At 54.4% G+C, this 138,701-nt stretch overlaps 6 protein-coding genes across 10 annotated transcripts in view; 2 read left to right on the forward strand and 4 right to left on the reverse strand.

Annotated features, from left to right (window-relative positions):
* Positions 1-268: 268 nt before the first annotated feature.
* Positions 269-2,154, reverse strand: TIMM29 (translocase of inner mitochondrial membrane 29). The gene is made up of 2 exons (XM_084610429.1): positions 2,058-2,154; positions 269-1,111 (listed from the first exon to the last, which is right to left on the reverse strand). Exons 1-2 carry the CDS (start codon positions 2,104-2,106, stop codon positions 492-494), a joined length of 669 nt encoding a protein of 222 aa, XP_084466555.1. The 5' UTR covers positions 2,107-2,154; the 3' UTR covers positions 269-491.
* An 11-nt stretch (positions 2,155-2,165) lies between these two features.
* Positions 2,166-9,577, forward strand: YIPF2 (Yip1 domain family member 2). Its single transcript, XM_084610428.1, has 10 exons — positions 2,166-2,298; positions 3,359-3,420; positions 4,652-4,794; positions 5,287-5,367; positions 6,595-6,682; positions 7,016-7,132; positions 7,464-7,630; positions 7,788-7,970; positions 8,344-8,452; positions 8,866-9,577. The coding sequence occupies exons 2-9, from the start codon at positions 3,390-3,392 to the stop codon at positions 8,449-8,451; spliced, it is 918 nt and encodes a 305-aa protein (XP_084466554.1). The 5' UTR covers positions 2,166-2,298; positions 3,359-3,389; the 3' UTR covers position 8,452; positions 8,866-9,577.
* Positions 9,578-9,889: 312 nt separating this feature from the next.
* Positions 9,890-62,561, reverse strand: CARM1 (coactivator associated arginine methyltransferase 1). 2 transcript variants are annotated; one of them, XM_084609825.1, is made up of 16 exons: positions 62,397-62,561; positions 41,152-41,277; positions 36,216-36,322; positions 35,477-35,581; positions 29,206-29,316; positions 26,114-26,291; positions 20,127-20,217; positions 19,024-19,105; positions 17,580-17,665; positions 16,587-16,676; positions 15,158-15,295; positions 14,229-14,318; positions 13,824-13,936; positions 12,408-12,485; positions 11,398-11,469; positions 9,890-11,135 (listed from the first exon to the last, which is right to left on the reverse strand). In XM_084609825.1, the coding sequence occupies exons 1-16, from the start codon at positions 62,542-62,544 to the stop codon at positions 10,999-11,001; spliced, it is 1,752 nt and encodes a 583-aa protein (XP_084465951.1). In that variant the 5' UTR covers positions 62,545-62,561; the 3' UTR covers positions 9,890-10,998. The 2 variants fall into 2 exon arrangements, with proteins under 2 accessions (XP_084465951.1, XP_084465952.1); XM_084609826.1 differs by lacking the exon at positions 11,398-11,469.
* Positions 62,562-64,925: 2,364 nt separating this feature from the next.
* On the reverse strand, positions 64,926-71,317 carry LOC311510369 (protein HIDE1). The gene is made up of 8 exons (XM_084609984.1): positions 71,227-71,317; positions 70,183-70,506; positions 69,344-69,388; positions 68,959-69,087; positions 67,292-67,319; positions 66,999-67,042; positions 66,528-66,565; positions 64,926-66,234 (listed from the first exon to the last, which is right to left on the reverse strand). The coding sequence occupies exons 1-8, from the start codon at positions 71,312-71,314 to the stop codon at positions 66,112-66,114; spliced, it is 819 nt and encodes a 272-aa protein (XP_084466110.1). The 5' UTR covers positions 71,315-71,317; the 3' UTR covers positions 64,926-66,111.
* Positions 71,318-73,504: 2,187 nt separating this feature from the next.
* TMED1 (transmembrane p24 trafficking protein 1) lies at positions 73,505-78,646 on the forward strand. Its single transcript, XM_084609983.1, has 4 exons — positions 73,505-73,869; positions 74,618-74,715; positions 75,247-75,430; positions 75,801-78,646. Exons 1-4 carry the CDS (start codon positions 73,687-73,689, stop codon positions 76,017-76,019), a joined length of 684 nt encoding a protein of 227 aa, XP_084466109.1. The 5' UTR covers positions 73,505-73,686; the 3' UTR covers positions 76,020-78,646.
* A 7,000-nt stretch (positions 78,647-85,646) lies between these two features.
* The window catches only part of DNM2 (dynamin 2), a 59,131-nt gene continuing 6,076 nt past the window's right edge, over positions 85,647-138,701 (reverse strand). The window contains exons 2-21 of one of the 4 annotated variants that reach the window (XM_084609914.1): positions 128,726-128,799; positions 119,821-119,970; positions 119,368-119,571; positions 118,565-118,663; positions 118,078-118,238; positions 117,167-117,309; positions 116,312-116,447; positions 115,385-115,452; positions 111,449-111,587; positions 110,767-110,853; positions 110,244-110,314; positions 107,990-108,041; positions 107,178-107,189; positions 98,307-98,420; positions 93,260-93,369; positions 92,201-92,312; positions 90,644-90,808; positions 89,999-90,225; positions 89,381-89,635; positions 85,647-88,289 (exon numbers count right to left, since the gene is read on the reverse strand). In XM_084609914.1, coding sequence (XP_084466040.1) covers positions 88,220-88,289; positions 89,381-89,635; positions 89,999-90,225; positions 90,644-90,808; positions 92,201-92,312; positions 93,260-93,369; positions 98,307-98,420; positions 107,178-107,189; positions 107,990-108,041; positions 110,244-110,314; positions 110,767-110,853; positions 111,449-111,587; positions 115,385-115,452; positions 116,312-116,447; positions 117,167-117,309; positions 118,078-118,238; positions 118,565-118,663; positions 119,368-119,571; positions 119,821-119,970; positions 128,726-128,799 — 2,449 coding nt within the window. In that variant the 3' untranslated portion in view covers positions 85,647-88,219. Of the gene's footprint in view, positions 88,290-89,380; positions 89,636-89,998; positions 90,226-90,643; positions 90,809-92,200; positions 92,313-93,259; positions 93,370-98,306; positions 98,421-107,177; positions 107,190-107,989; positions 108,042-110,243; positions 110,315-110,766; positions 110,854-111,448; positions 111,588-114,001; positions 114,141-115,384; positions 115,453-116,311; positions 116,448-117,166; positions 117,310-118,077; positions 118,239-118,564; positions 118,664-119,367; positions 119,572-119,820; positions 119,971-128,725; positions 128,800-138,701 lie in introns of all 4 variants that reach the window. The other 3 variants (XM_084609913.1, XM_084609916.1, XM_084609915.1) reach the window with 3 other exon arrangements.

The raw sequence follows: 138,701 nt of genomic DNA on the forward strand, positions 1-138,701 counted from the left end.
GGGCACCTGGCACCGGTCACTGTCGGAACACAGGACATTGGGCTAGATGGACCTTTGGTCTGCCCCAGTCTGGCCGTTCTTTAGTGCACTGTTGTTCCACTGAGGTCCCCCACCCAAACAATGACTGAACAAGGAGGTGGTTTCCTTTTGGAATACAGCCCCTTTATATGGACCAGCCTTAGACAGGAACACCCAACATCGGGCCAGCGATGGCGACTGCGAGTTAAGGGGAACCAGTGGCTAACTTATCCCAGGAACAGCTCATTGGTGAATGGAAAACTCACAGAAATGATTTATTGACCTCAGCACAGTTGGGCCACGAGGCAGCGAGCAATAGCTTGGATCAGCACAATTATATTTCATTATAGGATTTTTTCCGTATTTCATCTTCCCATCCTCCCATAATGCTAGCTCCGAGACCGACTGTCTCCGAGAGCCCACAGAAAACAGAAGTCTTTTTGTTCAGATCATTGGTTTAAGGCTCCCAGAGGTCACTGCTGCTGCTCCTCCTTTTCCGCCCGCTCAATCTGCTCCTCTGTCAGGACGACGGGTTTGTATTTATCGTCAAAGAGTTTTTCGTTGGCTGCCGAGTGGAGGTTCTGGGGGGAGATGGTCCTGAGATGCTCAGGGAGATACTTGAATTCCTCTTCATTGATGTCAGAATCCTTCATTTTCGAACTTAAAACCCACCAGCGGCCCAAGAACCCCACGTCCAGGATCCGCCCGGGAAAGTCCGTCCAGCGCGGCTTCAGGTGTTTGCAGTGAGCCTGGTACAGAGCAGCTTCCGCATCAAAGGGGGCCTGGTAGACGAGGGAGAAGAAGACCAGGCTCTGGTAGCGCAGCCGCCCCTGGTTCCGGAGCTTCATCAGGCGCTGGACATGCCCCTCAGAGCCGCTGTTCCGGATCCAGGGGGAGAGCAGGAGGAGGGTGCCCGAGGCTTCGAGGAGGGAGGACTCGAACGAGGCGTCGCAGGGGACCTGGAGGCTGCAGGCGGTGGCTCCAGCCAGCAGCGAGAGGTAGAGTCCGGCTTTCCCAGGCCGCTCCTTGAAGCCAAGGGCCACATCCCGGCAGGCGTCGGCGTAATCGTGCAGCAGGCTCTTGCACCACAGACCTGTGCCGGGAGGGAAAGCTGAGGTGCTGCCGGCTCCGGGGAGCGAGGCCCGAACACCCCAGGCCTCTGGGGGTGGGTACGTCTGGGTATGGGGGTGTGGGGGGGGAGGCTCAAGTAGGGGAAGAGTCTAGGGATGATCGAGGGGAGAGGGAGGGGAGCAGAGCTGGGAATGGAACCCAGGACACCGGGCTGCCAGCGCCCTACTGTAAAGCGTGCCCCAAAGAACCCAGGCGTCCAGGCCGCCGCCCCTCCCCGCTCCGACCCCCTCCCCAAAGAACCCAGGCGTCCGGGCCGCCGCCCCTCCCCGCTCCGACCCCCTCCCCAAAGAACCCAGGCATCCGGCCCCCGGCTCTGACCCCCTTCCCAAAGAACTCAGGCGTCCGGGCCGCCGCCCTTCTCCGCTCTGACACCCTTCCCAAAGAACCCAGGCGTCCGGGCCGCCGCCCCTCCCCGCTCCGACCCCCTCCCCAAAGAACCCAGGCGTCCGGGCCGCCGCCCCTCCCCGCTCCGACCCCCTCCCCAAAGAACCCAGGCGTCCGGGCCGCCGCCCCTCCCCGCTCCGACCCCCTCCCCAAAGAACCCAGGCATCCGGCCCCCGGCTCTGACCCCCTTCCCAAAGAACTCAGGCGTCCGGGCCGCCGCCCTTCTCCGCTCTGACCCCCTTCCCAAAGAACCCAGGCGTCCGGGCCGCCGCCCCTCCCCGCTCCGACCTCCTCCCCAAAGAACCCAGGCGTCCGGGCCGCCGACCACCGGCTCTGACCCCCTTCCCAAAGAACCCAGGCGTCCGGGCCGCCGCCCCGACCTCCTCCCCAAAGAACCCAGGCGTCCGGGCCGCCGACCACCGGCTCTGACCCCCTTCCCAAAGAACCCAGGCGTCCGGGCCGCCGCCGCCCCCCGGCTCCGACCCCCTTCCCAAAGAACCCAGGCGTCCGGGCCGCCCCCTCACCCAAACGGCCGGAGCCGATCCGCTGCCAGCGGCTCCCGCTCCCCGCCATGGGCCGCTCGCTGCCCGGACCGGAAGTGGTTTCCGCCCGGCCGGGAAACGGGGACGGACCCGGGCGAGACCATCTCAGCGGGCCCGCGGGGGGGGAGGGGCAGAAACACTCGTGCTCCCCCCCGCGCGCGCGGGCGGTGCGCGAGGCCGGGCGGAGAGCGACACGCAGCAGCGGGGCGGGGAGGCCGGGCAGGTACCGGGGGGCTGAGAGGTGGGGGAGGGGCGCGGGGGGGGACGACAGGGGAGACTCGGGGGGCTGCTGGGGACCTGGGGGGAGGGGCAGTGGGCTGCTTCCTGAGCCCCTCCCCCAGCTCTGCGGTGGGGGGGGCTCAGTCTAGGCCCCCCCTTTCCTCCCCTAGCTGGGGTGGCCCCCCCCCCGGCCAGGCAGGTGCCCCCATGGCAGGAACCAGCGGCTCTAACCCGCCCCATGGCTCGCAGCCCCAGCCTGCTCCCTGCCTCAGTTTCCCCCCCTCGCAGAATGGGCACAGTGGGCCTGAACCCTGCTGGGAGGCCAAAGGATTCAGCAGGGTCGTCCCCCCCACTCGCCCTGGAGCGTCTGTCAGCCGGGTGGGGCAAACGGGGGCCCCGCTGCCCGCCCCGGGCTGCCCCTTCCAGCTCCCTTCCCGGGCGCCCCTCTAACACGGGCAGCGCCCGGTGCCACGCTGGCACTGACGTGGCTTGTCCCTGGAGGAGCCGCTCCCCTGGTGCGTGGGGCTGGGCAGGGGCAGATCTGGAAGGCAGCCGGGTAAACAAACCACCTGCTGCTCCCCCCGCCCTGCCCTCCCTCCAGGGTTCCTGGCCCAGCTGGGGCCTGGCTGCTTTGGAGCTGAAGGCGTCCCTGCGTTGGACGTGCGGCGAAATCCAAGCGTTAAAAGGACCTCGCCCGCTGCCTGGCATGAAATGCATGTGCAGGAAGGGAAGTAGCTTCAAAGTACCAGAGCTCCGGGCACTCGAGTGGTAGGAGCTGGGGCGGGGGGTGGCCGTCAGGACTCCTGGGTTTCATTCCCAGCTCTGGGAAGGAGTGTAGTCTGGTGGATGGAAGTGGGTTGACTCAGGACACCTGGGTTCCATCGCTGACTCCTTGTGTGACCCTGGGCAAGTCACTTTCCCTTCTCGGCGACTCCTCTCCCCACCTGCACAATGGGGCGAGATGGGGAACTTCGGTCATGCCCCATAGGGGCTCAGTGCGTAGCTGTTCCCAGCTGCTCTGTCCAGCCTTCACGTCACAAACGCTGTTTGCTTTGCCCTGGCAGCAGAGTCCCTGACATGCGATAACCTGCAGCAATGGCCACGTCAGATGAGCTCAAGTTTCATGGTGAGTGTTTGCCTTCCATAAAGGTTTCAGTCTCGAGCATCGCAATTCGTGGGGGAGGAAGAGATGGGTATTTTGTCTGTTGTTTCTCACATGGGATTCCAAACTCTTCCGGGTCCTGTAACATAGTTGGGTCTCCCCTAACTGGGGAGAACGTCACCCCCTGAAAATGTGTATTAGAGGCTGGTTCATTTCAGGAGGCTACTCTGCATCTCAGGCCTGGGGCCATCTTCATCTCCAGGATCTGTCCTGCTAGCTTCTTTCCCCCTCGGGCTCAGCTAAAGGAGGCCTAGTGGATAGAGCACTGGGCTGGGACTGAGGAGACCTGGATTCTATGCCTAGCTCTGCCACTGGCCTGCTGGCTGTCCTTGGACAAGTTACTTCCCCTCTCCCTGCCTCAGTTTCCCCATATGTAAATGGAAATAATGATACTGACTCGTTTGCAAAGTGCTTTGAAATTGGTGGATGAAAAATACTATGTGAGAACTAGGGATTATTATTTTGATTAAAGCAAAGCCATGCAGTGATTGGCCACAGTTAGCCTGCGGAACTCACCACGACAAGAATATCCTGAAGCCAAACACTTAACAGGGTCTAAAAGAGGACTGGATGTTATTATGGATAACAAGAAGTGTCCAGAGTCAGAATAGTAAATAAACAAGTTAGGAACATACTTCAGGGCTTGATCTAACCTGTGACCAGCAGCGATCAGGAGCTACCTGCCCCTGGGGGCAGGTTATCGCATCACTCCCACCTGCAGGGCTTCTTGCATTTTCCTCTGCAGCAGCTGGTCCTGGCCAGGTTGGGCCCCATGGCTGACCCCAGCTGGTGATATTTGTGTTCCCAATCTGACCTATCCCCTGCTGTGGCCTAACTGAAATCCATCGAGTAAGAAAAGAGCTAACTGGCCCATCCCTTCTCTTCCCCTTTTCAGTTTCACTTGGGCCTCCCCAGGGAGGAGGGGGGGTCTGAATCCTTTGAGGGGGACGATAGTGGTCGTGCTCCGGAGGCTTGGCCGAGGCTGCCCAAGGGCAGGCTGGGAGCTGGTTTGATACAGGGATTTCACCCGTGCTTGGGCAGATCTGAGCCAGCACAGGTGATGAGAATGGACAGGGCTTTAGCCTGCCCGGGGAGCATCAGAGCAGGGCTCGGGACGCAGCTGCCAGCCAAAGAGATCCCAGAGCTGTGGATGCTGATTTCCAACCTGTTCTGACCGCTGGGGGTTTCCCTGCAGAATTCGACGAGGCGGCCGACTTGCTGGCCGTGAACCCTGACGCCACAACCACCAGCATCAGCGAGCGGCAAAGCCACGTGGCCGTGGACGTGAGCACTGGCTACGAGGAGGGTGAGCTAGGGGAGGAGACAGATAAAACCGAGGTGAGAGGAAAAGCTGAGCAGGGAGGAGGACTGGCTGGCTTGAGTGGGCTACAGGGTCTTTCCCCTCCAGGGGGCACCGGACCCAACCCATCCCAGGGCCCCAGCTGCCCCATCAGCAGTGACTAGTTGCCATTTGCCAGTTGAGGCAGCCTGGAGGGGCCCCCGGCCCGAGTATCCTCATTGTCAAAATCACCAGCCCAGACTGCGCTGGGTGGGGCCCAAGCACGTGCTTAAACCTTTCCCTGAATCGGGGCCCTGTCTGGCTGCCGAGAAGAACCCTGGCTCTGACAGCCGCGGCCAGGGTACAAGAGGGGGAGGGACTCACCCACACCGGAAATCGACCCTGATCCCCGGGTTCAGCAGAAAGGCTGACGGCTTGTCCGCCATCACAGAGGGTCCTGGCTGCGGCTCAGATTTCTGCCACAAGCCAGACCCGGCTGTCTGGCACGTGGGCCGAGGACCATCCAGTCATGCGTCTTTTCATCCACACAGCTCCTCAGTGGCCAGAAGAAGCAGCCCAGTTTCTGGACCTTCGAATACTACCAGACTTTCTTTGATGTCGACACCTACCAGGTAACAGAATCTCCCTGTCTAACGTATCCGCTGGTCGGCTGGAAAGTGACGCGGGCAGGAGCAGCAAAACTCGGGAGAGGCAAACGGGCTATCGCGCCAACCTGGCTATGGCGGCCCAAGGAGCCTCGCCAAAACGGCGGCTCCATTTTCCAGGGAGGCAGGACATGGACCTGCACTCGGTGTGGGCAGGGACGTCCCCAGATGGACACACGCCTCCCCCTGGCAAGGAGGTTGGTCTTGTGAAGGTGTTCCCGGCTCTGCCGCAGACAGCCCGGGCAACCTTGGCAAGTCACGCCGTGGGAGTTCCCTGCCTGTGAAATGACCCTTCCTTGGTCTTCAGGGCAGGGAACTCCCCTCATGTCTCTGGGCAGCGCCCGGCCCGACGGGGGCCGGATCTCAGCCGAGTTTAGAACGAACTGAGGCAGGTAGTTACAACTGGACCCCCGGTTGGCACTTGCTGGAGGGAAGCCCGTTTCCCCGATGAAGGCAAAAAGCACCTAAAACAAAAGCTTCCAGTGACTGGAAACGCTGAGGCCTGGCTGGATGTCTAGGCCCAAAGCTAGCGCGTCTCAGCATTGGCCTTCGCATTGCTCGGAGCCTGCTTGGTGTGGATGGAAACCCGCTACTGAGGACTGAATCCTGGCTCTCCGGACTGAAATGCCATGAGCAGCCAGAGCTTGAGCTAAACAGCTGGGCCCTGTAGCTGGGGCCAGGCCAGACTCGTCCCTGGGGTGGCTCTCCCTGCTTACACCCCCACAGAGGTGTGGACGAGCTCTCTGCTCTGCCGCTCGTCCGAGGATCTGAACGCCTTAACCTCAGATTCCTTTTCCCGGCCATTTCTGCGACCCGGCCTGCAGCGTTGGGCTGGGACCCGAGGACGGGGAAGTGGAACCAGATCGACACAGACTAGCCCCACGGCACTGTCCCAACCGAGAAACGGAAATGGGTTGAGAGCGCTGTGGGTCTCCTCTGACTTCTTGCATGGCACGGGCCCGATCCCTGTGCCCCGTGAGCCCGGCCTGGAGCCGGTAACTCGGGGCGTAGCACGCACAGCAGTGCCCCGGGGGGCTAAAGGGGAGTTTTGCTGGTACCATTGGGCAGGGGCAGGTCCTTGTTGTGGTAGGTGCTGGCCCACGGAGCTCGCAGGCAAAGTACGTGAGGCAGTGACAGGCCAGAGCCGTGGCTCTGGAGACGACCCACTAACCCTGGTCTGGTCCCATCCGCCAGGTGCTGGACAGGATAAAGGGGTCTCTGCTGCCCTTGCCTGGGAAGAACTTCGTACGGCACCACTTACGGAACGACCCAGACCTATACGGTGAGTACGGCGAGGCCGGGCCGAACTGCACAGACCCCCTGGGGGTCCCCGACGTCCCGGGGGCAGCTCTGGGTTCCCAGCGACTCACTCGTCTAACCCGCACCCCTTCTCCTCGGCTCGGCAGCCATAGCGCCGGCCCAGGAGCCGAGACGCCCGCACCCGCCGACCCGGCTGCGCTGGTGCCTTGGCCGTCCTAGGGCAGCTTCCACGGTGGGATCTGGGGGGAGCCCTGAGGGCAGCCGGGTGTGGGGCTGTCACCGAGCAGCTTCGTGGCACTGGTGTCCGGCTCCTGTCGACACCCCTCCTAACCCTGCCCCCCATCTGCCTCCCCAGGGCCCTTCTGGATCTGCGCCACGCTGGCCTTCACGCTCGCCGTCAGCAGCAACGTGTCCCACGCCCTGGAGAAACGGGGCGACCCTGCCTTTCACTACAGCCCCCAGTTCCACAAAGGTGAGCGCCCGCGGGGGCAGGGCTCTTCTCCACACTGGGGAGGTTTCCCCCAGGGCCACGCAGCGAGTAAGAAGTGTGAACAGAACCCAGGAGTCCTGGCGCCTGCCCGCCCCCCACCTCCCTGGCTCTAACCACTAGACCCCACTCCCCTCCCAGAGCCAGGCTAGAACCCAAGAGTCCTGGCTCCCAGCCCCCTGCTCTAACCCCTGCTGCTGTTCACGGGTGGTGGTTTGTCTTTGCTGTTATCTGTGGGCAAGGCCAGGCGGCAGAGCCCTGGCTCCTCCCTGCCTGCGCGTCCCTGCCGGTAACCAGTGTCTCTGCCCCCCCTCAGTGACCGTCGCCGGGGTCGTGATCTACTGCTACGCCTGGCTGGTGCCCCTGGCCCTCTGGGGCTACCTGCAGTGGCGCAAGGGACTCAGCCTCCACGTGGGCTCCTACAGCTTCCTGGAGACGGTCTGCGTGTACGGCTACTCGCTCTTCGTCTACATCCCCACCTCGGTGAGCGGCCGGCCCAGGGAGGGGCTAAACCCGCCGGCAGACCCCTGCCCTGGCGGGGAGTCAATCGGGTGCCCCAAAAGCCTCTGGGGGGGGGAGCCCCGCCTCCCTTGGGGCCGGGTGCCTGACCCCCCTTCCTTTCTCTCCCACCCCCTGGCAGATCCTGTGGCTGATCCCGGCTGTCTGGCTCCAGTGGGTCCTGCTGGCCTGTGCTGCAGCGCTTTCTGGCTCCGTGCTGGTTCTTGCCTTCTGGCCGCTGCTCCGTGCCGACAGCAAGCCGGCCACGCTGGCCACACTGGCCGCCATGGTCTCGCTCCACGTGCTGCTGGCCCTCGGCTGCAAGGTATGAACAGTGCTTCCGGCCGCCTGTCCGGGGTGCTGCCCTGCGCAGCGGGGAGAGGAGACCCACAGGGCCTAGACGGCTCCTGTTCTCCCCAGTGTGGCTGCTGCAAGAGGAGATGCAGGCCCTGAGCTCTGGGGACCCTGCTTGGGTCGTGGCACTGGCCCAGTACAGATGGAGAAACTGAGGCACAGAAGATCTGGGGGAGATGGCTTTTTTCCAGCCTCAGGGGACAGGTGCTCTGCAGTCCGAGGGGCATAGCCCCCCTCCATTGGGGCAGGTCCTCTGTGGGGCATGACCCCCTTCCCCCCATCAGCCAGAGGGGCAGGGCCAGTTCTGACCCCAGCTGATCCTGCCCTCCTCCTGTTTTTTGTAGCTCTACTTTTTCCGGACGCTGCCCAGCACCGTCTCTCCCCTGCAGACGCTGGTCACGGCCCAGCAGCCCCCTCCCCCAGCCAATGCCTCGGTCCCCCTCCGCCAGTGAGGTAAGCCAGCAGGTGAACTCGGGCCCTGGGGGAACGTGCAGGCGGGGGAAGCGAGGGCTATGGGTGCTGGAAAGAGGCAGAACTTGCTCCTCAGGAGTTGGGGATGGGCCAGCAGCTCTGATGCAGGCCCCTGTGCCTCAGTTTCCCCACAGAGTGAGATCTTTGGCCTCAGTCTCTCTGCCCGCAAAACTGGGGAGCTGCATGTGCCCTGCAGGGGGCTGGGGAGCCCATGGGGCTCTAGGAGCTGGGAATGACTTGGTCTTCAGAGGGGCTGGATTAGTGCCTCCCCTCCAGCCATGGAACCCCCTTGGGGGCTGGGCCCAGTGCCAAACCAGGCTGAGCTCTTGCCCCACAGGAGCCGAGGGGGGGATTTGTAACCTCGTCTCTCTCACCGTGGGCTTCTGCTTTTGTAGGTGTGGATCCCCCAGCACTGGGCACAGGCGAAAGACCGGAGCCACTGCTGGGCCACGGTCCAGGCTCCGGCCGGCTTAGGAAGGACCCTTCCTCCGGCCTGTCCCCCGGCCCGTGGAGCTCAGCCACGCCGCACAGGGAGGGGGCGGCAGCTTGGCAGTGGCTGAGCCTAGGACACTCGGCTCGTCTAATTCTTCCCCTCTCCTCCTGCATCAGCACTTCAGCCCTGGCTCATTCCCAGCTGGGAGCAGGGGCATCAGCTCCAGTGACCAGACCAGCCTCCAACTCGAGCCTGGCTCAGTCAGTGGCAGGAGTCCCGCCAGGCCAGAGCCCGGGCCCTGCTCTCAGGGCGTCCTTGCAGCACCGGGAGGCAGACACCTCTGCTGGCCCCAGGGCTGATGTTTGCAGCCCCTTCCTCGGGCAGATCTCAGCACTGCCAGGTCCTGATTGACAGCACAGCTGCCCCTGACCTGGAACAGCTCTCCTGCTACCTCCCAGGCTGGGCTGGGACAGAACACATGCTATGGAGGGATAATGGACAAGGGGATTCTGCTAGCAAGGTACTCGGGCTCCCCCACCCCCATCTCTAGGGCATGGGGGGCAGTGGTAGGGCTGGCTGCTCCCTGGGCAAGGCCCAAGGATTGGGAGCTGTCAGCTGTTTTCTATTCAAAGGTGATTGAAATAAACTGGGGCTTTGCCCCACCTGGGACCAGGGCTGGTGCCTGTGTTGGGGGGATGGTGGCATCACTCACACTGGCTGGGTTCCTTCCCCTCCCTGCTGCTGGCAGGAGGCTGCTTTGCAAAGGGGCAGCAGGTGCCAGAGGCTGGGAGAACAGGCCCCAGGCCCACCCTGGCAGGCTGCAGGGAAGGAGCTTCCCGCTAGAGGTGTCAAACAACCACCCTGGCAACAGCCCTTCAAACCCCTCCTGCTTTATTGGGTGCCACAACAGCTCTGCGCCCCCCTGGGCAGCCCAGCCAGGCTGGCCTGGCCCGGCCCGGCCCCATAGCTGAAGGAAACTGCCTCCATGAAACACATAATTCCTTTATTTCATTTTCTCCAGAGGGGTCCCTGCAAAATCCTTTCGAAAATCACCACAGGGGGCTCTTGGAAAGGAAACAAAACAAAAACCATCCGCGCTCTACCTGGGTGGCGGTTACACTACCGGACTGCACTGTCCTGGGGGGCTACAGGGGGCTTTCCCAGCAGAGGCCACAGCTCCTTAACTCCAGGCCCTGGCAGCTGGCACCAGGGCCATGGGCTAGGCTGGCTCTGCTCTGCCAAGAGGAGGGGGCAGGGTGATCCAGCAGGCTCCAGCCACCTGCTCAGAGGGGACATGGAGCTGGCAGCAGACCCTGGCACTACTGGTCCCCGTGGCACAAAGGAGTTAGGTAGCCAGCAGCCACAGTTTTAGGGACATTTAAGTTTTGTTGAATGCTCTCCTGCCACACCAGCATTTCCCTGGAGGCAGGTACCAGGCCTGCTGGTCACAGCTGCCTTGATGAGCAGCCAGGCCACCGCCTCAGGCATAAGCAGAGACTAGGGCTGGGATGATTAAAAAAACCCTCCCCCATGAGGCACAGGATTTGCTGCAGTCACTGGGGGCAGGGGCTCCGTTGGGCTACTCCGACAGCCTTGCTGCCGGCTGCCTGGCCAAACAACTGCCCAGCCCAGGTGCCCTGCACCAGCAGGGAGCAAGGGGAGACCAGGGGGCCAGGCCTGAAAGCCCCAGAGCTGCAGCTAGGGAGGAATCCTGGACACCGGGCACTGCCGCGGCCATCTCTGTGAAACGCCCAGCCAAGGCCATGGCGCCGCCGAGCGGCACAGCCCTGGCTAGCATGGAAGATGGTGAACTAAAAGGACTTCACTACATGATCGGGTGGCAGGGGACAGCTAGCACTGGGGGCTTGACACGGGCGGAGAATCTGAGGTTTGACATTTCATAAAAAACTGTCCAAGTCCGGTATCAAAGAGCAGAGGAGCTGATGGGTGGGTTGGGCTTGTGGGCCGGTAAAAATAGCCCCAGCAAGCCAGCTGGCGGGGGTGAGGGGGGAACAGTTTGTCACGGGGAGAGGGGGAAGGGTCATCTTCATTTGGTTTCCTGGCGCTGTCAGTTCAGAGACGGGGCGGAGGGGTTTTAGCTCCCGTAATGCATTGTGTTGGTGGTGATGGACATGGGGGAGGCCATGGAGATGGCAGGGCCCCCCATGGTGAACTGGCTGTTGACCGGGTAGTGAGCGCTCGAACCGCCTCCACTCTGGCTGCCGGAGGAGCCTGCGGAGGAGACAAAAGGAGTCACCATCAGATCCGCCCACCCCGCGAGAGCTCCAGTGGGGTGGTGCCCCTAGCCGAGGCCTTCCCCGCCCGCCGCTGGGGGGCTGCCTGGGAGAGCGGAGGGGAGTCTGCAGCTCAGGCCACCGCCCGAGTTACAGGCGTGTGGACAAGGCCAACGGCGGGTGGCAGTGGAGGCGGGAGGACGCCCTCAGGAACGCAGAGATCCCTGGGGAACGGAGCTGGGCGCGGCCAGGAGCGTTACCTGGGACGATGCCGGTGCTCATGATGGAGCCCATCCTGGAGTGCGTGTGATTGACAATCCCCGCGCTTGCCGCTGCAGGGAGACACGGGAGATGCTGCGTGAGCAGGGGAGGGGTCCCCCCAGGGTCCCAGCCTCCCCCAACCCCCTGGCAGCACAGGCCCGTTCCCAGGGAGCTCTGGCCCAGGGGCTAGCAGCTGCTCCACAGCTGAGGGTTACAGATGCACTCCCACAACCTGCCAGCAGTGGGCGCTGCTGTGTCCCAAAAAGCCACTCCCAGCAAGGCTCTAGTCCAGTGGTTCTCAGGACCCATTTGTTCATGGCCAGTCGTGACCCAGTAGATGGGCTGGGGGTGGAGGCCCTGGGGCGGTTTCAGTCAGATCCTGCCCCCCGGAGGGGTTGGGCTCTGCCTGGCTCTCACCCCACAGTGCCGGCTCCCCCGCTCTGGGGTGGTCGCACCGCTCGGGTTTGGCCCTGCCCCCCAGCTTGGTGAGAGGGGGCTGGGCCTTCGCCCTGGGGCTGCAGCACCCCTCACTCAAATCCGGCCTACCAGGCCCCCCATAGTCACCACAGCTGGGCCCCGCGGACCCCCACAGCCGCAACGCCTGGAGCAGGGAGACGAGACCAGCCAGCCCCGGGACTGGACCGAACAGGATCCAGAGCAACACGTGGGTCTTACGGACATGGCTCCGATGTGATGTTCAGCCTGAGGCCCTTCTCAGCTGGGGTCTGTGCTGCACCCCACACAACGGGGCCCCCCCATCTCAGCTGGGCCCAGGCACGACCCCTAATTAACGGGACACTGCAGCACCTGCAGGCTGAAGTGAGCTGGTCCAGGCAGTCAGGGCTTCCCCCAGAGTCACACGTCAAACCCTCTGCCATGACTGAAGCCCAGAGCTACCAGGGGCCATGTCCCCCAGAGACCCGCAACCAGGGGCCCCCCCTGCAGGACCCCAGTTCCAGGGCTGACCCCTCCTGCCAGGGGATTCCCGTTCAGATGCTGAGACACTCACCTAGAGGAATCAAGTTGTTGTGGCTGACATTGGAGCCACCGGTAATAACACTGCTGAGGTCGTAGGCCGTGGGCATCCCTGCACCAAGGGGGAGAGATGGGGAGGGGTCAGCAATGGGACGCCCCCTTCAACCCCCAGCCATGGCACTGGGGACCCCAAAACCAACCAGAGAATCCATCCAAGGGCCTCAGCATCTGCCCCCCTGCGGCCGAGGGGTCCCCAGCCTGGGGCTGGCCGGGATTTGCCCAGTGCTGCAGCCTGGGGGCCCTGGCTCGAGGCAGCCCAGGACAGTCCCTGGGGCTGGGCAGGGAGGCTGGCTTCAGGGTTCTCTGCCATGGGGAAGTGCCCTGGGGAGGGCCGGGCACTTGGCCAGCTGAGCTCAGCAGCCCCGGGACTGTGGCCAGAGGAAGTAGCATTGCCCAGCAGCACCCCCTGGAAGCGCGCCAGGCCCCTGCTTGCAGGGCTCTGGATCCCAGGGCCAGGGACTGGGCAGCAGCTCTTCCCGAGCACAGGCTGGCGTGACAAGGCCAGGGCAGCCGCCCTGCCCAGCAGCCGCCTCGGGGCCCGGGGAGGCTGGGAGTTGCCAGCAGCTTCCATGCTGGCAGGCGGTTCCAGGGCCTGCCACAAGAGGGGGCCGGAGAGAAGCCGGCCATGAAACAGGCCTAGAGGCCCCAATCCGGGGCTCCAGGACATGCCGCCCTGTGGCCGGGTCCCTGAGCCCATGGCAGGATGCAGGGGAGGGTGGCAGGAAGGCACAGAAATGGAGGGAGGGGCTGGAGGCTCAGTCAGGGAGCCAGTCACTCTCCTGCTTGGGGCTTCAGTTTCCCCACTGGGACCAAGGCTGCGGGGTGAGGCTCCGAGGACACCCAGCCCAGCAGGGTGGGACGAGTCCTGCAGCAGGGAACCCTCCACTCTCAGCTAGCAACGGCCTGAGCTGCTCAGCGTCCCCAGCCAGGCTGCGCCGGGCTTGGAGCCCGGGTGGCTCCCAGCCAGCAGGGGGAGGGGAGGACAGACAGCTGGGGCCCAGCCCTGCACCAGGGGGAGTTTCCCGAGGTCCCAGCCCCAGAGAGCCGATCCCAGCTCAGCAGAGACAGCGGGCCAGGCTTGGGGTCTGGCTTGAGCAGCTGCACTGAGGGGCTTGGGCCGGATCGGCCTGGCTTGGGGGTGCTGGGCACTGATCCCTCCCTTTTTCCCAAGGGGAAGTGCAGAGCAATGGCAGTGCCCAGAGCAGGAGGGGCATGGCGGGGAGTGGGCAGGGGCTGCACGCGCCATGGCTCAGCAGGACATGGATCCAGCAGCCAATTAAGCTGCTTCAGCACAGAGCGGGTTGTGTGCCTGCACTGGCCAGCCCCATGGGCTCCCCGCCCCATGGGCTCCCCGCTCCCCCAAGGACCCCCGGATGGCAGGGTACATTACCGGCCACGCCCATCCCCGTGCTCATGTTGTAGGCGCCACCCGTGTTCCATATGTTCTCGGATGGAGACGTGTAGTGGGAGCCCGGCGGAGGGGAAGGAGTCGTGCCTGTGTACCTGTGAGACACACGTGACGACACGTCAGCGAGGCCTGGACGGGCGGCGGGAGAAACCTCGGCCCACCGCCAGTCACTGCGGCTGCAGGGGGACGGGCTGCTGCCCAGCCAGGTCAGCCGGTCAGCACGAGGCTCCCCACACAGCACCGGGCTCCCGCAAAAGGCAGAACGGGGCCAGTGACCCTGCACCTCCCAGCCCGGGGGGGAGGGCATGGCCAGCGCAGGGTCTTGCTGCCTTTGCCAGCGGATCGGGGGCACCGCTGAGGCAGCCGGCTTGCAGGGTGGGGCCGTACCTGAAGAAGGGGTTTTTCAAGTCGAGGAGGTTGCTGGACTTGGAACCCGTCTGATCCACCTGGGCGACAATACTTATGTCGTAGCTTTGACTGTGGAGAGAGGGAGACGCACGTCAGAGACTGATCCGGCGCAGGAGCCTCTGGCCCAACCCTCCTGCGAGGGCCGGCCCTGCTGGAGCTGCAGACCCCAGCAAGATGGGAAGGGACGAGCCGGGGAAGAGGAGAAACCTCAGGACAGAGATGCCCCCCCCAGGGCGAATTCCATCTCTGGCAGGGCTGGGCCTAATGCTGGGACAGTGCAGGGGCAGGCAAGGGGGCGCTGAGGGCTTGACTGTGGAGAGGAGACGCCCAAATTGCAACTGATGGGGAGTGGCAATTTGCATGTCCCCCCAAGGAGAACTGGCCTGAGGACCCCCCCCCCGAACCTGATTCACAGGCCTTCCGGTCACCGCTGCTCTAGCCGGGCTTGGAGGTGCGTTGGGCAGGACAGGCTGGCGCTGGGCAGAGAGGAGGGCTGCCCAGTGATTAGAGCACCAGCTTGGAAGACCCGGGCTCAAACCCCTGCTTTGCCACAGACTCCATGTGACCTTGAGCAAGTCACTTGGCCTTGCTAGACCTCAGCTCCCAGCTGTACGTGGGGGTGACAGCCCTGCCCTCCTGGCCGCAGGGAGAAATCCATTCGAGACGGGGCAACTGGACTGAGTTGACGGAAGGTATTTCCAAGGGCCCCCAGGCCTGGGCTAGGCAGGCGACCACAGACCCAGGGCCAGGCCCCACAGCAGCACGACCCACAGACTAGCCCAGAAGCGGGGTGCAGTGCAGTGCAGGGAGCCGTTTGGAATACAGCTCAGCCTGGCTGCTGGAGCAGTGCATGCTGGGATCCGTAGCCCTCCCAGCCCCAAACCCGCGCCCCGCGGAGTCTGCCTTACCGCTTGTTGGCGATGAGCAGACACGTCCCTGAGAGCGTGTCCCCGGCTTTGGCGAAAAGTGGAGACTGAAACAGACACCGGACCTGGTACCAGTGGGTCAGCGGCTCGGTGGGGGCCGTCGAGAGCCACACTGTCATCCTGCCGGAGAGAGGGGACAGCGCCTAGTTAGCAACAGACGTGGGGACTGGCTGCAATCACCGTCCCGCCAGCCCAGCCCGCTCCAGCCACACCACCAGGGGAACGGGGAGGTGGGGGGCAGAGGTGTCCTCTGCTGGCCCAAGGTGTTTGTAAAGCAACCAATTGCAGCCCCACATGGCTGTTCGCCGGAGCCTCCCACCCCATAGTGATGGGGACAGGGCAGCGCCAGCCACTGAGTCCCACTGGGCCCGTCCAGCCGGGCGGGGGAGGCCCAGGACATCGGAGTCTCAGCTATGCTAAGGACGAGCTCCAGAAGTGAACTCCCCCTGGGGTGGCAGCAGCCGGCCCAGCAGAGCCCAGCAGCCAGGGGCAGACACGAAGGGAGGTGAGGGGTTGAACCAAGATCTCTGTGGTCCCAGCCTCCAGCTCAGGTTCCTGGTCTCATCTGCCACAGAGCGTGGGCTGGGAGCAAAGGAGCAGCGTCAGCCCTGACTCCACGGTGAGGGTACAGCACCCACCGCTCACTGAGAGAGGCAGAGGCAGTTCCCTAGGGCTTAGGAACCACTGCTCCTGAGGGGCACTGGGGCACGGAGTTACAGGTGAGAGGGTGGCACAGCAGTCCAGGTAACCGACCAGCTGCTTTCCCATACAGCGGGATGGTGCCATCTCACGGATCACACTTATGCCAGAGGCACTGATGCAGTTAAGACAGGTGGGACCAGGACTCTGGCATCTCGTTATGGCTCGGAAACAGCTGCCAGAGTTTGTTGGGATGGGACACGTCTCCTTTCCCCTCCTGCCTGGCCCTAGAGCCGATCCAAGTTAAGCACCGAGAAATTCAAAGCACCTTCAGTCAACATACACGTATTGAAAACACAACGCCATCTCAGGCCAGCCAAAACGGTCGTCTACAGTCAAATCTCTTTAGGAAGAATCTACAGGGAGAACACCCGCCCCCTCCCTGCCCCAAATCTCGTGGCATATCCAGGATCCCAGGGGGATTTTGGCTTCCCCACAGAGCACCCCCAGCCCCCGCATAGGATTGTGGCAGATCAGAACAGACCGGGGGGGCTGGGCTCAGAGTTCTTGCTAAAGAAATCTCACTGCAGCGGGGTTAGGCAAAAGCATGTACGGGTATCGAGACAGGACCACAAGCGAAAAGGTGACGGAATTGGAACTTGCCAGTTTATTGCAATGTAGAATAGGAGCGATAGCCAGTTATTTGTTTTACAAGCCCCAAGCTCTGGTGGGAGGTAGGGGCAGGCTCTGCATTGTTTCCTCCACCACTTACATTGAACCAATGAAGGCTACATCAAACCAGAAAGCCAAGCCATGGACTAGACCTGAATGCAACACGTGGAACTTGAAGGGGATTTCTATCCTGCAAACCAAAGAGAAGCAGTTAGTAGCGGGGTGGGGGCACCTGGGGAGATGCACCCAGAGGTGTGGGGAGTCAAAGCCTGGCAGCGGCTCCCCCCACAGCAGATCATCGCTCCCCACACACGCCCCACCTCTGGTGCACCCCCCGGCCAGGGCGTGAGGACAAGTCCCTCAGCCGGGGGCGCCTCTGTACTTGACAGAAAGCCGGGCCGAGCTACGGAGCCCCCACGTTCCAGTGCATTGGCTTGTGGCCACTGACCAGCCACGGGAGCTCTGGGGGGGCGGAGCCCGTCTTTGGTCTGTTCGTACCAGCGCCCGACACAATGGGGGTCTGGGGGTGACTGGAGCTCCCGGGCGCTACCGTAATTCCTCTAATAAATACCGCCCAGCGTCCACCATGGAGTTTTGATCTTTCGTGACGGCCGGTGGGTTTCCGTTCAGGGTCCAATCCCGCGCTAGTCCCGGGGGAGGCATTTCCGGACTAGGCTGGACAAAGCCCTAGCAATCCTGGGGGGTCCTGCCAGGGGTGGGCAAGGCGGGACTGCGTTGTGGGACGTTAAATGCTGCCGTGGCTGACAAGGTTGATGGGGGTCCCCCCTCCGGGTTCCAGCCCCACAGGTGTGGGCAAAGGGACGGGTGGGCGTGTGACTGGCACTCACAGGCAGGGCCTGGGAACCTCCATCAGAGCCTGGAGGCTGCGGCTCTGGACATCCTGGCTGCCAGAGGCACCTCCACAGTAAGCAAAGCACATCAGACAGGGAGGCGGGGTTAATGACACCACCTCCCTGCAGCACAATGGGATGCTTGGGGGGGCAGCTGGTGGGCATTGGTCCCTCTACCCTGCCACCCGCGGGGATCAGCTCCCACCTCCCCACCCTCCCGCTAGGAAAGAGCGAACAGCTACCTGTGCAAATCGCCTTCTTTGGCTTCTAAGAAGTTGACTGTATATTTAACGGACTTCGCCATTAAAATCCTGATATCAAAGGTGTCCTAGGAGAGAGAGGCACATTGGTCAGTGTCCAGCCGCAATCGGAGGGTGCACCAGCCGAAGGGCACCGCGGAGCGCAGCCTTGTTCCAGCCTGGCAGCGAGGACGCACCGTTAATGGGCGCGCACAGTACAGCGCACAAGAGCGTTTTCTGGGAAGGAAACTGAGTCGGGAGTTGCAGAGGCAGGGAAGACAGGAAAAGGGACTCAGCGGGGCAGCCCGAGGAACCAAACACAGATCCTGCTACTGAGCAGCCCAAACTGCTCATGGTCTTGCCAGCATCCCGCGTCGGGGTAGAATCCCACTGAGAGAGAACTGGGGAGAACATACTCAGCTCTGTCCGGGTTTATGAACACTGGGAAGCCCTGGAAACTCCCTTGGAAATGCAGCCACTTCTGGGGAGGAAGGCAGCTGAACAGCTCAGAGCAACACCACCCTACAGCAAACGCTGGGAAGTCAAGCCCAAGCCCATACCAGGGGGACGCAGGGAGGTGGCATGTAACGACCGTGGGCAGCATGCTGGAGCTAATGCCCTGACTCTCTTGGGAAGAGCCAGGGGTCCCAAAGGATCAGAGGGTCAGAATTGCAGATCTGGCTCTTCAGGCAAGAAGTCACCTCTCAGCACAGCACCCCCTAGCCTTCGGCAAGCCAGGCCAGCGAATGGCAAGCCATCCCAGCTCTGCCAGGGGAGGAACGAAGCATAGCCCAGTCCTACTCAGGGCGCTCTGTCCCCTCAAGCGGAGGCTGGGCTGCAGAGGGGCGGAGGAACCTGCTCCAGCAACAGACATCAGGCTTCAAGATGTGAGGTGCCGGGTGTGACCTCCCTGGGCACAGGGCTAATGTAAGCGCTGTGAGAGCCGAGACGGACCCCAGGAGGGATGGGTACAGGAAAGGGCGCAGAGCAGAAATGCTTCCCCAGAGCAATGTCCTCCAGGGGGAGGCTCCCGCACAACCTGGGAGTCTATTGAGAATCTGATTGCTAGTTACTCGGCGGCTCACCAGTGACTTCAATAAATGACTCATCTCAAAGCAGGTCAGTATCACCCTCCCCGCTTGAGGGATGGGGAAACTGAGGTACGGGAGGAGACGTGACTTGCCCAAGGTCACCCAGCAGCAGAGCCAGGACCAGAACCCAGGGTTCCTGCACCCCAGTCCGGTACTCTGCCCACTGGCCCAGCCTTCTCTTCCTGCCCTAAGCAGCTGCACAATGCTGCTGTACTCTGGTGACCAGTTACCACCGTCTCACTCCAGCAGCCGCCGCCCAGCGATCCCGGTTTATTCCCTCCCAGCCCGTTTAAACGGCCCGATCTGGGTCCAGAGGGAGGAGCTGGGGGCAGAGGCGGCTGGCTCCCACAACTCACCACAACAGGCTGTCTAAAATACTCATCTACCGCGGCTCCTCTAAGCGCCGACAAGTCCACACCATGAAAGGACGGTTGGTACCTGCAAGAGGAGACACCCATGGAAACCTGCCTGCGCTGACCAGCTCCACCCGCCCGCGTGGGCCGGCTCAGGAGGTGCGGAAACCCGCCGGAGGTGCACAGCTGCCCAGAAGCAGAGCTCAAGCCTACGCATCTGACAGTCCCTTCCCTTCGGGGCTCCGGCGCAGACACAAGGCGGATCAGGGCAGAGCTGGGGCTGACCGGGGAAGCCAAGAAGATCGGGGCGCCGCTTGGAACCCCCCGCCCCCGAGGGACTCAGTATTAGCAGACGACAGCTCAGCATCATCTTGAGAGACAGGCGGGCGCCAAATCAAAGCAGCGAATGCCACGTGCCCTGGGCGTTATCCCGGAGAGTCCGGGCAGCCAGCACTGAAGCCCCCCTCATCCAGGGGGGGCGCGGGGGGGGGGGGATTATCTCTAGGGGCCATTCAGTCCTTAGCCTCGGCCAAGGCTGACCACAACGGGACCGACAGGGACAGTGCTTTGGGCACCTGACCCCTGGGGAACTGGAGTGAGACCCAGACGCGTGACACGCGGGGGGTTTGGGTCCACGCCCACCTGGGCTATGGAGCCATTTACACTGGGGCTAAAGCCGGGGTGGAAACTCCCTGTGAAGGAGGGGGAGGGAGCGGTGCGGCAGCTCCAGACTGGGAAGGGGAGTCCCGGTAGTTCCTTAGTGGCTGGTGCCCCCCTGAGCCCCAACAAATGCAGTCCCCACCCCATCGAGGCAGCTGACAATGCGCCCCTGCCCCGGGCTGGGTGTCTCTGCCAGGACCTGCGGCGGCTGGAAGGCAGGACCGGGCTATCCTATCTGCTCCCTGAGGCCACTCGCCTCCCAGATATTGGGGGAGAGACAGAAACATAGATCCACCCTCCCCCCCCCAAATATTCCCACCGTGGGGCACTATCTCCCACTTGTGAAAGCCCCCGCCGTGCTTTGAACCAGCTGCTGGGCCAGCCAGCGCCTCCTGGGCCCACCCCGGTGGGCAGGGCACCAGCCTCGCGCCAGGGAAAGGACTCACCAGAAATTGGCCTTTGTAAACTGCTCCATGTAGAGCTGCTCGTCTGTGAACGGGGCCAGGTGCACGTCACCGATCGTGGGGAACATGTTACCTGGAAGGGGAGCAGAGGGGGTCAGCGCCCCGCAGGGCTACGCCAAGTCCCTTCCTACCCCTCCAGCACAGGCTGCCCTGCACGCCAGGTTACTAGGGCGCTGGATGGGAGTTTTCCCTCCCAACCGCTTCAGCCGCTAAACAATGTGTCAGGAAAAGTGTCGGCTTTTAGCGCAAACATCTCAAAGCCCCTTGGGTCCCCATTGTTCTTGCTAGGCAGAATCCCACCAGGACTACATCTCCCACAATACACCAGGGCCTTCCCCTTCCTGGGAGGGAGACCATGACACATTATGGGAGATGCGGTTTGCACCTTGTGTCCTCATTCTCCTCTATGGGCAGGGATCCCCAGCTGGACTACATCTCCCATGAGGCACTGCACCACTCACTGTCAGCAAAAATATTGAACTTTCAAGTTTTCAGCAGAAACTTTCAACTAAAACCAAATCCCCCCCCAATTTTTCCAGGGTGTATTTTTCCCCAGCCCAGTCCTGGCTGGGTCAGAGCATGCCCGGCCCCTTTCCAGGGATTTCCCCAGCACAGAGCCAAAGGTACAGGCCCAATGCAACATGTGTTCGGAAGGAGGTGAGGACTGATTTGGGATCTGGCCTGGGTCTCTGGCCAACCCCCGCCCCAGGCAGCAGCTGGCCCGAATGCCACCCGATCTGGTGCATTTCGGTAGGTACTGAACTGTGCGGGGGCTGCAGGGCTGGCATGTGCATAGGCACAAAACCCCCTTGGCAGCCCAAAGCAGAGCTCAGAGCTATGCACAGATACGCACGTCATTTTCCTGCCTTGTTCAGGTCTCAAGCACATCGAACCCACCAGCCGCACCCTTCCCCCCTCTGATGTCTGACTTGGGTTATGGCTGGGCGGGACGGAGACCAGTAGGGGCACAGAGCCGATCCCCCTAGCTAACAAACCGAACTCCTCGACTGAACGAGGTCACTGAGGAATGTTCAAACAGCGCGGCCTGCGGCAGATCAGCAGCAGAGGGCCGTTGGCTGGGCTGGCTCCCCTTGGCTTTGCGATCTGGGCTCTCTTCCACATGGCCACAGCTGCCGATAGCGATGCGCATCGACACTGCCCAAGATGCTTCCCCCGATTCTATCCCCTTCCCCGGCAGCCCCCAGAGCGCTCTGTCTCCTCCAGGCAGGCCGCTCTCACCACCCACCCCGATAGCTACGCCAGCCCTCAAAGGAACTGCCAGGCCGGGTCAGACCCGACGCCCATCTACCTCACAATCCCACCTCCGGCAGTAGGCAGCAGCAGATGCTGAAGAGGAAGGTGCGAGAGGCCTGCGGTAGCAGACATGGAACAATCTGCCCCCCACAAAAGCCTGCCGATCTCTAACAGTTTGACTCATTTGCACCCCAAAGCAGATGGCTTTACAGCTCCAGAATTCTACCATTAACAACTATTCAGGCTCTTCTGGGGAGCTGTAGAAAATGCCAACACCTCTTAGACTCCATCCAAGTCCTTGGCCCCAAAGCCATCCAGTGTCAGTGGGTTCCGCAGTGTCACGATATGTGGAATAGGATCGCCTCGGACTGGTTTTGAATTTGCTGTTTCAGTTTCACTGAGTCCCTGGTTGATGAGATGGGCAGAAGCCTGATCTGCCGTTCTCTCCCCCATTCGCCAGAGATTTATGTCCCCTCTCTAAGGTCAGCCATCACTCTTTGCAATCTCTCCCCCCAGGAGAGTTTCACAGGCCCTAATCACTCCCTTTAACATTCTCTGAAGCCCTGCTAATGCCCGAATGTCCCTCACATGGGTTCTCCAGGACAGGGGACAGCCTGGACTGTAAGAAGCCAGGCAGCAGAGTTTGGGATTGGAGCACAGCTCAGTGGCTTTAGCGGTTAAAGTTTCAAGATTAAAGAGTGGAGCGTCTAAGGCCACATCTGACTTGTTAGCTAAACCGGGCTGGATCTGTAGCTAGCCCAGGACCTTGGCAGAACTGCCAATCCTGAGCGCCCAGAGAAATCAAAATTACCTAAAAATGAAACGTGTGAGAGAACAGCTGGGGGGGGTCACATTTCCAGGCTTCTCTCCAGTCTCCAGGGTTATAAAACGGACTTGAGACGAGAGTCTCCGACGCACGTGGCTCCAGAAACAGAGGCTTTACGAAAATCCCCCAAATATTCCCCGACTTGGGCTCTAAATCCCGAGAGCTGGCGACCCTGCTTATCCACAGGCTGATGGGGGTCCCGCCCTCCAGATTTCACCGTGCCAGAGAGCAGCACTGCCTCCACCCCAGCGTGGCATGGCCAGGACTAGACTGGTAGCCCAGCTCTTCCAGGCCCCTCCGGCTGGCGGAGGCTGCCTGGCCGAGCCTTCCTTCGCTTTACGCACTCCGTTTAAAACCTCTTCACCTCCCCATTACCTAGCGCAGCTCCAGACCTCTTCGGGACCAGCTCAGCGACTTGAGCCCCGCTCCAGAAAATGACGGCCGACCCGGGTTCATTTCCTCCCTCCCAGCAAACAACTGGGTTCCTTTCCTCCTGGCTGACGCCCACCCCTTGAAGGGAGAGGAGCTAGGCGCAGCTCAAGGGGCGGGGAGGGGTGGCGAAGCCTCTCTGGGTGCGTCTACACTGCAGTGCAAAACCCACGGCTGGCCCCTGCCAGCTGACTCAGGTGCGCGCCAAGGGGCTGTTTAATTGTGGCGCAGATGCTCAGCCTGGCACCTGGGCACTAGGGCTCTGGGAAGGGGAAGGGCCATCTACACGGCAATGAAACAGCCCCACGAGCCTCAGTCAGCTGGCACAGGCCAGCCGTGGGTGCCTAACTGCAGTGTAGACAGACCCCACCATCTTCTCAGCATCAGGGGAGGGGGGAAGGGACCGGGAGGGGCAGGCAGAGAGTGGGAACTATGACTAGGGCAGACTGAACTTACAAAACCCCACACCTTGCTCCCAACCCCCACTAAAGACGCATTGGTCGCCAGGAGAGCTGGTGTGGCCCAGGGCAGGGCACCAGACTGGAGTTCAGGAGACCTGGCTCCCGTGCCCAGCTTCACCGCTGACCTGCTGTGTAGCCTCCTGCCCCTTTTGGTGCCTCCCCTCCGGCTGAGCTGTTTGGGGCAGGGGGCCCCGATCCTGGTCAGGGTCTGAAAGTCTGTGCTTTGGAGACATTGCAACATTTCCAAACAGTAACGGTCCTCGGAGCGGCTCTGGTAAGTGGCTCAAAGGGCTGGTGAGCCCGCGGGGCCGGCAGCAATCGCTCTGCAGGGAGCCTGGGCTGAAAGCCGCGGGCAGGGCCGTTATGGTCACATTCCTATTTCCACCTTTAATCTTTGGTGCAGCCATTGCAACTCAGTGGAGGGACTAAAAACCCCCGTGCGCTCAGTGTCCCCATTTTCCTAATGATCTATATCCAAAAAAGCCACCCGGGCTTCCGGGGGTTTCTGAAGGCTGGTGGTCTGGGGATAATCAGCGTGGAGGTCAGGCACTGCTGCTGCGAACACAAGCGGCGACCAAGACTAGCATGTTGGCAGGGGACTCAGGTGAGAACAGAAATATCGAAGTGGTAGATGTTACTAGTTTGCCCGCATGTTAAATGCAAAAAAGACTCCCCCCGCCCCTCCTTTGGTCTCCCTTGCAGGCTGGGGGATGATTTTCCCTGTTTAAATTTCAGCCTAAAACAGCTCTTCACCTGCGTAACGTCTCCCTCCCCTGCTCTTTATCAATGGCAGTGCTCCTAGCTCGCAAGTCGCTAGTTAAGTGCCCAGCATTGCGGAAGCCCTAGTGGGTTAGGGGATATGAAACACAAGACCCGCAAATCACCGTTCTGAACTGACAAAGTCAGGGGGATTCTATGTCCGGAGTCAGAGCCCAAGCCTGTGGCCACGCTCAGCCTGAAGCTAAGCTGAGTTTGCAGGATCAGGCCTCAAGCAGGCGTGTTGTAAGATCTGCTCTCACAAACCGGTTCCGGGCCCGTGTTACAGAGACTCTTCTGAGCAGCACGTGTTCCGTACCGAGCTGGCTGCTCCTTGCAGACAGGTGGCAGAGAAGTTAAAAATGAGGGTTTTCAAAACAGTGTGGGACTAGAGATGGTAAGAGTCCATCACCACCTCTGTGCAACATATTGGAACAGTTTAATTTGCCAAGCTTAATCAAATACCAACACCTCTAACGAGAGCATACACACATGCTGCTTTCTCGCCACCAGAAGCAACAGACTGTTCCAGATCCCTTCTCCAGCAAGTTAAAAACTGATCTGGTCCCGCCCTCCCCCAGCCCACCCCCGGTAAGGAAGGCAACTACACACGCCCTAAGCTATTGATTTTTCTAGGAGCATTGCTTTTGGATGAAGGCAGGGACTAAAATACGGCCAAAGGGACGGACGGGGTCAGGCCTGTTCGAGAGGGCGGAATACATTAGGGCTGATGAGTCATGTCAGCTCCTTTGGGAAATTGCCTGGAACACAATTTAATGACATTTCGAGATTCATTGCATTGCAAATCACCTCTCCGCTCGGGAGTCTGATGGCAAGCGATCCATTGGGGGGAACAGTAAAAAAGATTTTTTTAAAAAAAGAGACAGAGCTCCAAACCAGCTATCCCCGCGCTCGGGCAGCCTGGCCATCACCAGGCTGGGGGGGAGGGGGGGAGCCATTTCCAGGGGCAATAGCCGCAGCTTCTCTCTCTACTGCCCTGCATCCCCCGCCCCAACCCCCATGTGAGAACATTCCCCACAGACAAGCCCAAGCCTTCCCATTTTCACAGCAGGCAGCCCCCTTTGCTTTCCTCCCACGCCAGGAGCGGGCGCCGCGAGTCATCCCCCAGCCTGAAAGCTCTTGCAGCCACTCTCCTGTGGTCACATTTTTGCAGCAGCCCCTTGGCTGTAGAGAACTTTGTTTTGAAGAGCCGGAGGGGCCTGGTGGGCTCAGCCTGGGGGGGTCACAAGATGAAGTCAGGCCCCTCTTCGCACCAGCCCCGAGGCCCAGGAGGGCAGTCAGCTGCTTAAACGCCCAATGGTGCAGCTCAGCCCTCACGGAGGAGCAGAGCTGTTCCTGGGCTGGAGGGGTCAAACCACGACTCACACCCCAGCCTGGAACGCCCGATCGTTCCCCAGCCTACCAGCAGGTGGAGACCAGCACCACGCCCTGCCGGGGCCTTGGCTCTCCGCTCCACCCCACCAGGCAGCATTGGTCATCAAATCAGGCCCCTGAGCGAGCGTCTCCGCTGGAGGGGCCTGCTACATATCCCAGCATGCAGTGCTACAGGGCCACTCGGCTCACGCCGGAGCAGCTGCGTATGGGGCCCTGCAGTCTGTATTCAGACACCCTGGGTGGCTGACCGCTGCGTGCGGTTTGCAGCTCACCGAGTGGCTATCCTCACGCTGTCGGGGTCGTGAAACCACGTTACCCAATGCGTTAGACACCTATGGGTGAAGCCAGGACGAAATGGACACAAGAACCACCCCCAGTCACTAAGCACGCTAAGCGTGACACAGGAATCCCTCACCCCAGTGAGGACGCCGCCGTTCTCTGACCCAGCGTAAGACGCCGCAGCCTGCACACGCAGCTCCCACGGGCGCGCCAGTGGGCTACGTTTCTGAACGAGGAGCATAGCGAGAAAGCCAGCCAGCCAGCCAACGAAACCCAGCTCTCGCGCCCTCGCCAGCCCCAATCGTTTGTAACGCTCTGGCCCACAGACCCAGATCCCTTGGGCTCCACGGCTGATATTCCCCCAGCAACGGAAATCCCAGAGCATCCTCAAAAGCCGATTATCTGCCCTACCATCCCCACCTCCGACATTGAACCAGCTTGCCTTTAAACATCGAGAGACTGGTTGAAAAGGGATTTGATTTCACCTGCCCCTGAATACACCCCTCCCCATGTCTGTGGGGAAAGGAATATTGTGGAATGGGGTGTTTCGGTCAGCACTGATCACTTACCACTGGGCTTTAAGTACTTCTTGGCATGCAGGTAGCTTTCCAGCATGCGTTCATTGAAGAGCATATACCCCATAGGCTCCGAGATAATTATGTCCACCTGTTCGGGAAGCGAGATTTCCTCCACCTTGCCGGGGATGACCACGATCCTGTCCGTGAGGTTGTTGCTTTTCACTAAAACCTGGGCGAGGAGAAAAAAAGTCAGAGAAAGGAAAAGAGAAGCGGCCCCCACTTCCCGGGTCTAAGCCAGCCACATGATCCAGAACGATCTGTGGGTATCTGCTGCTGGCACCAGCCCAGGAACATGCAGTGGGGTTTGCTGGGACTATCACGAATTGTGCTAAAAATACATCAGGGCAAAAATGATCTAGTTTAACTGAACGTCTGCGAGACAGCTTCAAAGGAGGGCAAAGTCAGTCAATTTCATCCAGCTGAGCGAGACTGGGCCAAAGTCTTTAAGAGCAGGGGATCTTCTGAAGACAAGGAACCGTGGCAGGGAGTACCATGCATAACCCAGTCAGGGTCATGTTCCAGCCCACACATTCAGAGTCCTTTCACCCCACTTTCCTCTCCGGATCCAGCACTTGGCATCTTCCAACCACTTGGTTACCTGGTCACACCTCCTGACACCTGCATCGCATAGATGGGTAAACCGAGGCAGGAGAGAGGACGTGACCTGCCCCAGGTCAGACTGTGAGTCAAGAGCATACCAGTCAAAGCTCGGTCTGTATGGGCTGGAAATTCAGGTTGTGATCCTCACTGGGAGAGGGAATGATACAAAATGGATGGGGGCTTCTGATCACTGACTGGGGGAGAACGTTTCAGGGAGGAAAAATGGACCAAGCTGCAAATACACAGCAACAGACCCGAGCTCATGGAACCAGGAAGAGGCTACGAAATGAGCAACTTCTGGGCTGATGGTCTTTGGAACACCTTCAAGAGACCCTGGCTTATGGCTCCTCTCCCTATAGGCCTTGCCAGCCTGAAGCACGAGTAATCCCAGCTCTCCCTTTCCTGATGTGCTAGAATCCTGGTGAGCCATCCAGGAGGATCCTTTCAAGGAGACCCCCCAGGTTCTCTGGGCCAATACATCAGACAGTTTCCTTCCAGTTTTTGGTCTTCTCTCAGATTCCCCGCACACACCTGACTCAGCTCCTGCCTCCGAGTCCAAGCATCAGTACAGGGCTCCCCTCTGCACAGAGCCCAAAATAATCCGTGCTTTATGTGGGGTCTGCAACACTTTATCAGCTGAGTGGCCGGTTAACAAAAGGGATCTAGAACCCCAGGACAAGAGTTCCTGGAAGAAGAAAACCACGGTTCCAGAGCTTGCCTGTCGGGTCTTTGCTTTCAGAGTCAACTAACCAGCAGCATCCTGGGGTCCCGAGGGCAGGACCACAGCAGCCGGGAGATACAAGAATGCCAAAGCTATCCGGCATTTCTGCACACTTGCCATAACTTGCAACCAAGTAGGCAGATAGCAGCAGCAGCAGCTCCTCATCAACAGCACAGCTATTGCCTGTCTCCTCAGTGGGGTCTTCAGTCACTTCCTGTCTTCCGCGGGGGGGTGTGCTTCCAAGGAAGCTGCCATTTCCTGATGGGGAAGACCCCACCAGGTCATCCCCACCGCCAGCACGCTGACCGTTTGCTCGTTCCCATCCACAGATCTGACAGCTAGACGGGACCAGGAGCCCCCACAGCCTGAGCTCCTGCATAGCAAGCCAGAGAACTTCACGCAGCTACCCCTGGATTAACTCACTGGATCGTGTTGGACCAACACTTGTCTTCCAGCCAGCCAGTCTGGAGGCTTCAGGAGACAGAAAAGCACTGCTTCCCTGTCGTTGAACCCCGTCCTGGGGACACATCACCACGGCTTCCTTCTGCCATGACCTTACCCTGGTGGCATCATCTGAAGTACATCCTTCCAGCCTCCACCAGCCGCATGGATTTGGCTCCTCCCAGCCACCGTGTGCACTGGACCCTGCCAGCACCAGTTCTGCCAGCAAACTACGTGGCCAGTTTTTCTCTGCCCTTTTTTTAGGGATGCTCTGATCTCACTCCATCTTCCCCAGACCCTGCCAAACCTGGGAATTCTGCTCTTGGGAACTGTCCAAGTCCTGACAATCACACTCTGGATAAACCAATTGGGCTTGGTGCTGGCCCAGTTTCATCAACTGGCTCCAAACTTTGCTTTTCAGACTTTATTTCAGCTTATCTCCTTATGTCCCGCAAACACTCCAGCGCCGGAGTCCTGCATGTCTCATGGTTAGAGTGCAGGATGCCTGGGTTCTATTTCTGGTTCTGCCACCAACATGGCAGGCGCCCTTGGGCAAATCACATCCCCTCCCCATGCCTCAGTTTCCCCATCCATAAAAAGAGGTTAGGACCCAGCTGACCGAGGGGGGCTCTCTCTAAATGAGAATGGCTAGCTTCATAATACAGCCAAAGTGCCACCATGTCGCTCCAGAGCCTCCCACTGGCCCTCAGCTCCTTTTGACGCCCAAGTATAAAAGCAGCATCATGTACCAGGTCTTGCGCTGTGGCCTGTTTCTCGTGAGCACCTGTTGAGTCTCCGCAGCACAGAGAGAAGCCTGGTGTGTCTGTGCATCAGTTAGATGCCATCAAACGAAGCCTTCGCTGTTCTAAGCAGCACTTCACCAGATGCCTGGGCTGATGCCGGTCCGGCTTCCAGAAGTTAGCGCTGGGACGCTGGACTGAGCAATGCTGAGTTCCCACGGTGGCTCTTCCTCAACGCTCCACCGGTGTCCGGTTCGCTGGCTCAGCCACCGCTCTGAACTGGCGCTCCCATATCCCCAGGGCTGAGAGAGGCACCAGTCCTGACGGAGTCCCACGAGGAAGCTTGAATGCTTGACAGGATTTCAAGCCAGGTAATGCCTTGGCTGGCTTGGCAAAGCCTGCCCCAGAAGGCTGCAGCTCAGCTCCCTCACAATCATGTGATTCTTTGACCTGGAGGATGATCTTCCCGCACCCAGCACCCTGCTGCACAGGGACTGTCTCCTCCTTGGCTGAGGAGAGCAGCATCCCTGCAAGGCAAAGAGTGTTGACCTGCAGGCAGCTGCCATGTGAGCCGTACTGACCTCCGCCTGCTGGGCCATCGTGCTGGCTTCTACTGCATAGATTTTTCTCGCCCCAGCCTGTGCGGCAAAGAACGAGAGGATGCCGGAGCCGCAGCCGACGTCCAGGACGATCTGGGGAGAGAGGAGGGAGAGAGTGAGGAAGCAGCTGCCGATAGTCCCCCCCGCCCTCCACCTACCGACTGACCCAGTGGGCTCGTTCAATCCCTTTGGTTCAGACATGTGCGCCGCGGGGAACGGCATGCCTCGCTCTCCCGGCAGCTTGCCTGTGCCAGAGACCAGGTTGAAAATGCAGCTCAGGATGGAAGAATTCCTGTTTCAGGGCCATCCACCAAAATTGGAGGATTGAAAACAAGCCGCCCCTCGGAAAGGAGCGCTCCCAAATATTTGCTTGAGTTGGAGAAAGGAAAGCTAAGTCCCCCCACAACTGTTTTGAAACCTCTGAACTCCCCACAGATCCCGCCACCTATGGGCCAGGCCAGTCTCCCGCCCGAGACCTCAAACCAAGCTCTCACCGGCAGGGACCAAAACGATCCCACAGCCTTTTACACAACAGCTGGGGTTTGGTCCCCATGTCTTTGGGTCAAATCTCCCCTGGGCGATGCACTGGCTGCTAAGCTCCACCCCAGAGGGAGCTGCATTTCAGCAGCTCCTAAGAGTCTGGGATTGTCCATAGTTCAGAGCGGTCTTGGGGGTCGTACGGCCTCGGCTCCAACTGGGTGAATTTTAACTGGGCTCCTTTTATAGACAATGACTCACAAATACAAGCGAACCGAGGCTGCAGGGACTTCTCAGGGCACAAAGCACGTATCGTTTAATTAGCAACATGGCGGCGGAAGACAGAACCGCCCGTCTGCATCAGTTGCTCTTATGCGCATGTAGATCTTTGTGCTGGCTTCTGATAAGAAGCTACTGAAATTAAAAAGCTTATCCACAAAGACAGACTTTCAAAACAGCCGTTCCCGGCAGAAAGACGCGGCTTTCAGAGCTCTGCTTGCGGTGGGAGAAATTGCTTCAAGTGTCTTTTTTTTTTTTTTTAAATGGGGCAAAGTTAAAGATTCACCAAGATCTTGATCTGTCAGGGGATTTACAGAACGGGGTCCCCTGCCTTGGCAGAGTCACGGTTTTCACTGCCTGCTTGCTCCGGAGAGAATCCCACTCCGGGAGGCAATAAAACGGAAAAATGTTTACTCCCAATTAACCCTATTGGATCAAACAGCAGCAATGCTGAGCACTCCCACAGTAGCTTAAAGCAGTGTACAAATGCTACATTGTACGTCCGCAATATTGAAAGCAAGCACAGCTGAGAGGGCAGAAAAAGGCCCTGGGAACCAGGACTCCTGGGTTCCATTCTGAGCTCTGGGAGGGGAGTGAGTACTAGTGGGAAGAGCATGGAAAGCTGGGAGTCAGGACTCCTGGGTTCTATCCCCGGCACTGGGAGGGGAGTGGGATCTAGTGGGTTAGGACGGGGGTGCTGGGAGTCAGGACTTCTGGGTTTTATCCCCACGAGTGGGATCTAGCGGGTTAGGACAGAGCGGGCTCTATTCCCAGATATGCCACTGGCTGCCACCTTGACAAGTCACCTGCCTCCCACCACGCTGTCTCCTCTGTAAAACGGGCCCACCAGGGGGTGCAGTTCAGTGAAGTCTCTGTGGGTGGTTTGAGGGTCTCAGGTGGCAGGGGCTGTGCAAGGCAAAATCGCTGGCTCTAACTCAGGACTGAGGCCTAGCGCCTCCCGAGGCTAGTGAGGAAAGCCAAGCCCTCGAGTTGACAGAGCACAGCGTCACTTGGGTCGCACCCACAGAGAACGGTTCCCATGGGGATGGGAGGGACTTTACAGCACCTGCCACTAGCCCAGAACTGCTGAGCTTCCCTTTCCTCGGAGGCAAATCTTCCCGGCAGACAGGCCAAGCAATCCCACCACAGGACCAGGCACGTGAAGGGACGATGCAGGAGGAGCATCTGCCATCCTCCCTCCAGGCCGGATCATACTGTTCACCCCATCCCCAGTGAGTCCAACACAGGTGTGTTAGCTGGATCTTCACCGCAGACCCAACCATCACCTGGCTGCCCAAGTCTCGATAAGAAGGGTAAAGAGAGAGAAAGCTTTTGATACAAATGGCTCCCTTGCCAATCTCAGGAGATGAAATCGACGCAAGCGCAGACACGAGTTCCACACGATTCCCCCGCTGCGCGAGTTCTAATTAGACCCTCCAGGAACAAGGTTCACATACAAAGCCAGCTGGTCCCCTGGCTGACAGCGTGGCCTAATTGGTTAGTCTTAATCTCAATTATTAATTACGTGTATTACAGAAGCACCTAGAGATCGCGACCAAGACGGGGCGCCCCTTTGTGCCAGGTGCTGCACAGACTGCGCGAGAGACAGTCCCTGCCCAAAGATCTCAGGCTAAATAGCCAAAAGCTGGGAGGGGAAACTGAGGCACTGAGAGTGGAAGACTTGCCCAAGGTCACTGAGCTGGTCAGCAGCAGAGCTGGGAACAGAATCCAGGTCTCCAGAGTCCCAGTCGCTGCCCTGTCCACTAGGCCACTCTGTCTCCTTGTGATGGATGGTGGGAATTGGGATGGTCACATGCATAGACCAAGATGGCATGAAGTGGGTGTGGCCATCAATGCCTATACCCATCAGTCAGGCAGTCTAGTGCCCAGATCATGTGGGTCCATTAGGGGAGTGGTTGCTAGGAACAGAGTGCCTCCCGGCACCCAGGAAGCAAGCCAAGAGCCGAGACTAAGGCGCCCCTGCTGTTTTTAGAAGGTGTACGGCGGTAGCGTCTAGACGCCCCCGGCACGGACCAGGATCCCACTGGGTTAGGCGCTGATCACCACTCACAAGCTTCTGCCTGCCCGGAAAATACACGATACTTTCAGCTGCCTCATCCAGGGAGCAGGGGGGCGGCATAACCACAGGCACCACCCGTGGGTCACCTCCAGGTCGCTGGCTCACAGCTGGCCCAGCCGCTGGTGATCAGGAGTCACTGCCCTCTGATGGCTCTTGGCTGTGAGAAGGGCGGGGGCCCACTCTAGCTCTGTGCCCCCATCACAGTAAGGGGAGACTCAGCCGAGAGACCAAGGACTGTCTGAGTCAGACACTGAACTCCCCCACCGGAAGGAACACAACCTCTCTCATGAGGAGGACGGGGGTGGACAGGCACTCCCAAGGCCTGGCTGAGGCCATTACTGGAGAGAACCAGGCTCCTGCTTCCCCAATGTTTGAAATCCCTCCCGTACCCAGCGACGCCACAGTGCGATCCCTGGCACAGCCCTTGGCGGGAGCAATGTCTACACGGCTCAGCCCGATGCTGCCGGTACCAGAACGGGGCTCTCCGGTCCCGGCCCTTGCCCTGCAGGGTTGGAAGGCATCAGACCACGCAGACTGAAACACGTGGCTCTGGATCAGCTGCTGTCTTCCTCAGGCTGGTTTAGGACGTTCTGGGTGCAGCTACCTATCGGCATGAGCAGGCGATCGGTGCCCCACCAGAGAGTAGCTCCCAGCAGAACCTTTCCTAGCACGCTGTCTCGTCTAGCTGCTCGGGCAATGGAGCTCCCATGGGAGTCCACTCCAGAGGCAGGAGGCTCCTGACTCCCTGTCATAATTCATCCCACTGCCCACCTTGCGAAGCCGCCTGCCTTTCCTCCCGAGCATGGCCAACGGCCCCGTATCACAGCCGGCCGGGAGGGGCTAAGAGTCTGAACAGAGCCAGTACTCTGGGTACCCATCACCACGGGACCCACGGCCCTGGGGAGTTCTACACTGAGTTTTGTTTCAGAAGACAGCTGTCCCGGCAGATACAGCCCTTGGATTTACCCCACCCCTCCCAGGGCACCTGGAAGTTAAAGCACCACTAGGATCCCCCCAAAAGCAGTCACGGAGAACCTAGGCTGCATTTTTACTGCTTTGCCCTTCTTTCCTCCTCTCGCCATCCCAGCCACTACCCAGCACTAGGGTCCCCTCTAGCGGATGGGGAGTCAGGACTCCTGGGTTCGAGTCCTGATTCCGCCGCAGCCGCATGGAAAGTCGTTTCCCATTTCCGTGCCTCACTTTCCTCTATAACAGACTCCCCATCTCCCAGAGGGCGGAGTTACTGCCAGGAAGCCTCAGGATCCTTGGACGGAAGGTGCAGTGCGATGAGAAATGCCACCACCTTCTCTGGGACCAGATCCACACCTGACAACTTTGGTTCCCACTACACTCACCACATAACCAAAAAAAAACCCAGCCAACAGTACAGGCCCATTACCAGTCGGAAACGGGCAAATTATGAATGATACAGAAAAAGCAAAGGTGTCCAGTAATTATTTCTGTCCTGTATTTGGAATGAAGCAGGACAATGTACTCAGACTTTCCAGTCCATTAGCAAAAGAGGAAGACATTAAACAGCATTCACTAGGTAGAAATGTTTTTAAATTAGCAGGTCTGGATAACTTTCACCCAAGAGACTTAAAATAGTTGGGCAAGGAGAAGATCTCTGGACCGCTGTTAATTTTTCATGAATCCTAGAATATCAAAGAAATTCCAGAAGGCTGGAGGAGTGCTGACTTTGTGGCCATATTCGAAAAGGACAAGCAGGATGACCTAGCTAACCATAAGCCAGCCAGCCAGACATCAATCCCAGGCAAAATAGTAAAAAACCTGATATGGGATTCAAAGAATTAAAGAAGAGGAATCAAATTATTGCCAGTCAACATGGAAAAATAGGTCACATTTCACAAACCTGAGTGCAGTTTTTGATACGACGACAAGTTTGTTGATAAATATAACAGACCCGCAGAGTGATCTGGATCGCTTGGCAGGCTGGGCCCATTCAAACACGAGTTACAACACAGGCAAATGCCAAGTTATCCCTCTAGGAACAAGGGCTGGCAGCCAGCCCAACAAACGGGGGACTGGAGAGCAGCGACTCTGAAAGGACGTAGGGCTCATGGCAGACAAGCAAACCAAGGGGAGCTGCCAGTGCCCTGTATGGAGAAAAGGGCTGGTGTGACCCTTGGTATATAAAACAGGGGAGCAGAGAGGCGATTTCACCCCGAAGCGCCACTGGGAGCCCAACACTGTGGCCAGTTCTGGGGCCACATTTTTAAAAAAAGAGGTTGAAAACGTGGGAAGGGTGCAGAAAAGAGCCACAAATATGATTCAGAGGCTTGAAAAACACCTTCGGGTGAGAGATTGAAGCAGCTCAATCTTTTTGGATCATCAAGATCAAGAGGGGACCTGATTAGAGTGTCTACAAACTTCCCAGGGCGAAACCGGGGGGTGCCAGAGGGCTCATTAGCGTAGCGGAGCAAGGAGAACAAGAACTAACGGCTGGGAGCTGAAGCCAGACATTCTCATCAGAAACAAGGCCCCACTTTTAACAGCGAGGTGCGATTAACCAGGGGAACAAACTGCCAGCGAACGGCGGCTGCTCCACCTCTCAAGATCTGCTAACCAGGAGCCTTTCGGAACAAGATGCTTTAATCAGACCCCAGGGACTGTGCTCAGTGCAGGGGGATGGGGAGCAATTCTCTGACTCCCGTTACAAAGGAGCTCAGACTAGATCTAATGATGCTTCAGGCCTGGCAAAGACAGCGGAAAACCCAGTTCAGCAGTCCGACGCGGCCAGCAGCTCGTACTCGTTCTCTTCGCACGCGTTGGCAAGAAGCTCACATGGGAAGAGAGGGGCTCTGGCCAGCAACGCAGGTTTTCAATTAACATGCTGCCCAGGATATTCCATTAGCTGCTGCTCTCCGTGGTTATCAGCAGACATGAGCCGAGATCAGGCCAGCAGCCCGGAGCCCGGGTGTAACTAGCTGAGCGCACGGAGAACTGGGGCTATTGGCTGCATGTTACTTTATTGGAAAAAAAAAAAAACACAAAAAACAAAAAACCCCACACCTGGTGGTGGGCACGACTATCCGACCCCAGACAGCACGAAACACAGGGTTCAGCGCCATAGCACAGATCCAAGGGCTCGCGGGACATGGCCGGTCCAACACCTTCTGCTGGCTTGATCCCAAACCCAATGCAGAAAGGCTACAGGGATCCTAGCAGGGGCAGTGACAGCATCTCAGAGGTTGGGTGAAGATTAACCCAGCCTTCGTCAAATATATCCCTGACCTACACCCTAGGCAGGGGAAACAGCGTACGGAGACCTGCCCAGTGATCAGAAAGGAGAACTGCCCCGGGGGAGATCCCAGTGCTGTGCCGGCCATGCCCTCTTCCATGAGCCCCCCCTCTGGAGTCTGACAGAGGGGTAGCAGGATTTCTCCTCCTCCTCACCTTGTCTTTGAAGTCACTGTGGTTCTGCAGGATGGCCCGCTGGTACGTGCCCGTCCGGACGTAGTCCTGCATCATGTTCTGTTGCTGGGACAGGTAGCCGTAGAACTAAAGGAAACATGAGAGAGTTCGTTTACGCCCCAGAAAGGGAGGCAGGTCTCGCCTGGGGGAGGATGGAATCTTGCCAGAGACGAAGGTTCCCAAAACAAAGCCGGCGCAGAGCAGCTGGGTGACTGCTCGGGAGAGGGGCAGGGTGCTGGTGGGTTTTCCCCTGAGACAGCTCAGGGCCATGCCATCTCAGGTTGGGGCCTTGGCAGGGCGGGCCAGTTGGTCCTGGGATAGGAGATCTCCAAGGAAAACCCAAGGCACTGCAGAAAACAGCGCTGGGCACACATCCATCATGGTCAATACTGAGCCCAACATTCAAGCATCACTCTAGGGGGTGCTAACCCGCAAGCAGCAGGGCTAAATGGAGCTCCTCCCCATGCCAGCTACTGTCCCGAATGGGGCGGGGGCGCTGGGTTGCTGCACCCTCCCTCCCATGTGTCATTAACGAATCTGGGGCACACTTTGCAAGATGATCCTGGACCAATTCAACGCTGCCCTCCCTCCCCCAGAGCACGGACTGCTGAGGGTATGCCGCATGGCCTTTTCTGCAGGCTGGGGGGCCTCCCCAGGCAGGAAGAGCTGCAGATCTACACATGCAGCTCCTAGGAGATCGGGCAGCAGCGGGCCCTCCTACCTGGAAGTACTGCACTGCGGAAGACTCCTCCGTCCGCTCGCTGAACACTGACCGCTCTATGTTGTGACCCCGGCAGTTTTTCAGGATATTATAAAAGGAACAGAAATCTGAAAGCAGAACCAAGCGCTGGGGCTTTAGAGGGGTCATCGCTGGCAGAGACCCAACGGGGGGGGGGGCGCCTCACCTGATGAGCCGTGTGCCCCACTGGCCAACGGGGCCGAGGACAGCCCCAGTTGGTCCTCATGGGGTTGCAGTGGGGGAAGGGGCAAGAAATGAAAGCTGAATGGGAGGGAAGGGTCACTGGAACAAAGGGGAAATATGGCTGCAGAGAGCCATGAGTGGGGAAGCCTCTGAGATGCACTAAGGACTGCCCTGAGGCTGGGATCACAGGAACCAGAGATCCCTGACCATCAGAGCAGGGGCAAGGAAGGAGAAGGAACAGCCATGGGCAGGGCAGAATCATAGAAACGTGGGGCTGGGAGGGACCTCGAGAGGTCACTGAGCCCAGTCCCCAGCGCTGAGGCCGGACCGAGTCAACCTAGACCAGCCCAGACAGGGGTTTGTCCGACCTGTCCTTAAAACCCTCTACCGATGTGGATTCCCCAGCCTCCCTTGGAAGCTATTCCAGAGCTCATACTTATACTTGGGATGTATAAGTAGGGGCATAGCGAGCAGATCGAGGGACGTGATCGTTCCCCTCTATTCGACATTGGTGAGGCCTCATCTGGAGTACTGTGTCCAGTTTTGGGCCCCACACTACAAGAAGGATGTGGATAAACTGGAGACAGTCCAGCGAAGGGCAACAAAAATGATTAGGGGTCTAGAACACATGACTTATGAGGAGAGGCTGAGGGAGCTGGGATTGTTTAGCCTGCAGAAGAGAAGAATGAGGGGGGGATTTGATAGCTGCTTTCAACTACCTGAAAGGGGGTTCCAAAGAGGATGGCTCTAGACTGTTCTCAACGGTAGCAGATGACAGAACGAGGAGTAATGGTCTCAAGTTGCAGTGGGGGAGGTTTAGGTTGGATGTTAGGAAAAACTTTTTCACTAGGAGGGTGGTGAAACACTGGAATGCGTTACCTAGGGAGGTGGTAGAATCTCCTTCCTTAGAGGTTTTTAAGGTCAGGCTTGACAAAGCCCTGGCTGGGATGATTTAACTGGGAATTGGTCCTGCTTCGAGCAGGGGGTTGGACTAGATGACCTTCTGGGGTCCCTTCCAACCCTGATATTCTATGATTCAACAGTCCTTAACATTAGAAAGTTCTCCCTAGTGTCGAACCAAACTACACACTAAGCGGATTATCGTCCTACCTCTAGTAGCCATGGAGAACAACTGACCCCCATCTTCTCCAGAATATATCAGAAGACTGTTTTCCAGTCTCCTCTGCCCCCCTGCAGTCTTTTCTCCAGACTCAACCTGCCCAGGGAGTTTGTAACCTTTCCTCATAACTCAGGTTTTCTAACCTGGGATCATTTTGGTTGTTCTCATCCGGACTTGCCAGTTTGTCCACATCTTTCCTAACATGCAGAGAGTCCATAATCGGACACAGGACTCCACCAGTAGACCAGGACACTGATGTCTTATGGCTGACATCCAACTCCTGTTAACACACGCTAGAATATTAGCCTTTTTGGCAACTACATCATGCATCCAATTGGTGATCCCCTGTAACCCTCAGCCCCTTTCAACAGTACTACCTCCTAGCCAATAATTCCCCATTGTGTACTTGGGTGTTGGACTTTTCCTTCCGAAGCGTAGCACATGATTGAATTTCATCTAGTCGATTTCAGATGAATTCTCTCATTTGCTGGGGTTGTTCTGAATTCTAATCCTGCCCTCCAAAGTGCTTCCAACCCCTCCCAGTTTGGTGTCATCTGCACGTTTTATAAGCACACTCTCCACTCCATTATCCAAGTCATTCATGAAAACACTGACCAGTACCAGACCCAGGACTGACCCCAGAGGGACCCCGCCCAGTTTGGCAGCACACTCAGTGTGCTCTTTCAACCAGTTGTGCACCCACCTGACAGTAATTCCATCTAGACCACACTTCCCTAGCTTGCTCCTGAGAACGTCACATGGGGCCATGTCAAAAACCTGACTAAAACAGCAAGATCTATCATGCCTACTGCTCCCCCCTGGGCCAGAAGCCCTGTCAGAGGAGGAAGTGAGGATGGTTTGGCAGGGTTTGTTCTGGATAAAGCCGTGCTGGCTATTCCTTCTAACCCCAGTATCCTCCAGGTGCCGGCAGACTGATGGTTTAGTCATTTGGTCTAGTATCTTTCCAGCTATTGAAGTCAGGCTGCCTGGTCTATAGTGCCCGGGACCCTTTGTACTATGTTTGCACTTGTCCTGGAGGACTGGAGCTCACCCACCCTGCAGAAGTCTCAAAGATAATTGCTACCGGTTCCAAGATTCCTCAGCCAGCTTCTTCAGTACCTCGGATGAATCTGATCAGGCCCTGCCGTGCATACAGCTAACTGATTGAAGTCTTTAACCTGTTCCTTCCCTATTGTGGCTTGCATTCCTTCCTCCTTGGTAATATTAATTGTGCCGAGGACCTGGTTGCCATTAACCTTTTTGGTGAAGTCTGAAGCAAAAACAGGCATTAAACACCTCAGCCTTCTTGAAGTCAATTATTAGTTCTCTGGCCCCGCTAAGTACAGGCCTTGCTCTCCCCTTTGTCTCTCTCTTGCTCCTGAGGTATTTAAAGAACCTCTCTGCCCTTGCCAGGAGTAACTCGTGTGTCAGAGCCTCTGATGTTGCCCCTAGTGCTTGTCATATTTGTCTGTACGCCTCCTTAGCAAGTAGGCCACGTTTCCACTTCCCGGGGAATTCTCTTTGGATTCCCAGGTCACTAAGGAGCTCTATCAAGAGGCCAATATGGATCCTCCAATTCTTCCTGCCTTTCCTTTGCTTCGGGCTAGGCTGCCGTTGTGCCTTTAACACCATCTCCTTGAGAAACAGCCAACTCTCCTGAACAACTTTTCCCTGAGATTTTCTTCCCGGGGACCTCACCTACCAGTTCTTGGAGTTTGTTAAAGTCCAATTCTTTGAAATCCCTTGTCCTTAGTCTACTGCACTCACTCCGACTCACGAACCCTTTCACCAACACTGGCTTCCACTCTCGGATTTGCTACCAATTCCTCCCAGTTGGTCAGAATCAGGCCTGAAATGGTTGGCCCCCCCAGCTACTGTCTCCACTTCCTGAAACAGACAGTTGTCCCCAGCACATCCCAAGAACTTAGTGGAAAGGTTTGTTTTGCTCTATTACTTTTCCAACAGGTGTCCAGGGCAGTTCAAGTTCCTTGTTACTCCCAGGTCCTGGGTTCTGGATATTTCTTCTATTTGTTCTAGAAACGCTTCATCCCCCTCCTCTTCCTGATTGGCGACCTTAGTAGTGTCACTACCATGTTGTCACAGCTATTTTTTACCCCGTTTCTCTTTACCCAGAGACTTGTATGAGACGTAGTCAGAGGATCCTCTGGGATCAACTGCAGCTGGGAAAGGAGGAAAGCACGGTTGGGTTTTATGCCCTGAAATCGGGAGTCTCGGAGAGATGCCAGGGACGGATGGACAGGGCAAGGGCAGGTTAGCAGGAGGTGGAGACGCAGCCGATGGCCCAGGATGATGAGCTGGAAATGTTTCCAAGAATCCTGGCGAGGTACGAGACGTGGGGCTTGGTCAGTAGCTGCACCCAGGGCCTCCTGGGCAGACTAACTCCAGGCCACTGGGTCCAAGCCGCTGAACACACCGATCCCACCAGACTCTGCCCTGGGTAGGCGGCAGGACTGGTTCGGGGGGAGAGGGCAGCTCGCAGAGCCGACCAGGATATAATAATCCAAAGGGGCATGAGCATCGCTATGAGGCGAGGAGCCGCAGCAGCTCAGGACTGGGAGAGCCAGAGGTGCTGGGGTCAGGACTTGGGTGCCCGTGCCAGGACTGGAACAGCAGGGGGCGCTGCTGCTCAGGACAGAGGCGCATATGCTGAACAAGTCTGCAGAGCACCTGCCTGGCTCCAGCCAGCAGCCGCTGCTCACATTCCTGAGCACCGATTCAGAGACAAGAACATGAATCCAGGGGAGGGGCGGGGAGCAGGCATGGCTGGCGCACAGGGCCTGTAGGGAGGGGCCAGCACTCCAGACAGTCCAGCCATTTCAGGGGAAGGTTCCTGTAAAGCAGCAGAACAGGAGCTGGCTGGGATTGGGGGGGACAGGAGAAGAGATCAGCACCCAAGGGGTGAACAGAGACCCCAGCAGGTTACACAGAGCTCTGCTGGTGGACCTGAGGCTGCTAGTGAAATGCAGGGGAGGGGGAAGGACTCGATTCACTAAGGAGGGGGATCTGGGCACAGGAGTTAGAAACAGGGACTAGACTACAGAGATGCACATAGGACTCACCCCCTCCCTGGTAGGCTGGGGGGGCCCAGCCACCAGCACCAACCCCCTAATTTCTATTCTGTGCTGTTCCACACAGCAGCCAGCTGGGGTCACTGTTGTACAAGGAGGGGCAGTTCATTGCAGGGACTGAGGCTAGGCAGCCAGGCCTGGAAATGGGGGTAAGGGGGACTCACAGGGCAGCCAGGATACTACTGAGAAGGGGGAAGAGAACCCCACCCTAACCCCCCACTAGCCTAGCATCATAGGGGCTGGATTTGTCCTTGCAGCAGGTGCTCCAGGGCTTTGTCCGGTTGGCCAAGCCCTGAGGGTGGGATCTCAATTACCGCTGGCCAAAGAGAAAGGCCCCAGAAGGCTGGTTGAGTCCCAGAGCCAGGAGTTTGGCGAATCAACTTGTGGGAACAAGCCTGCCCTGGAAGAGCAACTGACAGGGTAGCCGAAGCGTCTCCTCTGGGTATAACTGGGGACAACCCAGAGGTGTGAAGCAGCCAACCCCTCCCCCCACCCACTAGCAAGCAGAAAGGACCAGGGGACATACCAGTCGGTGTTGCAAACTGCATAAGGACACTATTACACCCCAACGTGATGATGAAGGATTGTTTGCCCACGCGGCTGCATTCCGTCTCCCTGGACACGGAACACTTAAATACGCACACATCTTCATCTGGGGGAGGAGAAGAGAAACAAGGGGTTAGTGTCCCATGGGGGCCACGCTTCCCACGATGGGGCACGTGCCACTTTTCAACCCCAGAGGCGGCTGCAGTTCAGCAGCAAGCAGGGCCAGGCTAGCACAAGGCCTCACGCGCTGCACAGACAGGGTGGCACAAGGCCTGGTAGACCTAGGACCAGCTCCCCAAACAAGGGGGGTGGGAGGGGTTCCCAGAGATGTCAGACTTTCAAATCCCATCATTCCGATTCTCGCCTTGCTTTGATTCCCCACTTATGCTCCAATGCGGATCTAGCGACCGTGGTCTTGAGAAGCATTGGAGCAAGAAGCCAATGCTCAGACCACCCCAGAACTCTGGATCCCACCCTCCCAGAGGCAGACAGCTCTAATCTCACTTGCTCTGGCCTCAGAAGCACCAGGAGGGGCATGTCACCTGGGCGTTTCTTTGGCAGAGTGGTACGGGAGCTTTCAGGGGACTGAACTCCTCCACACGCAGGGATCAGAGAGGCGTGGGAATAAGCAGGCAAGAGCGCAGTGTGCTTTGGGATCGGCGGGGCAGGGCATGCATCAGAAGAGTCATGTTTTTGGCGCTAGAGAAGTGCTGAGCAATAACAGATGAAAAGGAGCCGCACCCCTCACCCGCCTAGACTCATCCCCAGAGAAGCCTGCTGGGGAGTAGGGGTCTGCTTCCCCTGCTACTTCCAGTTAGCTCTACATTCTCCTGCACGGAGCTGTCACTGCCATCCCATGCCCCACCACCTTCCTCAGCCCTCTGCTCTCACCCACTTCCACCCTCTCCTCCTTGGATGCTCTCGGATCATCGCCAAGGCTATCTGGGGAGGCTGAAACTTTGCAGCCACTTTGTTCCCTTTCCCCCTGCTGACTCAGCCATTTAGCCTCTCTGCCAGCCTCTCTCCCTGTCCTCCTCCCCTCTCAGTGCTAGCCTCTATGCCCGTCACATGCACACCCCGTCCCCTCTTCCCAGCTGTCCCTTACCCACAATCCGTTCCCCCTGGACTGAGCGGTAAGGCCACCTGTCACTCCTGTTGTAATGCTTACGGAGACGCCAACCAATCAGCAACAGCTGGATGGGCAAGGGGACAGAGGGCACTGGCTTCCTGTATATTTCTATCACTTGCTTTCTGAGCCTGGAAGGTCCCTGGGGCAGGACGTGTACACACACACACACACAGCACAACAGAGCCATGCTCCTCTTTGGCCACCAGCATATTTTAAGTCTTAATTGAGAAATGCAGCCTCAGGGGTCCACAATTCCTCTTGCCACTAAGGATGCGCTAATGTCACAGCTTATCCTCCCTGAGCGGGGAGAGCCCATCCCGTGGCCTCAAGGGATCTAGCTGGATCCCTTTGGCTTTCTCCCACACACCCCCGTCGGCCTTGGGAAGGATTTCCTGCTGAGGAACGGGTGCCACCGCTGAGCCAGGATGGGCGTGCCGAGGGCAGGGCGGTCTGGGCTGCACCTGGCTGACAAGCAGATTCCAACCGGAGAGGTGGGATCCGCACTCCTGACTGTGGGGGCAGGCGCTCCGAGGAGACAACCAACGCCGACAGGTCAGGCCGTTCCTGTCGCGCGCTGATGAATCTGTCTCAGGCGGCCGGCCTGTGTGCTACGTACGAGGCACTGGCTGCAGTGCGGCTGTGCAGCCCCGGGGTCGCAGAGATGCCCTCCCTCCCATGAACACCATCCTGCCGGCTGCAGGAGGGACCAGCTCTGGGGAGCGGGACAGACCCAGGGAAGGAGTGGGAGAGACCAGCTGAAGGCTACACTGCAGCAATGGGATGGATGGGACCACTCAGCAACCCAACAATGGCATCATGCGCAGCAGGGACCCCACGAACGTCCTTCCAGCTCTCCCAACAGCCCCCAGTCCTGGCCTGCCGGTCTCCCTATTGCTCCAGCCCTGGACTCCACCACACAACCCTGCCGGTGCCCCTCAGTCCCGATCCACAGCCCCCTGCTAGCCCAGCCCTGGGCTCTGAGATGCCCCTCAATCTCCATCTGCAGCATCTCCAGCTGCTTCAGTCTCGCCCCCTTTCCTCCCAAGCAGGGACGTCTGGTCAAGTTTATCCGGTGACTTGGGCCCAAGTCCATCAGTAAGGAGGCTGAGCCCCCTGGCCCCCACTCATTTCACTTGTGAGCCAACTCTGATTTCTAAAGGGGGTTTCTTAACCCACCTCCCCCCACTCATCCTGCCCCTTGGACAAACACCAGTTCACTGACTGTTTTATTTTCACCAGCTCCCGTGGCCTCTTAAGGAGGAACAGCCCCAGATTTTGGCACCTGTAACCCATCCGCAGGTGAGGTGCCCCCTTAAAATGGCCTTCGGCACAAACAAACAAAAGCTCACTTGAAGGCAAGTGTTTGCACCGGGCAGCACCCTCCTGGGCTCTTCCAACTACCCCAGAAAAGCCACAGCAGTGAGCTGCTCCCCCTTTACTCGCCAATGAGATCATCAGCCAGGTGCTCGGAGGTTCATGCTGGGCAAGCTGGGGAGGGGACACTGGCCCAAGTTGGCAGGCAGCTACCACGCACGCAGGAGCCTTTCTGCAGCAGACAGAGGAGTTTGCAGGCCCCGTTTCCTGGGAAGCCTTGTTCTGTGCATGGCGTCTGGCTAGGCCGGTTCCACCGGCTCCTCGCAGTCGTTGCTGTTTATGGGCACAGCGAAAGGAGAGCCCCTCCCAAGCCCTTTCTGCTGCTCAGAGCCTCAAAAGGGGTTCGGCCTATTACAGCAGGATTAATGGATGCGCTGGAGGGGGAGGGGAGGAGGGCTCGTTAGCTCCCAGGAGACTTAGCCATGGGGCCCTCATGTTATCAGCACACGCAGAACCAGGGATGAGAAGCCCTCTGCAAATCCCCCCCATCTGCGGCCCAAGCAGCAGCCTGTCCATGCAGATAGCTCAGCCGGGCGAGGGCGCTGGCTGGGGTTTATCTGCACCACTCAGCTCCCGTACAAGGCCCAGGGCCAAGCCAACGCCGCCTGGCGTGCTCTCCCCACCCCCTAAGATTTCCACACTCAGAGGCCAAGCGGGAGCTGGACAGCGCAGGCTCCCTAGTCCTGGCATTTCAAACCCGCCTGCATGAAGCTGGTCTGCCTTGGTGCATGATGGGAGTTGTAGTCCACTTCTCTACAATTCTAGGGCTAGCTCTCTGAGCAGCAGAAAGTCCCTCTCCAGGGAAGGGTTATTCTCTTGGGGGGGGGGGGAGAATTGGGGGGAGGCTGCAGAGGGACAGTCAACAGGCCAAGATGCTGGTAGGGGGGGGGGGGGGGAAGAGAGGGAGAGGAAACTCGGGGACATTTTGCCTTTGAGCACACTCACGTGTATCTGAATTGGACCAAAAATCCAGCCACAAACATGAGTGAGAGCCTCTGGGCCACTTACCCCACTAGGAACTGGGCAAACCCACGTCACACAGCCCCTCTGTAACAGAACGGTGAAAGACTTCAGTCTCCCCCGACCTGGACTGGACGGGAACCAGAGATCTATGCGGGGAGGGTGGGGGGTGGCGGGGGAAGAGATTTGGGGGCCCTGGTGGATACGCAACTGCACACTAGCGCCGAACGCGACACTGTGCCCAAAAGGGCTAATGCCATCCTGGGTGCATAAACAGGGGAATCTAGAGTAGGAACAGAGAGGTTATTTTACCCCTAAGTTTGGCACTGGTGCAAATTGCTGCTGGATTCCTGTGCCCAGTTCTGGGGCCCGCAGTTCAAGAAGGATGCCGACAAATCAGAGCAGGGTCAGAAAGCCACAAGAATAATGAGAGGATTAGAAAATCTGCCGGAAAGTGAGAGACTCCAGGAGCTCGACCTACTTCGCTGAACAAAGAGAAGGTTAAGGGGGGACTGGATCATACTCCAAGTATCTACATAGGGAACAGATTTAACAACGGGTTCTTCGCTCTCGCAGAGAAAGGTGGAACATGCTCCCACAGCTGGAAGTTGGAGCTAGACAAAATTCAGACTGGAAATAAGGGGTCAGTGTCTAATGGGTGGAGCAATTAACCATTGGGACCATTTTCCGGGGGGGGGGGGGGGGCGGGCTGGTAGATTCCCCATCCCTGACCATTTTTAAATCAAGGCGGGATGTGTTTCTAACAGCTCTGCTCCTTATTGTGGGCAGGTCTCTGGCTTGTTACACAGGAGGTCAGACTAGATCACAAGGAATCTATTCTGACCTTGGAATCTATTAAAAGCTCCATCATCCCCTATTCCCCATCCTCCGAGCTGTCCCGTTACCAGCGGAGCGAGATCTGGGGCGCCAAAAGCAGAGGAGCTGGAGAGAAGCCTCCTTGGTGGAAATCAGGCAAGCGACCCCCCACCTCCCCCTGTTGTGGCACGTGGCGACTCTGGCTCTGGCGATTGCTACACTGCAAAAGGCAGATGCTTTCTGCTGCTGGGCACAGAGACTCCAATGCCGTCTCCAACAGACGGACGCTCTCAGCTGCAGGCACTTCCTTCCCCGAAGCACCTTCCTTTGGCAAGTCTGGCTCTCAGATGTCACCGCGCTGCCCCCGGCTACTGACACGCCACGAGGGACAGCAGACAAAGGGTGGGGGTTTGCAGCACCCCAAGCCGAGCGGGGGTCATGTTGCAGACTGTGCTGGGCATGAACAGGAAGAGGAAGGATGGGGCAGCAGTCAGAGAGCTAGTCTGGGTCTCTGGGTTCAAGATCCCACTCTGCCACCAGGCTCCACGTGCCTGACAGGGACAGCAGCATGCCCCTACCCCTGGGAGGTGTGCACACCCTGCATTGACAGGGGCCAGATAAGGACCCAAGACAGATAAATGCAGGCTCTGGGCTTTCCCTCTGGTGGGGATCGTCCTTGCCTGAGGCAGGATGTGCAAAGGCTGTAGCCTCTCTAGAAAGGGAGTTTATTCTCCTGCTTCGTTTGCCTGCAAGTGACTCGGCATTGGTCCAACGGATGGCGCCGGACACGGGAACAAGTCACTGGCAGCAGGGACCCAACACATGAGCCTCACCTGCCCCAGCCAGCTTAACTCCACGCCCCACTCAACCCTGAGCTGCCTGCCAGCAAGGGAGAGACTATGCCGCTAGGTTGGCAATCTGGATCTGGCAACTCATCTCAGACAGGTTATCGACCGGCCATCAGATCGAGCATCTTCCACTCCTTATTGGCCCGGGTTCGATGCCAAGTGAGCTGGAAGTCAGGGGCTCCTGATCACTCATGCTGAACTTGAGTCCTCCAAACTCCCTCCCCTAGTTCAAGGGCCCCCCGTTGGGCTGCCTCGCATCAGGAACCGCCGTCCAGAAGAATCCCACAGACAGGCCGAGCATGGGTAGTGGCTCGGCACCGACAGCACGGATTGGGAACTGGACGCACTCAGGAGCGATGCAGGATGCACATTAAACCACAAACCAAATGCATCTGACGAGCCCCGGACCAGACATTTCAAGAGCTAGTGGTTCGGGGATCTAGCAGGGGCCTGGTTTTCACAGGGGGGTGCTCAGAGCTTTCTGAAGACAGCCCTCTCCGAGGAGCCTCAGGCTGAGCATCCAGAAGACGCTAGCTGCTCTTGGAAAGCCAGCATGGATCACAGATCAAATCGGTGGGTTCCCTCCCTGAACTCCTGGAGAAGACAATTCACTGCACTGTGCCTATCTACAGAGCCTTTCGTCACATGACCTCAAAACACTACGCAGACAGTGATTTAAGCCTCACGTTCCTCACGAACCCCCAGGGGCAGATATTTAGTGACTTGCCCAAGAGCTCACTTGGTGGCCGAATTGGTAACACGCCACGAATCTGGACTCCCAGACCTCTCCTCTAACCACTGGACCCTGTTCTCCTCCGAGAGCCGAGACCAGAGCCAAGAGTCCTGACTTCCAGTCCTTTCTCCTCTAACCACTGGACCCCACTTCCTGAAGCACTGGGAATGGAACCCAGGCGTACTGTCTGCCAGACCACTGCTCTGACCAGGAGCCTTGAGCTTCAAGGCTCAAGCCAATCCCTGGCTACGAGAGACCAGGAGGAGACTTATGGGGGGGGCTCGAATATCTCAAATCCACCCCCTGCAATGGGTGCCCAGAGCAGCTGGTTCTGGCTGTTGTTAGAGACAATACACTGGACTAGATGGACCTCGCATCTGATCATTCCTACGTTCCTAGGCCACTTTCCCCTCAGAGCAGAGAAAAGAGCCCAGGCGTCCTGACCGCCATGCTAACCACTGGATAACAAACCCGCCAGAACAGACTGCAACTCAAAAAAGTAAGAGCACAATTCTGCTCTCTCGAGCCGCCAAAGGTGTGAAGGACCCACAGTGAAACTTACCGGCCTGGATCCCCACTTCCTGAATTTTTTGTTTAATTCAGAATTCTGTCTGCTAGGCGGAAGAGGCCAGGGCAAAGCTCTGAGCACTGTGTGTTTCATGCCCTCCCCCTCGCTAGCCGGCTGAATGCTACAGAATCTGTATAAAAATATAATTAGAGCTATTTATCTCAGCAGACTTACAGGGGGGAGAAGAGAAAAAACCACATGCTCAGCCAAATGCAAAGGGTTTTATGGCACTTCCCTCCCCCTGGAAATAAAAACTCAAGCTGTCGCCATTAAAGGGGAAAAAGATTCTACAGCCCGGGAAGACAAAGATGACAATGAGGGAAAATCATTAAAAAGCCAAAGTCACTAATAAAACCAGAGCTCCAGCTTTCCCCAGGGCCCCAGAGCAGCAGCTGCTGCCTCATGGGCCCCCTCTGGCTCATGTCCTTGCTCAATTGTGGCTGACCCCAAAAATCAGTGAATCTCCTTTGGGGGCCTTGACAGCTTGCTGCTGATGGTGTCATCTCCGGTCCAGCAACACGGAAGATGCCAAGGGTCAGTCTCTCTCTGGTACTCACCTGGCTTCCATCACCGGAGCCCCTGAGCGCCTCACAATCTCCAGTGTATTTACTCTCAGAGCCCCTCTAGGAGGCAGGGCAGGGCTATTATCCCTGTGGTGCAGATGAAAACTGGCTCACAGAGGCTAAGGGATTTGCCCAGGGTCACACAGGAAGTTTGGTGCATCAGGGATTCGAACCCAGGGCTCCCCCCTAGTTCCACAGCCACTGGACCATGAGGTCAGATCTTGGCCAGGCCACCCCTGCTAGCTTCCATGATGAGACTTTTCTGCTCATTCACTCAGCTCTGTCCACGTGCCACGGGGAGGGAGCATCGTCTAGTGGGCAGAGTCAGACTGATGCGAGCCTTTAGCTGCAGCCATAAGTCCATCAACAGGCATTAAGCCAACCTCACCTGTCAAGTTCCACCTGCCTTTAGTTACGTGGAAAATTTAATGCTTCACTTCCACCCCATCTCTCAGCTGCAACAGGCCAATCTCCTCCGCAGATACAGGGTTCTAACTCCCAGCTCTGCAGAAATCCAAGACATGGGCCGAGTGCAGAATTGAGAGCCAGGTCCCCCGAGGTCCCCGCTCTGCTGCTGGTTCAGTGGGTAGTCTCGGGCAAGTCCCATCTAAGGCACATACATGGCCCTCGTTATCAGAGCATCTGCGCCTCAGTCTCCAATGACTTTAACCTCCCCACATCCCTCTGAGAGCAGAAATCCCCCCGCCTCTGGGTACAGATGGGGCCTGTGGCACAGAGAAGCTAAAATGACTTGCAGAGGTCAGAAGACAATGACTTAAACCCAAGTCCCTCAAGTCACAAGGTGTGCTCTAACCACTGCACCACCCTTCCTCTCCACCACACCTGTTTCCCGGTCTACAGAACAGGGCTAATGCTGACCTTGCTGCCAGGAGAGGGCTGGGTGCCAGCAGCTTTGAAGACAGAAAGGGCTGAGTGTATCATTAATCCCTACACAAGCTGGGTTCTCACACACATCTTACTCCCAGAATCAAAGAGGCTCTCACACCGACGCTGTGATTAAAGCTGTTCTTCCCAGTCCTATCGCTGCCAAGCCAAAACCCCAACTGCACAGCTCCACCCTGGTCATTACTCAAAGGGGGTTTTCCCTGCAAGCGTACGCAAGGCGAATCCAGCACGCCTCCAGCCTAGCGAAGCCGCAGGTCAGGAAGCGTTCTCTTCAGACCACGTTCAGAGGCAGATCCTGCTTGCTCTGCGCTACACCACGCTTGCCAGGCTGGGTCCGGGGCTCCAGACCTGCATTCCCTTACGAGGGGTGATCCGAGTCTGTGCTGGGAGAAATCACGACTCCCGGACTGGGTCTCCACAGGTCCCGTTCCGATTTCTGTTGCAGGCATGGACCAGGAGCCAACCGGGCAAGGCGCGGTGCAGAAAGAATAAAGGCGGTCTCTCCTGGATCTCTCCACTGAGCTCACAGCTTCTCAGTCCCTCCCCACACTTCCAAACACCAGCCTCTCGCCCAGCACAGGTTAGAGGAGTTATTCATTTGAAGCCGCTTACTTGCCAAATGGAGAGGCAGAATAGCCTAGTGGCTAGAGCACTAGTCTGGGACTCCCTGGGTTCTATTCTCAGCTCTGGAACTGACCTGCTGGGTGACTGTGGACAAGTCCCAGTCGCTCTGTGCCTCAGTTTCCCCTCCCACCATTTCCCTATGTAGACCTATGAGCGTTGGTCACTATTTGCACATACAGCCCCAGTCTCGGGTGTTTATTGGAAGTTTCCCTCTGAAGGCCAGAAAATGCAGCTTTCATTCAGGCTGACACATGGACACACCAGAAAACCCATCCTCTCTGCCGTTTACGCCTCCCCCGATGGGGGGTGTGTGTGTGTGTGTGACACGGACGGTGCCCAGACACTACGGTGATGGGCAGTAATAGAAAACCTGGAGGCAAATGGGCCCTGCGAAGGGGATGGCAGGGAGGGATGTGGCTTCATCTCTTCAACACCCACCCGCTACCCGAGAGAGTCGCTGCATCAGTGCGTCCGGGAAATGTCCGTAGAACCCTGCATCTGCAGGGCACCCCACAGTAAGTCGAACCGGCCGAACAGGGAAACTGACACAGCCCGAGAGCTTTCGACCGAGCCTCCTCAGCTCCAAGGGGTGGCCCTCTAGAGAGCTATCAAGCTGAGAAGGTAAGAAATGAGCCAGAGACCCCGGCCCATCACCCACATTAGGGATGAGCCAAGAGGAGATTTCCGATCCCCAGAGCCAGTTACCCCAATGCAGGGTCTCTCTCCAACACCAACCCACCCACCCACCCCCCAACCATGAATGTGCTCTTTGCTTATGCGACCCCCTTTCCCTACCGCTCGGAGAGGGAGACAGCAGCAAAAGCATCTTCAGCCTCATTTAACCTCAGACGCGCTGCCTTCAAGACCCATGCAAATGTGGATTCCTAGCCATGGATTTGCCCAGCACACTGGCCAGCCGCTGGGCTCTGATCCGTTCATTCATGGGCCCATGACTCCGAGCCAGAATTGCTGCCCCTAGCCAAAATAAACCTTTTCCACCCCAAGTCTGCAGCCTGAGATTTGCCTGTGGGCAAGGGGGGCTTGGGAGGGAAGTGAGCAGTGGGGACAGGGACAGTTCTGTGCAAACAGCCCTTACCCTGACGCTGATTTTTCCAGTGCTCGGAATCAGATCAGGAACATGACAGCAGCTGCTTACATCTTACCTTGAAAGCAAAAAGCAACAAAGGGGGTGATCAGGCCGCATGATCTGGCCCACGGAGGAGAGCAAAGCAGCAGCCAGCCATCCTCTCCTGTCTCCCCACCCTGCAGCACCGGGAGGGCTGGGTTACAGGACAGAGGATGCTCCAGTGCTGAAGCGGTGCCATAAAGGCAGGGAGGAGATGGGGAAGGTTCATTCGGAATCTGGGCTGTCTGGATTTCTTCTCCCTGGGTGCGTGTGGGGGTCCCCCTTTGCTGCCTGAAGCCCCCGACCCTCATCTGATCTGTCCGGAGCACAATACCACTCAGTTCTGTCTTCCTAAGGAGTTAGCTATTGCTCTGATTTCGGTAGGGAGGGGGCAAAAGTCAGATAGCGACTGGCCATCTCAACAGAGGAACTACTGATCGAACCAGCCTTGGAGAACCAACTCCCCTCATCTGTCCTCCTAGGGCAGGCCAGAGACATGCTGCGAGGCCCCACGCTGCATCCCCAGGGCTGCCTCCTAGCCCCTCCCACTTTTCACTGAGTTACTTTAATTTTGAGAGGAGGGAAGCGCTGCCAGTTAAGTGAAAAACTCAGGAAGAAAGTCCCTGCTGGCTTAAAGTGCCAAATGTGTGAAGAAATGAACCACGGAGTCGCCCCATGGTTTTACTGCGGAGCAGCCAGAGGAACCAGCAGGGGGCTCGGAGGAGCTGAGCTTTCCGTAGCAAAGATTAAATCAGGTGTTTAGACCCAGCTTCTCTTTTTAAACCTGGGATGCTGCAAACTGTCGAAGTGGCAACACAACCGACACTTCTGAAATGCTCCAATTGCCGATCTGCTGTATCCTGCACCTCGCTCCGTCTCTCAAAGGCTGCAGAGACGCACCAGGCAGGGAAGGGGGAAGTTGTGCCGACAATCTGGGTGTCCCAGTCGCAGAGATCTCCTGCTTGTTAGGAAGGGATCTCAGCCACCAGGAAGGAGCAAAGAACCCGTGTTGCAGAAACCAGCGGCTGCTCATTCAGACAAGGGCTACGTGAGGCCAGAGACCAGGCCACGGCTCAGCAGGCGAACACATCCTCACTTAGAGAGAATTAGAACAATGGCATCCAAACAGGTTTGCCTCCTGAAGGACAATGTCCGGGAGACTGACTTGTGCTGGGAATGAGAGAGGAAGGACCCCAAAGCATGCGGGTTTCCTGAAAGCGGCACAATCCCAGCCAAAGAGAAGCCCTCTGCTGCTCAAGGTGCTGCTTTTGAAAGCTATTAAATGCAAATTTCTCGCATCCATGTTAATCAGCTTGTCAAGCAGGGCCCCTGGCTTCTTTGTGAGCAATAAAAGGGACCGCAGATGTGCCCTGGGCTTCCAGGCAGGCTGAAAGAACAGAAAGGCTGGCGAATAATTTACAGAGAGGCTACCCTAGCGAGGGTCCCTATTTATGTGCTAGGGGGTCCCGGTCCCTCCTCCCTGCCTTTACACAAAGGCTTGGTTGCCGGCCCCTGGTCAGGGGAGTTTATTCCTCCTTTGATGGTTTAAGAAACAGCAGTGCAGGCAACCCTCTGAAGGGAGCGCCCGTAGCTAGGGCTGGAGAGGCAATACAGAATTGGGAGCTGAGCCTCGAAGCCTGGACAGGATTCTGAGCCAGCAGGAAGGACAGGCTGGGTCAGAACAGCAGGCCCTAAACATACTGGACCTTGAGACATTTTCCTCCACAGGGGCTGGGCCTCGAAGTCACTTTTCAGAACCACTTTGCGCTTTCACTAACGCGGGGGAAGGAGAAAATCTGAAGTCACAACAGCCACACATGCTAAGAGGGATTCAAAACTTACTGAGGTTCATTTCAAGAGAGATCACCACTCGGGGAGCAAGGGGGATGAGCAGATGAGGAGGGAAGGGCCGAATTAGGAAGGGCCTTTAGACAAAGGAAGGAAGGAAGGTACGTGGCCTAGCCATCCTGTCACAGTCCTGGGAGCTAGGGAGTCCTGGATCAGCCACTTACTGTAGGTAAGTGACTGGACCTGTTTCTCAGTTTCCTCGCTGTCTAAAGAGGATAAGGATCCAGACCCTCCTCACTCGGGGGGATGAAATAGGCAGCGTCTGCAAAGCAGTGTGAAGAGGAAAAGCGCTGTGTAAACACTAAATACCCCTTTCCCAGAGTAAGGCAGCAGGATAGCAGCACTGCCAGAAACCCCACGAAGCAGGAGGCCATTTATACTGAGGCTGTAATTAAACCAGGCAGCGAGGGTCTCTCGGCCTGATGGGGACTCAGGGAGCAAACTGGGGCTAAGAGCCAAGGTGCAGAAGGGCAGATCCCTTCTCCTAGCAGCCCCGGACCCCCAAGGAGAGCTGATCTAATCTGCCGCAGCTCCAGCCGCCTCAGGTTAGCTAGGTGGGCGAGACCTTGTGCTCCCGGGGCAGCGGGAGACCGACAGGAAGTTGGCTACATCACAAAAACTCCTCTGCTGACAGGAGGGAGGAGTTAGCCAAGGACGGCCACAGGCTGCATGGTCTTTGCCTTCCTAAATGCCCAAGACTCACCTTGGGGGAGCCAGTGGATACTGACAGCAAGACTGTCACTCCTCCGCCCCGGCCCCCCCATCAAATCCATGTAGATCTCAAAGCACTTTACAAACAGCAAGTAACCAAGCCTTACAACCCACTTTAAAGGGGAATTTTTGCAGATGGGGAGACTGAGGCACAACGTGAGGCAGCAATGGAACAGCACCTGGATTTCGAGGCACTAGTGCTTTACCCACTAGACAAGGCTCCCTCAGAAAATGGAGCAAAAACCAGCGGCAGAACGGTTTGGCCCGAGACTGGGAACTTTCAGGCCCAAAGGAATTTTGTTTAACACTTGCAGCTGGGGTATTCGCTAAGAGGCAGAGGGAGCGCCATGATTTTACCCCCCGCCACGTGCACAGCGGGCTCTCCCTGCTTCTGCCCCAGCAGAGCTCCCACATGGGTTCAAGTAGGAGTTCGCTAATGCACGCTGGCCCAGCGCGTGGGCAGCTGGGGCTCAAACTCATCCCTGGTGTGGCATCACAGGCTCCCCCGGCTGCCTCGAGAAACGCCATTCCGAGCGTCCAAAGGGGACTCTTGCCTGTTACAGATGTAGCGCTGGGTGGGGCGGACAGTGACCGAGAAGCAGCTGTGTGATGAGCGACCCCCTACTCCGCCCTGCTCCAACATCCAACACCATCAGCAGAGCAAGAACCAACCTGGGCAGAAAGCGCTTTGCCAAGTGTCTTGGGCCTGGCCTTAGGTCCCTCCCAACAGAGGCTCTGAAACCTGGTCAAAAAGAACCCCTCAGCCCAAGGACAGCCTCAGGGAAGGCTAAGAGCTCCCATGTCAGAGAGGTTAGCGTCACCTGAGCCACCCCAGTCAACAGAGAAGCTCCCATACGCTAGTTCTGCACCTGTTCAGGTCCCCGACTGCGATCGCAGCAACGCTAGCTACGGGGGGCTGGCAAACCCCAGGGGAAGCCCAGAGCCACTGAGTGAAGCATCAAGACAGAGCCAGCGCTGCATCAGAGGCACTCTGGCTCGGAGAAGCTGCTTGCCCCATACTTGGAGCATTTTACACTCATGCAACGTTTGCAGGATGCATGAAAGCGGAGTAGACTTAACTCTCCGAGAGACCTTGGGTAATACTCAAGTCTGTGGGAGGAAATCATAAATGTAAACCTTCTCCACGCTGCTGCTTTTCCATCCCACTCCCAGTGCTTTACAGGACAAATCTACAAGACAACTGTCTGGCCGAGACAGATACATAGCAGGCCAGCAAAGCAGACCAGCTGTAGCACTGGTCAGCAGGCGGCCAGGACACCCCATCTCCCACAGAACACTCCTCTGAACAGCATTCTGGACAGAATCCTTGAGCGACGCATCCAGCCCAGCCCATGGCTTAGCTGCCCTCTGAACGGCGCTAGGTCCTCTCCCCAGCTCGCCCACTCCCTTCACTGAGCCATGGAGCTCTGAGAGGGAAGGAGATCTGCTGCACCTAAACGAGCCTCCAACCAACCCAGGACTGTTCCCATTCAGGTTTTCTCTGCAGGTCTGAATGACTTGAAGAGGCACCATCAGTTTAAACAAACAGGTATTTTTTAAAATATTTTGATCTCTGTTAACACCCGAGATGCTTTGTAAAATCTAACTTAGTCTGTTCAAACTGCTTAGCGGGGACAATAATTGTGAGAGCTCAAATATCCTGGAAAGGACAGTGAGAGAGAGACGGAAACTCCTGCGCACTAGGATAATCACCGACCCTCTCACCACAGGCAACCGTCTCTTGGACAAACTGGATTCCGAGATCCCCAGGCCAGAAGGGATCATTTGGCAAGTCCGACTCCCTGCGTAACCCAGGCCAGAGAACTGCCCCAAACGAATTCCTAGAGCAGAGCTTTCCGGAAACTCTCCAATAGGTGATGGTCAGTGATGGAGAATCCATCCTGACCCTTGGGAAATTGCTCCAGTGGTTAATTACTCTTGCATTAAAAATTGACATCTTATTTCCCGTCTGAATTTGACTAGCTTCAACTTCCAGCTGATGCATCCCGTTAGACCTTCCTCTGCTAGGTTGAAGAGCCCATTGTCAAATATTTGTTCCTCCTCTAGGCACTTACAAACTGAGATTAAGTGACCCCTTCACCCTCTCTTTGTTAAGCTAAATCAATTGAGCTCTCCAAGTCTCACTGTAAGGCAGAATGAGGAAACTGAGGCAGAGAAGGCGACAGACATGCTCCAGACTAGAAAGAGAATCAGAAAAGAGCATTTCCCAAGTCCTGAATTCCTGGTCCTCAACCACTGGACCACCTCTCTCTGGATTTTAGGAACTGTGTTTCTACAGAGCATCCCCCAAGCAACAGCAAAGAGGAAAGAACCAAGGTTCCTAGTCCGAGTGTCTTGAGGTTCTTCGGACCACAAACAAAGCTGGCACATTACAGATCCTGAGAGACGCTCCATGCATCTACCGTGGAGAAAAGCCTGAAGTCAAAACCTTCTCTGGGATCTTCCTTTACACCAAGAGGAGGGCGTTTCCCACCCAAATTGAAGTGCGCAAACTAACCAAGGGAAGGTCCAAAGTGGGAAAAATATTTCCCAAAGCCGCAGCCAGGGTGCACTGAAGCCAGCATGGGCCGAGCAGCCTGGAAACACGTCACACCTGGCCCCATGCACACTGCAGCTAGAACCATGCCACCGAGCGTACAACGCCATTGTCACTCAGGCCAGCTCCGTCCTAGCATCCCAGGGCCTCAGAATGAACCATGCCATTGATGAAGGGTTCGTGTCACTCTCCACTGTGCCCGCAGGGGGCACCTTCCCTGCAGATCCCCTCTGAACAGAGCTTTCCTATGCCGACCGCAGCTCGTGCTGCAAGAGGAAAAGGAAGGATGGGGCAGGGCTCATGACAGCAACCTGGGACTCTGGAGACTGGGGTTCAATTCCCTGCCCTGACACAGACGCCCTGAGCGACCTTGGGCAAGTCCCTGTCTCTCTGGGCGCTGCCCTGCCTCATGAGAGGGTTGCGAGGGAAGCTCCCATGCAGCACTTGTCAGCCATGGATCATAAAGCGCTTTACCAAGGAGCCCAGGATCACCACCCCCATTTTACAGACAGGGAAACTGAGGCAGAGAGCGAGGCCCGGACTTGCCCAAGGTCCCCTAAAAGGCCAGTGGCAGAGCGAGGAACAGAACCAAGGTCTCCCCAAACCCAGTCCAGTTCTCTATCCACGAGGCCAGACTCCAGTAACAAGGACTGCCTAAGTGCCTCAGCTAGGCAGTTAAACTCCTTGGGGCTGGGCCCACGTGGCAACTCACTCAGCAAGGACTCCCTGTGTCCAATGACAGGCCTGGACCATGCAGCCAGCTGTGATGTTACAGGCCATGCTACACCTTGTTGATAGTTGGCAAAAGACATCCTAAAGCACAAAGATCACTCCGTGCACTCAGATCTGCTTTCCATGTGTTCCCATTTAGGCAGCCACTTACAGCATGCTAGAAAAGGGCACAAATATTCAAAGGTTTAAAGGGAGTTCCCCCCCCCATATTTAGTTTTCTGATTACAGATGCCAAACAGGTGCCCTAGGCATCTGCTTTGCATTCGCTAGCTTTTCAAACTGACGCGAGCTGTATGTTTGAGACACTCATGCTACTAGAAGAAATCTGGCACAGAGAAACTTTCGCCTGGCTTGGACTGCCAGGACTTCAAACAGTCAATATTTAGCAGGAGAGCATCAGCATGCGATATGAAGAGAGACTGAAAAGCCAGGGATAGTTTACTTTAAAAAAAAGGAGACACAATGAAAGTGTACAGAATAATCAACGGTACTGACATTGGAACGGTCTGTTCTCCCTGCCTCATCACAAAAGAGCAAGGGGCCATGTCAATAAAACTAAAAGGAAGCAAATGAAAGGAAATATTTTGTAGCCTGAGGAACTCACTGCTACATGATACCGTTGAGGCCAAGAACTCAGCAAGATTGAAAATAGATGTTGATATGGATAACAAGAATAGCGAGAATTAAAATAGCAAACACTGTTCTTGGCTGTCCCCGGGCACGACGGCAATAAACATGAATACAATAATTACAAAAAGTTTTTGAAGGGATACAAAACCTCACGCATCAGGTCTTAAATCTCCGACTACTACGGATTCGGATGAGACCTTTAGAGAAGCAGATCATCCTATATCTGTCTGTAGAGTTTTTTGCACTGTCCTTGGTCACTGTCAGAGACAGAATACTGGGCTAGATTGACCTCAGGTCTGATCCAGTCTGGAGATTCTTGTGTTCCTAAGATACGATAGCAAAATCAACCTTCCATGTGTCAGTGTAAAGGGGAACAATTGGATAGGTTAGGCCAAATGTTCAGAGGGTTATTTTAAGAATATTTTCAGGATTTTAAAAAAGGAGATTGCTTGAATTAAAGCATCTCTATTTGCAACCTGATAACCTGCACATGAAACTGATTACAAACAAGAGCAGAAATTGACTAAATTATTTCATTGTCCAACCTGAGTGAAACAAAGCAAACAGCTTGAATGGAGACATTTAGTGTTTTTTGTTTGCTTGTTTTAAATTCTATTGGTTTTAATCATTTTCAGGTATTAGTAACAGAAAAGGAAATTTGTGTTTATTGAACAGATTAATTTTAACCTGACGCTGTCCCTTTAAGACAACAAAAAGGAAGAGAAATTAAATCTAGTGATATCTGGAGAGCTGTGTGTGCTTGGGAATCCTTGTTTTAAAATAGAAGTGAAGGCTATGTGCCTTTGCTATCGCACAGAATGCAGAGCATAAAAAGCGTGTCTTTGGGAAAGGAAAGATCGTTGCATGAACCTTAAGGAAAAAGAAAAAGCTCTGCTTTGAAAAACTAACCCACAGGAATTTCCATGTCCCCTGACAAACACCAATCTATTTTTTATTTTTATTTCGATTCTGTTAAAAAGATGCTTCTCCGTGGCCCCACATGCCCTAAACACATACTTCAGCAGCACAAGAAAATCCTAGCAACATTGTATAAATCATTTCAACAGGCACACAGCCAGGCAGACACCTTCAGAAACCCCTGGCCAACCCTCCATCGTTATAGGACACACATCCTCTCAGAAAGATGGCGTTTTGTAGTGTACCTGGACAGGCGACAAATTCATGCTATTTCAGATCAAAGGAAGGGGATCAAGTTCCACCTCAGTCTTTTCTGGGGTGTAACACTGCAACATCCCTTGTGGCTCATGGGGGGACGCTAAGGCCAGGTCACTCTCGTTCCAGAGCATTGGGACAGGTTTCCAATGGCTCAGAGCAGCGGCTGCATTAGCAAATCATAGTGAGAAAGGAAGCCCCCCCCAGTAATCGGAGGCAGGAATGTTCCTAGTTTAAGAAACTGTAAACTAAAGGCTCAGTATGAGGCCAACAATTGCTTAGACACATGCACTGGTGAATGCTTAAAGATCAGCTGGCACTGATCTGTGGGGCAGGACGTTAGACTTCTAATAAATAAGCAAGAAACCCCACACAGGAGGACTTAGACACCTCCCCGCCATGCACACTGCATTGAAATGGAGCATTAGGACAAATTCACATTTTCCATTACCTTGTCTCTTTCCACCACCACCTGCTTTCCCATCCTAACTACCCTCCCAGGCCAAACGGCCACGCTGGATGCATCCCAGATGTCAGGCTAAAGAACATCACATTTCTAAAAATGTAATACGCCTCTCCCCAGTACAGAACTTTAGACAGGACGGTGCTTCAGACACAGCATCCCCCAAGAATAAACTCATGAGTACACGTCCTTTGTGCACTGTTACCCCGTAGACTGAGCGCAGCATGTTGGTCAGCTCACCAAATAGCTCACCTACGCTTTTGTCTCAAAACTTGGAGAGCTGGACAGCTGGTGCAAGTGGAAGTCAATAATGGGGAAATCAATTGAACTGTGTCAGATTTACTCCATGAAAATGTTGCACTGGTCAAAGGGGATCAAATGCGGAAAGTCAATAGAACATCTTGAAATCTGATGAAAATCAGATCTCGGTATTAGTGCTTTATTATTGACTCAAAAGCGGTTTCAGAACTGTATTGACAAAGGGATAACATCAGATTTAAAAAAAATACATTCAAAAGCAAATTTCCTTCTAGCCCCACGTGAATGTCAAAACAGAGAACACTTACAGAGCATGTTATGTGGGTCTCAGGCAAACAATGAAAATAACCTTGTCTGTTTCACTTATTTATATTACAGTAGCATGTTGAGGCTTCAACTGAGATCTAGGCCCCAGCATGCCAGTGGCTGCTCAGGCACAAGACGGTGGTTGTTTCTGAGCTCTTCAGGACAGGGACTGAGAGGGAAGCAGGCAAATAGAAGACACTGAACGGTGAAGTGATTCGCCCAAGATCAGAGTCATGAACAGAACTAAGGCCTGAACCCCATGCCAGTGGCCGAGCCATTAGACCCCATTACCTCTGTCACTATCCAGTCCTCTGGCTGAGGCAGCAAGCAGTACACAGGGAAGGTTTTCACTTGAAAGTTTACATTATTATCTAATTAATATAATCTGCACGGCTGATAAATCTGGTCTCGCTGTATAAACTAACCCTGCTATAAAGATTAAAGCGCATGGGATCTCGCTCAGGAAAGAAGGTTCTTATACTACCAGTGTTGGATCTGCTTTGTGCCACATAAACCAACCCCTAATTTTGGGGATGGGAATGCCAAGGTGAGGCATACTGAAGGTGGGAAACAGAGAGAGGCGCTGGGCCCTGGGTACCCCCAGCTACAACCAGTCTGTGCACTCCTACCCACGACAGGCAGTGTTAACTGATCACAGTGCTCAGAAGATTGCTGCGGGGAGGAAAGCGAGCGAGGGACCCCAGAAGGAAGAGCTGGCCCGGCAGCATGGCCCAGAACTCCAAGAACAGCACAAGACTGTAATGAACAATTAAACAGCAGCCAGCATTCCCCCAGCCCTGACAGCTCCTCTTCCAGAGGCAGCCTGGCCCTTGTGGTCTCCAAAGCCCTCAGCAGAGATGATCAGAGAAGGTGGGACTAGGGAGGGATATGCACTCCTTCCCCAACTCTGCAGGGAGTGCATCTTCTGCAGAGCAAGGTGACACTCCGGGCCAGACCGCCCTCAAGGTGGGCAGCTAACTTCATCCAGGAACACCCCTGGAGCAACTGCTTTTAACCCCAGCGACGCTGCTTCTGGGGGTGAAGGAAATTCAACTGCGGCTCCTACCATGATAGTGATTCAAGATGCCAGGCCACATGGCGGTAACACTGCAGTCCATGCCCCCTCCCTTGGTACAGCAGCTCCAAGAGGGAGAGCAGACACTAACGGCCTTCCACAAAACCAAACTACCCACATCAAATGGCAAGAAAGTTTTCTTGACGGTCACTCCACCCAAGGGAAAGGAGCTGCTAGCCACCCCTCAGGAATGCCACGCTAACCACTGGGGTGACTTCTCTAGGAAATGCAGCATGGCACAGGGATGCTGCCTCCAGTGGCCTCGAGCATCCACCCCAAGGTCTGGCAGAGATTTTTCCTGCCCAGTGGAAACAACCTGGAGTTAGGCGCCCATAGAAACGGAACACAGCCTCACCCGAGACATAGCACCACCCAGCAATCTCTGCTCCTGCCCAGCTTCCAGACACATGCCCCTCCACAGACCTGTCCCAGAGACTTTGCACCCGCCGCCTCCAATTCCTCCCCTCCCCAAACAAAAACAAGGAAGACAAGACTAAATATTGCAAGATCCGAACTGAAACAAGGGATTAAAGCCCAGCCACAGGGTAAGGGCCCCTCCCGGGCAAACACTCAGTGACTTCAAGCTGCTTCCTGCCAGGGAATCTGCCCTTGCCTGCACTTTGGTGACAATTATTGAGCTCGGCACACCAGTAAAGGGCCCCCATGAACCCTACAGAGGGACCCGCCCGCCTAAGCAAGAGCAAAGACCCAGGTGACAGAAGGCACTGGCGCTACCAGAGGCTGACACATGGAGACCTTTACCGCAAGCACAGCTAGAAGAGGAGACTTGTGGCCCCTGAGCCACCAGGGGGCTGCTGCGGCCCCACTGCTGGAGGGGGAGACGCAGCCAGCTCAGGAGCCGAAGGGCTACACGGGGCCGCAAGCCCCTTAACACAGGCCAGGCCTCTTCCGTGCCCCAGGCGCCTCCTGACGCAAACGTATGTCGCACTCCCAGCTGCCCCCCAACCCCCAGACACCCCCTATTCCCCCAGTCCCCATCCCGACATACACTCCCCAGTCCTAGTTACCCCCAGGCTCCTACCCCAACCCCCAGACACCCCCTATTCCCCCATCCCGACATACACCCCCCCAGTCCTACTTACCCCCAGCCTCCTACCCCAACCCTCAGACACCCCCTATTCCCCCAGCCCCCATCCCGACATACACCCCCCCAGTCCTAGTTACCCCCAGGCTCCTACCCCAACCCCCATACACCCCCTATTCCCCCATCCCGACATACACCCCCCCAGTCCTACTTACCCCCAGCCTCCTACCCCAACCCCCAGACACCCCCTATTCCCCCAGCCCCCATCCCGACATACCCCCCCAGTCCTAGTTACCCCCAGGCTCCTACCCCAACCCCCAGACACCCCCTATTCCCCCAGCCCAACATACACCCCCCCAGTCCTAGTTACCCCCAGCCTCCTACCCCAACCCCCAGACACCTCCTATTCCCCCAGCCCAACATACACCCCCCCAGTCCTACTTACCCCCAGGCTCCTACCCCAACCCCCAGACACCCCCTATTCCCCCATCCCGACATACACCCCCCCAAGTTCTAGTTACCCCCAGGCTCCTACCCCAACCCCCAGACACCCCCTATTCCCCCAGCCCCCATCCCGACATACCCCCCCAGTCCTAGTTACCCCCAGCCTCCTACCCCAACCCCCAGACACCCCCTATTCCCCCATCCCGACATACACCCCCCCAGTCCTAGTTACCCCCAGCCTCCTACCCCAACCCCCCCCCTTTCCCCGTGCCCCACCCCCCGCCCCACGTACCCCCAGGCTCGTGCCCGGCCGCCCCCGCAGCCCGCCCCACTCACGGCTGTAGAGCGCCAGGCCGGCGCTGTCGGGCCCCGTGCGCGCCTCGAGCCGCAGCGCCTGCTGCTCCTGGTGCCGCTGGATCTCGCCGTTGGCGTCCCCGATGGTGAGGAGCCGCACGCCGGGGAACACGGACACCGCCGCGGCCATCTTGGCTCCGCCGCCGCCTCCCCGCGCCCGGCCCCGCCCCCAGCGCCCCCGCGGGCCCCGCCCCCGCTCGGCCCCGCCCCCGGCGCCCCCCGCGGGCCCCGCCCCCGCTCGGCCCCGCCCCCAGGGCCCTCTACCGGCCCCGGCCCCGCTCGGCCCCGCCCCCGGCGCCCTCTACGGGCCCCGCCCCCGCTCGGCCCCGCCCCCGGCGCCCTCTACGGGCCCCGCCCCCGCTCGGCCCCGCCCCCGGCGCCCTCTACCGGCCCCGCCCCCGCTCGGCCCCGCCCCCGGCGCCCTCTACGGGCCCCGCCCCCGCTCGGCCCCGCCCCCGGCGCCCTCTACGGGCCCCGCCCCCGCTCGGCCCCGCCCCCAGGGCCCTCTACCGGCCCCGGCCCCGCTCGGCCCCGCCCCCGGCGCCCTCTACGGGCCCCGCCCCCGCTCGGCCCCGCCCCCGGCGCCCTCTACCGGCCCCGCCCCCGCTCGGTCCCGCCCCCGGCGCCCTCTACCGGCCCCGCCCCCGCTCGGCCCCGCCCCCGGCGCCCCCCGCGGGCCCCGCCCCCGCTCGGCCCCGCCCCCAGGGACCTCTACCGGCCCCGGCCCCGCTCGGCCCCGCCCCCAGCGCCCCCGCGGGCCCCGCCCCCGCTCGGCCCCGCCCCCGGCGCCCTCTGCGGGCCCCGCCCCCGCTCGGCCCCGCCCCCGGCGCCCTCTGCGGGCCCCGCCCCCGCTCGGCCCCGCCCCCGGCGCCCTCTACGGGCCCCGCCCCCCGCTAGGCCCCGCCCCCGGCGCCCTCTTCCGGCCCCGGCCTCGCTCGGCCCCGCCCCCGGCGCCCTCTGCGGGCCCCGCCCCCGCTCGGCCCCGCCCCCGGCACCCCCTGCGGGCCCCGCCCCCGCTCGGCCCCGCCCCCGGCACCCTCTGCGGGCCCCGCCCCCGCTCGGCCCCGCCCCCGGCGCCCCCTGCAGGCCCCGCCCCCGCTCGGCCCCGCCCCCAGGGCCCCCTACCGGCCCCGGCCCCGCTCGGCCCCGCCCCCGGCGCCCTCTGCGGGCCCCGCCCCCCGCTAGGCCCCGCCCCCAGGGCCCCCTACCGGCCCCGGCCCCGCTCGGCCCCGCCCCCAGGGCCCCCTACCGGCCCCGCCCCCCGCTCGGCCCCGCCCCCCGCGCCCCCCGCGGGCCCCGCCCCCGCTCGGCCCCACCCCCAGCGCCCTCTACGGGCCCCGCCCCCCGCTAGGCCCCGCCCCCGGCGCCCTCTACGGGCCCCGCCCCCCGCTAGGCCCCGCCCCCGGCGCCCCCTGCGGGCCCCGCCCTCCGCTCGCCGCCCGGCCCCGCCCCCAGGGCCCCCTACCGGCCCCGCTCCCCACCCGGCCCCGCCCACAGCACCTCACCGGCCCCGCCCACAGCACCCCCTTCCGGCAGTGGGCACCAGGCACCTACTCGCTGCCAATCCTGGCCTGGCCCCATGGGGCAGGACACCCCCTCCCCACCCCACCGCGGATGATGTCAGCAGAGCTCCAGGGGCCGGGGAGGGGGCCGGGCCGGGGGCAGCACCTGGGGAGCACAGGCCACCAGCAGCATGAGAGTCAAAGGTGCAGACATCCAGCCACGGTCATTAGGCTCCAGAGTCAACAGCCATAAGCATGATGAGCCTGCCCAGGTATCCAAAGCTAGTGTCTGGAGAACAGGGATCGGCTGTTCTCCGTGGCCCCCGGAGGGGAGGGCCAGAAGGAATCGGCTTAATCTGCAGCACGGGAGATGGAGGTTCGAGGCCAGCAAAACCCTTCTAATGCCCAGGGGAGTGAAACTCTGGAGCAGGCTGCCAAGGGAGGCTGGGGAGTCCCCCTCATTGGTGGGGTTTTAAGGACAGGTTGGACAAACCCCTGTCGGGGCTGGTCTATGTTTACTTGGTCCTGCCCCAGCGCCGGGGGCTGGACTAGGCAACCTCTCGAGGTCCCTGACAGCCCCCCCGTTTCTATGTGTCTGTGAACATGCCAGTTCACTGCTCTCAGAGGTAGGGTTCAGGCTGCCTGCAGACTCAGGTACACAGCATTGCTGCGGCTCACACTGTGAAGGGTGAGAGCGATTTGATTTTAAAGAACTAAAGCTTGGGCTCTGCAGCATGACTCTTCGCAGCCCTTGCCACGCTGTGTAGTGCGGCAGACAGTGTAAAACCCAGTTCCTTCGGTCCCCAATGCATCCTCTCATCCTCCCGGAGTGAAAAGAGGATCACCATTTGTTGTTAGCAGTATAGGGCTTGTGACACCCAGCCAAACAGCTCTGATTCCGTCCAGGAGAGGACAGTAGTGACAAGACACATTCTCCGGCTCATCAACAAGGAGACAGAGAATTCTCCAGAACAGTTCACACCTCTCCCAACAACAAATTTACATCTTTATTGAATCAGAAAATGACCTTACAGTTTCCAGTGGCAGCTGGAACCACTGTAATACTCCGGGCTTAATATCTTCAAAGAGCCTGGGAAACAATCCTCAAGGGGGGGAATTATCATCCCTTTTACAGATAGGGAAACTGAGTCACAGAGAGGAGAAGAGACTTTCCTAAGATCACATCACAAGCTGAGGATAGAACCCAGGAGTCCTGGCTCTCTGCTCTAATTGCTAGACCACACTCACTTCCTACAGAAACAAAAAGCAAACGTATAAACATTCTGAACGGCCCCCTCGGTGAAAGTCACAGGCAAAAGAAGAGGGAGTTAGAGTTGGGGGCAGTTAGGTGGGAAAGCAGTTCCTTTGGGGCTTCCACGCTCATTCTCTCTCAGTGATTCCAGATTAAATGTGTTTGGTGTGCAAATCCAACTGTCCATCCCCAGACACAGCCGCATATACATCCATCCATCCCCACTCCCATGCACCCATCTATCCGTCCCCAGCCACACCTGTCCATCCCCAGCCATCCATCCACAGACACACTCCTCTATCTATCCATCCATCCCTATCTGCATCCTCTGTCCATCTCAGGTTTAGAGCTGCTGCTCATCACCACAATCCAGGAGCACCTTCCGTGTACAATAGCCTGCCGACAGCCTTCATGGCAGTGGGCTTTATGGAGTCTTTGGCTCTCCCCCCATCTCGGGTCATCCTGGGGAAACGCTGCTTGGAGGAAGGGGATTGTGGAGGGGTAGAAAGGGGTGGCTGGCTGGTGTGAATGTCATTCTGGCTACAATGGAAGAATCCACTGCCAGCCACACAAATCCTGCTCCCACCACATGCAACCCTAGCTGGGCTCTTCCTGCTTCTAGCATCAGCCCCAGGGATCGATGCAGCTGCCAGGGCTGAGCCGGTGATGCTGCTCACGATGAGGGAGGTAGACTATATTCTGGGTGTCCTTTCATGGTGCCCATGTCACGTGGCCCTGGAGGCACACAGCAGGCCACAAGGCTTAACTGAAGCTCATTCTCCTCCCAGTGAAGAAGACGTATAATCACACCCCAGTAACGGCCCCTCTGGCAGATGCTTCGTTCTGGGGGAGACACTGAGCCCAAGGAAGAACTAAGGGCAGGGCCGGGCCTGGGGCCAGGGTCACTAGCTGGAGCATCTGGGGCCGGCCTCAACCCGGGCCATCATTGCAAGGACTTGAATGTGCTGAAGCTGTTGGTTCCCAGAGAGGAAGCTGAGCTGAGTCTTTTTCTGGAGCCTGGGGAGATGCAGGCATCTTGGCTGCCTGTGGCTTCCAGGTCCATTTTCTTGCCAAATGGAAGGTGGGGGAAAAGACAGGAAGAGAGGGTAAAGTAAGGATCTATGGGGGGGCTCAGCTTGGAGGTGGGGTGGGGGAGTAACCATTAACCCTTTGCAAACTGCACCCTCTGGGGTGAGATGGCTGCATCATGCCATTGCAATGCAAGCTCAGCCCCTGACTAGGGGGCTGCCCCGGGAAATACTCGCCCATGGACCCAGCAGCCGAGCTCAGCTTGAGAACAGCCCATGTCCCCCATGGCAGCTCACACCCCCTCTGCAAAGCCCTCGGTCGACGACTTACCGCTGAGACGGTGAACAGACAGTTATCGAACGACATGTCTGCAAAAGGAGAGAGGAGTGAGGTTACTGGGGCCAGGTCTTGCATACCTGCAGCCCTCTCACCCCAAAGGGATCGCTTTGCCGATTGCTGATGTCAACTGCCTCTGGGGTGGAAAATGACAACTATTTCACAGTGCACAGCAATGCCACCCGACAGGACAGAAACTGCCAGGAAATGATGCTTAGGCCTGGAGAGGTTGACTTACTTCATTTGCAAGTTAGTGAACCCAGGAGCCTATGCATTGACTGAACCAGCAGACCACAAGCCTTCGCAGAGCCATGAGTGGAACCCAGGAGTCCTGGCCCCCGGTCCTTCTGCCTCCGTACACACTGCTTTGAAAACGTCACCCACAGCCTCCTCCTGGCAGCTGTCAAGGCTGTGTCGGGGTCACTCTGACCTCACAAGCACTTGGTATTTGACTCTAACACAGACCTGTTGTGGGAAAGTTTGTTTCTGTCCAGCACGATTCCCGATCCCTGTAAAACAGACACAATGAGATCCATAACTAACGAGGACACTTTGCCCTGCTCCAGCCCCAGAAGACATTTTCAAAAGCATCCAAATGACTTAGGACCCCAAGTCTAATTTTCAAAAGGGATAAGGGCACTTTGACACCTAAATGAGAATTATGCTCCTTAGTGATTTTTGAAAGTGGGGAGAGTTTCACCTTAGGCCACGTGAGTCACTGTCCCTAAGTGACATTAGATTTCCTGAGCGTCTCTCACCTTTTCAGCTGTTGTCTTCTGACGTTAACTGGTAAAAAGGAAACAGATGTTATGGTGTCATAAAAGCAATGCTGGGGGTAAGATGATAGATAGATAGATAGATAGATAGATAGATAGATAGATAGATAGATGGGTGTATGATGGGTTGGGTCACAGAAACCCCCCTGGGACAGCCACCTGATGTGCCTAGACTACTTCTGAGCCCATTTTCCCTGGCAGCTTGGGACTTCAATACCCTGCCTCGTTGAGCCAGACACACTCGCCTGCTGCAAATACAGACCCAGGTCTGAAGCACGTCCCCCACAAGTTGCAGGCTTAACTGAAAACAGTTTAAGAAATGTTCCTGTCTCCAGCACCCAGATACCCAGTCCCCAATGGGATCCAAACCGCAAGTCAATCCGTTTTACTCTGTATAAAGCTTATACAGGGTAAACTCATACATTGTCCGCCCTCTATAACACTGATAGAGAGATATGCACAGCTGTTTGCTTCCCCAGGAATTACTTACTTACTCTGGGTCAATTAATAAGCAAAAAGTAATTTTATTAAGTATAAAAAGTAGGAGGTAAGTGGTTCCAAGTAATAACAGACAAAACAAAGTAAATTACAAGCAAAATAAAACAAAGCATGCAAGTCTAAGCCTAATACAATAGGAAACTGAATACAGATGAAATCTCGCCCTTGGTGATGTTCCAATAACCTTCTTCCACAGACTGGGCCAAATCCTTTCCCCTGGTACAGTCCTTGTTCCAGCTCAGGTGGTAACTAGGGGATTTCTCATGACTGCAGCCCCCTTTGTTCTGTTCCACCCCCTTTTATAGCTTTGGCACAAGGTGGGACTCTTTTGTCTCTCTGGGTCCCCACCCCTTCTTCTAAATGGAAAAGCACCAGGTTTAAGATGGATTCCAGTACCAGGGGACATGGTCACATGTCCTGTGAGACCCCTCAAGCCTTCATTCTTCCAGGCCTGACTCACAGGAAGGCTTGCAAGTAAACAGAGCCATCTACAGTCAATTGTCCTGGTTAATGGGAGCCATCAAGATTCCAAACCACCATTAATGGCCCACGCTTTGCATAATTACAATAGGACCTCAGAGTTATATTTCATATTGCTAGTTTCAGATACTAAGAATGATACGTACATACAAATAGGATGACTACACTCAGTGGATTATAAGCTTTGTAATGATACCTTACAAGAGACCTTTTGCATGAAGCATATTCCAGTTACATTATATTCACACTTATTAGCATATTTTCATAAAATCATATGGAGTGCAACGTCACAGGGTGTATGGGGATGGATAGATAGATGGAGGGGGTGTATGGGGATAGATAGATAGATAGATAGATGGATGGGCGTATGGGGAGAGATAGATAGATAGATAAATTAGATAAAGAGAGAGAGAGAGAGAGCTGCTCAGCTCCCACATCTCCAGTTGAGATCAATGGGAGTTATGGGTTCTCAACAATTCTGTATATCAGGCTAGGGGGGTCTAGTTGGCTAGTGGACCCTTTGGAATATTACTGTCATCAGTGACTTGGCCAGGACACACCCAGTGGCAGAGTCAGGATCAGGACCCAGGAGTCCTGAGTCCCAGTCCCCTGCAGTATAACAACACCCTGCCACACCAGCCGAGCTATAGGTGGCCTCTATAGCTTATCACAGGCAGCCCAGGATCCAGTTTCTGCATTCCTCGTACCTCGCCTGACTGCCACGACTGCTACCACTAGGCCCACGGTCAGAAGCAAAGCTCCAGCCACGCTGAGGGACACAGGGAGCAGCCACGGGGAACCTGGGCAATGCAGAGAAAGCAGCTGGCGTTACCTGGCCCTATTCAGATATCAAAGGGACCGCACACAGCCCTCCCCACTCCGAGCACCAGACTGTACTCGCAACTGGGCAGTTTTGAAACAGGGTGAGCACCCCCCCAATCTCCACCACAGCCATGGCCTTCCCCATGGTTCTCGCCCCGCCCCCTCCTCCTCCGGGCTGTAGTCTCGTTTCCCAGCCCTGGCAGATTCCCTGCCTCCCTCTGTCCTTGCCCTTACCTTCTGGAGCAGCCATGGAAACTGGGGGAGGGGCCGTCGGAGTTGCTGGGGAAGGGGATGTTGACATATTTTCATTGGAAAAGAAAGGAGGAGACAGTTTGAAAAGTTGTTTTATTCACACCAGTTTGCAGAGTCAAGATCAGGCCCCGGGAGTCCTGGGAACCCACACCCTGCTCTGAAGACTAGACCCTACTCCCTCCTCTAGCCAGGACACAGAGGTCCTGACGCCCAGCCCTCCTGTTTGACCCACGAGGCCCCACTCCCACCCAATTCTGGGAAGGAAACTCAGGAGTCCTGTCTCAGCCTCCTGCTCTAGCTAGACCAAAATCTCTCCCAGAACCAGGATCACAGCCCAGAAGTCTAACACCCAAGCACTCCTTAGTACCTTTCACCACAGCATCTCCCTGCTCTCACCACCAGGAAGGCACCTGTCACACAAACTCTTCAGCTCAGCCTCCACCAGCCACTTTTAGTTGGACTAGCTGGCTTGGTGCACCAACCTTTCGCCCCAGCGGACTAGGACTGGAAGAGCACTAGAGGGCTGAGAGGCATCAAAGGAGGTTGGGGGCGCCCAGGGCTGGGCTAGCCGGGGCCCGTGGCTCAGGACTGAGGGGTGCCGGCAGAGCTCGGGGAGGAAAGAACTGCACTACACTTCCCCACACTCCCATGCTCTCTCCTCAGTTCAGCCATAGAATCATAGAATATTAGGGTTGGAAGGGACCTCAGGAGGTCATCTAGTCCAACCCCCTGCTCAAAAGCAGGACCCATACCCAATTAAATCATCCCAGCCAGGGCTTTAGCATCCCAGCCAGTTTCCTTCGGATCTAAAAGCCCTTCACCTGCCACCGCGATCTCCACCACATTGCTGAACTCTGACATCTGCCTGGCACTCCCGTTGTAGCTGTGGTACTTGCATCGGTACTGCCCGGCGTCCTTCCCGGTGATGTTCTCCAGGATGAAAGTGACGCGGTGCTGGGCCTCCGAGGCAAACAGCATCTGTACAGGCTGAGCCAGACCTGTCTTCAGCAACCAGAACTCGCTGTCCACGTAGGCTTTCGGCGCGATGCACACGAGCCTGGCGGAGTCTCCTCGGGCGGGGGGGTCGGAAGACATGTCCAGGTAAAAAAGTGGGGCGGGAGTTAGGCTGGGACCTGCCAAAGAGCCTGGAAGAGCCAGGGGAAGATGGAGCGAAAAGATGATGCAAGGTGCCCATAGACTGGCATAGTACTGGCAGCTTCCTGCACGCCACAGGACGGGCTCCTGTCCTGCCCAATGGGGACAGCATGGGCTGTGGCAATGCCAGCTTCTGCCCTGCCTGCCCCTGGAGGCACAATAAAGTTAGTTGGAGTGAGCCTCCAACACACCCTGTCCTGCCCCGGGGACACAGGGAAGCAGAGCAGCGCGAGCTTCAGGAAACACCCAAGAGTTGATCCACAGCTCTCCAAAAGAGGCCTCAGAGGGTACATCTACACTGCAATAAAACCCCTGTGGTGCTAAGTCTCAGAGCCCGGGGTTGGGCTGCAGGGCTAACAATTGCAGTGTAGATGTTTGGGCTGGGGCTAGAGCCCTCCAAAGTTCACGCCAGAGATAAATTTGACCCAAAGGCTCAAATGGGTCAAATAAACGTGATCCTGCTGCATTGACAGCTCCCTCCATTTTCCTGCTGAGATCCCTTCTGGAGATAAAGCCCAGCATCTCACCCCCATGCCCTACGGTTACCAAATCATTATACAATTTCTATGGTCACTTATTCCCCTCACCTCCCATCTATAACTGGCCTCAGACATACAATACAGCATGAGCTTCTTCAGGTCCCTCGTCCTGGAGGAACACTCAGAGGGAAAGCTTCAAATACAGTTTAAATAGAGGGGAAGAAAACATACCAGCTAAGAGAAAGAGAATCCTCAGGCTCATCTTTCTGCAGAGCATCCTGGATCTTTGGTAAATAGACAGTAGGAGCCCAACATGCATGGAAAGTTCCTAGCTAGAAGTAAATGAAAAGGAGAAGGAAGTTTTGCCCAAGATGGAATTTCAACATCTCGGGAGGAAATTACAGAATGTCCCTGAACATAAAAGGGCTTTTCTTCCTTTTCCTACAGCAAATAGAATTTAAAGCCTCACGTAAAAGCCAAAGGACTGAGACCGCCGGTCACCTCAGCCATGGTGTAAGTTACATGCTAGGCTCTGGGCACAATTCTCTTCTCACACCAATTTGATACTGGTGTGATTTCACTGACTTCGACAGTTACTGTTGGGCCCAGTGATCTCAGCTGTACAAGTGTAAATTCCGAGTAACCTCAGTGGAGTTACTCCAGATTTACAGCAAGCGTAACTAAGATCTAACTCAGGCCCTAAATCTTGTGGCATTTTCCTATGATCTTACAGTACATCAATGGATTGCAGCTTTCAGGCCAAGGCTAAGAACCATTTATATTTCTCTAAATCTCCAAATACTTTCCAAGTTATATAGAAATCATTTCCCCCATTACTGAAGTGGAACACAGCACTGCTTGCACAACACTTTGACAGGAAATGATGAATAACCTCATGACTAGCTGATAGAAAAGACACCCCAGTTGAAGGTTAGCAGTAGGGACAAGTAGAATGAACAAGCACAAGTAGAAATGCAGTCGCTGAATATCAGAGGTGCAATGATGCACATGTATCTGTACCTGCACGTGGTCTTGTGTGTGCACGTGTTATGAATTCTCCCTCTGCGCCCAACCCAGAGAGTGTGTGTCTCTTAGAGCTCTCAGACCGTGAGCTTGGCTCTTTAATTTGTAGAAACTCACAAAGTTCTCTGTTCAGTCCCTGGTATGCTGGCCAAGATAGTAGCCGTCACATATAAATTTGTGCGTTCAAGTGTTGTTTGCATGAGTGGTGTCTGTGCACGGGCAGACAGAGTGTGTACACACAAGCGGTGTGTGGAGCACGTGTCCATCACAGCCCCCTACTAGGCTGACCTCAGCCTTGCTTGTGCCTACAGGAGTTCATATCGTGGTTTCCAGCCAGCCTTATTCTGTGGAGGATCTCTCACTGCCACACTCATGAGACGCCAAATTATTGTGACTCAAAGTTCACCTGAGTCCCTGGGATACTGGCAACTGCTTCTTGTTCGTTGCAGCAGCAAGATGGACTCTGTCATGGCTCTGTCCCAGCCTCCTCCTTCCAATTCTGTTGCACGGTGAGAGGGGAACATACCACTTCCTCCCCGTGCCTAGCCAGGCACTTATCCGGCCCCACTCCCTATGGCTTCTGAGCCCCATGAAAACATTTATCTTCCCAGCAGCCCTGTGAGGCAGGGAAGGCTCGTTCTCTGATGAAGTGACTCACACAGGGGAGAGTGGCAGAGCTGAGTACTGAAACCGAAATCTCCTGGGTCCCAGCCCAGTGTCTTAACCCAGAAGCCCAGCCAAGCCGCCCTTCCTGTCTGAGCCCATCCTCCTGGAGGGGGGCGTGAGGGGGGCTTCCCCTAGGAGATACCCCCCCCCAAGTTCTGCTCCCTGAATGTGCCCCACTTGCAAAGGGGCAGTCAAAGGCCAGACGCCCTCCATCGGTCTGGTCCCCGCCGCACCCCCAGTCCTGCCTGGGCCCCACTCTGCTTCCCTGCCCACCCTCTCCATCCATCCATCCCGCCCCGGCCCTGGCCCTGGCCCTGGGCATTGACCACTTCGCCAGGTGCATTATGGGAGTTTGGCTCCCTCTGTAGCATCATCAGAGACTGCCCACTGCAGGGGGGACCAAACGAGATGGACCCATGGGTGACAGGCTGGGACGCTGCTATAGCGGGACCAATGGGCTGATGGGCTGGGAACTAGATGGACCAATGGGCGGATGGGCTGGGACGCTGGGCTCGATAGACCAATGGCCTGATTTGATACTGGCGGAGGCGGGGACTCTGGTCCAGCTCGGCCAACGCACTGTTCTGATTCTGCATGATGGTCAGGCTGGCTGGACCAATGAGCTCATCCGATACTGCAGAGGGTGGGACACGCCTGGGCCAATCCCTCCTTCAGAGCCACAAAGACCCCCCGAAGGCCGCCTTGGCCATCTTTAGGTGTCTACACAAGTGCCTGACAGACCTGCCTGCGCTTGTTCGCTCACGGCTTTCCCTAGCGTCGGCGGCGGGGCCCCTGCCCACGGGCAGGCTTCTGCCGCGTAGGGGCTGCTGCGTCCGTTTGCCCCCGGATCAGGCTTTCAGCGCCGCCACCTCTGCCCCACGCCGCGGCCCATCGGGGCCCTCCCAGCACCCTCTCCGCGCCCCGACCGTCCCCAGCGGCCGGGGCGGCCAATCAGCGCGCTCAGCGCTAGGGCGTGGCTCACCCCACCCCCCAGGTCCCCGGATGATGGCGGCCGCCTGGCGCGCGCTGTGGTGGCGGTTGCTGCTGCTGGCGCCCTGGGGCGGCTCGCGCGCCGCGCTGCCGCCGCCTCAGGACGCCGAGTTCACCTTCCTGCTGCCGGCCGGGCGCCGCGAGTGCTTCTACCAGGCCGCGCCGGGCAACGGCTCCATGGAGGCCGAGTACCAGGTGCGGCCGGGGGGGCGGAGGGTGGGGCCGGCCGGGGGGGGGCGGAGGGAACGGGGGGCGGATGGTGGGGCCGGCCGGGGGGGGGGCGGATGGTGGGGCCGGCCGGGGGGGGGGGGGAGGGAACGGGGGGCGGATGGTGGGGCCGGCCGGGGGGGGGGAGGGAACGGGGGGCGGATGGTGGGGCCGGCCGGGGGGGGGGGCGGAGGGAACGGGGGGCGGATGGTGGGGCCGGCCGGGGGGGGGGGGCGGATGGTGGGGCCGGCCGGGGGGCGGAGGGAACGGGGGGCGGATGGTGGGGCGGGCCGGGGGGGTGGATGGTGGGTTGTGGGGAGGAGAACACAGGTATGTCAATGGGGAGGGGGGCAGGGGGCATTTGGGGGCTGGGATCTGAGGGAATTGGGGGGTGGGGTGAGCTGGGGGGGTGAGAGGAGGGGAACTGGGACCGAGTGGGCTTGCTGTTAATGGGGGGGAACAGAGGCTTCAGCCTGGTGTCGGATGGGGCAGGGCTAGGCTAGGGACTCGGATCTGGGGTTGCAGGGGGCCGGGGTGGGGGAGGTGAAGAAGCAGGGGACCAGGCTGGGTCTCGGGTGGGGGGTCACCACAATGGTGGGGATGGGCCAGGGCCCAGGGTGGAGGCAGCGAGCCAGTCACCGGATCTGAGCCGCGAGTGGGCCCTAGGCTGTGCTGGGGCCCGTTCACCCCCCTGCAGCGTGACCCTGTCACTCACCCCTGTGGTTGTGCCTTACAGGTTATCGGTGGTGCGGGCCTGGACATCGACTTCTCCCTGGAGAGCCCCACGGGCGTGCTGCTGATCAACGAGTACCGGAAATCGGACGGGGTGCACACGTGAGTGTTGCTGGCTCTGCCTCTTGCGGCACCCAGGCACCTCCAAACTCCCCTGCCAGTCCGGTCGTTTGGGGGAGCACGCAGCTCTTAGCCTGTATAAGCTGAGCTCATCGCACACACTAGGGGCTCCTGGCTTTTCCCCATTGCGCTCTTCACACTCCCTGCATGCTGTCCTCCTCTCTTTCAGGGTCTCCCCAGTCTCCCCCTACCAGGGGTTCTGTGGGTTCCCTGTGTCCCCATTCCCCCCACCCCCCCATGCCAGGTGTTTTCAGTGATCCCATTTCCTCAATCCACCCCACCAGGGGTTCTGTGGACTTCATTTCCCCCAGTCCAAGGTCCCCCATTCTCCCCCAGCCCCGGGAGCATGTCTCTGTCAGCCACTGTGGTTTCACTGCCCTTGGTGGCATAACTCTGCAGTTACACTTGTTTTCCAACAGAGCGACATGTCACAGTTACTGCTCGTTTGCCTTGGCCTCGTGAGCGTTGAGTGCGGGACTGACTCATCCTCACAGTGTTTACCTCTTTCCCCAGCATTGAGCCCACGGAAGCAGGTGACTACAAACTGTGCTTTGACAACTCCTTCAGCACCATCTCGGAGAAGCTGGTTTTCTTCGAGCTCATCTTTGACAGCCCCCAGGAGGACGAGGATGGGGATAACTGGTCTGAGGTGGTGGAGCCAGAGGAGATGCTGGATATGAAGATAGAAGATATTAAGGTGGGTGATTTTGGGGGGGGGGGCAATGAGGCCTTGGGCAATGCAGTGCAGAGCCTTTTGCTAGTAGGGCTTTGATTGTCGGAACCACTGGGTGAAGTTCTGTGTCTCATGTGGTGCCAGCAGGCAGGCTGTATCTTCATGATCCCTTCTGGCCTTGAAATCTCAGGAGATGGCTGATCTGTCCCTGTGATCTGAGTCGGTGGGGTGTCCAGTGTCAGGGAGTCAAAACTCTTACAGGCTTTGGCCCCCAGCGAACTGAACTCTTGGGGAGGTATTTGTTAGCTGCACTCCAGCATCATCAGCACTTCCTGCACCTGTGCGCAGTAGCTGATATTCTCCCCCCCCCCCCCATCCCCTTTCTGTCCTCCAGGAATCCATTGAGACCATGAAGAACCGTTTGGAGCGGAGCATCCAGATGCAGACACTGCTGCGAGCCTTCGAAGCCAGAGACCGCAACCTGCAGGAGAGCAATATGAGCCGCGTCAACTTCTGGTCAGCCATTAACCTGGGGGTGCTGGTGGTAGTGGCCTTCCTCCAGGTCTACATGCTGAAGAGCCTCTTCGAAGACAAGAGGCAGGTCCGAACGTAGCGTAAGAGGGAGCGAAATGGACTCCATATCTCCTGCAAGGGGCAGGTACAGAGCCAGACTGGTGCTGAGGTTGGTGAAATCAAAGCCCGACACCCCAGCATCTGATAGATCAACTGTGTATAGCTCTGTCAAATTGCTGCAGCTTCTCTTCTGGGCATACTTTAGAGGGATTAAATGGGCCTGCTTTGTACCAGAGTTCACATTAGGTACATTGAAGCCAGAGGGCATTGGGGGAGGGGGAGTGGATCGTAGAGGTCTGACTGATGGGATGGGCAGTATGGGTTGAAATTGATTCTCTATGGACTTGAATCCCTAGGCTTGGGGGAAGGGGGTTCTACAGCCACCAGCCTGTGCCATAATACACATCCTTGAGGGTGGGATGAAGGAATAAAGCAAGGCAGGGCATGGTGGATGGCAGCTGAGGGGAGCAGCAGGCGGTCTCGGTACCTAGACCCACTCAGTAAAGCGGGGTCTGGCCTTGCAGCCTCTGGTTCTGACCGTCGCCAATTACAGGTGGGCAGGATCCCCTGGCCTGCAACCGAACTTGTTCCTTGTCCAGAATCTCTCCTCTGGTCTGCATTTTTGTCAAAGGAGAAACCTCCTATGTGCCTTAACAGCAGCTCTTGGCCTGTATGGACCTCAGCCCCGGCCTTGCTGTGTCCTGTTGCCCCTTTAGCGCCTTGTTTCCACTGTCTTTTAGCAGAGAAGGTGGGGAATGTTCCCCCATGTCTCCAGGGTCTCCCCGCACTCTGGCCCCCTGTGCAGCAGTGAATTGGCTCCAGTTGGCCTCCATACTGACCCCTGGAGGAAAAGCAACCTCTTCGCTATTTACTGCTGCAGTGCGGCTGCTGCGGGAGAGCCTTGGCTTTGGGTCCAGCCGTGTGGCTTGGTTTGCTTAGCGCTGTGTGTATAATTTGCCCCTGTTTCCATGGCATCCCTTTTGCTCCAGATAGCAATGGAAGCCACTGTTCTTGGCTGTATGTGGATGACATTTCACTTCTTTTGCTGCCCTGTTCCGATGAGCACCTCTTACTTCAGGTCTCATGGATCAGATCACAGGCCAGTTTCCTTCAGATCCTTGAAGAAAAACCCAGTTCTGCTTCTCAGTGGATTGTACCCCTTCTGTGATTTCCCTGCCTCTAGTGCCTTTTCTCACTGTCCTGTTTGCCTGTCTGCTTTGAGATTTAGCTTCACTAGTCCCTTGAGTGCCACAGGACAATGGATCTGAGTGGGGCAGTGACTGTGGGCACCTTGGCAGTGGGGAAGGTGTGCGTCTCCTGCTGCGGGTAGGAGGGAGAGATTGGCTGGGTCCTCAGGATTTGAGTTGAGCAGGAGTTGCCATTGCTTTAGAGCCGAGTTCTGCCAATGCCCTGCTACTCCTTTCCTGGGCTGAGCTGGTCTCTCTTCAGTGCTGGGCTCAGATCAGACTTTTTTTTTTGCGGGGGGGGGGGTGCCCTGAGGCAGCAGCAGGGGTGTGAGGAATTGCTTCCAGTCAACAGGACAAGCTGTAGACAGTGACTCCTGAGGGCATGGGCGGGTTGGCAAGATTCCATATCACTGGGTAGTTCCGGGCTGATGGAATCTGGAGCACTGAGAGCCAGAGATGCAGTCATTAAGGATTCAATGTATTTGCTGGTCTGTGGGCAACGATCTGCACCACCAGCCATCACTGTCAATAGCCCCATTCTCTGCCGTAGCAGAGGGGCTAAGGGTGAGAGGGCCGGGGAGAGCAGGCCTCTCCAGGCCAGCACTGAGACATGTTTGGAGAAAGGGAAAGGAAGTGTTAGTGGGATCTGCCTAGGACAGCTGGGTTCCTGGGGGCGGCTGATCCAACCCCCTCTCCTCAAGACTGACTCTAAGGACGGGCTGCTACTGCCTGATGAGGCCACTGGTGTTGCTTTGTTACCATAGCATGTGCCAAAGTGCCCTCCTCACACCACCCCCGCTGGGAAAATAGTCCTGATCTCCCCATCACCACCTGTTGTGTGACAGCCAAGGTGTCTGGAGAGACTCCATGATGGTGCCTGCTTTGCCCTGAAACAGGCGGGTGCTCTGATCCGATCTGCCCACCATTATGTCTAGGGGGCCTGGGTGGTGGGTGATTCCAGAATCTCCTGCAGACACGGACCTGGCTTGGAATTTTTTTAACTTTCTGCATACAGCACAAGTGGCTGATCTCACCAAGACTCTGGAGAGAGGTGTATGAATAGCAGCCTGGAACCTGCCAAGGGCTGTCAACTTCTGTTTCATGTCCTTTGTGCCCCTTCTCTGCGCTTTGGCCGGGGCTGACTCCAGCTTTGAGCAGCAAAACTGAGACTGATCAGACTTGACACTGGGGACCCTTTTCCTTCAACTTCCCCCTGCAGGTATTGTGACAACCCAGTGAAGTTCTGAGCCGACGCTTGCGCAGGGATTGTTTGCTTCGTAGTGGAAGCTGCAGCCTGTCTCGTCAGTAACACATGACATGTATGCATGTGGGGTGCTGATTGTGATGGGTTTTTTTAAAATGACCAAAGGGCTATGGAGCCATTCTCTCTAGCAAATACATATTGCGGAGCCTTTTACAAAGGAATCTAGTATTTATTCTTGACGTTACGAAAGAAAGGACATTAAATGAAGTTGTTTAAGATGTGTCGTTGTGAATCCGTATTGGGCCTGCGCTCCTTTCCCCCCCACTGCTGCTGATTGTAGGGTGAGTTCTAACATCTGAGACAACCAAACTCCCGTCATCTGTAGCCTAAACTGCACGTAGAACCATGCAGAGAACATGATCCATCTTTCCAAAGGAAAACTGCCTTCAATGGCTAAATTGTTACTGGGCATGGAAGTGCACAACTCAGTGGCAGCTGAATGATACAGCACCATGTGTTCTGGCAGGACTGAGAATTCAGGGCCTCTTAGAGACCCCTGCATTCCCCAAGGTCAGAGCGGCCAGACTGCCACTGGACAAGCTGGTTTGTAACTCTGTGCACTGTCCAGGAGACGGAAAGAATCTGAATTCCTGCTTATTATGTAACAGTGACCTGACTCTCCTCCGCAGAACCTTTCGACTGTCCAGAGCGGCTTGTTCTCGAGGTGCTAAGACAGCAGCTCTCCTGTTCCATTCCTAATACCAGGCCACGAGTCTGCTGTGATAACCCGGCAGACACTGACGTCTCCCAGTAGAGCTAAGGCACTCCTCTTTCTGGGACATTGACTTTTCTTGGAGAGCTTTATTAAGTATGACTCCTTGCTTTGTTTGACACAACTGGTAAATTGGTGAGAGCCCCTTTTGCTACTCGCTGCTCCCGCTCCCTGTAGCAGCCTGCATCCCCCCAGCCCTGCCAACCAGCTCACTTTCTGCTGTCCCAAGCCAGTGTTTGGATGCTTTCTCTGGGGTTTGGTGGAAGGGAATGACTCATTATGGGGTAGAATGTCCTGCTCCAGAAGGAAGGGAAACAGCCTCTGATTGGGCCTGCCATGGATCCTTGGCCATGCATGGTATGAAAGCAGGCGCTAGGTGATACCTGATGGCGAATGCACACGTGAGGGAATTCTGCAGCAATAAAGAGCTGGTAACGGTGAGTGAAAGGGGGTGGGCATGTATCGGCTGCAGCAGGTCACCTTGGCTTCTAACTTCCCACCCTCTGCAGCCGGGGCAAGGGCACGGTACGCTCTGCTGCCCCTGCCTACTAGAGTCAAAAGCAAATCGCCTGTAGCAAAGGTGCCATAAGGATCCGGTTTCTTTTGATTAATTCCCTGGCACAAGGGGCTGGTTTTCATAGACACAGAGCAAATGTCCCTCTTAACTGTGATTGCTCGGTCGCTCTGCAAATGCATCACTTGGGTGGGTCTGACTCGAGGGGAATCCAAAGCTGTCCTAGAAAGGGTGAGATCCGAGCATTAAAACTCAACTGCCTGAGCCCAGCCCTTCCTGGGGCGGTGTTAGGAGGGGCAGCTGCGGTGGCAGGGTCCCTGAAGGGGGGCTTTGCAATGTAGGAAGAGCAGCTGTCCTTGAAAGGCTCCTGCCAGTGCTCAGACTCCAGCTCACTCTGCGATCAGCAGCAGCTGGGAGTAAAACCATGAATGGATGAGGCCTTGTCCAGCTGCGGGATGCAGCTGAGACCAACTGCAGTTGCATCTGTGCAATTTACTCCTGTGCCAAGGAGGGTTCGCTCCCCGCCTTTGGTGAAAGGGCTGCAGCATGGCCTGTTGGTGGTGGTAAGGTTGCCCACCTGCCCAGTGAGAAGGGGCAGGGGACGCTGCTGGCTCAGGACTCAAGAGCTGGCACACCAGACACCCATTCTCCCCTGTGCCAGGAATTCTGTGCCCCCCCCCCTTCCACCCCACCATTCATCCCTCCTGTCAGGATGTCAGCATCTTCAAACCACTGGGAATACGAACCAAGCTCAAAGGGGAGGGATTAGCGGGCTGGAAGGTTGGGCAGGCGAAGAGGTGGTTGCAGCTGCTAGTTCTACTCAGAAGATGCCCGGGGCTCCATGTCCCTTGTGGGCCCCCCCCCCCCCGATTTCCTTCTCCAGTTTTCACCACAGGGCCGAGGGTTCTGACCAGCGCAGTCTAGAACGTGCCCCGGAAACGCTGCAGTTGAGCGGCTGTGGTACTCGCTGTGAGCGTGTGACAGACAGAACAGCGATGGGGGCTTAGACATCACTGTTCTCGGCCAATCGGCCAGGCTCTGCAATGCCCTGATGGTCTTTTTAGTCACTTCTGAGCAGAATTGCAGCTGGGAGCTGCTCCCCCCGGTGCCAGCTCCAGGGTGAATGAGGGCAAGGCAGGGGGCCAGCCTGCTTTCCCCAGGGGGCAGCGTGGAGGAATGAGACTATGCTGTTCCACTGTCGATCACTGCTAGCACCCTGAGCACTGTACAGGGCCATGCACCTAGCCCAGCCTTTGCTAATGACATTCATGAAACACTGGCCCTGAGATCCAGGATTTTTTATTGTGGGAGGGGGAAGAATTATACAGAGGTGGGTCATGCTGTCCTCTTTACACACGCACCTTGTACAGAGGGCACCACGGGGCAACTGGTCGGCGAGCCACTGGGCTGGAGGGGACACTGCTGGCTCCATGCAGGTACCGACAGCAGGGTAGAGCGAAGCAGAGCAGTTCACGAGCTCTGCTGTAGATCGGTGACCCCGTACGGGGTGCAGGGTGACACCGGAATTAGTGGCTGCATTAGGTAGTTTGAGTCTGCTACAGCCCTTGAGCTAACAGAGGTGCGTCCTGGAACTCACCGGAGGTTGTGGGGTCAGTTCACACCGCTGGCCCAGTATGACAGCAGAATTGAGTGAAGGGCAGGTGTGGGGCTGGCCCCTTGCTCCAGTTAAATCTGTATTTGCTCTGATGTTCACTGAAGGTCTGTGGCTTCTTCTGCTCAAAGGAGGGAGCGAGGATAACTTCATAACCATCTTATTGCACCCATCTGTCCACTGCCTTTTACCCATGCTAGGTTCTGGCCTCGGTGCCCAGCGCGGTGCTACCAGAATACTTCTGAAGCGCTGCCTGCCTGTGAGGCCGTCTGTTAAACAGCTGAATTAGGGCAGCATTTGCTCCTGCTTGTGACCGCTGAGTCCCCTGCTCCAGGAAAATGAAAGCAATTGGTGCTCTGCTGCCATATCCGTTGTAGGTCCTATCCCAGTTTTGGGCTCAGAATAGCTCTTCCTAAGAAGATACGTCCTCTCCTTTGTTACAAAGCTTGACATCACTGGCTTTGGGGTCTGTCTCCGCTGAACCGCTGAGCTCTTGGTTCAGACTCTGCCCCCTCAGGAAATGTCTTTGGCACAGCAGATACTCTCAGCTCCCGCCTTGAAGCTTTGCTTTGTCACCAGAACAGCGGGGGCTGGTTTTTAAAGGGCAGCGCAGCTTGGAGAAGAAATGACAGGCCGGGCCAAGCCCCCTCCTGCAGCTCATCCATCAGGCCTCCCGGTGGGGGCATGTTCTACACTTTGGCATCTGCAGACCGAAGGTCTACAAGGCTAGCTCCCTGGCTGTGTTTAGCCAACACCCTTGCTGGCCCGGAGTCCCACGGGGCCAGTGCCAAGGTCTCTAATATCCACCTGCCTGAAAGGTTCGGGGAGGGGGGGGGAGTGACAGGAAGGGTCCAAAGCCCATTTACCTAAACGCAGTGGAAAGGACTGAAATGGGCGAATGCCGCTGAGCTCGAGAGTGGAGGACAGAACCCGGCCTTTCTCCCTGCTCGGGTGCTAGCCGTAAGCTGCAGGGAGACGCATGCGAGTGTGTGACTAGGAATCCCCCTTCCCGCTGTTTCGGGAGTCTCTCTGCTGATTCCTGCCCAGTTTCTGCTCACCGGGATGGGGGAAATGGTGTTTCAGTGACCATGCGGAACTGGGAGAACTGAGCCTCTTCACCAACTTCCCAGCATTAGCAGGCATGTAAGAAAGAACGGGCTGAAAAATACCCTCCCTGCTAATGTTGCTTTCAGGGAACGGGCGGGTGGGAACTATGGCTTATAAATAAAAGCAAGAACCACAGTGTTCAGTAAGGACCCTGCTCCAGTACTAAATGCACGTACAAAGTTCAGCTGGTAAACAACTGCTTGGGGCTGGTGCTTCTGCCCTGTCTAACCCGGCGTGGAGGGAGGGGCTGGCTGGGCAGGTTCACTGGAGACAGGGGATGGAAGGGGGTAAATCCTCAGCGGCCTGTTTCTATAGATCACTGCCCAGCTGGAGTAGTGAGGGTGGGGCTAGGAGGCAGCCAAGGTCCCACAGGAGGTGAAGAAATAATGGGACAAAACTCCCTTTTCATCAATGCAACGTTGGGCCCTGAAGTTGGTAGGGTGAGGGCGGTAAGGAAACTCTGCCGTTTAGAAACCGCAGCAAGTCGCCGTTAGCTGGGGCCACTTCCAAGCTCGGGGGGCCCAGCCGCGTTTGTTTTCAGTTCGATCACAAAGCGTTCACCATAACTGAGGAAAGAAGAAAATGGCAGCCAGGGTTCATCCTGAGCAAGCCCAGTCCAACGCCACGAGATCATGGTTTTTCCAGGGGAGGATCCGCTCCCTGAGTCTGATTTCCAGGGGGAGGGGGTATTCTGCTGGGTGGGCTGACAGGGGCGTTACACCTCTTGCACAGACTATAGCATTCAGCACGCTTTGTTCCCAGCACAACAGCCAGGCCGCAGCCCCGCTTGGCGCTTTAGGGGGACAGAGATGGAGCTAGGTTCTCTCCTCTGGCTGGAGCGGGCTGTTGTCTAGATAGAAACAAAGCAAAATCCCCAGGAGCAGGTTCAAATGGGTTAAATGACTGGGGGGGCAGCGATGGGTCTCGGAAGAGGTGGCTCATCTGAAGAAAGGCCGGGAGGGAGCGGAGGGAGCCGGTCGCCTGGTCACAAGAGAGAGAGAAAAACAAAACAAAAACGCCATTGAAAGGTTTCTCAGCTGTGAGCGTTGGGGGGGGCTGGCTCCTGCCGGCCGCCTGGGGGAGCCCCCTTGGAGAAGGGATGGAAAGCCCAGGGAGATCAGGCTGGGTGTTGGGAGGGGCCTAGAGAGGAGGCTGACGCTTTTTCCACCTAGAACTCTCGAAGCAGCTGCCAGCAGAGATCAGCTGCCCCGTTACAGCTTCACCCTACTTCCTTCCTGGGGCTTGAGCACAGAGGATGTCATGACTGCAAGTGAATCACTGTGACTCAGGGCCTGCCTCTGGGAAAGGGTAGCAGCTGCCTTCCTAAGGCATGCTGAGATCTGCAGCTGGGCTACGGCAAAGCATCCCTTAGCGAAGTCAGGGCCAGATGGTTAATTTTGCCCCCAGCAGGGTTGAGGTAGTTGATTTAAATTTCTATGTTCTCCATCAGCCTACTAGAAATGCAGCCACCTTCGCTAGATTCCCTTTTCCTTTGGGGTGGGTGCCCACGTCCGAGACAAAAGCCTTCAGTGACTCCTCAGACAGGCTCTAGCCTGACCCACGCTTGTCCAGGGATTTCCTGAGCTAGGCCTGCCGGGAGGCTAGAGAACAGCATCTGGGGCAATCGCAAACCAACTGCAGCGAGGCCCTGGGCCGGTTTGCAGGAGACGAGTGAACTGGCTAGGGTCTGCTCTAAGCCACAGCTGTAAATGAACGAGTGCAGGACTTCAACAGTTACCCCAGCTTCCCACCCGGGGAAAAGCAATGACATGCTTCCCACACAGCCACTGCTAGGCGGCACCCAGCCAGAGCCGAGAGGGGTTTCTTTTGCTGTTGCAAGCAGGTAGGGGGCTAAAGCTTCCTACACAGCGGGTGGCCTGTGCACCCCTGGCAGATACAACCCACACTCCCTGAGGCAGAAATTCCCTCCCAGGCAGGGCCGCGTGAAAGGGCTCCACGCGCTCCCACTGCCGCGCACACTTGCTCTTCTCCCGCGTGGACTTCGCCTCGCTGAGCTGCAGCAGAGCCTGCTCTGAGCAAACAGCTTTAATCCAAGGGCCTGCACCGCTGGCTAGGGACCGGCCTGCTCCGTCCTTGTGCAGCTCCCATTCTAGCTACGAGTTCTTACAGACAAACCCAGGCTGGTTTGCCCTAAGACTCAAGGGCTGCTGCGATTCCTTCCTGCCTGCATAGAGAGGACGTTCCTTGGCAGTGGGGAAAGGACAGAAAAGCCTGACGAGCAATGGCCCATTCTCAAGTATCTAAGATGTCCAGGTGGGAGGATTAGCTCACGCTTGCTTAAATCAGCACCGCTCCAGCTCAGGCCTAAGGCTGGCAGTGCAGGCAAAGTGAATAGGAAAGGAGGGGAGCAGTAGCTCACCCATGAAACCTGATCACCCCGCTCTTCGCTCCCCAAGGGTTCTGCTTCATGAACACGAGGCTGTTATAGGCCATGCCCCACCAGCGAATCCAACACTGGTGCCCTCTCTGTGGCCCAGCATCCTCTCCCTCGTGGAGCAGGGCTTGCTGTCGAAGGGATTCAGCCCACAGTTGCAGCTGTCAGGCTGCACCAGAGCTCACCAGCAGCTCCTAGGGAGCTTAGCTGGGCCATGAAGTACATACAGAAAAGAGCAAGACTGAAACTCGACTGGGGTGGCTGCCACATCAGGGGAGAAGAGGGATAGTGCAGAGTGTTTGAGAGCTGGAGGTTCTGAAGAGATCCCTGACAAAAGCAGAAAGAGGCTGGTTGATTTAAGAAGAAATGTCACCATGCAGCCAAACCCTTGGTAAAAATATGGTTGAAACCACCTACAACAGTGCTGGCTGCTGAGATTTTTCAAAGCTGCTTAAGGGAAAAGGGGCTCAGATACCAAGTGATGGGCAGCTGTGTCGAGTCAGAAGAGATGTGGATGCTTGGTCTGTTTGTACAGCACAATAGGGTCCTCCTCCGTGAGCAGGGCTCCTCCCCTGCGACCAATAAATGCTTCTTTCCCATGACATCGCAATGGGAACTGGGTCTGAACTGTGCCAGGGAGCTTTTCAGAACAGCTGACCCTTGAGCCGGGTTGGGTATGGCCATGGTCACAAGAGGAGCATCAGGACTGTCAGCCGTAGGTTCTCCGAGCTCCTTGGCATCCCTGTGAGTGCTTTAATGAGACGCGGCACAGCCCCTTCTACCCCAGGCTCCCCCCTTCAGGAACAGACAGAAGGAGAAAAGAAGGGAGGAGGAGGCAGAAAACACACCACAAAGTGCCAGAGACTTGCCACCAGCTAATTTTTTTCCCTTTATTGTTTAGTTTATTAATAGGATACAGAAGGGAGGCACTTACACAGCCAGCAAACTGAAGGAACAGGAGAGAAGTGGACTGGGGTTTGTAATCAACACGAGATGAGAGAGAGGTTCCAGAGCCCACTTCACATGTGAGAACATCAGGGAGAGCCAGCAGGAGGCGGAACAGAGGCAATTGGATTTTGTAAAAAACAGACAAGCAAAGGGACCTCAAGAACCCCCGTGCAGGCACCGACTGGAGCCAGCTAAGGACTGCATTGCACAAGCCAGCCTAGAGCAAAGCAGCTGCTGCTAATGCAAGGAAATCGCTCTGCAGTCAATCAGAGCTTGTTACAAGCAGCAGGCCAGGCTGCCCCATGCTAGAGCCGAGTTTTAATGGCCAGCAACTTGTTTTTGGTTTGCAAGTTTGCTTCGTGAAGCCAGCAACATGGCTGCCCAGGCCAGCTGTCAGCTTGCACTCTGCCACCATGCCCTGTCTCCATACAAGCATTAACGCTTTTGGTTACCAGTGCCTGCCCTAAGGTTCAATTGCCAATGCAAGAAAGGGGTTAGGTTCCCCTCCCACCACGCAGGAAGGAGAGAGGCCACGCTGAAGACAAGCTCTTTGAAACAAAGGTTATTTAAGGCAGGCTGGTTCATGGATCTTTTCCATAGTTCTCTGGCTAGAGGAGGTTGTTGGGCGAAGTATCAACCCTACAGGTTCTCGGAGAGCAGAGGGTTGAGCTTGAACTGGATTAAAAAACCCCAAACACCTCGAGATTTTACAATTCATAACCTTTAAAAATATATATTTATATATACACACACTCAGCCTCTGCTTCCAGCCCTGGGGCGGAGTGCTTTGCCAAGGCAGCTGAGAAGGCGCCGCTCGAAGGAAGGGGAGGTGCATGGAGAGACACAGAACAGATAAGACGCCAAAGCCTTCCCCAGCAAGGTTCCAGTTGCTAAATACACCCCCTCAGCTTCCTCCCCAGTGAGGAGTCACATGCCCACAGGGCAGCAGAGCCTCTCGCTCCTGGGCTAGATACACGTCCATAGCACGGTGGACACCATAGCCTCCCTGCCCTCATCCGGCAGGCACCCCACGTTCTCCACCTGAGGTTTTAGACACCAGGGCCTGTTACAACCAGTGCCGCCCACCAGCAGGAGGGAACACACAGCTAGTCTCTCATGGACACGGGACGTGGAGCTCCAGGGAAAGTTTTCACATTTCCTTTGCTCCTAGAAAGGCTTCAGACAGACCTTTGTCCACATCGCCTATTACGACTGAAAGGACACAGCCTGCACTAGCCCTCAAACCTACTCGCAGCTGTCCAAGCCCTGGCTTTTGGTTACTAGACACTCCGCTGCTCCAGCTGGCCTAGGACCCTTACCAAGCTGAGAACAGGAGCAAAGCAACCAGCTGGTGACAGAAGTTGCTGCTTACAGAGGACCTGCTATTTTGGCGCTCTGCAGGTCTCCCTTATGCTCATTCCATTGCCCATTTGGGGCTGAACCTGGCTTGGTACTTTGCTCATCACAGTGTTGTGTTCAGCCTAGGGTCCTTCGGCTAAGTGTTTCTTTCACAGAACACAATCAAAGTTTGTCGCTTACTAGTTGACCATACGCCCCCACTGGGGGGCTGGGCACAGGGGCAGATATTGCATGAAGAATACCTGAGGTTCACAATCAACTAAGCACCTCCTGACAAAGGGCTAACCTGAAAAGTCTGCTCCTGTTTGCAGTGAATTAGATTTAATTAGCAAATCGCTATCTGCAGTCCCATTATTTTTCATATATAAATCTTTCTCCACGCTATAGAACTGAAATATAGCCTATGATCAGATTAGCAATCAAGTTTAGGGAAGGGCCTCGGGAGGGGAAATCATTAAGTGTTTTATACAGAATATATTAACAATACAAAACAATTCTGGCTGGCTGAGGGGGGGCTGGAAGAGGAGCCAGAGACACAGAAATCTGATCAGCCTGAATAGCAGGAGTTTAAGGAGATTCTGCACAGTGAGAAACAGGACAGTCTGTTTCAACTCCCTTTCAGAACTCCCGTCTCTACCTCCTACATTCAGATGATCCCAACACAAGAACCCAGCTGGGGTTCATTGTGTGTGTTACTCAACAAAGTGCAAAATTCAACCCCAAAAATAGAATCCTCTGCTTATTATACAGCGGGGAGTGGGGGTGGGGGCCACGCTGGGGCATTTGTTCAGAGGGGTGGTGGTTCTCCTGAACCAACCCCCCAGAGTATAATGCCAGTTACCCACTTCCTAGCTTGAAGAGCAGAGAGCCATCAGGACAAGGAACCCAGCGACTGTCCTTAACAGATGCCATTGGTATTTACAAGGAAGGAGCCTGCTGCGCCCGTCCCAGAGAAGGAGTCCACCAGGCTAACAGGAATTGGCCTTGGCTAGAACCACTCTGCAGAGCTGATCACAGTTGTAAGGTTTTTTTAAACAAGAGATTAGACATGGGGGGGTTTCCCCTCTTCCTCCCTGCCCCAGACAGCAGGTGTGGGGCAGCCGCAACAGGCACACAGGAGTCACTAGCAGCCCCCTGGGGGGCTAGTCTAGCAAGGAGGGCTCAGCCGGTCGGATAATGGTCGGCCGGTTCGGTGCCGCAGGGGGTCTTCTGCTGCAGAGAGAATGGGAACAGAGAGGTGAGAGCAGTCGGGAAGGAGCAGAGCAGGAGTCACTGCCACGGGGTGGCTAGCATCCTGGGCGCTGTGCGGACAGAGGGCTAGCGACGGCCACACCCTGACCGGGTCCCCCGCCTGCCCTGGAGCCAGAGGGCTCCTGTGCCTGGAGCAGGTTACTGAGGAGGGCTGGGTGCAGTGCTGCAGGCCACCGCCCTCTCCCAGCACCACCCTGCCAGGGCACAGGCTTAGCCGACGTCAGAGCCCTCTGCATGATGTGTCGATGGCCTTTGGGCTGCCGAGCTGGCTCCACTATCCAGATGGGACCCTGGCATTTGCCACCCGGTGCTACCCCGGGGCACTGGTCCAGAAGCTGTAAAGGGACGGGGGTGGCAAGGGGTCAGACAAGGGCACAAGCAACCACATCCGATCAGCATGAAACGGCGTCAGGGCAGCTCTCACCCCTGCTGCGTCAAGAGGTTGACCTGACACCCAGCCCTTGGGAGCTGTCTCCGGAAAGGGCACGTGAGGGCCACTCAGGGGGTTGGCCCACTCAGGCTCTGGCTGAAGGGGGAGCAAGTCACCTGCAGTGGCCTCAGGGCACAGCGCCTGCTGGGAGGGGAGCCATTTCTAACCCTGTCCCTTGGGGTTTGCCTGGAGAGGAGGCGGATGCAAGGGTCATTCCTGTATTACACTGAAACACTGTCTGTCCCGTGGGAATCCAACCTCAGACACATGCAGCACATCCACTCTAGGAGGCGACACTCCCCACACTGCAGCCCCCCCCCCCCCCCCCGGAGGGCAGAATTTAGTCCCTTATTACCAGCAATCAAAGCAGAAATAGCTCAGACCTGGCCTGAGCTACAAGGCTGGGATCCCAGCTCTGGGGATTGATACAAGCTCAGCACCTCCCACAAGCCACGTGACCCCAGTATGGCTCCAGCTCTGGTAACAGGAGAGCCCTGCTACCACCCTCCGTGCTGGCACATCTCACGCCACCCAAGGCGAACTGGAGCCCCAGCACTGAGCCAATCGCTGGAGACATGACAGGAGGAAGAGGAGCGACCTAGTGGGTCCAGGGATCTCTTACCTGGGCACGCCCGGGGGAATGCCAGGTGGAATGCGTGCCGGCCGTGATGGAATCTGAGGAGGGGCTGAGAAGGGATCGTTATTAGCAGCAAATACGTTCTGAGGTCCAGGACGCGAGGGGATGGGAGGAGCCACGAAGGAAGAGAGACTCCCTGTAGGGGCAGGGATCAAAGGGGGCCCTGGAGTTGGGCCCCTCACAGCTGGGGGCCTGCCCGGCGGCAGCACGGTGGAGGTAGGTCTGCGCTGGGGCGTCGGGCTGCAGGGGAAAGGAAGTTCAGCAGAATTAGCGTCTCCATCCCTACCGATGTAGTTAGGTCCTTATCTGTCCCTCCTCCCCACCTGATCGTTTCTAGCACCCCTGGGCAGGAGGCTTCTCCTGCTCTGAGGCACAGGGCAGCCAAAGTCACTGGCCCAAGGTTGTCTCGGGGAGTCTGTGGAAAAGCTAGGAACAGAGCCCAGGTCTCCAGCTTGCCAGGGCTTTACCCACTAGGCCATCCATCCTCAACCCCACTCCCACCTCAAATAGCCCCTTGCCCCTCCCCCTTCCAGTGCCATCATCCTCGCTTAGAGGCAGCATGGCAAGAGTCTCCCATGCCACCTGCTCCCCAGTTAGCTGTACCTGCTCCCACTCTGCAGCCATGCGTCATCCACGGGCGGCGGGACCGGCGTGGAGACCGTGCTGGTGCTGATGTCCCCGATGATGTGCAAGGCCTCCTTCAGAGCATGGTACATCCGCAGCATGTCGTCCCTCCTCTGCGCCTGGTCGGCTGACTCCTCCATCAGGCTGTTCTGGTCTGCGGATGAGTACAGGTAGGCCAGCAGCTCCGAGTGGATGAAATCCTTAGTCTGCAGAGATGGGAGCAAGGGAACCAACATGCAGGTGGCAGTTAAGCTCGAGTACAGTTGAGTGGTTAGAGCAGGGAAGCCAGGAGTCAGGTCTCCTGGTGTCATTCTAGGCCACTGTCACTGGGTTGCTGTAGCAGTCTGGGACAAAGCCAGGAATCAGAGTCTGGCCTTACAGGCTTTACCCCTTGATTTCAGTAAGACAGGGAGTTAAGGACCAAACGGTCATTAAAATACATAATTACGTATCTCAGCACAGGAGTACCCGGTGCAACTGATCTGACTCCTGGTGCTGAAAGGAGTCGTGTCCACAGTGACAAGCCCAGAGGCTCCCCCCCCAACAAACAGGCCATGGCGAGGACAGCGCCTCTCTGTGCCCAGCGATGCGGATCAGCAGCCCCAGCTGGCCCAACCCACTCACATTGTTTATCATGAGGTGCATTATGGTCTTTGGCATGAGGTCTCGGATGGACTTGTTGATTATTCCCACGTAGGAGTCGACGAGGTTGCGGATGGTCTCCACCTGGCGCTCCAGCTGCGGGTCCATGGAGAAGGTGTTCTCTTGGGCCCCGTCCTCATTCTCCACCTGCCCGGGGAAAGCGGGTCAGTCACTCGGGGATTCTGCAGACACCCAGCTTGGAGCTGTGGACAGTGTCCCCCTTAAGAACTGGTGAGCACATCACATGCATCGATAGCACCTGTGCCAATTTCACAGACCTTCCCAGTTCATCATCTAGTATTTAGTATCGGGGGTAGCCGTGTTCGTCTATATCCACAAAAACGAGGAGTCCGGGGGCACCTCAAAGACTAACAGATTTATTTGGGCATAAGCTTTTGTGGGTAAAAAACCCACTTCCTCAGATGCAGGGAGTGAAAATTACAGATGTATATTTATAGTTTACAGATACAGGCATCAATATACACTAAGTATATTGATGCCCGTATCTGTAATTTTCACTCCCTGCATCTGAGGAAGTGGTTTTTTTACCCACGAAAGCTTATGCCCAAATAAATCGGTTAATCTTTGCAGTGCCACCGGCCTCCTTGTTGTTTTCATCTAGTATTTGTACTGCAGTAGCATCCTGAGGGCCCCAGTGGGCTAGGTGCTCTACATACCCACCCCCACCCAGAGAGCTCAGTTTGGGAGGTGACTGGCAAGTTCAGGAGCCCAGCTTGACACTAGAACAGACCTGATTTTCAGAGAGAGGGAGTTCACCACTTTGCAAAAGTCAGGCCCCGTTAAGGGGGTCTTAAACGAGGCACCCCAAAAACCCACACATCACTTTTGATAATCTTGGCCTTCATCCTCCTCTCTCCAGAGCAGAGGCTGCAATCACAGCAATGAACGAGAGGGAAAGGAGGTACGTCTGCCATTGGTGAGGAGACATGGTGGTATGGGAGAGGCTGTGTAGGCTCATGGACTGGGACTCAGGAGACCTAGGTTCTAAACCCAGTTCTGCCACTGACCTACTGGGTGAACCTGGCCAAGACACTTGACCTCTCTGTCCCCACCCCCTGTCTGGCCTGTTCAGACTGGAAGCTCTTTGGAGCCTGGAGCTTTCACAGCATTTAAGGCCAGAAGGGACCATTCGATCACCTAGCCCAGCCTCCGGGATAGCACAGGCCAGAGAACTTCCCCTGTTACTCCAGTCACTTGTGTTTTGCTAAAGCATCGTCCAGGCTGGATCTGTAGACATCACAAGGGGGAGAGTTCACCACCTCCCCTGGGAGCCTGCTCCAAAGTTAACCACTCTTCCTATGCCTCTGTGCACTGGCCTAATCTCCGCTAGGGCCTCTAGGTATTACCGTCATACGCCCAGGACTGGACAAGCCAGAGTTGGGAACCTATGCCATGAGTCCATTTTTGACACTCCTGTACTTGCTGCTGCTGGCAGCCCCCACACTGGCCCTCACAGCTGGCACCCCCAACAGACCCCAGCCAGTTCCAGGACATCATCAAGGCAAAGGGAATGTTTACTTGGTCTTTCTCTGGATAAACACCAGCCCGGAGGAAGGAGGCTTTCCAGCTGTCCACATCTTCCTGGGAGTCACAGGCCAGCTCAATCTGACGGAGATCTTTATACACATTCCTAGGCACGAAGAAACAGCAGGGATATAATCAGAGGAAAGGAATTCTACAATCATGGCCTAGACCAGGCAGCTCAAGGCCACTGACAGAATCCACCATCCCTGCTGGCACATGCAGGATCTCTTTCTTACAGGGCTGGTCTAGACAAGGCATGGTGCTAATGCAAGGCCCCAGACAGGGAAGTCTGAAATCCCTTCAGAAAGCCTGTGTAAATATTGGCAGCTTTTCCTTCCTCCTAGGATAATCCTCATTAGATCACAGCCGCTCCCACCTCTGACAGTAAACGCCCAAGTCCCCCCCCGCCCACCCCGGGCTAAGCCCCACCTGCTGCCCGCCGGGAGCGCTCCCCCTAGCTAAGCCCAGCACGCCACCCGCCTCAAGATGAGCGCCCACCACCCCAAACAGAATCAGAGTCTAATTAACCAGTACGGCATGTGATCCGACCCTTGCCAAGCACAGAAGGGCTAGGGCAGCCTTTTCCAGAGCATGGGGCGCCAGCCCAAAAACTAACTGGGAGAGGTGTGGGCTCTCCAAAGCGGCTGCTTTAGTTGGAGGGGGAGGGAAAGCGTTTCTCATCATCATGGTTACAAAGGAAGCCTCCGAAGCACAACCAATGCAGCGATAATGATGGGAGTTCGAGAGAGCCGGAGATTGCTGGAGTGATACGAGTTGTCCCATTCACCAGCGATGACTTAACTGTGTTGATCTTTGGAGCACCGAGAGCACATAAGAATGGGGCCGTCAGACATGAATCTCCTCGGCCATCTCTACGTACAATCTACACTGGGTGCCCAGCTGTCTAGGACAAGGCCTCCCCTTGTAGTGGGTCTAAAGGGTAGGCAGCATAACTGCTTTGGTTTCCGACGGGTTCGGCTGTTAGGAGTCTGGGAAATACTGTCAAAGACCCCTCAAGCTCTGTCCAGAGGCGTCTGTCTCCACACTCCCTACCGTTGCTCTGTGTTGAAGATGGCAAAGACGTGTTTGTTAGACATGAAGCCCTTCTCCACATCCCGGATTTTCAGATTATCCAGGGGCAACATGTATTTCTTCTCCTTTTCCTGGAAGGGGGAAAAGGGCAGGAATGAGTGTGAGCTGGGACCTGTGCAGCATTTCCTCCCCACTCTAATTACTCTCCGACACCCCCACAAGCACTGCAGTGGGGGGGGAGGGGAGGGAGAGGAATCCATCCCATGGCACATAGTGAAGAGAGTGGGGTTGATTCCCTTGACTGAGTGGACCAGGTTTTTCCTCTACCTCACAGCAAGCCTTGTTGGAGGTACAGACTCATTTCAGCTGAGCAACTAAGTGTGTTCACAGGAACTGCCAGACTGGCTCAGTCCAGGGGCCCCATCTCGTTGAGTATCTGGACTCTGACAGAGGCCAGTACCAGCTGCTTTCAGAACCACCACTGTCCAGGAGATGGTAATGGGAGAACCTGCCTCCAGGGAAAGTTCCCACCTAACCTCAAATAGTTTGGAAACTTTGATGCTTCACATCCACCAAAGCGCAGGGACACTCAGCTCTGCAATGCAGTGCTCTCTAGATCCAGGCTGACAATCCCCAGCCCTAGCATCGGAGTCTAAATTATTAACCACAGACTAAAAATGTCATGCCGTACTTCTCCACATGGTCCTAAGGGCACTGGGCTTAGTTCATTTCAACATAAATGTAAAAGAGGTGCTAGAACGGAGGCTACATTTGTTGGCGGGGGGGAAAAGGGGGATCCAGTCCCCTACAGGCCCCATGGGTAGTGCTGGGACTTTATGTCAGCTGCAGCAAAGCTGTAAACCCATTTTGCATTGTAAACAGCTCCGAGGGGCTTATGGACACAGTCCATGCGTCTTTCCCCCTCCCCTTCCCGGGGAGTGGGGAGAAGCGGTTTTAGGAATCTGGCACAAAGGACACTGCTTATTTAACAGGCTGCAGGCCAGTGAAGTGAGGGGCCACCCAACTGAGTCACACAAGCCGTCTTGCTGCCGAAACGCCACATCTGGAATTGTTTATAACTCCAACTGCCCTGCGTCTCCAGATGCTGCGCGCACACAGCCCCAAAAGTGACGTTCTCCTTTGTAGAGAGGCCATGAACCTAAACCCTCCCCCCACAGCCACCCCCCACCCCTCCGTACAATTTCCTGAAAAACCCACAACTTTTTTCCAGACTGGATTCGGTTGCAGACTTTGCCACGTCAGATGAGACAAAGCGGATCCTTTTCACCGAACAGCTTCTCTTATAAAAACCCGGGAGGGGGAAAAAGGGAAAAAAAAAAAAAAAAAAAAAACAACCCACAAAAAACATGGATGCCATGGGAGGTTTGAAACAGATTCCAGCCCAGCCTGCCCAGTGTTCAGACTACCTGTTCAGGAGGCTATAAAGGTGTACAGTAGTCTGCACATTGGTTAGATTGGGTTTGGTAAAGCGGCAGCCGGGAGCAGCTCAGCAGACCCAGGTAAGGCAGGCAACGTATGCAGCTATTCGAGACTTCGCTTGCCCTCGTTTACCGTAAGCCTTGGAGCAAATGTTTATCGTTACTGTTCTTATCGGCTAGAATTAACCAGGTGCATGAGTTCTTATGGCTGCATGGCTACTCCAGTCACAGATGGGTTAGTCGGATTGATGTTTAAACCTATGTTGCTTTATTATTCCATATTTAATATGCTTTCCCTCGCATTTGCCTAGACCAGGTCTATGGGGTGCTATTTTTAAAGTGCTTTTCCGGCAGCAGCTGGGTGTTTCTGGAAATTCTCTGCAAGCAGCAGCTCATTTCTAGTGGCATGGGGGGTAGGCAATTTGTGCCTGCTGAATACAGAGCCTCATTCATCTGCAGCCTGCTGGTTCTCATTACCCACAGCAGAGGGGCCAGACAAGCGCCCCCAGAGAGGCCTCCTCACAGGAAACAGGCTGCCAGGGATGGGGGTAGGGGAATAGGCTAGAATGAAATTTATCAGTTCTACATGTTTCCTTCTCTTTTAGGAGGTAGATTTAAGTTTTTTTTAAATTTATCTAGATTTACAGCCTCTCTGCAGAGAGAGGTTAATCTTTGCAGCTTCCTTGGAAGAAAGGACAAGAACAAAGAATGTCTGGGTCTTCCTCGGGTAAGGAGGCTGCCTCCTGGAGCGGATGTTAAACTGTACAGTGAGATGGGGAAATAAAGTTCTGTTAACATCTCCTTTTCTGAGCAGCATGTTCACAGAAACTAGAGCCTCCCGCTCACAATCTCTCTTCTGCCCCCTGGTCCATCCCTCTCCACCCAGCCCTGCACCAACACCAAGCCACGGGAGCCTGGCTGCGAGACGGGTGACATGGGGAGGGAAAATATCCGGTTTTCAGACTGTGGGGGTGGAAGTGCTGGAAAATGAGAGTGTGGCGTCTCGGTTCCAGACACCGAGTGGTGCTAAGAAGGGACACTGCCTCCCCTCCTCTTCTTCCAGCCCCTGCAGCTGAGAGGAGCACAGGCTAGGATACGACAGCTCTGGCCCGATCTCCCTAGCCAAGAGGGCTTAGCCCAAAGAGGCACCAGCTTTCACCAAGACCTGCCGCACTGGCATAATACATTTTAATTTCCAGGCAGAAAGCAGGGGACTATGGGGACTGATCCAGTGAATGTTAGGAAAGCCGCATGGCCTAGTGGCCAGAGCAATGGTTGGGGACTCAGGACATCTGGGTTCTATTCCCAGCACTGCCACTGGCCTGCTGGGTGACTGTAGGCAAGTCACTTCCCTCCCTGTGCCTCAGTTTGCCCGTCTGTACAATGGGGCCAGTGATCCTGACCTCTGAAAAGCACTAAGTAAGAGCCAGGTGTTATTCAGTAACAATTCCTCGCGTCCAGTTGGCCGAGGGGCCTGCAGGATGACAACATGGCAATTTTGCGCCCACACAGCAGTGATGCCTGTCAGATCAGAGGGATTTGCTACTGCATTCTGAACATCCCAGCTGCGTGCCCACACCACACATGGCCACCTCTGCTTCCGAGCACCACTATCCCTTCCTCCAGGGACCAGGAGAGACAATCAACAGCCTCGAGTTCAGGAGATCTGGCACGCTAGGGGCCACCTTTGTTGAGAGCACCCGGCTAGGCAGTGGCCAGCTACTGCCAAGCCCAGATCACGTTTGTCTAAACCTGAAGGCACTCCCTGTCCACTCCAATAACTGCATGCGGGAGGCACTCGGTACCACCTCAGCACATGGGTTACTAACCCAATAAGAACCTCCTGAGGGACTGCGGAGAGGATACTGCCAAGGGTGAATTTTCAGACACTTCCCCAGCATAGAATATTACTCTGAGCGCTCCCAACTCCCACAAGACTGTGAGGTTAATAACAGGGTTCTGAAGTTATGGCTGGAAAACAGTTAGTTGTAACAGCCCCATAAGGTTGCAATGAATGCCAAGAGGTTTTACTTTAGCAGCCAGCCCCAGGACACACTGTTCTGAAGCGTGTCGGACCCACGCTCACCAGCTAGCGGATTCCCTTAGGTTAAGGCTAGAACCCGACAATGAAGCGGATTGCCCCACTGATTTTTACTTAGTGAAATTCACTCGACCTCCCGTACCTTTCTGGCTCTCCTGCACCGGCACAGCCCTGCAATGTTTAAACCCAAATGACTATTCTACAGACACTGGTTATTAAAAAGCCTCCTAAATCTCTCTGAACTACTCTGCAATGTCCCTAGCTGCACTTACCAGGAGAATTCTGCATCTTGGATTATTTAAATTTCCCTTGTTTAGGGCGCGTGTGCACACACTGGATCTGTACCGCGGAGAGTTCCCTAGGGGCTCAGTACCCCTTCGGGTCTGAAATCTTGTGTATTTCAGTGTACATTGGTTCAGTTGAGGTGAGGGGGGCCCTGCTCTCTCTACTAGCCAAGGGGCTAATGATTTTGGAAGCTTCTTGCAACGCTGGTTACATCAGACAAAAACCACCGAGACAATGGGGTAGAGACATGGTTATGATGATCTGTTTGGCACTTGCAGTCATGGCTGTGTGTGATACGCTGCCCACACTAGACCTGGTCTCCACTAAACCAAGGCAGCTGCCTTTTGTAAGAGTCCCACTAGCTTACTTCTTATCTGCGGTTTACACAACAGGCAGCTCCCTGGGAGTGTCTGGAGACATGGAATGTGCTGGCTGGGACCCTGCTGATTCAGAATGGCTGCCCATATAGTGACAAGGAGTCGGGGTCTCATTCCTGTGTGCACTTTAGCACACAGGGAGATGGCTGGGCATCACGGACAGTCCAGTGGGGTCGTCAGCAGAACCTTCCATGGATTCAAAACCAGCAAACCAAGACTTCGGGCCCAGCGCAAGTCCACGCTCCCCACACCCCGGCTATTCCTGAGGGGAGTCAGCCAAACTTTACCACACTGGATTCATGAGAAGGGTATGAGCCGAAGCATCTTTTGAGACTAACCCATGTTCCCCTCGGTTTCACGGGCAGCTGAATTTGGTAACTCCCTGCTCTGCCAATCCCACATGCCCCCACCACAGCCTGTGTCCCATGGCCATGCCCATCACCTTGCTCAGAGGGCAACAACAGGGTTCTAAAGTGATGGCAGGAAAGCAGTCACTGGTAACAGCCCCCGAAGCTCACAATGAACACAGAGAGGTTTTACTTTAGCAGCCAGCCCCAGGACACGCTGTTACGAAGCATGTCGGACCCACACTCACAACCTGCCATAGTGACAAATCCAGGGTAAGTGCCAGGAACTGGCTGCTCAGTCACATTCTTCTAGACATTCCCATAATGCAGCTACAGTTCAAGGGTTTGAATCTAGGGGCTGATCGGCCCAAAACCTGCCCTCCCCCTGGGTTTCTGTAGTGATGTACAAGCTGCATGTCAACCCAACCGGTTCCACCAGCAGCAGTTGAATGAGCTGCTCCTGGTGGTGAAGTGGCATGAGGCCGTTCACTACCAGCAGAGTGGCAGGGCAGAGTGCCCCAGGCCAGATGCGGACCATAAGCACCACCTTTCACGGTCACCAGCCAAGCCAATACACACCTCCTCATCTTTGTACCAGGACAGAGACTCTGCAGTCAGCACGAACCAGTACTCCTTGGAGCCTCCTTTCATTATGCTGATGTTGTTAATCGTCAGCCAGCCCCTGCGGATTACCTGAAGGAAACAAGAGGAGTGGGAAAACGTGGGGTGGGGCAGGGGAGAGAGAATAGGTTACAGGCTAGCTTGGAATCCTTATTTTCTGGCCACCCGCTCATCTTTAAGCTGCCTAGAGCAGAGAGGGGTCTGGGGCTCTCTAGGACTCCTAATTTGCTGCTCATCGTTAACCTGGGCCCTACTTTCCTTCTGCGTCTTGGCAGGAGAGCTTGTGAGTAGGGTCTGCCCCATGGAAACCTACCAGTGATAGGCAGGGAAGCAGCCCCATTTCTCAAAGGGAGCCTGGCACATTTTTTCCAGCCAGGAGTCCAAAGCAGGTTTTACCAAGAGTAATAGGACAGGCCTGCAGATTTGGCCATCTCAGCAGCCCTCACACCTAGATTACAACTCTCTAGGCAGGGGGAGGGGCCCCTTGGGGGAATCCAGACCAGAGAGGCACTGGCCACAGCGTCTGTACAGCAAGACCACACTGCAGAGTTCTCCCCTGGTGATTCCGCCAGCCGCCACCAATGGTCTGGGTCACAGAAATGCAGAGCAGATGCACTCAAATCCAGCTTCTTATTGCCACAGCAGTATTATCGAGGGGACGGGAAATCTGAGCCTGCAGTTTATAGCTTACCTGGGTGCTACTCACCCAGGGGACCAAAGAGCTTTCTGGAAATAAGCCAGGCTCAATGGACCCCCTGAATAGCCAGTCCAGGAACTAGGGTATTTGTTCCCCTCATCCCCTTCAGAGCAGGAAGTGAGTCCGCATGACCTTGCACCCCCTTTGAGAATGGCCAGGACAACACTATGGCTAGTTCGAACAGGGGGGTGAGCATCTCCCCATCCCTCCATTCTGCCGCTCCCCAAGCTGCACTCACTCACAGCAGGAAGCACATCCGGCTTCCTTCGAGGCTGCCCTGGACTTCCCACTGGAAAGCCTGTGAAACCATTGCTCCTGCATGGCCTTCGGAAAGGCTGGGGCTCCCCAAGCCAGTGTTGAGTGACACGCACAGGACGGCAACAGCAGAACGGGAGCCGGGGCCAGCAGCAGTGAAGCAGTACTGCCCAAGCCCAGCTTCGCAAGCAGCACGTTACGAGACGAGGAGGAAGCACTGCATGGTCTGGAGGCTTGTGCAGCAGCCAGCTTTTCCAGGGCAGGCAGAAGCGTTTCCCACCACACAATGAGCAAACAGAGGCCAGCGTGACTCGGACCCCTCTTACGTAGGGTTGGAAGGGACCTTCTAGGTCATCTGCTAGCAGAGGTCACCCTGCCAGATAACCCTGTTCATGCACTTATCTTGATCATAATTTGGACTGGAAGGGGACTAATTCTGGCCAACATCCTGTCCCCGCCACAGCACAGCATTAGGAGAAAGCTGAATTACAGCTGCGTGTGATCTCTAGTACTGGCTGATCTATAGCATGTACCATCACCTTCACTGCAAAGGCTCTTGATAACAACTAAGGCACTGTTCTCTCCCCTTTATCTTTCCACTGAGGAAAAAGTAGCTGGAGACCACCTAAAAGAACAACCTGAGTCTCGACTGCCATAATCCCAGTGCTCAGAGATGTACTGAGCCACATTCATCCCTGCTCTGAACACAGCTCGCTCCGCTAAAGCCAGGGAAGGATCTGGTCCTAGAAGATGGGTTTTTGTCCTAGAGGCAATGGACTTTGGAGAGCAACTCCCAGCAGTGGGTTCCCTAGAACAGCCGATGGTATAAAGAAGTCTCCAGTCTGGATATTCCAGTGTTTGTCTTTGCTACCCCTTGCCTTTGTTGAAGTTTTTCATAACTGATCACCACAAAGGCAAGTCTTGGCAGCCCCCCGATGGGCCACTGAAAAAGGGTCTGAAACCTGAGTCATCATTGGTGCCACTCTCCAGACAATCCCATTTTGTTTTGTACCAAAAAAAACCTTGGGGCTAACAAGCAGCTCACTGCTCAGCCAAACAGGGCTAGGTTGTGTACTGTTAGATCAGTGTAACTTCAGTGACAGACAGTAGCACTGGAGACTACAATGGTATGGCAGAGCCTGCCCCAAAATACTTGGCAAGGTGAGAATTTTCGGTGTTTCAAATCAGGAAGGAGTTGCTCCATGCCTTTTGGGCCCTTTCACTGTTGTTGTGCAATAGCCACTGAGGGGAGGAGTACTGCAGGTTATTCCCGATCTGTCTGAATACAACAGACCCCCTTCCTCTGCCTCTGGAAAGTCTTTCCCTGTCTTGTCCGCAGCGTTACCCTACATGCTTGTAACTCTACCTCAGGGTCTTCACATAAAGGACTACTGTGAAAGCCAATGAGACACAACTGGCCCAGCCCAAAGACTACAGCACACAGATACCTGATGCTAGTCTTCTGCTAGTCCTTTTTGCCTGCATGACCCATTTCCAGATGCCAAGGGGACCCAACTGCTCAAGCCTGGGTTTTCGTTTCCATTAGATCAGGCCAAACGGCCTTTATCAGCTCTCTGAACGTTAAGGTTACCAGATGCCAGTAAATCTTCTATTTCTGGCCTGCTGAACTCCTCAGGGTGGAGGATTGTCTGGGAAGCTACTTATGATGAACAGCAAAACCAATAAGAGGGAGTATGAGAAGCCTGTTATAAACAGAGCCATTTAACAGGCATCAGATCCTGTAGTAACAGCACAGGCTTGGTAAACCTAGAAGAGATTACAGTCTGGAGAACTGTTCTCTGGCCCAACATTCAATAGTTACAATATCCTAAGAACTGGGCTTCAATAGCTTCTTTTGAAACACATTCTACGTTGCAACCCCACCCTCTTTTAGAGGGCTCACAATAGGATGATCACTTAGTGCCTAGACTCTGTGCTTCCAGCAGAACACACTGCACTGCAGTCGGGCGTAGGCCTGAACTAAAGTCATCCACATAGACTACATTTAGAGGGGCCAAGAGGCTTCGGCTGCCCAAGCAGGGTTGATCACAGGAACATCGAGGGCTACGGTCACTCTACCCAAGCGCTCCGCACACATTAGTATCACCATGCCGGTTAATAATGCACATATACTAGGGAAAAAGCTTTCAGCACATGTCTAGAGGGTTGACTCAAATCAGTCCAATGGATGGATTGGAGGGGGGGTAAGTGACCCACGTGGGTATGTGGAGAAGAAGTGAACACGCTAGATCTCGGAATTTCTTTGCTATTGCTTATATAGGAGCCACCTGTCAGCAGCAGTGATATGAGTCCCAGGAACTTGCGGCTGAGAATCTGACTAGGGCAGGACTTTAGTTCATATTAGCTTCTAGTGCCAGGATTAGTGTGCGAAGCAAGAGAAGCCTTTCATGCCATGATTGTTCCAGATGCTGCTTGGGAACTAGTGTCAAGGGAATCACACTAAGGCTGTTCTCATTGTCAAAGCTGCTCAGGTGGCTACCGACATAAAAGCCACAACAAAGGCAAACATGTTACACACACACACACACACACACACAAAGCTCAGTGCATCAGCGGGCACAGGCTGCTAGAGCTAAAACTTAACTCATACAGATTTTCTGGTGGAGGGAAGGAAGAAGCCCTGAAATTGAGATGGCAAAAAGGAAACCAGGTTAAAGATTTCACCCCTTAGATTCATTCCCTTTTAGGTTCTCTTTTAAATTTGAGATTCTGATTCCCATTTAAACAAATCTGAATTTGAAGTGAATTTGGTTTTAAAGGACCAGAGGCAGAAGAGCGGAAGCAGGGCGTCTGAGAGGTAGAGAGAATTAGAACAGAGTTGGCTTGTAGGCACAGCGCAGAGAAACAGGACTTGGGTTGGTGGATTAGTAGCAGATCCAGAGGCTTAAACCTGGACTCCTGGGAAGACAATGATCAGCAGCACCGGGGAAGGATAAGAGACAGCTGTTTCTGGAACAGCAGTTACAGGGCAGGGCGGGAGAGCTGTGGCAGCAGAGGCCTGGATGTTAAGGGATCAATTATGTAGCATGGAGCTAAGAGAAGTTTTAGCAGAAAGGAAGGACTTATTCCTGGGAGCCAGAAATGCCCAGTTCTAATCTCAACTCTGGCACGGACTAGCTGGGAGGCCCAGGGTACCTCTCTTGCCCCTGAGAAATGGGCAAAGTGAGGCACTGTTACCAAGCCAGCTCCCAGGAAGGTGGAGCGGATTAGCTCGTTTGTACAGCATTCCAGTGACAGAAGCAGCACAGCAGAACACCCAGAAGGAGATTCCTTTGAAGAGTGAATACTTCCCCTTCATTGATGAGCGAGACCCCAACAGGGAGTGCGTGAAGCACGTTTCTGGGGCTGGCACCGCAGGTGGGATCCCTCTGCAGCGATGGATTGGAGCATGTAAATTCAACTCTCTTGCCTCCAGCTTTGCATCACTCCAAATCAGAAGCGGCCCAGCATGATTGGTAGCTTACATCCCGGATAGTCAGATCTCCACCTTCCCATCACCGCATTACAATCTGCATTCTTTCAGCCAGTGATGGAGGACCAGCCTTAAGGGAACCGAATTGGAGACACGGGAGGCAACAGACAGGCCCTCGGGAGGATTCACTTAGTGCTTCGGAAAAGTCCATGTGACGCCACAAGGAAATGGAAGCAACAGAACTCTGGGAAACTTACAAGATGGCTACCAATGGCTGAGATAGAGGCTTGTAAGTTTCCAAAAGTACGGATATCAAGCGGAGATCACTAGACGGGTACTTGGGCCAGAACCTCAGCTGGTGTAAGTGACTGTAGCTCCAATGACTAATGGGGCAATACCATTTATGCCATCTTTATGTGGGCAAACTTCCCCAGGGAGAGCACGAATGGGCACTGACTCAACTGTGGGAGGGGTTGGTTTGTCTCATCAACAACCCCGGCATCAGAACCTGCCTTCTTGCCTGGGACTGGTGCCTTGCAAAACGCCACTAACTCAGGAGAATGTCTGATGGCAAGCAAAGCCTTCTTTATGCCTCTGCTGCCGAGGCTTTCGCCAGGCTCATAAGATACCCCGATGCTCCTATGATGCTTCTCTCCTGAGAGCCTGGACCTGCAGATGGTTCAGGGTTCCCTTAGTTTATTCACCGTTTTTAGTGGCAGCTGCACGCAGTTCCTTGCTAGCTTTTTAGGTTGAGGATACCCAGAGCAGTGCCAAGGGTTGCTGGAATTCCGTAAGGGTACGTGTCATCTTCTAGGGTCAAAGCCAAATTCTGTTGTACACTGAGCCACTACAAACTGGAAGGGGACCCACGACTGGCTCAAAACCACCCAGCTGGCAGGGAGATAAACACTTAAAATCCCCAGAGGCCAGCGGTTCTCAAACTGTGGGTCAGGACCCCAAAGTGGGTCGTGACCTCACATTAATGGGGTTGCCAGGGCTCGTTTAGATTTGCTGGGGCTCAGGGACGAAGCCCAAAGGCTTTAGTCCTGGGCATCAGGACTCAGATTACAGGCCCCTGCCCAGGACTGAAGCCCTTGCGCTTTGGCTGCCCCGCCCCCCACCCAGAGCTCCGGCTAGCTCAGGCTTCAGTCCCCGCTCCTGGGGTCACGTAGTAATTTTTATTGTCGAAAGGGAGCCGCACTGCAATGACGTTTGAGAACCCCTGCCATAGACTAAGTGGCCAGAAGCCTCAGTTATTCAACCCACACCAACATCTAGTGGGTCTGAGCACAGCGGCAGCGCGGCAGGGAACCCAGCTTTCTACTCCCAGGTGTGACAAACTCAAGCGGGGCCCTTCCCCTCTGCGCCTCAGTTGCTCCACCATGTGACGGCCAATCCTCATAAAGCACTTTGGAGAGAAGCAGGGTGGTTGGCACCACTTCTCTCCAATCCCAGTTCGGACCAGGTCCGCCTCTGAACCCAGCGTCAGGCACGTTTCCAGTCCACGTGGAAAAGGGGGCCATTCTCTCCCTATGAAGGGGGTGGTGGTGTTAAAGCTCCTTTTACCTCTGCCCCACCACAGCCTCGTGAGGTTTGACTGCATCAGACAGAAGGGATCTTCTCACGAGCCATTCCTAAACTGCCTCCAGTGTGTCTGTGTATATCTCCAGGGGAACATTGGGGAAAGGACGTTTTCGGCAGCTGTTAAGTACCAGCGGGGGCACCCTGACCAAGGTTAAAGACTCCTCCAGCCAGAAGCAGCACGCATTTCCATTTTCTTGGGCAGTCTGAGATTTGAGCCCCAGGTACACACCAGCCAGTTTCCGACCCACCCCCTCCAGAGGGCACTGTTCGTCCGAGAAGGCAAACTGGTTTTCATTCAGAGAGACCTCACCCTCCCTTAGAAGCAAGTACACTTAAAGGAAAAGCCCTATTTGGCAGCTTTTCATACAGGCAGGCAAATTACTCAGCTCTTCCTTACACAAAAGGAAGGATCATCTGAGGGGATCTTCCCCAGGGTACCTGCCTGGGGGCAGACCCCTGTCAGAGGGGGCAGTTTGCACTGGTGCAGCTAACCTTGATTTCAGGCAGTGCTGGGTGCCACCAGCCATTTACGCTCGTGCAGCCACTCGAGGAGTTGGAATGCAGGCAGCAGGGCTGGCAGCCAGCCAGCCAGGAAGAGACCTGCCCCCCACCCACCAGTCAGCCAATCTTGCTCACTGGGTTTAGCCACACTTACTCCAACTCACGCTCTGCTTCCCATGAGAACTGTAGGACTGGAAGGGACCTTGAGAGGCATCTAGTCCAGTCTCCTGCACTCAAGGCAGGGCTAAGGATTATCTAGACCAGCCCTGACAGGTTTTTGTCTAACCTGCTCTTAAAAATCTCCAATAACGGAGATTCCACAACCTCCCTGGGCAATTTATTCCAGTGCTTAACCACCCTGACAGTTAGGAAGTTTTTCCTAATGTCCAAGCTGAAGCACTTAGAGGAGAGGAAAGTGATCAGGAACAGTCAGCATGGGCTCACCAAGGGCAAATCATGCCTGAGTAATCTAATATTCCTTCTATGACGAGACAACTGGCTCTGTGGATGAGGGGAAAGCAGTGGACGTGTTATTCCTTGACTTTAGCAAAGTTTTTGATTCAGTCTCCCACAGTATTCTTGCCAGCAAGTTAAAGAAGTACGGGGTGGATAGATGGACTATAAGGTGGATAGAAAGCTGGCAAGATAGTCGGGCTCAACGGGTAGTGATCAATGGCCCCACATCTAGTTGGCAGCCGGTATCAAGCGGAGTGCCCCAAGGGTCGGTCCTGGGGTTGGTTTTGTTCAGTATCTTCATTAATGATCTGGAGGATGGTGTGGATTGCACTCTCAGCGAGTTTGCAGATGACACTAAACTGGGAGGAGTGATACGCTGGAGTGTAGGCATAGGATACAGAGGGCCCTAGACAAATTGGAGGATTGGGCCAAAAGAAATCTGATGGGGTTCAACAAAGACAAGTGCAGAGTCCTGCACTTAGGACAGAAGAATCCCATGCACCACTACAGACTAGGGACTGAGCGGCTAGGCAGCAGTTCTGCAGAAAAGGACCTAGGGGTTACAGTGGACGAGAAGCTGGATACGAGTCAACAGTGTGCCCTTGTTGCCAAGAAGGATAACGGCATTTTGGGCTGTATGAGTAGGGAGATTGCCAGCAGATCGAGGGACGTGATCGTTCCCCTCTATTAGACATTGGTGAGACCTCATCTGGAGTACTGTGTCCAGGTTTGGGTCCCACACTACAAGAAGGATGTGGAAAAATTGGAAAGCATCCAGCAGAGGGCAACAAAAATAATTAGGGGACTGGAACACATGACTTATGAGGAGAGGCTGAGGGAACTGGGATTGTTTAGTCTGGAGAAGAAAAGAATGAAGGGGGATTTGATAGCTGTTTTCAACTACCTGAAAGGGGGTTCCAAAGAGGATGGATCTAGACTGTTCTCAGTGGTAGCAGATGACAGAATGAGGAGTAATGGTCTCAAGTTGCAGTGGGGGAGGTTTAGGTTGGATATTAGGAAAAAAAACTTTTTCACTAGGAGAGTGGTGAAGCACGGAAATGTGTCACCGAGGGAGGTGGTGGAATCTCCTTCCTTTGAGGTTTTTAAGGTCAGGCGTGACAAAGCCCTGGCTGGGATGACTTAGGTGGCGATTGGTCCTCCTTTGAGCAGTGGGTTGGACTAGATGACCTCCTGAGGTCCTTTCCAACCCTGATATTCTATGAACCTAAACCACTCTTGCTGCAATTTAAGACCACTGCTTCTTGACCTAGCCTCAGAGGGCAGAAAGTGCCCATAATGCAATGTACTCGAGCCATACGCTTTCCCCCACAAATGCCCCTAGGAGCATGGAAGCAGGCAGATGGAGAGATAAGAGATCGAAGGGGGAATAGGATCTCTCACTGCCTCTATCCTAGGTATTTCTATGGCTCGACCCCACCTTCAGGGCATCAACATCTGTTAAGGGCTGCAGTGTTATGAACTGTGGGCTGAGTTGCCCTCTCAGCCCAAGACTATTGGGTCCGTCCAGGGCAGGTAGGAGACAGCAGCAGGGGATTTAGGTAATAAACAGGCATTTCAGCCTCCAGGGCTGTCTATGCCCCCCACTTCACACCTGTCTCTTTCCCCACAATATGCCAGGAGGAGTCCAGTAGTTTTTAAGTCAGATCAGGCGATCCCACAAGGTTTCCCTCTGCAAAGGAGGATCCTAACAAAAGCCATGTTGCTCCATTTGGAAGGTGCCTGCTTTTCTAGACAGTAAGTGTACTCGGTTTTAAGAAGAGAAGTGCCTCTTTCTTAGATTTGCAGGGGTGGGGGGGTTTGTTTTTGTTTTTTTGTTTTAAACGGGGTGTCTCCATCACTAGGCTTCATCTATAGTTCACTATCACACTATACGGGTACTTACCAATATCTCACCCTTTAGGTGTGCAAAATTAGGATTGCAGGTAAAAAGGAAAAAAAAAAAGGACGAGGAGACAGAACAGTGAGGAAAACAAAGTGATGAGGGGGAAGAAGCAGGAAGCACAAAAATGGTAGGAAAAAAAGCAGAAAAACAGCAAAAGAAAACAATTACATGCTATTAATTATATTTATACAGTGTTAATGTCTCATTACAGTGTTTCCAAACAAGAAGCAAATGTCTGTATACTGACACCATGCAATGGGGACATTTCTAATCCTGTTCTCAAGTCATGCAGACTAAATAGCAATACCACTCAGAACTGGAAGGCTGTGTGAAGAGAGAGAATCAAGGTTTAACATCACTACCTGGTACTTTCTGATGCTAGCCTTTCCCACGCCCGTCCCCTGCTAGACATCTGGCTTGTGATAAGATGGGGCACAGATATTTTACACATGCCCTCTGGTGCTGTTTTCCCACTTGCCTAGACCATGTGTAAAGATCTATTCCCCTAAGAACGGATGCAGGTGGGCAGCTAGCTATATAGGCATTTGGAGGTTCTACCCCTTGCAGCATATATCTGTATTTTGTGTCTGCAAATACACAGGGTAACACAGAACCTTCTGCACCTTCAGACAGGGGGATAATGCGGCAACTAGTCTGAATTAAGCTCTCCACAGAGACTTCTAGGACTGCAAAATGCAGCTCTAGGATTGTACCAAATAGGTTTACATGTCTTCAAGTGGGACCCAAACATACTCAGCCACTTCTGCCTATGCTACCAAGAGAGCTGCAGTTATTCAACTGGTGCGTAGTACCTGATTTGGGATGGCTCTTTTCTTGTTCAGCTGGGTGCTCCTCTGCTGGGCACTGAAATAAAAAAAGCAAACCAGCTTCACATCAACAGCACAAGGTGACTGATAAACACTCAGCTACTGTGGCCTTTGAGACCCGACTTGCATTCACTGGCTACCATCTACATCAGCAGTTTGTGCTAAGTAGTACCTTGCAAGCACTTAGTTAAGTCAGACAGCGAGGAGAGGAGCGGAATAGGGAAATGCCTAGTCCTTGAGGGGTAAAGCCTCAGAACAGAACACAACACTGAGTCTCTTTTGATGGCATCTGAGGCTATCAGAGCTCTGAACTTGAGAGGCTAGGAGATTTCTGAAGTGTTCTGTTTATCAGCTGCACAAACAACCAGCGCTCACGGGGCACTATGGGGCTTTCAGACCAGTGCAGCTCGGGAGCCTCCAGGTCAGAGCATCTGGCTGATTCACCCTAGTGCAACGCTTCCTCCTGGGCAGCCGGCAGGGACAGACTACAGGTTGTTGTGGAGGAAGCGTCACACATTAGCTGTATTTGGCCACTAAAAGGGCAATAGGATAAAGAATTCAAGGCCTTGGTTAGTGAACCCAGCCATGTGTGGGCTATGCCCATCACCATGGTATCCAAGGGGGTAGTTTGAACATTTTTGCTCTGTATTAGATATTTGAGATGTATCTACAATCCTTTTGCTCCCCACGCTGGCATGGGGCATGCCTAGGGGGTGCTGCCCAGAGCTCCACAGCAACCTCCACAGGCTAATCAAAGAGCCCAAGGCTGTAGTAGCAGGTAGTAGTTTGCTGGGGAAGTGGGGTTTGAAGGAGATTAGCAGATGGCCAGAGAAAATCCAAGGGTGTCTGTGTGGGGAGACACCTGCAGTTAAGTTGGGTGCAACTGACTAGATTCTGGACATGCACCTGAAAGCTACCGGAGTAACTGACTCACAGTTGCTCCCTTACAGGCTGGGAGGCAGGACTGTTTGTCAAATGCTCAGCATCACTCCATGAGGCACTCTGGCTCTGCCCAATTTAAAATCAGCATTCACAAGGCTGTTCCAGCTACTGTAACCGCATCCTTCCGCGCTGCTGAAGGTAAAGGAAAGCAGGAGCCCATTCCCACAAGTCACCCTAATTACATACTGTTTCCGACAGGTACCCACCCTGTTGTCAAGTGCTGCTCAGTGTAACAGCTGGGGGCGTTAGAGAAGATTCAGAAGAGTCCAGAGGAAAGAGTGAGGTGGTTCAAAGGAAAAACAGGAAAAATTATGAGAGGAAGGAACCGTGAATGAAGTATGAAAAAGCAGAGACTTAAAGAGAGGGGAAAAACCAGAGGAAAACCAGAAATGAATCAGAAGAAGGTGAGAAGGGGAGCCCTGATCATGCTGCTATAAAACAGCCCTTGGGCTGATTGCATTCACTCAACCAACAAGAGGGCACTTCCATCCTTGGGGCTTGCCTACAAGGGGAGTTGTTCTTTATTAGCTCCAGCTGTGGATACTCTCATTCCAGATACAGGCATCCACACAGGGAGTTAATCAGGAAGAGTTAATCCACTTTAAATTTATGCTCTACCATATTAGGGATTAATTTGCATGTGTAGACAAGTCCCTGGCTCTGTTCTTCCTTTGCTATGGAAGGTTTAGTTCATACCCTCTACATTGTTTGAGACGTTAAAAGATCTTGTCTGCTCTGGTGGACATTTAGAAGATCCCCGTTTCCTTGGCCAAAACACAAGCACCAGTCAGTGAGACTGATAAGAGACTTACTACCCTTTCCCCTACCCTCTGTCTGGTCTATTTTCATCTTAAGCTCTCTGGGGCAGGGGTCTTCCATTACTCTGTACAGCACCTAGCACAATGGTGCCCCAGACCTTGGCTTGTCCCTAAGCACTACACCCCCTGCCTCCTTCAGGCGAAGGCCTAGAACAAAGGTACTTTACCAGACTCACTTTAGAGAAGCAATGGGAACGGCATACGTGAAGCCAGTGTTGCCCCCACCGACCGCACCCAGCCCTAAGGCACCTGACTCCAGCCCGGCCAGCAGCTCAGCAGCCGTAACAGAGGGAGGCGACGTCTCTGACATCCTCTGAACAGGTTTGCAGCTTTCAGGACCCTGCAGCTCCCTGCCCTATGGACTCTGCGCAGCTGTTGCTACATCCCTTCAATGCTCATCGATTACTTGCAATTAAGAGCCTTGGTTACCGAGAAGTCCTGCAACCCACACTTCCCAGCTACAGCAGGGAGGAACCTACTTGGCAAATCCAATGAAGTCTTCATGGTTAGTGTTGATATAAGAGAGCTCAATGTCGATCAACAGGAGAATCTGGAAGACACGTACACCCGAGTCAGCTGAACACAGTAACAGGCCTACAATGAAAGTGCCACTTTCAGCACAACAGGCGTCAGCGCTGGTCAATCAAAGCTGCTTCGCAGCACCAAGACTGGTCTGGAAAGCCCGGCACACTGCTGTAGAGATCAACAGCGGTTGCAGAAAGGTGAGGTTTGCATTGCTACCAGCAGAGGGTACTGTAGGATTGCTGGTGCCCTGTGCAAAAGGCGCGCTGGGCTCAGAGGATTCGCAAAGTGGAGCTGGACATTATTTTACCGTACGGCTCTGGTCGGAGTGTCAGGTTCTCCCCAAACAGCACTGAGATCAGACATCCTCCTGTCCCGAACAAGTCACGTTTTCCTTCGCCTTCCATATGGATCACAACCCCCAAAGTGCTGGATGCATCACAGAACAGAAACACTCCCTACATCACAAAAGGAGCTTACCTGGTCCTTTGTTTTTCCTTCCCGTTCCCTGATGTAAGTGGTAACAATCCTCTCTGTCTCTTCTCGTAGTTTGGGGTAGGAGCCAAGCTGAGAAGCAGGGAGTAAGAGAGTGCAAGATCAGATCACAGCAGCCATCACGGTAGCCACAAAAAGCTTGACACAGAAGCACTCACAAAACTGAAGAGGGCAGGAAAGGACTGGACTAACCCCCAGTTTTGTCGGTAGGACAGAAGTGGGGCTCAGAGGACAGCAAAGAAAAGTCAGTTCTCTGCTGTTTCTGAAGAGATCAGCAGGATCAGCTTTTGGTGGGCCTTAAATGTGTTTGGCAAATGTATTGTCTCTTCCCCATCCCCCACGGATAAGCAGATCCCCCAGGCATGAAGCACGGGCTAATGCTAAGCAAGGCTAACTGAATTCAGGAGCATTTTTAGCCTTTGTTGCTATGGTGTGAAGTAACACCTGTGCAATATGCCTCTGCAGGACCCATGCCAGAAAGCCAAGTTAACGTTATGAGTCTAGACTTTGCAAGTGTGTCCTTGGCTGAAGGTGTTCAGATGTCCATGGACACGGATCCCCAAAATGTTAGTTTAATGGTCTCAAACTCACTTTGATCAGCTGGGTCTTGCGAGCCAATACATTCCAGATGTTCAGATTAGACAGAGGAAGAATTAAGACCAGTTACCTTTTCCGCACACTTTTTAATGACAGTGGCCAGCTCTGAGACCACCAGATCAACACACTTCAAACTGGGCTCTTTGAGCTTTATAATCTGTTTTTTCACTATAGCTTCAAAAGCCATGTCAGGTGTGAAGAGCCCCGTCCTGCCTCATGCAGAGCACAAGAGCGGAAAGATGAGACACCAAAAGGCACGCAGGGTGGAAAAAACAGCAACAAAGACAGAAAGAAAAGAAAATGAGATTTTTTTTTAAACCAAAAACAAGGTTAGTAACATGCAAAGGAAAAAGCAGCAGCACTTGCCCCAGGAAATTCCTTCAGTTTCCTCAGATTCATTTTAAAAATGCATTTAATTCATTTACTATCAGATTCTTAATTCATCTGGTTAAATCCTGGACTTCATAAGGATCTGATTGTCATTCACTGGCTCACCACTGCTGTGCCCGTTATGTGATCATTTACACTGGCACAAAGTGACTACAACAGGTGGGACGATGGTGAATCTTTCCCACCCCCTGGCATTTCCAGGAGCCAAAAGCAGGAGATGACATCCCACCAGAACCTGAGCCCTGAACGTCTTGCTCAACTGGACCTTTAATAAAGGTAAAGGTTCCTTTGCTTCCCTCCATCCCAAGCTTCAAGACAGCAGCTGATCTAGGGCCCTGCTAGGCTTCAAGATTGCTGCTTTACCCTGGGCAAAGTGACATTGCCTGCTGCCTTCTGACGGCATGAAGCGCCCGCTTCTTTCTTTAGCTGTTTGAGAGATCCACTGCTACGCATCACGGGGAAGTTGAGGGACGGGTGAAGAAGCCGACTGCCGCCATTTCCAGATTCCCCAATCTACTGGGTTATATTAGGGCTAGAACCTGTTTCCAGTGACACAGGGCATGTCGAGACCAGGTGGGTGGTACCTGATAAAGAGCACTACTGGCGCCAGAGAAGTTCCTGCTGAGAGCATCTCAAGCCCCGCTTGACCAAGCTGTTCTGATTGGATCGGGATTCCCGTGGAAGCAGACATGCCTACGAGAACTCATCTGCATGTTACTCCTGCAAGCTGCCGTGCTGACTCATTCCAAGGAAGAAGTCCGAGTTTTCCCCACCATGTTAGCTGGGACTGAAGGAACCTTGACAGCAAGTGCTGGCTTCTCCATGTGACACAGATCACTACAACCACAGCAAAACAGAGCACCACTCCTGACCCAGAAACAACCCCCCGCAGCTCCTACAATATGCACCACTGGATGAGTGCTGAAGTTCTCTGCTCAAGCAAGACACTTTGGGAAGCAGGAGCTGGGGGCTATTTCACTTGTTGGAATGGCCTCAAAGTGGCAAATGGCCTTTTACTACGGACATAAACATTTGTCTACCAGGCACATCCAGAACTTGACAGACTGGATCAGAGCCGGGGATCCCTCTAACCCAGGATCCTGCCTCGGAACAGCTAGTTTTAGAGATGTGAATTTTTATTTTTTTTATTTATTTTTTTAAAGAAATTTCCTCAATCCATTACTACCAGATGAAGCTAAAAAGCAGAGTTGTCCCAAGAAGCTAGTTATTAAATATGGGAGTGGCTGATTTATCCTGGGCTACGGCATAGTACCAGGGTAATTAACACTTCCGGAGAGTGAGAACCCTTTTGAAATGGTGCTCACTATCAAGCACTTCATTAATTGCAGGATTTATAAATACACCACAATGAGCGTAAATATCATTTACCACAATAGCTGCTTCCGGCTTTTGCTCCCATTCTCCACAGCTTCCCAGAGTGTAGCAAAGCAGCAGTTGAACTCACAGATGGAGAAGACACATGCTAAGACAGGCACCAGAGCCCAGGAATAGCCTGCCCACCTGCCTGGCAGACTCCAAAGCACTCTGAGGCAAAAGCCTTGGCAACATCTGTTCCAATCTGCCACAGATCACTGCAGCTGGAGGTCACATGGATATAGATCCTCCCACAGGGACAGAGCCCAGAGACTTTATGTGCATTAGGAGAATCATCATCCCTAGCTCTTACATAGCACTGCTCATCAGTAGATCTTGAAGTACTTTACACCAAGTACATCAGTAACATGAACCCCATTTTACAAACGGGATATGAGGCCCAGAGAAGGGGAGTGACACACTCAAGGGTCACCCTGCAGGCCAGGGTCAAAGCTGGGAACAGAACCCCAGTCTTCGGAGTCCCAGTTCAGTGCTCTATCCACTAAGCCACACTGAGACAGAGGTCCCATGGTGCTGGACAGTGCCTGGATCTTTATCACGACCCAAGGTGGGGACAGTATTCCTTAGAGCTGGGCAATGCCAGCATCTCAGGTGTGAAGGAGGCAACCCTCCTTCCCTCTGTCCAGGGCCAGGCATGACAATCAGGTCCATGATGAGGTGTTCACGTTAGGTTAGTGAGCAGGCTAGGAGTGAAGTGTCAGCGTGATCTCTTTTGCCTACCCACATCCAGCTTTGGGGAGTTTTCCAGGCAGGAGAGGACATTGCCATGTTGGCAGCACACCGGCTTTGCCACCCCACTAGTAGGAAGGGGCTGGAGAGCCTCCAGCAGGTTCAATACCTTACTGGTACACTGTCTAACTGTATTGATTAACTCCTGAATAACCAGGTCGACACACTTCAGACAAGGCTCTTTCAGCTTCACCACCTGCTTTTTCACAATGGCCTCGAATGCCAAGTCTGGTGTGAAAAGCCCCGTCCTACAGGCATCCACACGCAGGGGTGAGGGAGGGCAGAGACATGGCAGAGAAAAAACAAAATGGGTGAACAGGTTTAAAGGCAACGGTCTGTGACCTGATGAGAGAGCAGCAGACATCGACTCCCTCCCCAAGACAGACAGGCTTCGATACTAACAGGACCTTCTCTTGGGGGTGTGCAGCCACAATTATACCGTGGAGTGGGGGTGGGTTAAGCCTCAAATCGAGAGCATGATGCTGCTTTGTGACTTAGATGCACACAAAGCTGCTCTCTAGCACATGGGATCTGGAGTCACTGCCTAGAGCAGAGACACCGAAGGCTATTTTATTGTAGGTCACATCTATGCTGCAAGTGGATGGGCAAGGAGCCTTTTCAACCCCATGCAGCATTTCAAGAGCAGAGTAGGCAATTCCCGAGTCAATATTCGGGCAGAGGGAACACAAGTCGGAGCAGCCCAGGAAGGCAGACATGCTAAGAGGAGGCCTCTTTGGGATGATACACTCAGCCCTGTCAGGCCTACGGTTCCCTAGTTCTCAGAGCTACATCCTCAGTGCAGCACGGGACAGTACGGGCTGAGTGTCTGGATTCATCCAAGTGCAGCTCCATCACTGAGCTCAGTCCATGCGGAATGCATCTTCTTTGACAGCATCCCTGAGCCAGAATTTCCCAAGCACAATGGTACAGCAATAACCTGGATCCCTTTTCCTTTAGTTGGAAGTTTAGATCTCAAAATATACACTCCCCACACGCTATCTTCTGCCCATCTGGGAAGATGCACAAGGCAATGGAGGAATTCTTTTATCCTCTGATTTAAAGGGACAAGAGGAAACAGATCTCTCTCCTTTACTAAACTCTGCCAGCGAGACTAACAGGGATAACATTTAGAGTTTGCTCTTGGTTCTCAAGAGGAGCCTTCTCCATTAGTGGAGCCAGCAGAACCCTACTCCAGAATCAGAGCATTAGATCAAATCCTACACTGTCCAGACACATGGAAGAAAACTACATCGGCAACGTAAATGTTAACCCTCTAATTCTCTCTACCCATTTCCAATAAAGAATTTCGGTTCTAAACACCTTTTGCTTCCCACATGGCACACCAGCTGGCTGCAGCTGTTCAGAACTGACAGCTACATAGGGTTCATGGTACAAGTGTTTACCACAGAATAATGGTACAAACATGACTGAACTGCTCATAGGAAAACAAGACGTGTTATTGGCGCTAAAGATCTCCTACTCCGATACTTGCCTTATGCCGTGGATGTTTTTAATTGCATAGCTAATTTCTCGCCTCAAGTCCTTTTCATCAAATTCCATCTAAAAAAGAAACAACAGTTAGATTCTACAGCACGGCCCTTCTGGGGTGAAGCACAATCACGGCTCAGGATTCAAACTGAAGGTGGTTCATTTTTAAACTGCTTTCTCGTACAGCCACAAGAGGCAAACATACATTTACCTGTTTGTAGATGGAGATAGCATGCCATTGGCACTAAGTACTTCAGACCTGTAAAGAGACACTGCCCCTCTCCCCCAGGGAGCTTGCCATGTAGGTAAGCAATAGAAGGGCTGTGTGAATGAGCAGTGAATTACAGCACATCTGGTTACCACCCTGTGTGTGACAGAGGTGGGGGTACAGCAGACTGCCCCCCTCCTGTAAGACCTGATGTGTTTCTGCTTTATTATGGGGTGTCTGGAGTAGGTAGGTAGGTAGAAGCACCTTTCGGCTGCCCTGCTTTATATGTCAGGGAGGAGGTTTTGCTTACTTAGAAACATCAGCACCAACTGCTGCTCTGCCACACCCCAGGACAGCTGATCCCAACGACAACATCCCGTCTCTCAGTCTTCTCAAGATAAGGAGACAAGCTAGTCTGTGTGCATCTCACAGCTCTGCTCTGGCAAAGATTCTTATGCCATGCAGCAATGGATAAGTGGCAGGAGAGGGAGGTTCCTAACCAGCTCATTGGTTTAGCTGAGCAGTAGATCAACCCAACACCAGGGAAGGATGGTCAACAGACCCTTCTGCTGGCTGCTAAACAAGCAGAAAGCCTGAAGAATGGCATAGACACTGGAGACACTCCCCCCAGCCATATGGCTGGCAACCAGCAACATTCCGCTTTGTGTGGAGAGAGAAATCAACACCGCTGGACAGAAGTATTAAAACCAGTGTTAGCTTCACCTTCACCAGCTCGAAGGGGAATCTCTCGTGGAAGATGCGATTAATTCTGGCACCACCAGAGAGTTCTAGTGTGTCCACTTGATCTCCTGAACCTTCAATCCGCTTCTCAAAGTCCACCCCAAACTGCTGGACCATCCTGCAAAGAACCAGCAGGAGTAACAGACATTAGCCAAATACGGCAAAAGCTGTGACGGACCAGCCATTCAGGCTGCGGCCACACTATAGGCAGCGCCATGCTAGCCATAATCTCGATTTCATCTGGGCAGGGCCATTTGAGAATTCTCTTCTACTTCCACGAACCCTACGGGGAGAGAATTTCATCTCCCTTTTGCTACAATTAGGGAAACAAAAAACGGTCATTCACCTTCTTTTAGATCTTAAGAACGTACATGCTTGTTCTCTGCTTTTACACAAGGCTTTTAACAAAGTGGATTATACAGGGGATCCTTGTTGTAGGCACACAAAACCAAGACAATGCCAGTTATTTGCCCACAGAGCTTTTCTGCCAGGCATCATAGCTACAGATTTAACGAGCCCTCCCAATGTTCCCATCAGCCTAGCATTGCAGGGTATTTAGTCTCATGTCCATGCCAACTCTTAATGGCACCATCCGTTAAAGTTAGCATGTCCTGCCCCCACAGTGCCAATTTCTAATGCCAGTGCTGGGCATTGTGTATTTCCTTGGGATCAGCAGCCAGCGGGGATTTGTGTGCTTCAAGCAAAGAGCTAGTTAAATATGGACCTATGTTAAAACCCATAAGTGTCAATTTCAGGCTAGACTCTCTTCCCCTCTCATTAGCGAGGTTGGCCGAAATCCAGCGCCTGTCATATCGAAGAGGGGTTGGAACAACATACTGTAGCAAGGCTTTGGTTTTCCGTGTGGGGTCGTCAGGGCGGAAGTTCTTGTATTCCTCCACTTCCTTCTCCAGGGAGAGTAGCTGACTCTGCAGCTTGCTGCGCAGTGAGGGCAGGGTCTCACGGATGTGGTTAGTCAGTTGCTACAAGAGGATTGGAGAAGTGGTCAGTGCCACTGGTCCCCCCACCTGCACGAGCTGCCCATCACTACAAGCGATGTTTGAGAATGGACAGGCAAGCCAGAGGCAAGAGCCAACACTGCACAACAGGAGACTTGAGGAAATGCTTGTCTATGGATCAGGTTTGAATGCTTTCACTGAACGGGTTACTCTATTAAGATCAGAAATAAGTTATAGTCCAGGTCTGCTACTGTTTATTTAAAGAGACACTAATCAGTTTCAAAGACTTTAGGACAGTCTCAGGCCTTGAACCAGCCCCATTCTGCAGCTTTACAAGTCAGATTTTTCAGTTGTAATGCATTTTGCCTTCTCTTGCTTTGTGAAAAAGACCCACATGAACAAGGGGAGCTGACTATATGGGGAAAATAACAAAACTGACCGCACACTGGTGGCCAATTGCACCACTTAAGCCAAGTAGAAGAGATTTTCCCTCCATTCTGTTGGCTACAAGCATCTTTAGCGTTGCGTAGAATTCACACTGGTAGATGCACAGGTGTTCAGACAAGTGGGATTTTCATTAGTCATTCTGCAGATGGGGAACCCCCGGCTGGCCCAAGATCACACATGATGTTTTATGTGGGTTAGGCACTGATCCAATCTAACTTCCCATCCCCTGTTCTAATCACTTGACAATGCACTCCCCACTTCAACTCAGAGCTGTTAGTTAACTGACTCTCCACCTAAGCAACTAAGTAGGGCCGACGCACTGACATGAACCTCAGGCTGGCCTACCTGGTTGAGGACTTTCTGTAAGTGAGGTGTGCCCATTCGATCTGCTATGTGCCTGTAGGCTGGGTGAGAAAGGAAGAACTTCCGCTCTGCGGCCAGCGCTGCTCTGATGTCCTTCTTGCCTTCTATATCCTTCTGGCTCCGGTTAACAACGCCAATGTAGCCTGCAACGGGACAATTCCACATGCTAGCTCTTTCTAGAGAATGACACAGCTAGCACACCAGCCTTGAACTCCTGTGCTCCCTGCAAGGGACCCTGAGATTGATACAGTTACAAAGGTGAACTTTATACTGCTTGCACAAAGGAGAATATCTCCAAGAAGGTAACTAGGGTTTTCTGCAGAGCACACCCCCTGCTGGCAGATACCATGCACAGCTGCTGCAACAGAGAAGAGCTCTGGGACTTCCCTGTCTTCTATAAATAGTGAAAGAGAGGAAGGTGTTGTGATCTCAGCAGAACGCTTATTACATAAGGATGGTGGCATTCTACCTCTTCTTAAAGGAAGCAGTTTGTTCTCCAGGATGTCTCTGGCATCGGTGCCCTCATCCATCAGGTCTAGTTTGGTGATCACACCAATTGTCCGTAGCCCTGGGGGGGGTGGGGTAAGAAAGATCATTGGAGAAGCAGCTAATCAACATCACATCCCCCACCTTGCCAGATACACTGAGAGCAGCTGACCAGGTCTGTAGTTAGACGTGCAGAGACAACAGCTCTCACTTTCCGTAAGCAGCAGCCATAACCCTCAAATCAGCCTGCAGCACTTAAGTTGCAGTTTCAACGTTCACAGCTGGCTTGTGTGGCGAGATGAGCTAGTTATTAACTCCATGACTGGACAGTTTAGTGCAGCACCCTGAGTGACAAGAGTCACATAACTCATTAGGCAAGACCTCAGCGTGTCAAGTCACACCCTTCAGTGAAAGCTGTCAGCCAAGCAAGCCAACAGGTCACCTTGTGAGTCTGCCTGGAAGACTATGGGAGATAAAGAACACACCTAGTGGAAGACAGAGGACAGGAGGGTGGTAGGAAGAGTGTCACAGGTGGGGAACTTGTCAGCAGGAGACCCGGCTGGACCAGCAACCACTGCCCCTGATGGGGACAGGAGAAGAGAGCCAGGATTTCCTTCCAAAGATTAGAGGACATCAAAATACCCTGTTCTAATAGCACATTCCACTTGGCAGAGCCAGCCGGGATTCCTCACAGTAGCGAAAGCTGCTCAGCAGAACACATGGGAATCCCGATATTCTCCTCCCTTTGTTAAAGGATTATACAGCAGGTGGGTGCGTTTGTTTTACCTTGAGGATCTACTTCCTTAGCCATTTTAAGAGCATCTGAGTTTGCCAGATCCATGTTGGCTGGAGTCACTGCAAGAATCAGGCTGCTTTCTCGGCTGATAAACTGCAAGATCATGTCCTTGATCTGGTACTCAATATCTTGGGGCTGGTCTCCCACCGGCACCTTGGTGATACCCGGAAGGTCGATCAACGTCAGATTCAGTACTGAGGAGAGAGGAAAGCAGAGAGCTCATGCTGTGTGAAGGGAAGCAGAACATTTTATCCCTGCAGTGTATGGGGTAAGGAAGGGGCATGCAAGGGGTGCACAGATGACCAGCTAGGATATTCTGTTTGTCCTCCATAGGTCATTGCAAAGCTTGCTGCGCGGAAACAGATCCTGGTCTTTGGGGACCTTCAAATCTGCCTCTGCAGTGCTGTTTCTTTACTGATTGGAAGAATGGAAGTCTCACTCACCATGTGGTGAATATACCCTCAGGTTGATGGGAACAGGAGAGATTCCTTTATTGGTTCCTGTCACCCGGTCTGTTTCTGCTTCGATCTCCTGCCGAACCTCATCAAAATCCGTGAACTTTTTGGATTTGCAGTGCAAAAACTCAGCATATTCTGGAAGAGAGAGACCCCCCAGGTTTGTAATGAAACACACTGGTTTGCAATTAGCCTTCCTTTACCAGCAAGAGGGCTGAGTTCAGTCCCAATGTAAACAGACCCAGGCCCCAGCAAAATTGCTGCTTACACCAAGCCTGAATGTGGCCCTTGCTCTTTGAAGCTCAGCAATGCAGCATCAGCTCTACGGGAGCCCCCTGAGCTACATGCCAGAGAAGAGATGCTGGTGCAGAAAGCAGTCATGAAGTCACACTACACTTTGTGAGCATTATGGGGATTCAGAGCTGGGGGCAGGAAGACAGGACAGTCTAATGCAGGAGTCGGGCCAATCAGGAGAAGGCAACAATGTTCGCTAGAGACTGATTCAAAGCCCCACCACATCCACCCAACCCCAGAGGTGACACTTCCTCTCAGAAGCACCACACTTGCGAGTGTACAAAAGTGATGAGAGCTGCCTCTCTTGGTACTGTGGAACAGAACAATGGCCATACGGGTCAGACCAAATGTCTGTCTAGCCCAGTATCCTGTCTTCCGACAGTGGCCAGTACCAGGTTCTTCAGAGGGAATGAACAGAACAGGGAATCATCAAGCGATCCATCCCTGTCGCTCATTCCCAGCTTCTGGTAAGTAGAGGCTAGGGCCACCATCCCTGGCTAATAGCCATTGATGGACCTATCCTCCATGAACTTATCGAGTTCTTTTTTGAACCCTGTTGTAGTCTTGGCCTTCACAACATCCTCTGGCAAAGAGTTCCACAGACTGACTGTGCACTGTGTGAAGAAATACTTCCTTTTGTTTGTCTTAAACCTGCTGCCTATTAATTTCATTTGGTGACCCCTAGTTCTTACGTTATTTACTCCTTCTCATAACACTTCCTTATTTACTTTCTCCACACCAGTCATGATTTTACAGAGGTTTTTCATAACACCAGGAAGTGACAGAATTCTCTCTCTAGCACATCATTTCTAGTGCTCTTCCAACAGCTACCAGAGGGGGGAGCACATCCCCCTAGACCTTAGCTCACTGCTAGAGCCAACCCACATCTGCCTTCCTGTTTGTGACAAGCACCTTGCCTTCAAATTCAGCTAAGCCTTTGGTGCAGGGACCCTGTAGGTTTGCACAGCACAGAGCACAATTGAAATGCTCGTTTCCGATTAGGATCTCCGGGTGCCTTGGGGAAAAAGAAATGGAGGTCTCTCCTTTTAGAGGTCCAGGAGCCCACACAGCAGAGGGTAGGGCACAGAGAAGTAGCTTTCCAAGGAGGACATGGGCCTGAGTTGTTTTGTTCCTCCATCCAGCCAGCAAGCTCTTAGATCGAGGCCCTTTTGTGCTGCACAGAGTGAAACAGTCCTTGCCCCAAAGAGCTGACAATCTAAATCGATGAGGGGTAGGAGGAGAAACTGAGGCACAGAGAAGGGAAGCCATTTTCTCGAGGTCACCTAGCACGTCTGTGGCAGAGCTGGGAATAGAAGCCGGGCGTCCTAGTGCTACACACTGAGTACACTTGAAGAGGGGGTGAACTGCCATTTCGCTTTCAAAGTGAACTTTCATAGACTGTTCCCCTGCAGAGCTTAAACACCAATAATAAACCTCTCTTCCCAAACTAAGGCTGAGAGTCCACCTGCCTTTAAGATTACAGGTACAGGGCACAGCTCAGGACCTGCTTGCCCTTTTAGCTCATTAAGAAGCTATGTTGCTGCCAGCCATAAGTCATGGTAACTGAAGGACAATACAGATTTCTTTCATTATATTAACACAACACCACCTCTTACAGTGGAGACCGGATTAGCCATGCAAACTCCTGCTAGCCCTCCACGAACTCCGTTCTGCTGTACATTAGAGTTGCACTGCTCTAGTCAAGGCCATTATAGAAACAAAGCCACCCCTGAACTGAAATGATTCCTAGTGTCCATAAGCTACCTTGCTCTTGTGCCCCTCACATCAGAGGACCCAAGGCTTGTCTACGCTTGCCAGTTAATTTGAATTAAAGGTAAGCGGTATGAATGTGAAGGGCAAGAGCTGTTCCTGGATAGTTCCATGTGTAGACATGCTCACCGTGCTTTGTAGGTGGCCCTCTCTAGCCCACTGAAGGGGTAGAACAAGGAAGCCCTATTCTGTGGCAAGTGGAGCAGAGCCAGAGGTTCAAGCTGGCCAAATAGTCACGCTGTGAAAGCCAGCAAGCAACCCAAGGAGAGGCACTCCCTTCCCCAGAGGTCACCCAGTTGTGTGTGTTTATTTGGGGCTGCTGCTAATCCAGGATTAAACCGGTCTAGCAGTCTCCTCTGGCTAAGGCGGAAGGAGTGAGGCAATGGAAGGCAGCCGGCTCTACAGGTTAAGGTTACACCAGCCAAGGTTTTTCTTGCAGCCTCTGTGCTATTAGCAGTGGCTCTGATGTGGACATGAAGGGATGCTTTCCTTTCCAGAGGGGAAATGGCCCAGGGGTGAGATGCTGGCACAAACTGGGCATTGGTTCCAGCACTAGTGGTGGCTGGTGAACCTAGACATCAATGCCCGTGTTTGTTTGCAGAAGGACTGTTTGCCTTTCATTCTCTGCCCATCATTTTAAACACTTTATTGCTGGGTCTTCAAGCCCTGAAGAAAGGCTTGAGTCTAACCTGCCAAGACACTCACTGGCTGCATCTGAATGGCTCCTGTGGACTGGGAGGAAACAAATTGCAACATTCTAGGCGCAGGTTCTTATCAGCTCATCGCTGAGGTGTGTGAATGCCAGGTGAGAGTCACAGCATGACCACGTGCCACCAAGCCGTGAAGGAGCAGAGACAGCGGCATGTTTAGCCCACATGACTTGCTCCCATTCAGGGATCTATCAGTATGGCAGGTGTCACTGCCTATCAGCCCTGTTTGGATCTGTGCTGACAAAAGTTCTACATTAATTTCACTTCCAGTGAGGAGCAGCAGGTTAGCGCTGTCCATTCTTTAAACACTAATCCTAGACATCGCTGGCAGTGAGGTGGGTGTCCTCCCAGAGGGGAAACTGAGGCATGGAAGTGTCTGTCTGTCTGTCTCTCTCTCACACACACACCCCCCACCAGCTCTGCCACTGGTGTGTGGTTGTGTGTATGGCGGGGAGGGAGGATGGGGGAAAAACGGACACGGACTCAAATTTTCTTACAATCCAAGTATAGGGTGGCAGGGACCATTGTAATCTAGTCTGACCTCCCATATAACACAGGCCAGAGAACTTCTAAGATAAACGTTTAGACTCCCCACGACTCACACTTCGATACCAAATGCCACTGAGACAAAACACACAGCATCGAGACAAGACCATCCCGCTCTGCAGCCCCCTCCCCCTGGCACAATCTAGGTTAGCAGTGCAAGGAAGGAGGGGCTCTGTTCTCCCCTCCCCCTAGGCACTAATGAATTTCAATAGTTGGACCAAGGAAAAGAAAGTCATACAGACTGAGCCTCGCCTGGGATCCCGTGGGTCACGCTGAGGCGGCTTCCCACCACTGCTATGAAGAGCCCATTCAGTGAATGAGGCCAAGGGGTTTGCAGGCTGGAACCTCTGGGAGAGCAGGCATGCTATCTGGAAAGCCTGATGTCGGGGGCTCTCTCATGATACTGATGCCCCTAACTGGCATACTTGGTAATAGTATTATGGTATCACCTGGGATCCCCCCTCATGGCCCAGAATCCCATTGGGCTAGTGTGAAGAAGCAGGACTGTTCTTAATGTTTCCTCTGAATATTGTGTGCCCAGTTTCCCCTAGGCAGTTCTTAAGTATCTAGGTGGTAGGATAAGGGTGTATGGTCGTTGCAGAGCCCTAGAGGGCAAGTGTGTGCAAGGGTCTGGACACAGAGAATGGCAGACACCCTGTTTCCTGGCAACCGATGGCCTGGGCCCTTCCCCCCTGCAAGGTGAAAGCAAAGGGTTGGAGAACAAAGGAATCGGGTGACCTCCTGGCCGGGGAAAGGGACAAAGCCCAGAGGAGGAGGGGCTGGAGGGAGTTTCAGTTTGGGGCTGGCTGGGACATGGAGTGAAGTGCAGACGTGGTTGTCTGGCTCACTGCCCCCCAAAATGGACCCGGCTGAGGGGTCCTGTTCTCTGCACCTACAAGCTCTGGTTTAGACCATGTTCCTGTTGTCTAATAAACCTTCTGTTTTACTGGCTGGCTGAGAGTCCCGTCTGACTGCTAAGTTGGGGGGCAGGACCCTCTGGCTTCCCCAGGACCCCGCCTGGGTGGACTCGCTGTGGGAAGCGCACGGAGGGGCAGAGGAGGCTGAATGCTCTGAAGTCAGACCCAGGAAGTTGGATGAGCTGTGTGTCCTGCAGACAGGCTGCTCACAGAAAGGAGACTCCCGCAGAGTCCTGACTGGCTTCATGGGGAGCAGTTCCAGAGCATCGCCCGGGGACCCCGAGACAGCTAGGCACTGCACAAACACAGGCCCTGCCACAAAGGAGCGGAGGTTCTATCAAATGCTAGCTAATGTGACTCTTTCCATGCACTGCTACCCTCGGTGACAGAGGTACAAAGTTTGAAAGCAGCTCTGACCTCACTGGCATTTCCCAGAAGCAGGTCATTTTCTATATGAGGGCAATAAAGTTAGGGAAAGGGTTTATCACTAGCTCTTGTCACCTGCCTTCAGGGCCATGAGAGCAGGCAGGCAGGCTCTGGTCCCCCAAAATAGCTGGCTGGCTGTGGGGCACATTTCAAAGCCCACGGGAAGTACTGAGTCCTCAGGAACTCCTGGTCTTATCTTAATTTGCTCCGTGGCTTGCACCCATCCAGTCCCAGAGCAGTTTCCATCCAATCAGAGGAAGGCAAGAGGGAAAACAGAGTTGATGATTTGGGATTTAACATCCCGGAGTGTTGACAAGAGCAGCATGACTCCCGGAAAGTGCCAATGCTCCACACTGGCAAGTTCTGCACTTCAAGCAGAACTCTCTCGTCATCACTTGCACGGAGCATTACATTGCAATCTAGCAGAAAACGCAGCAAGATTTGACTGCAGCTGAAAATCACTTCCCCTCCTTTATCTATCAGCCAAAACCTGCCGCTCAGGTTTCACTTTCTCCTGCAGCCACCCACTGAACTGTTAGACCAGGGATAGGCAACCTATGGCATGCGTGCCAAAGGCGGCCTGTGAGCGGATTGTCCGTGGCACTCACGCTGCCCAGGCCTGGCCACCAGCCCGGGGGGCTCTGCATTTTCATTTAATTTTAAATGAAGCTTCTTAAACATTTACTTTACATACAACAATAGTGTAGTTATATATTATAGACTTATAGAAAGACTTTCTAAAAACGTTAAAATGTATGAGTGGCACGCGAAACCTTAAATTAGAGTGAATGAACGAAGACTCGGCACACCACTTCTGAAAGGCTGCCGACCCCGGTGTTAGGCAAAGAACCCTGGACTTGGGTCTTGGGAGATGAAGAGCTTGGAGGCTCACCTTCACCAGTGAGCAATTTTATTGCGGAGACAGCATGTAAATATTAACCCAGCCACATTCCTCTAACCTTGGGGATGCCTTCGAACCAGTGGTTGGCTTGAAATGGCTGAACTGAACTATGCCGGATGCACCAAAAGCAGCTGCTGCCTGTACGTATGCAAGGCAGTGAGCAAATCAACCAGAGACCCTTGGCCGTATTTAAAACGCCTGTGCAAGTCTCCTCAGTGCTAGCAACGGTGCCTGTGCTAAGTTCTAGACCAGTGGTTCTCAACCAGAGGTCCGGGGCCCCCGGGGGCCACAAGCAGGTTTTGGGGGGTCCTTCAAGCATGACTGGCGTTCGACTCGCTAGGGCCCAGGGCAGAAAGCCAAAGCCCTGCCACCCAAGGCTGCAGCCCAGGGCCCCGAGCCCTGCCACATGGGGCTGAAGCCGAAACCTGAGCAACTTAGCTTTGTGGGGCCCCAGGCAACTGTCCTGCTTGCTACCCCACCATGCTGGTCCTGGCTTTTGTATGCAGAAAAGCCGTTATGGCACAGCTGGGCTGTGGAGTTTTTAATAGCATGTTGGGGGGGGACCTCAGAAAGAAAACCCCTGCCCTAGATGAGAGTTTAGGGCCCCAATCCAAAGCTCACTGAAGTCAATGGAAAGAGTCTTCCATTGATTTTAATGGGCATTCAGCCCGACAGCACAGTCGCTCCATTGGTAGCGCAAAAAGCACTGCGTCATAACAACACCAGCTACTCCTACTTGCCTACACTCCTCTGGAAACAAGGCCAGGACTCGGCTGGAAACAAATCCTCTACACTCCAGAGGTCCCTGAAGTTGGCCCTGTGCAACAGACTCCTCCCCAAGCCAGCTGAGACCGACTCACTTGCTGTCCGGCCCCTGCCCTACCCTGCCCGTTGCTGTTGCTCCTCCTCCGGCCTTTGTCTCGCTTCCCAGGCCAAGAGTCACCTGGTCGCATCCCCCTCCGGGTCTCAGGTTACGAGGGGTGGCCACAGCATTCATGCAGGCAGCTGGAGCAGCCCCCACAAAAGTCACACATGCTTATTCCCACCACCTAGACATTGGTGCAATACACAGAGAAACTGAGGCACACACAAAGAGGAGTCCTTGTGGCACCTTAGAGACTAACAAATGTATCTGGGCATAAGCTTTCGTGGGCTAAAACCCACTTCATCAGATGCATCCACTCCATCCATGGCTGTAGACTGTTGTTTTTGCTGATACAGACTAACACAGCTACCACTCTGAAACGTGAGGCACACACAGCATTCATTGAAAACAGTAAGACTTGCATACAACAAGGGAAAATCCCCACTTCTTCATACAAACCAATGAGCACAGTTTGAATGAAATTTTGCTAACTCTTCATGTATTTTGCACACCAGATATCAGGATTGTTGCTCTATGAATGCCACGAAGATGCAGTCACATTTGGGGCATTGGTTTCAGTCAATGCTCCAAAGAGAGAAGTCTGCAAAGCTGCAGTAGCTTTCCATAACATTTAACAACATGCTAGCTTACTGGGCTAGCGATAACCACCTCATCTGCAGATCAATACGAATAGACCCTTAGTAGCTACTGCTCCCTACCTGTTGTCAGGGGTGGCAATGCAAGAGTTAACTGCTGGTGGTCTATTCCCCCACTTCCCTCAGAGATCTGAAGGAAAGTACTCTCTCCAAAAGAATTAGCCCATCTTGTAATCAATACAGAATTCCCACCTGACAACACAGCCTCATGGTGCTTTGCCATCCACTATCATGCATGGCTGTAGACTGTTGTGACTACACTTCTCCAAACCCAAGAGGTAGAGAGGCCCACCCACCCCTCCTGGAAAAAGGACAAAGCAAGGGAATCATCATGCATATTTCATTCAAAGTAACGTACCAAGAGAAATCTTCCCTGAGATCAGGTTCGCTGGCATTTTAAGCATGTGCTCAGGTTAGAGTTGTGGCTTGTTTTTAGCCTTTTCACATTTATCATGATCAGTATCTCTGGGGCAGAGAGCCATGATCCAATATCAAGGTCTGTTTCTACTGCTTCTGACACTCACACAGTAAGGAGCAACAGTTAGAGTGGCAGGAGAAAAGCCATAGGCCAGTTTTATAAGCAAGTTTGTTTCATGAAGAGTTAAAGAAGTTGTGCAAAAATCACACCCCCTCACACCAAGAGAATGGGGTTTGGGATCACTAAATGCTCCGGATCATGTAAGAGAAGCTACGAAGCGTCTCAGTGCCGGAGGTTTTTTTGTTTGTTTTTCTTTAAAAAGCACTGCCTTCACAATCTGGTGGAGTAAATTACACCCTCTCCAAAGTGCAGCTCTGGTAAAGCAGCAACTCCCTGAGCTTATCGCTGGGAGAACAGGAATGGCTGTGTTAACTGACCATGTCACAGTATCAGCAGGGAGCTCAGCCTGACAGCTCCATTTGGTCTTTTACATGGGAAGAGATCAATTTGCCCAACTCTCTCTCTGCTCTGAAGAATAGCAGCATGAATATCAGTGATTGCTGCATGACCCAGGAGGGACTGAGGACGGGGACAGAGAGGAAAATGAAAACTAACAAGGAAAAGGAAACTTTCAGGTAATGTTAATGCCTGCAGTGTTAATGCCTGTGACATGGTCAGTGCTAGGACCCCTGCCCAGACCAGAAGTGGGTTTGTTCTCAAAACCTTTAGGGCTACAGCTGGTTTTCAGACATCACGTATTTCTGAGATTTTAGGCTAGAAGAGACCATTATGACAATCTACTGCACTATAAGAGGCCAGAGTTTTGTGTTTATGAAGGACTGGATTTGTTTAAAACAAATCAGAATAAGTTCATATGGACTAATCGATACTGCTTAACTTGCAGTGTAAACTGACAGAATAATGCAGAAGTTATTTGCCATAGAGTTTCCACCCAGTGATCTACGCCTGTGGTAAACGTTCCTGATTAGCGGCATGCTGAAATGACAGTACTAACGCCAAATTACACAAAACAAGCCTCCTAGCTCATTTGCCACTTACAAGGCAGCTTTCATCTCCTGAGTGCACGTTTTCTTTCCAGCAGTTTAAAAAAAAAATCTTGTCCCACAAGCATTAAGAGAGCCTGAGCTGTGCCCTAGTCATAAACTTGTTAAGTGGCAAGACTACAAGGGTTTCAAACACAGACAGACATTCAAACAGACTTGCACTTTCTCTGATCTGCTGTAAATATTGAAAGAAGTATTTGCCAAGGGTACTAGACTTGTTACCCAAATGGAAGAACAAACTTCAAACATCCCCAAACCCATATCCGTAAGGGAACAGCTGGTGTTTTGATTTATGGAGCAACAAGCTGTTCAGCCCCGCACTGTACCTGTTTTTGAGAAGATTAGCTGAAGAATAAGAGGACGTCGGGTGACAATTCCAGACCCACGGGGAAGAAAGTCTCTGTAAGGAAATAAAAGAGATGGAGTTACTCACAAGGCTAAACAAGTAAGGCATTCAGATACTACAGTGAGCAGTAGCATACTAGCACCTTATTATTTGTATAATGGTAACACCTAGAGACTCCATTGTGACAAACCCTGTACATGCTCCTGGCCCTGCTGAGCTTGCAAGTGACTTATCTGTAAAATGGAGATTTTGGGAAATTGAGGTACAACAAAAGACAGACGCTGGGGATCTGTGGCAGAACCCAGCGCTCCAGCCACAAGACCATCCTTCCATTCAGTTTTTAACTTAAGTTAGTCTCTCATAGTTACAGTTCTGAGAGAGGAAAACAGGAAAGAGGCTGGACCCTCATTACAGGAATGAGTTTCTCATATTCTCCTGACTACCAGAATACAACCTCTCCTGAGGCCTCTGGAGAGGATGCTGCCAGATTTTTGCTACAGCAGAGCTGGTGTAGATAGAAGGAGCTGTATTTACATGCACATCATGCTCTGGTACAGGGGTCGGCAACCTTTCAGAAGTGGTGTGCCGAGTCTTCATTTATTCACTCTAATTTAAGGTTTCGCATGCCAGGAACACATTTTAACGTTTTTTAGAAGGTCTCTCTCTATAAGTCTATATATTATATAACTAAACTATTGTCATATGTAAACAAGGTTTTCAAAATGTTTAAGAAGCTTCATTTAAAATTAAATTAAAATGCTGATCTTACGCCGCCGGCCTGCTCAGCCCGCTGCCAGCCTGGGGTTCTGTTCACCTAGGCTGGCAGTGGGCTGAGCAGGGCCTGCGGCCAGTACCCTGGCTGGCAAGGGGCCGGCAGCCAGAACCCCAGACCGGCAGCGGGCTGATCGGGGCCGGCGGCTAGGACCCCAGATCGGCAGCGGGCTGAGCGGCTCAGCCCACTGCTGGTCTGGGGTTCCGTCTGCCAGCTCCTGCCAGCCAGGGTCCCAGCTGCTGGCCCCGCTCAGCCCGCTGCCAGTCTGGGATCCCGGTCCTGCCCACATAGAGTGGGTACCTACCTTCTCCCTGGTTCTAGCCCATTCTCTTCCTCTCTCTGCACTGAGCTGAGGGTGGGAGTGCACTGAGCACAGGGCTGGGGGTGAAGGAGCAGGCTGGGAGTTGGGGTACAGTGTCTGGCCAGGAGCTAGAATGAGGGAGGGGGCTCAGGGTTGGGGCAGGAGGTTTGGGAGTGAAGTGCTTACCTGGGCAGCTCCCATTTGGTGCGAGGGGAGCAGGTGGGAATGTGGGGGGTGTGTGTGCACAAGAGTCAGAGCAAAGGGTGTGGGGGGTGCTGCAGAGCAGAGGGTGTGGGCTGGGGTCGTGGGGGTGCTCCCAGCCCCCTGCCCTGAGGGGCTCACAGCAGGGTCTGGAGGGGATATACCCTGATTCCACCCCCATTCCCCAAGGCCCCGTCCCCACCTCTTCTCTGCCTCCGAGCACTGGGCTCCGCTTCTCCCCCTCCCTCACAAGGGCCATCAGCTGATCGGTGGCAGGGAGGGAGAGGAGGAGGGGCAGGAACCCAGCATGGCAGGGGAAGGGGAACAGCCGGCAGGACCAAGCTTTTTCAGCCTGCAGGCGGGGGGGGGGGCATGCAGAGAAGAGTGGGCCGGGGCGGGAAGGATTTTTAATGGCACGCTGCTGCCTGCCAGAGTCCTGGCCTGGGTTTGGCAGCAGGCTGAGCGGGGCCGGTGGCTGGGACCCAGCGGCTGGGACCCGGCAGGCAGCAATGTGCAATTAAACATCGGCTCGTGTGCCACAGGTTGCCCACCCCTGCTCTAGTATCTGGAGAGACAAGAAGCACACACTGTGAAACAGAAGGAGGGAGGGACAGCTCCCGTGTCCTCAGGTTCCCTTTGGCCTTACAGCTTGTAAGTGGCTGATATCAAGGTTCACAGCAGAAGGGTCTGGTTTTCCAGTCATCAACATTTTAATAATGATCAGATTGCAGCGTTGTTAAAAAGTGTGTGCTCATCATGGCGAGCTCAAAGACAGACTGTTTAACAGGGGAAAGACACTCAGTCATTTTCTTTATTCTTGGAAGCCACCCAGGCTAAGTGTTTCGAGTTATTTCCCAGAAGGGCTGGATTTCTGATCAACTGCAGAAGAAGACAAAGAGCTGGCAACACTCCTTGGACACAGACAGAAGTCTTGGAGCGAGTCACCCCCGCCCCTTTCTGTTGGGGAGAAACTCAAGTGGGCAGAGCCATTGTGAGAGGCCTACATGTTGGACTCTTCTGCCTGGAAATCATGCTCCTCCACATCCTGGGCATGCTGTTTTGTTAGAGACAATTACTGAAGACTGAATGGCTACAGTTCTTCTCTATGACAGCACTGAGAACAAGAGCTGCTAGGGCAGGAGTGAGGGGCACTTAATGCAGGTTTTCTGAGCAGTTCTTTTGTCTAGCATTCATGGCTTCACTTGCTTTGAAATGGGAAAGAGAAACGCTCCCTAGGAAAGACTGCACTGAGAGCTTTCCCATTTGTTTCAACCAGACAGAGTCATCTGGACTTCTCCAAATCCCCCTGCAGTGGGAAGCTTTTGGTCTTCCTACTCCTATCGCTTCCACTATTGCTGTGATGCTCTGCAGCTGTGCCATTTGCTCCCTCAGATAAGGGGTAAGATAAGCACATCACCAGTATGAAGAAGCCTGCTAGGCATCTCCACTATTTTGCCCTTTATTTAGCTATTACACATGTGAGTGACATTTGTGTACAGGTGTGTTAATTCTGCATACTAGATGTGCAAACTGGAAAGCCTGGCACACTGGGTGCCCTCATTAGACCCCAGGGTTAACAGGCTATGGCAGTTTTCCGCTCAGGTCTGTTTCAGGCTGCCTGCAGACTCAAGACGACGTCAGTGGGACCCCACTTCACATTTGCAAGGTTAGCATCCAACAAGTGGAAGCTTGAGTTGTGCAGAATCTGACCATCATGGGCGGCAATAGGGGCCAGCTCCGAAGACCAGGCTGGGAGCGGACACCGTTATGCCCAGCTGGTGGCCTGTGCAGCAGAGCCTCACAGCTCGGTAGCAAAATGTGGTCTTGCAGCAAGCCACACAGAGCGCGCTGCATGAAGAGAGCGGTGCTACACCTGGCCCAAGCACAGATAAGCCGAACTGGGGTAGAGCCGAGAAAATGAGCCGTCCGAGCAAGTCCAACGAACTCTTCACACCAAGCACGTGGAACAAACATCTTCCCACGAGATTCTGAGGACATAACGTCTGCTCCTGCAATAGCCACGGGCGGAAACCAGCAGGAAGACCAAGTGCTTCGTTTGTCATGGAGGTCTGCTCTCCTTGGTTTATTTTCCCTTGTGCTTCGCTTTTCTCTAGTGCCACCTTCCAGCCACAACCCCCAGAATAACCCACGATATGGAAGTCTCACACCAGTCCTTACATGCCATTTGGAACATGATCACTGTTCTCTGGCTCCCGATGTGGGCCAAGCAGCCACACACTCCTTCACAAATCAGCAACTGGCTTCCTGCCACTAACTTCTACTCCAGCCCCATCTACTCCCACCTTAAGGGAGGGATCAGACGATCAGGGTTGGAAGAGAACTCAGGTCACCTAGTCTAACCCCCTGCTCAAAGCAGGGCCAACCCCAACTAAATCATCCCAGCCAGGGCTTTGTCAAGCCAGACCTTAAAAACCTCTAAGGATGGAGATTCCTCCACCTCCCTAGGTAACGCATTCCAGTGCTTCACCACCCTCCTCATGAAATAGTTTTTCCTAATATCCAACCTAGACCTCCCCCACTGCAACTTGAGACCATTGCTCCTTGTTCTGTCATCTGCCACCGAGAACAGCCTAGCTCCATCCTCTTTGGAACCCCGCTTCAGGTAGTAGAAGGCTGCTATCAAATCCCCCCTCACTCTTCTCTTCTGCAGACTAAACAAATCCACTTCCCCCAGCCTCTCCTCGTAAGTCATGTGCGCCAGCCCCCTGATCATTTTTGTTGCCCTCCACTGGATTCTCTCCAATTTGTCCACATCCTTTCTGTAGTGGGGGACCCAAAAACTGGACGCAATGCTCCAGATGTGACCTGACCAGTGCTGAATAGAGGGGAATAATCACTTCCCTCGATCTGCTGGCAATGCTCCTACTAATGCAGCCCAATATGCTGTTAGGTTCTTGGCAACAAGGGCACACTGCTGACTCATAGCCAGCTTCTTACCCACTGTAATCCCCAGGTCGTTTTCTGCAGAACTGCTGCTTAGCCAGTCGGTCCCCAGCCTGTAGTGGTACATGGGATTCTTCCGTCCTAAGTGCAGGACTCTGCACTTGTCCTTGTTAAACCTCAGATTTCTTTTGGCCCAATCCTCCAATTTGTCTAAGTCATTCTGGACCCTATCCCTACCCTACCCTACCGTACCGTATCTACCTCTCCCCCCAGCTTTGCGTCATCTGCGAACTTGCCGAGGATTCAATCCATCCCATCATCCAGATCATTACTAAAGATATTAAACAAAACCAGCCCCTGGGGCACTCCGCTTGATACCGGCTGCAAACTAGACATCGAGCCGTTGATCGCTACCAGTTGAGCCCAACGATCTAGCCAGCTTTCTGTCTACCTTTAGTCCATTCATCCAATCCATACTTTTTTTTAACTTGCTGGCAAGAATACTGTGGGAGACGGTTTCAAAAACTTTGCTAAAGTCAAGATATATCATGTCCACTGATTTTCCAAATATCCAAAGAGCGAATTATCTCATCATAGAAGGCAATCAGATTGGTCAGGCATGACTTGCCCTTGGTGAATCCATGCTGACTCTTCCTGATCACCTTCCTCTCCTCCAAGTGCTTCAAAAGGGTTTCATTGCGGACTTGCTCCATGATTGTTCCAGGGACTGATGTGAGGCTGACCAGTCTGTAGGCCCCCGGGTTCTCCTTCTTCCCTTTTCTAAATATGGGCACTGTATTTGCCTTTTTCCAATCACCCAGGACCTCCCCCGATCACCACGACTTTTCAAAGACAGTGGCCAATGGCTCTGCAATCACATCAGCCAATTTCCTCAGCACCCTTGGATGTATTAGATCTGGACCCATGGACTTGTGCAAATCCAGCTTTTCTAAAAAGTCCTTAACCCGTTCTTTCACCACTGAGGGCTGCTCACCTCCCTCCCCATACTGTGTTGCCCAGGACAGCAGCGTGGGAGCTGACCTTGTCTGTGAAGACAGAGGCAAAAAAAGCATTGAGTACTTCAACTTTTTCCACATCATCTGTCACTAGTTTGCCTCCCCCATTCATTAAGGGCGCCACACTTTCCCTCACCTTCTTCTTGTTGCCAACATACCTGTAGAAACCCTTCTTGTTACCCTTCACATCCCTTGCTAGCTACATCTCCAGTTATGTTTTGGCCTTCCTGATTACACCCCTGCATGTTCGAGCAATTTTTATATACTCCTCCCTAGTCATCTGTTCAAGTCTCCACTTCTTGTAAACTTCCTTTTTGTGTTTAAACTCACCGAAGATTTCGGGATGGTTTGTTCCCGCACCCTCAATAAGGCTTCTTTAAAATATAGCCAGTTTACCTGAACTCCTTTCCCCCTCATATTGGCCTCCCAGGGGATCCTGTCCATCACTTCCCTTAAGGGAGTCAAAGTCGGCTTTTTTGAAGTCCAGGGTCCATATTTTGCTACTCCCCTTTCTTCCTTTTGTGAGGATCCTGAACTCCACCATCTCATGGTCACTGCTGGAGACCTGATCTGTTTGTTAAAACCCATCTTAAACATGGGTGATAAAATAAGACCATCTCTCTCAATAACCTGTTCCCTGTTCTGTTTGCCTCTCTCCCATTCACCAGGGACTGTTGGAATTACATTATACTGTCCAATTCAGGAGCCTGATCTCAAAACATCATGCACCTGCATGACACTTTTATACCAAGGTTATTGGGGCCCTAGAGCACCAAGATACATAAATGATAACATTCTGTTCAGAAAGAACGGGAACATGGCTGCTATCATCAGAAGACATTCCAAATACCATTTTAAAACTGTTTGGAATTGGAGTGGCATACTCTCTGTATTGGACCAGAGAGCACAGAGATGATTGACATACCATTTATCTCTAAGGATGTTCTGGTCCCTTTTTCTAATTAGGAAATGTATGTTCTTTTTAAAAGGTTGTTTTGATTGTGGGTTCAGTGTCTGGGCCCCATTAACAGCAGCTGGACAAGCGGAATTAAAAGCAGTGTAGAGGGAGCCTTGAAATACAATTCTAGAAACCTTAGGTTCTGTCCATACTATGATTAAACCATGCTATGGACTAAATGGGAGAGACTAGGAAAGCCCAGAACCACTTTAAGGCCCATGCACTATTTGCCCAGTTAATAAGTTGGGGGACAGGAAAGGCCCAAGATAAAAGTACAGGCTACCTCTACTGGCGGCCCAGGGGGGAAATGTTTCATTTCTGTGTTCTGTAACTAGGAGACCAAAAGGTTTCTTGTAACCCATGTTTGTTTTGTTTTTCTAAAAGGTGACCCCTGAGCAGGCTGCGTAATCCAGCCTCAACTCAGAGTCACCCACGTTCTCCAGGGCAACCTTCTGAGATTTCATTGGGGGCTTTATCTTTACAAACACCCCCCCCCCCCCGTTTCACCTGCTAAATCTTTGTGATTTTTGCCTTCAGTGCCCATTCACTTCCCTCCCCTACATAACAGAAGTTCATTTTGAGCTCTATTTTAAGATCCTTTTGTGCATGAACCTTGCTCTTTTAGACTGTAAAGAGACACACCCCCAATTCTCTATAAACGGTTAGCTCTTTACAATACCATATTAATCTGTTACAGTGCAGCAAAGCAGAGGTTATTAACATAACAAGCTGCACTTCCACGGATTTTTGTCTAGTCTTCCATCAGGTTTAATAGCATGAGTACACACAAGACTTTACACTTTTACAATAATTAGTGCTCACAACCCCAGTGACAAAGGGAAGTGGGACTGTACTGTGAGTCAAGGGCAGAGGCAGAAAACAGAACCCAATTCCTGCTGCATGTTAATTTCACACAGTGCCAAAGGAATCAGGCCATACAGCACAAACTTGTTTGCCATTAAGTCCCAGGGTCAAAGGTGAACATGGTTTGATCATGCAGGAGAATGCAGGGTGACCTTCTATTTGAATGTAAAGCTACAAGGGAGATTCTGTATCCGCTGTTTAACAAGAGATTACTTTATTGAGGGGGAGAGGGAACTCCTATGCTGCAAATGAGATGTAAGCCAAGCTCTGTGTGGTACAGAAGCCAGCCCATTCCTAAGTGGTGTCCATGAATGGCAGGGTGTGGGCGTTTTACAACTGAAGGGCGTTGCCACATTCACTTCGGTTCAGGCACGCTTATCTCGTGGGCAGCATAAATGGGAGTCTTCTTATCCATGAGAAACTTCAGTCCAGAGGACGTGCCAAAGGGGACTAGGACCCTACACAAAGGTCCTTTCCCCATTTAAAATACTAGGGTCGAAATGGCTCTGTTGTACATAGCCATCAGGCTTAAGTGAGGCAGGAACTGGAATAGCCAGTTCCGAGAGCTGTTAGTGGCCAGGGTTTGAGCATGTGAAAAGTATATTTCAAAAGCCAACGGAAGTTGGTCCAATAAAAGACATTATCTCACCCACCTTGTCTTTTCAAGGCACTGCCACAGCATACAAGACTTCCTTTATTGCTGCTCTGCACCTGCTAACTTGCCTCCAGTTTACCCAATATCAGCCCATCTAGCTTACTTAGCTAGATTGACAGGGCAGAGGGCCACTTTCTGAAGCTAGCAGGATGCCACTTAATACCCATCTGTTACTTGCACCATCTCCATTAGCAAAAGCACTTAAAGTCAGCTCCCTATCCTCAAGTTTCTTTGTATTTCACCACTTGGAAGGTCTTGCTTGCACTTGTCAGGCTCATGGCTCCGTGGCTTCCCTGCACTAGTCTCCTATTAGGGATGAAGTGGGCTGTAGCCCATGAAAGCTTATGCTCAAATAAAATTTGTTAGTTTAAGGTGCCAAAAGTACTCCTTTTCTTTTTGTGGATACAGACTAACATGGCTGCTACTCTGAAACCTGCCACTATCGATTTCAGAAAATCTTGAGACCATTTGTTGAGTATTACTACCCAGCAACTTGATGTAAGAACCGGTCATTTGTATCTTTATCCTACCCTGAAACATCAAAATATTCCATCGGCATTGTTCTGGAAGTTGTCTCTCTCTCCACCTTAGGCTAGATTTATAAATACGTATTTATTTATTTGTTGCCTATCTGATCCATTTCCTCTGAAGCGCATTGCTGTTGCGCCAACATTTCACTATTAATGGTGGACTGCACGTGTTTTACTAGAGATTGCAGGATGCATGCGGGATGAGTACAGAGCTGTTCAGAAGCACAACTTCTGCTGCATTTCACCAGAACTGAGGTATTTAAAGTTGCCAAGAAACTTCATCTGCATCCCTCCTGGTTTCATTAATGTTTTATTTACAACCACTAACAGTATTGATAACATGTTATGAACAAGATATAATGGCCACATTGACAATATATTCAAGGAATCAAATGTCAATGGACAGACCTCCCAACTGTGTGGCTCACAATGACTCCATTGTGATCCTCGGGCCCAATGAGCCAAGGACCCACTACAAGTCAATGGTCAAATTTTATGTAGATTGAAATGTCTTTTACACTTCCATTTGTCAGGATGTCACTGACAAAGCCACTGCAGGGCCAGTGGGAGTCTCAGAGCATTTAACACATTTGTACTGACACTGTAAGGGTTCCAAAGATGGATTAGTCAATGCACATTTCATTGTGACATCAACAGGATGGGTTATAATACTGTTTGTAATGCAATTTTAATGCACCACTTTATATTTCCTCTTACACGTTTCTCTCCATAAGACGGTTGAAGTGATTCATCTCTATCGAGAGGTGCATTATGATTGGCAAGATCACCCACTATTCTGTTTCCCCTTGGGTATTAAGGGCAAAATAGCTTCACCCTGAATACATTTTAATCCCTGCATCTTATTAGAAGAATTAGCATACTTACACTGGCTCACTTCCTGCTCTGCGACAGCCTCCTTATGTGACCCTGGACAAGTTATTTTGTCCATGTTTCAGTTTCCCCATTGGTAAAACGGGGCTCATAAACCTTCCTTTGTCTCATCTATTTAGACTGAGAGAACTTCAGAGCAGGGGCTGTTTTCCTGTGTCTGCACTGTGTCCAGCACTATGGGCTCCCCATTTAATTGAGGCCTCTAGGCTCTATCACAAAACAAATACATCAAAATTGATTTTGAATAATTAACTTATGTCACAAGGATCCAAACCCCCTCACTGTGCCACTCCGCCCCCCAATTATCTTTGGCAAATAAGCTAAATAAGCCTCGAGGCTTGTGATTAACCCAAGCAGGTAAAGCAAAGCATTCTCCTTGCTTTCTGAACAGGAAGTACTGGAGCTCAGCTGCCATTACAGCCTGGGAACACGCTCTGCTATCAAGGGAAGCGGACCTGAAATGTTACCTCTCATTACTGCTAGAAAGTGGTAGTTTTTCCAGGCATCTCTCAGGATTTCTCTGTGCCTAACTAATTAAGGCAGCGCTGAATTTAAGGTAGCCTGAAATGTGGTGGCGTCACTGGAGAACCTTGCCCCTTCCTCCGACACTTCCGGGGACAGGATACTGAAATTGCTCGGCCATTAATGACACACTTCCTAGGCCATAATTTACAACCCACACATTAGCTGGCCCTCCAATTTATTACTATTAAACCAGACCAGTATGATAGAGCAAACAAAAATCTTAAAGGGTAATTTACCAGCATAAAATATTTCCATTTATAGACAAGAGGGTCAGTAGTTTCATAACACAAAAGGATGGACATTTTTATAAACAAAGCTGGTAAATTGTTAGATGGAAAC

Source organism: Lepidochelys olivacea, assembly GCF_965140295.1.
Source record: "Lepidochelys olivacea isolate rLepOli2 genome assembly, chromosome: 20".
In the NCBI taxonomy this organism is placed as follows: Eukaryota; Metazoa; Chordata; order Testudines; family Cheloniidae; genus Lepidochelys; species Lepidochelys olivacea.

What these genes read in the sequence shown, in the direction of transcription:
- TIMM29 (XM_084610429.1), bottom strand. Translation starts at nt 2,106, where the DNA reads ATGGCGGGGAGCGGGAGCCGCTGGCAGCGGATCGGCTCCGGCCGTTTG. An exon ending in GATCGGCTCCGGCCGTTTGG is followed by an intron (nt 1,112 to 2,057) that starts GTGAGGGGGCGG and finishes CTCCCGGCACAG; the next exon opens with GTCTGTGGTGCAAGAGCCTG.
- YIPF2 (XM_084610428.1), top strand. Translation starts at nt 3,390, where the DNA reads ATGGCCACGTCAGATGAGCTCAAGTTTCATG. An exon ending in AGGAGACAGATAAAACCGAG is followed by an intron (nt 4,795 to 5,286) that starts GTGAGAGGAAAA and finishes TCATCCACACAG; the next exon opens with CTCCTCAGTGGCCAGAAGAA. An exon ending in GAACGACCCAGACCTATACG is followed by an intron (nt 6,683 to 7,015) that starts GTGAGTACGGCG and finishes CTGCCTCCCCAG; the next exon opens with GGCCCTTCTGGATCTGCGCC.
- CARM1 (XM_084609825.1), bottom strand. Translation starts at nt 62,544, where the DNA reads ATGGCCGCGGCGGTGTCCGTGTTCCCCGGCGTGCGGCTCCTCACCATC. An exon ending in GCAGTTTGCAACACCGACTG is followed by an intron (nt 36,323 to 41,151) that starts GTATGTCCCCTG and finishes TTCTGCTTTCAG; the next exon opens with ATTTCTGTTCCTTTTATAAT. An exon ending in CCGCAGTGCAGTACTTCCAG is followed by an intron (nt 35,582 to 36,215) that starts GTAGGAGGGCCC and finishes TGTTTCCTTTAG; the next exon opens with TTCTACGGCTACCTGTCCCA.
- LOC311510369 (XM_084609984.1), bottom strand. Translation starts at nt 71,314, where the DNA reads ATGCATGTTGGGCTCCTACTGTCTATTTACCAAAGATCCAGGATGCTC. An exon ending in GATTCTCTTTCTCTTAGCTG is followed by an intron (nt 70,507 to 71,226) that starts GTATGTTTTCTT and finishes TGGCTCTTCCAG; the next exon opens with GCTCTTTGGCAGGTCCCAGC. An exon ending in GGTGGAGATCGCGGTGGCAG is followed by an intron (nt 69,389 to 70,182) that starts GTGAAGGGCTTT and finishes CCCCTTCCCCAG; the next exon opens with CAACTCCGACGGCCCCTCCC.
- TMED1 (XM_084609983.1), top strand. Translation starts at nt 73,687, where the DNA reads ATGATGGCGGCCGCCTGGCGCGCGCTGTGGTGGCGGTTGCTGCTGCTG. An exon ending in CCATGGAGGCCGAGTACCAG is followed by an intron (nt 73,870 to 74,617) that starts GTGCGGCCGGGG and finishes TGTGCCTTACAG; the next exon opens with GTTATCGGTGGTGCGGGCCT. An exon ending in TGAAGATAGAAGATATTAAG is followed by an intron (nt 75,431 to 75,800) that starts GTGGGTGATTTT and finishes TCTGTCCTCCAG; the next exon opens with GAATCCATTGAGACCATGAA.